Raw genomic sequence first — 121,896 nt, forward strand, 5'->3', positions numbered from 1 at the left:
AGTTTCCCATCCTCAAGCTAGAGCATAGAGTATTATTTTCCCAGCTTCCTATTGGGTAGGGAAAGCATGCATTGTCTTGGGGATGCTGGGTACTAGTGGGCAAAACGGGGTTGCAGCTGAGAGGCAAGACTTTGGGATACATTCAGGGTAGTGGTTGGACTCCATAGGGTAGTGTGGCAATAGGGCAACCTTCCCCAACCTCATGTCCTGCAGATGCTTTGGACTACAACTCCATCAGCCCTAGCCAGAACAGTTGTGTGGGGGGGGGGGGGCTGATGGGAGTTGTAGTCCAAAACATCCAGAGGGCACCAGGTTTGGGAAGACTACAGTAGAGTGTGGCAGGGTTTTTTGAGATTCTTTCTGTGGGGGTGGGGGCAAGGGAGAGGACTGTAATCTAGTAAGTTGAAGGTGGGACCTTAAAATACTGGGCTCTCTGGAAGGAAGTGACATTGAAAGAAATTTGGTAATCTGTGTGTGATACAGGACTGAGACATGTATGCAAGGCATGGTTTCTCTGGGAGGAAAATGAGGCACCTTAGCAAATCATGTTCCTGCTGTGGTTCTAGTTTCACTTATAGAACTTATGGCTTGTCTGTGTGTTGTGTTTTTTTGGAGTCTGATTCCTAGATCTTGTGGTCCTCTACCATTTAATGTTCATGCTGGGGGGGGGGGGATTGCCGCTCTCCATTTGGTTCCCTGCAGGGGACTCCTTGTTGATGGGGCTCAACATAGTTTTGAGAAGAAGGGCGTTGTTGCAGTGAGCAGGGAGGACCGGTCTGGCAGCCCTGTCAGCTTGGACCGGGCACTTGAGTTGGCTATCGAAGCTGGAGCTGAAGATGTCCAGGAAGAGGAAGACGAGGATGAGAAGGCAATGCTGAAGGTGAGGTGCAGGCTATTCAGTGTAGGTTTAATACCACTGCATTCCGTGTTGGAGTTGGGTTATACCCAATAGCTCTAACCTAAAAAATGATTTCCCTTTCCAAGAACATAGGAGCCCTTACTTCCAACCCACTGTCTCCTATTGTGACCCACTACACCTCAGTGAGTGTATTTTGTGGGATTGCTACAGAAATGCAGAATTCCAGCATCTGCCACAGGATGCAGCATCCTGAGAAGCATACTTAAAGCATGTCATTGTTGCATCTGGAGTCATGGCGAAGGGGAGGGAATTATGCAGAGCACTGAAACCTGTTCATCCTCTGCTATTTCATTTTCTGCATATCTTTGAAAAGAAATCTGCAGGGACCCGTGAAATGTCTCTACCTGATATACTTGATCTGCACAATGTTTTGGTCATAGTACTTGGCCCTCCTTGGTGCAGAATTTGAATATATGCTGAGAGCAGAATACACAATGCTGTGGATGGAGGAGTCTTTGTGGATGGAGGAGGGCTCTTGTGTGTTCATTCTCTGTGGAAGAGCACATTACCTAGGAGCCCTTAACTCTTTCCCCTCCCCCTCCCATATTTCAAGCCTGGTAGAGCAGGACTCATTTGTGCAATGCAATGGTGCCACAACTGGCCTCCCATCTCTCTCTATATATATAGCAGGAAAGGAGAGGGGTGGGGTGACAGAGAGAAATGGAGTTTGTTGTATGTGTCTGCCCACCATTGGCTGTAGCCCAACTGATATTTTCTGTGGCTCAATAGTTCTTTGTTAAAAACAAGAACTGTTCCCACCCCATACTAGATCCTCTTCCTCTTCCATACAACACTGACATCCCTCCCTTTCTGTAGATATCCCAGAATTCCTTCTTCTCAAGTCTCCAACATTGCTCTGTAGACCCCTCTCAGAGTGCCCAGGAGCTCGTTTTCCCAGCCCTCCCCAACACCAATAAACTGAAACAACCTTCATTCTTGGAGCGAACACTTCAGTATTTGTTGTATTTGCTTTCTAGTCCGTGAAGGATTCATGGCTAAATTCCTTCCTTCCTTCTGCCCAGTTTATTTGCGCTGTGCCCACCTTGCGCCAGGTCCATGAAAAGCTGGAGTTGCTGGGCCTCTGTTCGCTCTCTGCTGGCCTGGAGTTCATTCCAACTGTCAGCACCCAGTTATCCGACGAGGAGATGGATCGGGCAGCACAGCTCCTAGAGGCGCTCCGGGACTATCTGGATGTCATTCGGGTGTATGACAACATTGCATAGATTGCCTAGCGTACCTCACTGAGACCCCCCCCTTTCGAATGGGAGCTGCAGAAGACTTCTATAAGCAGTGCCCTGTTGGCAGCCTTGCTGTGATGTCAAATCTAGAATGCCTTTTCTAACAGTTAAAGTTGGCAGCCATGGACGATGGAGGTGTCTACTCCCCCCCCATTGGACTTTTCTCTCATAATGGTTCTTTACCTGAAGGCAGGCCCACACTGTGCACGTTTTAATGGGCTGTCAAGCGGGTGTGGACAAGGGGTGAATGTTCTGGCAAGTTTGGACTCTGGCCCTGCAGCATTAACTACAGAGGCCTGCAACCCCATCCCTTCTGGAAGCTGCAGTGTTTCCTGTTGGAGTACAAGCACTGAAGTCAGGCTGACATACTTTCACTCTTATTAATGACCCAGAAATAGCAAATGCATTGAGAGTATTCCTGAGCCAGTGGTGGCATAGTTATTGAATGTCTCACTGCCCCTTTTTGACTTTACCCCCAACAAGTGGGGCATCAGCTTCTCGCATTTTCCCTCAGGCACTTTTGAAGTGGGTGCGATTGCTCGGCAACCTAGCAAGTGCACAAACCTTTGATAACATCGTACGCTTTGTCAGACGCTCCCTTGGAAATTCATACTACGTGCAAACAGTTTGAGGGGAAAAACAGATGTCATGTTTTAAGTGTGGTGGAAGCTGTTTGAAAGCACACATATTTTCTGCTGTGAGACATTTGTTATCGGAGGTAGCAAATGCGTTCAACAGGTCATGATTCATCCTGAGCGCTGCCTGCCATTTTGAGTGAACTAATTAAAGTTTGTGTTTGCTGTAGTCCTTTTCTTTCTGGCTCTGTTGCTTAGAACAGAAATATGAATAAGGAATCTTGACTGCAAATTAGTAAGAGAAGGGTTGAAGCTCTCCTGGAGTGCAGAACATAGGACGCTGCTCCATCTAGCTCAGCGTTGTCTATATTGACTGGCAGCTTCCCAGGATTTTAGTCTGGGAGTCTCTCCTAGCCCTACTTGGAGATGCTTGGGATTGAACCAGGATCCTGCATGCGAAGCGGATGCTCTACCACTGTTCCCTTTCCCCCATCATCCCACTACTGAACACTTCCACAAATTGTTATAAAAAATGTTTTACAGAATCAGTTAAAGGTAGGGTTGCCAGGTCCATGGCCTGAGACTGATCCTGTATCTTTAGAAGAAGAGAAAGTCAGCCAAGTGCAGGTGTTCTTGCAACTCTGTAATGGGAAAAACCACAAGGTGGAATTCTCCCTTCCCCCTGCACAACTTTTAAAGATACAGAAGACCTCCTGGAAGCTGGGCCTGGCAACCGAGAGGTCTTCTGTATCTTTAAAAGTTGTGGAGGGGGAAGGGAGAATTCCACCTTGTGGTTTTTCCCATTAGAGTCGCAAGAACACCTGCACTTGGCTGACTTTCTCTTCTCCTAAAGTTACAAGATCAGTCTCAGACCAAGAACCTGGCGACCCTAGTTAAAGGTGTTATATAAGATATTGTTCTATACCCTGCCTACCTATCCACACTATACCCAACCCACAATAACACCCAACCCCCCCACTCACTAGTTGTCAACAGATCAAGCCTTATCCAAACCCTATCTATCTCATAAACTTAGCCATGTCTAAATAACAGTCACTTTTATCCCTTTTCAAACCTTTCACTCACTCACTTCCCCCTTCCTTGTAAACACTCCAGCCAATCACACTCAACATTCTATTAACCCTATCGTGCCTAAACATGAGTTAACAGAAATAAACATTGCGATTTCATCACAGGGACCCTCCATAAAAGGGACTCTCCTGATGGAACAAAGCAGGGACTTCTTTAGATGATATTTACCCTTCTGCTTATCTTGCCTACCCCGCCTCCAAGACACCTACATACAGAGACAGAATTTCAAAACCTTTATTACAAGGGGGTTTCAGCAATGAGTCTCACATACAAGCCTCTTAACATACACATCAAAGGAAATGAAAGAGGGGAAAACCCATCACAATGCTCAGTTCAGTTCCCATCAGCTCCTTATCCCATGCAAGCCATTTCATTACACCAACATGAATCCTCCAATATTGGCCTAATCTGCTTCTACTTGCCCATGAAAAACAACCAATGGTTAGTGACAGTGCCTTTCATTAATGGAGAAACACAGGGATCTGTGCTGTAACACAGGTTAACACATTCCCAGTTTTTAAATACACTGCTGGCCTACAAAATTTTTGCTTCCGGCCAGCATTCAAGTGGTTATAGCAGATAGCATTTGCAGGGGAGTTTACCTAATAGTTTATGATACAAAAATATTATTCTCTTGCAGTGAAGTTATCTGGTAAATATGCCTTTGTGGGGCTAAACGTCTTTTATCGTTGTCCAAAGGACATAATTAGATGTACATAAAGCCATATGGGGGCACATTCGCAAGAGAAGGGAGGTTTTACTTTGGGGTGACTAGGCCAAAATGAAATAGTCAAGTAATCATTTAAAGCACTTATTTCAAGAGTCTGTGTGAATGTAAATACACATGCACGCTTGGAGGTCTACATGTCAATGGATGCCCATGAAGGATGAAAGAGACAACATTACATCAGTTTTCAAACTTGATGCTTTGTACAGTGCAAGCCGTTGATGACATTGGTGCAATTTCAGCTGTGGGAAAACCCAGGTAGAGTTCTGGATGACCCTGGTCTTCAGAGTCAAATTCTGCATAGGCATGTGACCGGCCAGATTCAGTCAGTGTCGCTTTCTGGGCTTTGGGGGATGGGGGAGCCTCCTGAGGGCAGAAAAAGTTCTGCATATCCATTGCCACTAGGTGGAGAAGGGGTAGCAGTGGGGAAGTCAAGACCCACAGGCCCTGCCAAACCTTGGTTTTGGAAAGCCTCAAAGTCAGTCCCAGGGTTTCCTGGGGGTAACCCCTCGGGAGGGGGCCCATCTGCTTGGCGGCACACCTCAAAGCGGAGCCAGCGGTATCCAGCACACTTGCGAGCACCTGGGCAGCTCTGGATGAGGTGCTGAATGGCTGGGTGTGAGAGGCCAAAGAACTCTGCACCTGCTGGCTCGACCTGAGCTGCACCCACAGCCTCGAGGAGCTGAGCGTGGCAGGCATCGGGAGTGGAGCCAGCTACAACGCAACCTGGCTCATCCTCAGGGGCAATCTCAAAGTGTGGCCCGGTGCCGCCATCCTTAATCTGACAGGTGTAGAGGCAGCGGTGAACTGGTCTGCGGGCACTGGCAAAGATCCTGGTGCTGCAGTACCCGACAGGATAAATGGCAGTCTCCATGTGGAAACCTGGACGGTCGGGGACAATTTCCCCCAAGCTGTAGACTGTCAGCAAGCCCAATGTGATGGGGAAAACCGGCCGTCCAGAAGGATCCAAGGGAAGTGGAGGAACCAGACGGCGGGTGCCCAGCTCTGGTGCTGCCCTGCGCTTGGGGGCCCGGCCATTCTCTTTGCCTTTGCGTTCCCGGCGGGGCTTGCGGGCAGCTGGCTCATCCGGTGAGGGCTGTGAAACAGCAGCGACAGCTGCCAGAGGCGGCTCATCTTCTGCTAGGGCTTGTGCTTGCAACAGGCGAGCAAGCAGAAAGCGGCGCTCTTCACGCACTCGCAGGTATTTGGTCTCAAGTCTAGCGATTTCATCACACAGGGCTGCGTTCTCATAAACCAACACTTTGGCTGCGCAACGCAGGCGCCGGAACTTCAGGCGGTAACGCTCACCTTGGGTTTTGCGTGGAGTTTTCTTCATTGCAAGGTGGGCAGTATGGAACAGGGCTCACAGGAACAGAAGAAAGCTGGGGAGGAGAAAAGTTTCAAAAGGCAGTTCCGCTATTAATTTAGACAGATTTCCAGCTCAACTCTATCCTTCAGTTCAGAGCGCTTCACAAACTTTCAAAATGCCCCCAAAAGCTCAGATACACATGCAGACACAGAATATATAGACTGGAGTATTGCTGTCCCTGACCACAGGGACCAAAATATTTTGCACTAATTTTTTTATCTCCAAATGGATCTTTGCTTGCACATGGGATTAAAGGTTTCTTAGACACAGTCTGCTTACAGAACCACCCACAAGCAAACTGCATGTGTGTTCTGTTCAGACAGTTTTTCACCACAGCATTTTTCTAGCATTTCCCTCCAGTGGCAGTAAAATATTACAGGGTTTTTAAAAAGCACAATTTCCTTGTTGGTTTTTATTTTAAATATTAAAAGCACCAAAAAAGGGCAGTTTTGTAGTGGTGGGGTGAACCAGAGTAACAGAAGCAAAAAGCATAGAATTAGGGGTACTAAGCAAAGATTCTCTCCAGGACAGTGCCAGCGTAATTAGGAAACTAAAGCCGAAGAGTTTAGAGAGGCTTCCTGGCAGTTTATAAAATTATGTATAACAGGGATGGGGAACCTGTGGTCCTCCAGATGTTGCTAGACTACAATTCCCATCATTCCTGACTATTGGCTGGGGCTGACGGGAATTGGAGAAAAGTGGATAAACGATAACACACAATTTTATGGAATTTGCTGCCAAAAGATGTGGTGATGGCCAGTAGCTTAGATGCATTTCAAAGGGGGATTAGGCAAATTCATGGAGGAGGTAGAGGTCTATTAATGGCCATTAGTTAGGATGGGTAAAGAGAGCTTCCATGTTCAGAGGTAGTATACCAATTGCTGGAGGGGGAGGGGGAAAGGGGCAATTGCCTTCATGTCCTGCTTGTGGGCTTCCCATAAGCATCTAGTTGGCCACTGTGGGAAACACAATGGATGCTTCTCATCTGATCCAGCAGGGCTCTTCTTAGGTTTTACAATCTAAGTGGAATTTGGCACCCGGTTTATACATACAGGATTATTGAAAGCAAAGAGTAACAAATTATGCAATAATCTGCAAACACTTTTTAAAACAAAATGTACATAACGCTTAAGCAACCCAAGCTCATGTACAGCTGCCTCCCCTCCCCGTTTATTGGCAGCTCCCCATTCCCCAGTTTCTCACCACAGGCCTGTCGCTCCTCCCCTTCCTTTCCCAGAAGCTCTGCCAGGAACCGGAAGCTCCCCTCTGCCTTGTGCTGCTTGAGTAACCCTTTACTCCCTGGACAAAAGGATGCCAAGGGTTCAGAAGAGGAAGGAGTGGGGCAAAGCAAGGCTGTTGAGTTGCCAGCTTTTTTGTTTCTGGCAGGGCATCAGTGGTGCAGTTAGGTCATCGTCTCTGGACTGAATGGTCTTACGGTGTGTGCGCGCGATTCTTTAGATGACAGTGTTTTATTGCTTCACTTCACAATGTGAAAAGTCAGTGTTGTTGCCTTTGCCTTGCCTCATCCCTCCCCCTGCTGATAGCACCACTGGCAGGACTTCTGAGTCTTCAGTAGATTCAGCGCTAGAAGTTAGCAGATGAACACACAAACATATACACATCACTGTGTCTCTAGGTGACAGAAAAATCATATTTCTGTATCTGCTAAATGGCATAGAAGCCCTATCCGAAGAAAAACTGGCAATCCTATTTTCTGGAGGGTTTGGTTATGGAAATCAGAGGCAGCTGGACAGCCACCTGTCGGGTCTGCTTTAATTCGGATTCGTGCATTGAGCAGGCGGTTGGAGTCGATGGCCTTATAGGCCCCTTCCACTCTACGATTCTATGTTTAGGAAGCAAGTGGGGGTCCACTGAACAATGGGAGAAAATGAAGGAGCTGGAATACAGTTGTGAATATGCAAGGTATTCACAGTTACTCTCTGTTACATCCCACTCCACCTCCCTTGGTATTGGCTCATTATTATCCAAAAGAATTCTTTAGTAGCAAGAATGAAGTGTGATTGAAGAAGGAGAAGAGTATCTTGTTTTCATCATAGTTCCTCAGCCTGGGACATATGAGAAGTAATTAATAATAATAATAAACTTTAATTTATAGGCCGCCTATCTGGCCAATGGCCACTCTAGGCGGCGTACAATAAAGCACGATAAAATACATGGTAAAATATGATACAATAAAAACAATATAACCAGTACAGCACAATGCAAAATTACAATTTTTATTTATTTTATTTATTTATTAAATTTATATACCGCCCCATAGCCGAAGCTCCCTGGGCGGTTCACAACAGACAATATCAAAATACAATAAAACACATATTTAAAACAATTCAAACAACATTAAAAATGGGCTTCCTTAAAAATTTTTAAATTTAAAACGTTTATAACACATATTAAACACATATTAAAACACTTATTAAAATGCCTGGGAGAAGAGGAAGGTTTTGACCTGGCGCCGAAAAGATAGTAATGTTGGCGCCAGGTGTACCTCATCAGGAAGACTATTCCACAATTCGGGGGCCACCACTGAGAAGGCCCTTTTTCTTGTTGCCACCCTCCGAGCTTCCCTTTGAGTAGGCACCCGGAGGAGGGTCTTCGATGTTGAGCATAGCGTACGGGTAGGTTCGTATCGGGAGATGCGTTCCACCAGATATTGTGGTCCCGCGCCGTGTAAGGCTTTATAGGTTAAAACCAGCACCTTGAACCGGGCCCGGAAACATATAGGCAGCCAATGCAAGCGGGCCAGAATCGGTGTTATATGTTCGGACCGCCTGGTCCCTGTTATCAGTCTGGCCGCTGCATTGTGCACGAGCTGCAGTTTCCGAACCGTCTTCAAAGGCAGTCCCACAATATTTAGTAGAGTTGTCAGTAATACAATTCTGAAGCTAGTTCACCTTAGAAGTCTCAAGTTCATAAAGGCCTGATGGAAAAGCCAAGTCTTCAGGCCTCGGTGAAATATATATAAGGAAGGGGCATGTCGAAGATCTATTGGGAGGGAGTTCCAAATCGTGGGGGCCGCCACAGAGAAGGCCCTCTCCCAAGTCCTCACCAACCCAATCACTTTAGTTGATGGGACTGAGAGGAGGCCCTGAGTGGCAGATCTTGTAGGGCGGCACAATTTATGACGTTGGAGGCGCTCCATCAGGTATACTGGGCCGAAACCGTACAGGGATTTATAGGTTAATACCAACACCTTGAATTGAGCCCGGAAAATAACTGGAAGCCAGTGTAGATTGTACAGCACTGGGGTAATATGATCATAACGGCGGGTGTTCGTAAGTAGACGAGCCACTGTATTTTGTACCAGCTGTAATTTCCGGACTTTTCAAGGGCAACCCCACGTAGAGCGCATTGCAGTAGTCTAAACGAGAGGTGACCAGAGCGTGTACTACGAGTGGGAGCTGGTGGACAGGAAGGTAGGGTTGCAGTCTTCGTATGAGACGCAATTGACCCCAAGCTGCCCGGTACACCGATGAAACCTGAGCCTCCATGGACAGCTTGGAATCAAGGATCACCCCGAGGCTGCGGACCTGGTCCTTCAGGGGCAATTTTACCCCATTAAATACCAGGTTGATGTTTCCCAACCCCCCCTTGTCTCCCACGAGCAGTACCTCAGTTTTATCAGGATTCAGCTTTAGCCTGTTTCTTCCCATCCATCCACTCACGGATTCCAGACACTTGGACATGGTCTCCACAGCCGACTCTGGTGAGGACTTAAATGAGAGGTAGAGCTGAGTGTCATCCACATATTGGTGGCACTGCAGCCCAAACCTCCTGATGATAGCTCCCAGCGGTTTTACTTAGATGTTAAATAGCATGGGAGAAAGGATAGAGCCCTGTGGCACACCGCAATTGAGGGGCCAAGGGTCTGAAACCTCATCTCCCAATGCCACCTGCTGGTGCCTATCGGAGAGAAAGGAACGGAACCAGTTTAATACTGTGCCTCCTATTCCTAATCCCTCCAGACGATCCAGCAAGATACCATGGTCGACGGTATCAAAAGCCGCTGAGAGATCTAGGAGGACAAGAAAGGTGGATTCTCCCCTATCTAATGCCCTCCTCATATCATCCACCAGAGCGACCAAGGCTGTTTCAGTTCCATGTCCAGTTCTGAAACCCGATTGGTATGGATCTAAATAATCTGTTTCATCCAAGTGCGCTGACAGCTGATTGGCCACCACTTGCTCAATGACCTTGCCCAAGAATGGTAAATTTGAAATTGGGCGGAAGTTGTTTAAATCTTGGGGATCCAAGGAGGGCTTTTTCAAGATGGGCTTTATAATTGCCTCCTTGAGGGCTAATGGCAATACACCCTCATTCAAGGATGCATTTACTACCGCCTTGATCCCTTCGCCCAATTTCTCTTTACAGCTCATCAAGAGCCATGACGGGCATGGATCAAGGAGACAGGTGGTAGGTTTCACAGTTGACAGCACCTTGTCCACATCCTCAGAAGGAAGAGGCCGAAACCGATCCCATTGGATCACATTATGACTGGTCAACTCTGGTCCACTATCTGCATTCACGGTATGCGAAATCGAGCTTCTTAGATGTTCGATTTTATCAGCAAAATGCTTTGCTAAATTGTCACAAATTGTCACAGGAGGCCTTTGAGTATTCCAAGGGTTCCTGAGCAACTGGACCAACCAGGCTTCGGACCACTTGGAACAACCTCCTGGGACAGCATTCTGCTGATGCAATAGAGGCAGCAAAGTAATCTTTCTTTGTTGCCTTTATTGCCACATGATAGGCAGCTACTGCTGCTCTAACTTGTGTCCGGGCATCTTCGGAGCGAGACTTACGCCACCGGCGCTCTAGTCGTCTCACCTCCTGTCTCAGAGCACGCAACCGTGGTGCATACCATGGTGCTGTCTGGGATCTTTCCAGGGGGAGAGGACGTTTCGGGGCCACTCGGTCTAATGTCCTGGTGATCTTTGTATTCCAGTCCATCACCAGGGTTTCGACTGAGTGACCTTCAGCAGGTTCCGATTCCCCTAGCGCAATCAGGAATCCTTCTGGATCCATCAGACGTCTGGGGCGGACCATTCTAATAGGTCCTGTGCCTTTGCAGAGGGTGTGTGGCATCGAGAAGTCTACGTTTACCAGATGGTGATCTGACCATGACACAGGGGTAGAGGTAATAGTCCCTAACTTCAGAGCACTTTTCTCCTCCCCCAGGACAAATACAAGGTCGAGAGCATGACCGGCTACATGGGTGGGCTCAGTATTACTAAGGTGCAGTTCCCAGGAAGTCATGGTTTCCAGGAAATCCTGAGGGGCTCCATTGAGAGTGGTCTCGGCGTGCACGTTGAAGTCACCCACCACCAACAATTCTGGGGACATCATACGAACACCCGAGACCACCTCTAGCACCTCGGCCAGGGATTTTGCCATGCAGCGAGGCAGGCGGTACACAAGCAGGATCCCTAAACTGCCCTTCAGGCCCAGCCTCCAGTACATGCAGTCAACAAACTTGGTCCCATGGAGAGGAGACCTGGCAAAGACCAGAGACTCCCGATAGATGACAGCCACTCCCCCTCCCCGCCTTCCTTCCCTCGGCTGCTGTGCATAACGGAAACCTGGCGGGCACATTGCCTCTAGAATAGGTGCCGAGGCTTCGTCCAACCAGGTCTCCGTTATACATGCCAGGTCTGCAGATTCATCCAAGATCGTATCATGGATGCAAGATGTTTTCTGTACCACAGACCTGGCATTGCACAACAGCAAACGAAGGTTGGTTGGAATCCTGCATCCCCCAGTTATCTTCAGGTTATAGGCAGACCTGGAACAAGGGATGGATATTACACATCGATCCCTTGTTCCTCTGGTCTGACATGGTCTGCCATCAGCACCACTCCATTGTCTGCCGCCCAACGTTTGTATACATTGGTCCCCATCCCTTTTTGTCACATCACCCCCGGATTTACATATGCCCCTATCCTTAAGTGCCGGAGAATTGGTTCTTAGTCAGTTTGGGCACTGTTGTGGATTTTTTTCTTGATAATTTATTATTTGATCCGTTTCTTCTGAAGATTGAGAGATTTTCTGTTGATTCTCTTTAGATGAGAATGCTTTTGAGTAAGATGACTGCTTCTGATCCCTAACAGTTGTTTCAGGGCAAAAAGAAGAATTATTAAAAAACTTCTTACTTTCAAGGGCAAATAATAGTTGTTTTAGTCTGGTAATTATCTCTGACTGCTCAACTAGAGTAAAGTCTTTGTAAGACTCAAGAAGAAAGAACTCTTCAGGTAAGATTTCATTTTTATTTATTATTATTATTTTATTTTATTTATATACCGCCCTAAGCCCGAAGGCTCTCTGGGCGGTGTACAAAAAGATAAAAAACAAGCAATGTATAAATACAATAAATACAGTAAATCAAGAAAACAAAACAAACAAACAATAAAAGAACCAAACAACATCCAAAATACAAAATAATAATGAAAATGCTATTAAAACACACTTTAAAATGCCTGGGAGTATAAAAAGGTTTTCACCTGGCGCCGAAAAGATAGTAGCGTCGGCGCCAGGCGCACCTCATCAGGAAGGCTGTTCCACACTTCGGGGGCCACCACAGAAAAGGCCCTGGTTCTAGTCACCACCCTCCGAGCTTCTCGATGGGATGGCACTCGGAGGAGGGCCTTAGATGTTGAGCGCAGTGTCCGGGTAGGTTCATATTGGGAGAGGCGGTCCATTTTTCTTGTTGTTAGAAACATTGTTGGAATGGGCCTTCATGTTCAGATTCTCAATGACTTGCATTTGGTGGAACTTTGCTGAAGAGATATGATTTTGAAAGTTTATTTGAGAAGATTTATTAGCATCGTCATTTATCTTAGATGGATCCAGTGAACATAAATTTACAGGAGGAGTATAATTGTCGAAAAATCTTGTTATCCAGATGTGATGAGTAGCTAAGGACGATCTTTCTCAATATAGAAGTTTTGCAGTGGCAGAATCATGAAAAGTTACTAGTGCTTTAATCGATGTGTAATTATAAGATAGATACTGAGTTGACTTGATTGAATTAAGGTTAATCTTACCCGGGAGTAAGAATTCGATAAATTCCCAAAGATGATATCTTCATGCTTTGTAATTGAGCCAATTAGCAGGTCTTGGTAAATTTAGTATTACTAGTTTTTCTTTATTTAATACCAGATTCCATTGTTGGATATTTGGATTTTTTTATTTTTCATGGTTAATAGTTTGTTGAGTATATTGAGAGGAAATGGGGTGTTCTAAAAGTTCCTTTGATGGAGTTACTATTTGAGCCTCATAACAATCTTTAGAAGAAGAAGAGTTGATAACAATTTCAGGAATCAAATTGGAGTCCATAAAGTCATCCTTCTTAAGTTGTTCCGAAATTTGTATAGGTGAAGGTAATGGATGTAATTCCTGATAAACATCAGTAGAAAGGGGGTTAGTATCAGTTCCAGGTAGAAAGTTAGAGTTCATAAGTTTGTTCTTCTTAAGTTTCTTTTTCCTCTTTTTCTTTTGTTTTTTCTTTTTTACTGAAGTTTGTGAAGCATCTAGTAGATTGAAAAGTTTCCCAAAATTCATATGGGATTTTCGTTTAAGTCTATAATGCTTTATGTTCTTACTCTTTTTCTTTGGTTGAAGTAAATATTGTTTATTGATTGAAGAAGTACTTGTGGAAACTTCAACCACTGGAAGCTTCCCAGTTTTCCTTCATCAGTTTGTTCATCTTTAGTAGACACTGGCTTTGAAGAACCTTTCAACTTTTAATCCACAATAATGGGAACAAGAAACTTGCTCTTAATTTTTTTTAAAAAAACTTTCAAAATAAAGTTTCCCCCAGAACCTTGAAAATCCCTTCCCAATGAGACATGCCAAAGTTTGATCCTATATTCTTTCAGGAAGTGAGTAAAGCTGTTTCAAAGACAGAAATTTATTATTTAATTTTATGGTGCAATATTTGTCACTGTTTTCTGATGTTGCTTTTATTATGTGGGTTTTATCTGATACTCCTTTATCTTTATCGGTCTCTCTTATCTATAATATATAAGATTCTATATGAAAATAAAGACAAACTATTCTTTTTAGAAGTAAAAAAATAAAACTGGAAACAATGTATGCCACTTCTTTCATGCAAACATTTTATATGTAGGTTTAAGCAAGTGGTAAGAAGGGGCATAGCTCAGTGGGGAAGGAACATAGCTCAGTTGTTGAGCATCTGCCTTGCATGCACAAAGTCCCAGGTTCAATCCTCAGCATTGCCAGGTAGGCCTGGGAAGGGCTCCTGCCTGAAACTCTGAAGAGTTGTTGCTAATCAGTGATGGCAGTTCTGAGCTAAATGGACCATGGTCTGATTTCACTGTAAGGTGGATTCCTATGTTCCTATTGCGTGTATGTAGTTTTCTAACACACAAGGCCTCGTTTAATGTTAATTTGTTTACATGTCACCAGAGCTAGAAAACGGCTGCATAAATGCATCTCAACATCCTCTTCTACAGCTATTGATGCCAAGTATGTTGCTAATATTCCATATCCAAATATTGAGTGTTACTGACATCCGGTAGTATCTGACATTTGACATCCAATATTTGATATGCAATAGTAATTATACTTCATATTTGACTTCTGTAATTTGATGGTACGCTTCATTGTTCAGACACTTATCAGGAGCGTTTGGATGGTATTCAGTGCTAGTCCTACTCAAAGTAGACCCACTGAAGTTAATAAACAGGACTAACAGATTAATTAATATCAATGGATGAGTAGGACTTAGTTGAATACAGGCCTCTGTGACGTGTAACCATCTGTTTGGTGTTGAAAGGTTCACTCAGGATGGTGCTGTCTTCTACATAACGGGAGCAAACATATTAGTCAGGGCAACCTTTTCTCCGAATTTACCCCAAGGGAGTATGTGTATTAATTTCTAAAAGGGGAAAAAATGTCAGAATTCAAAGAGGCTTGAAAAACATCACACATTCTGACCTGACCAGCTTGCCTTCCATCTCAGATATAGGAGCAGGCTGTGAACACAAGGACCCTGCTGGATTAGTGCTATTCAGTTTAGCATTCAGAGGAACCTGCCTTCATCACAGTCAGACCACTGATCCATGTAGTCCAGTACTGTGTAGTATGACTACCGGTGGTTCTCCATGATCTTAGGCAGAGGAAGGTCTCGCACATCACATGGTACCTAATCTTTTTTAAAAATTGCAAATGCTAGGGGCCGAACCTCGGATCTGCATGCAAAGTATGTGCTCTACTACTGAGCTGTGGTCCTTACCCAACACCTAGCTACCATGGCTAATAATGAACCTGCAAATCCATTATTATTATTACCTTTATATCCTTCTTTTCCTCCAAGGAACTCAGGGTAGTGTACAAACATGGTCCTCCCCTCCCAGTTTTATCCTCACAACTCAATGAGGTAGGTTGGGCTGAGAGAGAGTGACTGGTTCAATGTAACACAGTGGGCTTCAGGGCTGAGCAGTGTCTCCCATGTCCCAGCCTGATACTCTAATCACTATACCACACTGTCCTTTTTCTTTCTTTCTTTCACAACATTGTGGAAAGCTGTTTCTGTGATTTCTGTAGTGCTGGAGGTTGATAAAAGTTTCCAGAGCAATGAAATTAAAGCAGACTGTCCTTTTTTTTTTTGCACTTCATTGCCATTTGATCCTGTTATTCACATTTTTCTCCCCTCAAGTTTTTATGTTTATAGATGTGAGCTGTGATTTGGTGGTGGATTTGGGGACACTCTGTGTAAAAAATAAGATTAGTGGAGAAAGAGATTTTACTTTTACTTTTCCTGGCTAATAACATGAGAAGAGCCCTGTTGGATCAGGCCAAAAGCCCGTCTAGTCCAGCATCCTCTTTCTCACAGGGGCCCATCAGATGCTTTCGGGAAACCCACAGGCAGGATCTGAATGCAACGCCCCCCTCTTGCAATTCCTTCAGCTGGAATCTATGAGCATATTCTATGGAATCTATGAGGATATAAATTCAGAAGAGCAAAATTACCACAGGCCTAACCACAAGTGCCAAAGACACTTGAAGAGAGACACTGCTTACAAGTGCCTGTACGCTAATGCTAGGAGCCTCCGAACCAAGATGGGAGAACTGGAGTGCTTGGTCTTAGAGAAGAGCATTGATATAGTGAGCATAACCGAGACCTGGTGGAATGGAGAAAACCAGTGGGATACGGTTATCCCTGGATATAAACTATATCGGAAGGACAGGGAAGGACGTATTGGTGGCGGAGTCGCTCTATACGTGAAAGAAGGCATTGAATCCGGCAAGCTCGAAACCCCAAAAGAGGCAGACTCCTCCACAGAATCATTGTGGGTGGTGATACCGTGCCCCAGGAGGGACTTAATACTGGGAACGATCTATCGTCCCCCTGATCAAAATGCTTAGGGAGACCTTGAGATGAGATATGAAATTGAGGAAGCATCCAAACTAGGAAATGTGGTACTAATGGGTGACTTCAACTACCCGGACATAGACTGGCTGCATATGTGTTCCAGTCATGACAAAGAAGCAAAGTTTCTAGATACTCTAAATGACTATTCCCTAGATCAGTTGGTCATGGAACCGACCAGAGGGATGGCAACCCTGGACTTAATCCTCAGTGGGGACCGGGACCTGGTGCGAGATGTAAGTGTTGTTGAACCGATTGGGAGCAGTGACCACAGTGCTATTAAATTAAACATACATGTAACTGGCCAATTGCCAAGAAAATCCAACACGGTCACATTTGACTTCAAAAGAGGAAACTTCACAAAAATGAGGGGATTGGTAAAAAGAAAGCTGAAAAACAAAGTCCAGAGGGTCACATCACTCGAAAATGCTTGGAAGTTGTTTAAAAACACTATATTAGAAGCTCAACTGGAGTGCATACCGCAGATCAGAAAAGGTACTGCCAGGGCCAAGAAGATGCCAGCATGGTTAACAAGCAAAGTCAAGGAAGCTCTTAGAGGCAAAAAGTCTTCCTTCAGAAAATGGAAGTCTTGTCCGAATGAAGAAAATAAAAAAGAACACAAACTCTGGCAAAAGAAATGCAAGAAGACAATAAGGGATGCTAAAAAGGAATTTGAGGAGCACATTGCTAAGAACATAAAAACCAACAACAAAAAATTCTATAAATACATTCAAAGCAGGAGACCATCTAGGGAGACGATTGGACCCTTGGATGATAAGGGAGTCAAAGGTGTACTAAAGAACGATAAGGAGATTGCAGAGAAGCTAAATGAATTCTTTGCATCTGTCTTCACAGTGGAAGATATAGGGCAGATCCCTGAACCTGAACTAACATTTGCAGGAAGGGATTCTGAGGAACTGAGACAAATAGTGGTAACGAGAGAGGAAGTTCTAAGCTTAATGGACAATATAAAAACTGACAAATCACCGGGCCCGGATGGCATCCACCCGAGAGTTCTCAAAGAACTCAAAGGTGAAATTGCTGATCTGCTAACTAAAATATGTAACTTGTCCCTCGGGTCCTCCTCCGTGCCTGAGGACTGGAAAGTGGCAAATGTAACGCCAATCTTCAAAAAGGGATCCAGAGGGGATCCCGGAAATTACAGGCCAGTTAGCTTAACTTCTGTCCCTGGAAAACTGGTAGAAAGTATTATTAAAGCTAGATTAACTAAGCACATAGAAGAACAAGCCTTGCTGAAGCAGAGCCAGCATGGCTTCTGCAAGGGAAAGTCCTGTCTCAGTAACCTATTAGAATTCTTTGAGAGTGTCAACAAGCATATAGATAGAGGTGATCCAGTGGACATAGTGTACTTAGACTTTCAAAAAGCGTTTGACAAGGTACCTCACCAAAGGCTTCTGAGGAAGCTTAGCAGTCATGGAATAAGAGGAGAGGTCCTCTTGTGGATAAGGAATTGGTTAAGAAGCAGAAAGCAGAGAGTAGGAATCAACGGACAGTTCTCCCAATGGAGGGCTGTAGAAAGTGGAGTCCCTCAAGGATCGGTATTGGGACCTGTACTTTTCAACTTGTTCATTAATGACCTAGAATTAGGAGTGAGCAGTGAAGTGGCCAAGTTTGCTGACGACACTAAATTATTCAGGGTTGTTAAAACAAAAAGGGATTGTGAAGAGCTCCAAAAAGACCTCTCCAAATTGAGTGAATGGGCGGAAAAATGGCAAATGCAATTCAATATAAACAAGTGTAAAATTATGCATATTGGAGCAAAAAATCTTAATTTCACATATACGCTCATGGGGTCTGAACTGGCGGTGACCGACCAGGAGAGAGACCTCGGGGTTGTAGTGGACAGCACGATGAAATGTCGACCCAGTGTGCGGCAGCTGTGAAAAAGGCAAATTCCATGCTAGCAATAATTAGGAAAGGTATTGAAAATAAAACAGCCGATATCATAATGCCGTTGTATAAATCTATGGTGCGGCCGCATTTGGAATACTGTGTACAGTTCTGGTCGCCTCATCTCAAAAAGGATATTCTAGAGTTGGAAAAGGTTCAGAAGAGGGCAACCAGAATGATCAAGGGGATGGAGTGACTCCCTTACGAGGAAAGGTTGCAGCATTTGGGGCTTTTTAGTTTAGAGAAAAGGCGGGTCAGAGGAGACATGATAGAAGTGTATAAAATTATGCATGGCATTGAGAAAGTGGATAGAGAAAAGTTCTTCTCCCTCTCTCATAATACTAGAACTCGTGGACATTCAAAGAAGCTGAATGTTGGAAGATTCAGGACAGACAAAAGGAAGTACTTCTTTACTCAGCGCATAGTTAAACTATGGAATTTGCTCCCACAAGATGCAGTAATGGCCACCAGCTTGGATGGCTTTAAAAGAAGATTAGACCAATTCATGGAGGACAGGGCTATCAATGGCTACTAGCCATGATGGCTGTGCTCTGCCACCCTAGTCAGAGGCAGCATGCTTCTGAAAACCAGTTGCCGGAAGCCTCAGGAGGGGAGAGTGTTCTTGCACTCGGGTCCTGCTTGCGGGCTTCCCCCAGGCACCTGGTTGGCCACTGTGAGAACAGGATGCTGGACTAGATGGGCCACTGGCCTGATCCAGCAGGCTCTTCTTATGTTCTTATGTTCTGTTAGACCATGAATTTGTTCATGGCTGCAATCCTACACGCTTACCTGGTAATAATTCCCACTGAACTCAGTGGGGCTTCTGAGTAGACCTGCATCAGATTACAGAATAAACCATTGAAGCTAGTGCTCTTCATATCTTGCTGTAGTAAATTCCAAAATTTAATTTTAAAGTGGTTGCTAAGGGACTCTGCACATGTTCAAGCACAGTTTTCCCTTGACTTCACATGCTCTGGGATTGGGTCCTGTCATATTCAGAGGTGGAGTCTATTGAGTAAAAGATAGGACATGTTTTGGACATTCATTTTTACAACCCTTCCTTCACTGGCAGTAGTGTAGTGGCAAATTCAGAAGTGCATGGTCCCTTCATGATAGTCACACCACACCCCCTCACAGCCATGCCCCCTTTCCCACTTTCTCTCCTCTCCCTGTCCTCTTGCAAGTCCACACTCCACTACAACAGATGTCCTTACGAGCCAATCAGCATGAAAGGGGAGGCTGTGTGTTAGCTACTGAGAAGAGTCTTCTCGGTGGCTGGCTTATCTCCTTTCACTCTGATTGGCTCCAATCAGCAGGAAAGGACAAGGGCTCTTCTCAGTGGCAAACACCCTTGGCTTTCATGCTGATTGACTTATACATAGGGTCCTGTCTGGGACCCTGCTCCCAAAAAAGTAGTGATCTACGACCCCTACCCCCTGCACGACCTTGCTCACTGGACTTCCAACAATGGCAGTAGATTTTCCTATCCTTGTAGGAATAATGAACGAGTATTTCTGCCCTACAGACATAACCTAAGACAGGCAGGCAGGCAGGCAGGCAAGCTGACAAAGCGTGGGTGCAGAAATGAATTACCCAAGGTCATTTTACCACGCGCTCTGCGCTTGCATCTACCAGCCCAGGAGCATTTATTCCCCACCCGTACACTTTTGGCTTTTGCCATGGCGTGGGTGGGTGATTCCACTCCTGAGATCCCCACCCCCACCAGCTGTTGTCCCTGCCTTGCAGGGTGGTGGTGGTGGAAAGAAGTTGGAAGGTGGCACTGGCAGGAGATCCGACCTCCACTGGCGACTAGTCTGCCTGGTGCGCGCCGACGAAGGAGGGGGGGGGGGAGAGCGAAGCAAAGCAGGAGGGCCAGGAGCCGGGCAGAAGGAGGCGGAGCTGGGCCTGGCGGTGCATTGTCTGCCGGGCTTAACCCCTCGCGTGCTGCGGATGGTTGGGGGGGGCTATGGAGACGGTAAGGGGTGGGAGTGGCGCGCGCGACGGGGGTGGGGTGGGGGAGAGTCCGGATCAAAGCTGGGGAAGGGAAAAACTTAGCGTGCGGTGGGAGGGGGCACCCGGCCGGCTGGCCACATTACCAAGAGAATCTGGAGAAGGCCAGGCCGTACGGTCCCCGAGGGCGGGATAGGGGACAAAGATCCCGGCAAGGGGGCCTGGAGACAAGAATGAGGTATCGAGGCCTCGGGGGTCAAGAAAGGTGGGTCCTGGAGGTAGAGGCAGGTGTGCCCCGAGTTGGAAGGGGATGGTACCAAGAGTATGGAGAGGGTGCTGCTGTGCCCTGGCATACAGAGCGCCCCTGGCACGCGGGGATCAAGGAGCCCAGCAGAAAAGCAAGATAGAGGAGGCTACGGAGATCTGAAGTTTCCTATAGGGAATGATCTGCGGCGGTTCTGAGGAAAGGAGTAGGACTGGTGGAGGAAAGGATCCCCCCCCAAAAAAACCCTTCCCTACAGCACGATCCCACGAAGAGAAGGCCCTGTAGGCCTTCAGCGGATCATCTGCGGGGTCTGCCTGTCCCTGGGGCATGCGCGTGCTCCTGCAAACCTGAGCAGGCTCAATTTTGTTTCCTTGCTTCGTGTTGTGCCTGTGACAAGATTTCCCAAAGGGTGTTTGTGCGTGTGTGTGTGTGAGTGAGTGACACTTTGCTTCTAGGGGGCGTGCCACCGCTACTCTTAACAATCCCTCTCCATAGGTACCGCCGCCCTGGCTCAGTCTACACAAGAGAGGTCGACTGGAAGTTCCAGCCCTCTCCGCCTTAGAGCGTCGTCCTCACCGCCCTTGGCCATCCCTGTGTGTTTCTCCCTGTATGTGTCTATGTCTTTGCTTCTGTGTAATGACTGCCTGCTTGTTTTAATTTTTTTTTATTTATTTCCGGCTCTTCACCCTAAGGTCCCAGGGTAAGGTCACAACAATTTATAATACAACATTAAAAACAGTTTAGAAATAAATTACAATGGCAAGAATAGGGTGGGCTCCCCAAAATATACATCTCAAGTGCCAAAGGCCGGGGTAAAGAAGTGTGTCTTCAGAATGTGACGAAAGCTGTGTAATGAAGATGCCAGGGCATACCTCCGTGGAGAGACAGCTCCACAGCCTAGGAGCTGTCACAGAGAATGCCCTCTCCTGGGCCACCATCACCACCCCAAGCTTCTGAGGGTGGTGGAACTACCAAGAGGGCCTCCTCTGCAGATCTCCCTCCCCTTCAATACTAGACAGGCACCATCCCTGTTGTCTTTTTGGCTCCTACTGAAGACTTTCCTCTTCCAACAAGCCTTTTAAGTAGAGGCCTTATCCCAGTCTGCGTCTGTGTTGGAATTGCTTTTTAAGATGTTTTTAAAGATGTTTTAATGTTTTTAATATGTTTTAAGATGTTTTGGTTTTAATATATTTTAAAGTGCTTTTATGATGTTTTCGCTTGCCGCCCTGAGCTCCTACTGGGAGGAAGGGCGGGATATAAAAAATAACAAATTAACACCGAGAGAGTCTGTAGGGAAGGAGGTGGACTTCCAGATATTTGCAGCCCAAGACATTTAGGGCGCAGCCAAACAACTAACATGGTTGCCCTTCTGGGTGTGTGATTGTGTGTGTGTGCACGTATAAGTGAGGAAGAACTTGGTACTGCTTCTATAGCCTAAATAGCACCAGATCTGTACAGGAAGACCCCTTCATCTGGCAAAACCCCTTATCCAGAGCCATTCGTGTGAGAGCCTCATTCCGCTTTGTTCCCATCTATTGATTTTGACTCTCTTTTTCCTCCCATGCAGGTGGAAGCAGTATCCTGCCCAGGCTTCCCGGTGGAAGCTGAAAGCAATGGCCCCTTTCCTCTGGAGGAGGATCCCAGCACCCCAAGGTACACCCTTACTGCTTTCTCCCATTCCTTTCCCTATCTCTGTAATCCCCGTGGGGCTACAGCGTTCCTATGCCAATTTACTTGGTAAGGAGGCTGAGTGAATTCAGCTGGGTCTTACTCCGGGATAAACCAGCACACAGGAGCAGACTGCTTGACGCTGAAGGACCTCAGCTGGATCCACTCTGATGTCAGTGGAACATGTAAGACTTTGATTTGACAGTTTTCTAAGACCTCAGGTCTCTGGGGGCAGGGGGCAGTCACAGAAATGCTCCCCTTAAGAAGGTTGCCCCCTCCCTATTTTCCAGGGTTTTATGCATTGTATTACATTTATATCCTATATTTTCTTCAAGGTGGCATACAAACATGGCTCTCCCCTTTCCCATGTAATTTCCACAACAACCCTGTGAGGGAGGTTAGTCTGTGAGGCAGTGACTGGCCCAAGTCACCCAGTGAGCTTCGTGGCTGGACCGGGGTTCAAACCCTGGTCTTCCACGTCCTAGTCTAACACTCTAACCATTCTCACACACTAGCTGTCTTTTACATGTTCTGGCATAACCCCCCTGGACTGTGCCCTCTGAGGTGGGGGCAGAATCACCCATGTACCTCATGAAAAATGGAAATGGACTGCCTTCAAGTCGATCCCGACTTATGGCGACCCTATGAGTTCATTGTAAGCGGTATTCAGAGGGGGTTTACCATGGCCTCCCTCTGAGGCTAGTCCTCCCCAGCTGGCTAGGGCCTGCTCAGCTTGCCACAGCTGCCCAAGCCAGCCCCTTCCTTGTCCGCAACTGCCAGCTGGGGGGCAACTGGGCTCCTTGGGACTATGCAGCTTGCCCACGGCTGCACAGGTGGCAGGGCATGTAACCCTTGAGCCGCTCACTGTGGGGGTGATCTTTAGCTGGCCCTTTGATGCCCAGGAGACATGAGCGGGGATTTGAACTCACAGACTCTGGACTCCCAGCCAGGCTGTCCTCCCCACCATAGCATCAGCCAAAGTGGAAATATTGGGGGAAGAACTCTTAGGTCCTTATTAGGACACACAGGCACATGATACCTTGAAATGACCATGGGCACCCTTTCTAACCTGGCCCCCTCTAGATATTTTGCAGCGCAACTCCCATGAGTCCCAGCCAGCACATAGCTGATGGGAGCTGTAGTCCAAAACATCTGGAGGGTGCCAGGTTGGGGAAGGCTGACTTTGGGTAATCACTTCCCATACCCATGTGCTGAGTCAAATAGCTACCTTCCCCTAGACTATCCTATTCTCAGGTAGGTATTTGATAAGGGGTTGCTTGGGAGAGTATGCTAAGACAGTGGGTGTGACGTCCTTCCCCGGCACCACCTGTGAAGCTCTCACTTGTGGCTACCAGCAGACAGGATCGTCAGGTTTATTCTTACCCTTTACAGCACTAGCACCGATCTCAAAAGATCTCACTGCTAGGCAGCACCACCTGACACTCTGTAACCCTTTTAGCCAATAGACTGTGCCTAGTCTCTGCCTGGCTATTCCGTTACCTTGTGTCAATGAGTATAGGTAATTTGTAACCCCCCCTGCAGCACCTTGACTCTGAAGCATACAGCCCTGGCTTTCTCTGTGGGACTGGATACACTTTCCTCCGATCTGCCGCTGCCACCATTTGATACAAACTGTTCAGCCTTGGTTACTTTGCTATTCCCCCTGGTATGTGTATCCCAGCTGAAGGAATCAGGCTTTTATTTAACCAAGAAATATTTATTAAGAATTAGAAATAACAAGATTACTTAAGGAATATTTTGCAAGCGTATGGTTTCATCTATATTCTGTTATGTACTTGACTTCTTACTAATTGCCTCAGAACTCCGACTCACTCTCAACAACAACAACAACCTCCAACACCACCTCACAGCCACCACCTCAATTCACCACCAAACCTCCACCCAGATTCAACTGTCATTCTTCCATTTATACTCCCAGCCATTCAAACGCTCAGACAATCCTTCAGCATTCTACTGCTCATGTACTCCCCCTCCTCTTTCACTCCACTTACCATATATCTTCCATATAACCAGCACTTACCATATTTACAATGTAAGCAGGAACATCACAGTGGGCTCTAGGACTTCTGGTCTCTCTAGGTCCGGGATGGGAAATTTTTTTGGCCCAGCAGGCCAGATCTTGATCTCCCCACCCCCCGCCCTGTAGGCCAGCTTTGAGAGGTAGATGGGGCCACCCACATGTCAATCATCAGATGTAATAATGACATCAAGTGATTAGCAGGTGGGTGGTCCTGCCCACCTGTACAAGTTGGGATGCAGGGTATGTGTGATAGTGACCAATCAGCTGGTGTGCAGAGCATTCAGTCCTGCTTTCTTCAGGGTTTGGATGCAGGAGAGAGTTCCCCATGGGGAACTGTCTCACACGCCTGAACCAAGCAGTACTGAACCCCTGCGCATCAGCTGATGTGCACGGAGTTCAATCCTGCTTGATCGCTATCTTCCCCCACCTCCACAGGCCAACTTTGACAGGCGGGTAGGGTTCCATCCTGCTTTCTGTGGGGTGTGAGGCAAGTGGGCATGACTTTTGGAAAATGGCCTCTCGGATCACATGGGGAAGTCTGGCAGACCAAGTTTAGCCCGTGAGGACGGAGGTTCTCCACCCTTGCTCTGGGTACCAGATCCTTTCAACCTTCCTGTATCACTCTTCTTAGGCTGCAGTCCTAACCCCACTTATCTGGGAGTGAACCCCACTGAATCCCATAGGACTTACTTCTGAGTAGACATGGGTAGGAGTGCACTCTTAGTTTGACAAGACACTCTTTGTGAAAAGACCGATAGGACTTTTGTGCCATCCCAACCCTAGTATTTTTTGTAGTGATGTTTTGTTTTATTTGTTTGTTTGTTTGTTTAGGGGCATGTGAGCTTTGTGTGATGAAGGTGCTGTATGATAGCCCTATATAAATGGCTTCTCATTTAGGTTCTCAGTTGTCAAATCACATTTCTCCTGGATGGAGCGAGAGGAGGAGAGGCAGCTGTCAGACTCGGGAGAGAGGCAAGAGCTGATGGTGATCAATGCAGGTAAAGGACGATTGATTGATTACACTGAGGGCGCCAGTGTGGTTTAGCGGTTAGAACTTTGGACTGGGGTTAGAGGAATCTTGCCACACATCCCCACTCAGCCACGGAGCTCACTTGGGTGGCCTTGGGCTAGTCACTTTTTCTCTCTTGGCCTTCACCAACCTTCATCTTGGTCCCTCTCAATACAACTCTCCAAAGGAGATGAGCAAAGCCATCCCAAAGAAAGAGAGATTCCTCCAACAAGAGGACTTTTCTTTATGCTTTTATATTTTGACTCTTTATCTCCAATCTACTGGGAAATTCCTTTTGCAGAAGTTACCGATTCTCCATGGTTTATGTATTCTTAGTCAGGTAGCACTTCAGAATTACAATAGCTGAGCATTTCAGTCTAAATAGTTTTCCTGGCTGGGCTGCTGAGGTCACCTGAATCTAAATCAACTGGAAGACTGGCATTGTGTAAACTAGTTCCAGAGCGTATCGGGAGTGCTAACCAAAAATTTACAAATAATACAAATGAATACAAAGACTTTTTCTCCATGAGGATAAAGTATGGCCACAGACTTTTTAGTATCTGATGCAATATGGGGGTGGGGGGACTGGGGAAAGAAGGGGAATGAAATGGAGTATCCAGGAAGAGGGTTTGGCCAGAAGCACACTGTGCTGCCACATTTTGTTGCAGATCCCACGTGCAATAATGGGGTCTTCCAAGCCAACATTATAAAGTGCTTTCAAACTCACAAGTAGTGAGAACCAATGGTTATCTGACTGGGGTTTCCAGTGGAATGTGTGTGTGCAGCCTCTATACCTCCCCTGTATCCTCAACAAGGACTCCTGTGCTTGGGCCCAGACGCAGGTCTGTGTATGTTCCACGCTTACAAATATTTGCACCAAGGGGAAAAAACCCAGATTGTGTAACTTGTTGAATGCTGCAAATGTATAATTTATTCCTCTTCTAGTTTTAGGGAGGAGCAAGGAGGTATATAAGACATAAGAAGATATATACAGCATGTTGTTAAATTGATATGTTTGCTGCCTTGGACTCCTTCGAGAGGAAGGTGGGATATAAATTCAGTAAAGAAATAAAAAATAAATAAAATAAAAACATAATTTGGAACATAATTTGATGAACATTTTGAAAAATGAATGTATGCTTTAAAAAAAATGCCATATGCCTCTGTATACCACTTGCTGGGGGGACAGTACTTGTGGGCTTCCCATAGGCATCATAGGAATCACAAGTCCTGCTTGTGGGCTTCTCAAGACATCTGGCTGGCCACTGTGAGAACACAATGCTGGAGTAGATGGGCCCTTGGCCTGATCCAGTGGGAGAGCTCTCCTTATGTTCATGATACTCTTTTCCCCCACCAGGCTCTGACACACCAAGTGAGGAAGAGGAGGAAATGGTGGAGGAAGGTGAGGAGCAAGAGACCAGGCCTTGCCCCAAAAGCTGTGATTGCCCTCAAGTGGCACCGGGGCAGAAGGACGCTGAAGCATCTGTCAGAGCAGACCCTCGACCGTTCCACTGCTCAGAGTGTGGCAAGGGATTTGCCCAGAGCTCAAACCTGGTGAAACATCAGCGGATCCACACAGGGGAACGCCCATTCCGCTGCCCTGAATGCGGCCGTGGCTTCAGCTGGAGCTCCTCGCTGGCGGAGCACCTCAAGGCACATGGTGGGCGCCGTCCCCACGCATGCGGAGAATGTGGAAAACGCTTCGCCCGTGGCTCTACGCTGGCAGAGCATCAGCGGGTGCACACGGGGGAGAAGCCCTTCCGGTGCCAACAGTGTGGGGCCCGTTTCTCACAGAGTTCCACCCTGGCGCACCACTTGCGTACGCATTCGGGCGAGCGCCCCCACACTTGCCCCGATTGCGGGAAGCGATTCGGGCGCAAGTCTACCCTCGTCACTCACCGGCGGACTCACACTGGTGAGAAGCCCTACCTCTGCAGGGAGTGCGGCCGCTGTTTCGGCGTCAGCTCTGATCTTGCCAAGCACATGCGCAACCATCGCACTAATGGCAGTAGCTGGAGAAATACCACAGTAGAGGTGCATCGCCCAACTCCAGTGCCATTTGCAGATCAGGGCACCCAGCAAAATGAAGAAGCTTCTCCGAAGAGTTCAGAAGTGGCCGGGCAGCAAAATAATTGCATAGAGGGGGACTGGGAGAAATCGTATATGTGCTCTGAGTGTGGGGATGGCTTCAGCCAGAGTTCAGAGTTGATGATGCATCAGAGGATCCATCTGAGTGAGGTTGCTAACTGCTGCCATCAGTGTGGAGAAGTTTTCCCTGACCAGTCAGAACTAGATGCTCATGTGGCAAGTCATGGTATGGAGAAGAAGCCCTACAAATGCTCTGACTGTTATGCATGCTTCTCCAAAAGCTCTGCCCTCAAGATACATCAGAGAGTACACCTTGGAGAAGTGTCCCACATTTGCCCCCAATGTGGAGAGAACTTCCCCAGCAGTTCTGGCTTGGAGCAGCACCAGAGTATGCACAACAGGGAGGAGAATCCCTTTAAGTGTCTGGAGTGTGGGGCCTGCTTTGCTGAGACTGCTGCTCTTGCTTCACACCAGAGAATCCACCTGGATGTGGAATCCTATTCCTGCCCCAAGTGTGAGAAAACATTTCCTGATGGTGACGAGCTGGCACTTCACCGAGTGAGTCACACTGGCAAAGGAGGCGAGGAAGAGAAGCCTTATAAATGCCCTATCTGCAGTGCTTGCTTCCCTAACAGCAGTGTTCTCACGACACATAAGATGAACCACGGGGTAGAAGAAAGATCCCACAGCTGTCACCAATGCTGTGAAACATTCCCTAGTAACTCACAGCTTGTGATTCACCAGCTGAGCCACCCAGCAGAGGCCGCCTTGGACAAGCCGTATTCGTGCACAGTATGCAGCAAGACATTTGCGCTCTTTGCCACATTGGCAGCACACGAGCGTACCCACATGTCTGACGATGATGCCTACCGTTGCCCGACATGCGGCGAACGTTTTCCAGATAGCGGCAAGCTTGGGAGGCACCAGCGACGCCACTTGGGGGAGGAGAGGCCTTTTCGGTGTCCGGCTTGTGGCAAGGGCTTTGTGCTGCTTTCCGGGCTGCGGCAGCACCAACGCGACCCTCCGGCCCGGTGTCCTCAGTGTGGCGAGACCTTTGTGTGGCGCTGCCGACTTACCGAACACCGACGCAACTGCCACCCAGCTGAGCGCCCCTATAAATGCCCTGAGTGCGGCAAGGGCTTTGCACAGAGTTCGAAGCTCCTGCGGCACCAGGTGACACATACTGGCGAGAAGCCATTTAAGTGTCCTGACTGTGGCAAAATCTTTAGCCAAAGCTCCAATCTGGCTGAACACCGGCGCACGCATGCCCCTGGCAAGGCCCACTCTTGTGCCATCTGTGGCAAGGCTTTTGCCCTGGGTTCCTATTTAGCCAAGCATCAGGCCACCCACACAGGTGCCCGTCCTTTCCGGTGCACCGAATGTGGCAAGGGTTTCCGGCAAAGCTCCAACCTCATCCAGCACCAGCGTACGCACACAGGCGAGAGACCCTATGTTTGTGCCTCCTGTGGCAAATCCTTCACCCAAAACTCACACCTGGTCAAGCACCGGCGGGTTCACACAGCCGAAAGGCCGTACCGCTGCCCTGTCTGTGGCAAGAGTTTTCGGCAGCGTGGCAATCTTGCTGAACACCAGCACCAGCATGCTGGCACTCGCCCTTATGTCTGTAGTGCTTGCGGGAAGTCATTCCGGTGGAGTTCAGCTTTCTCTAAACACCAGCGTACTCACCTTGCCCCCTGACCTCTGACCCTGTGAGACAGGGAGGAAAGCAGGAAGCTCTTCCCCTATATTTGGCCTTCTCCAAGTACCAACAGATTTTCCTACAGCAAAACAGGAAATCCTTCTCTGTGGAGTTGTCTGACTTCAGACCAAATGGGAAACCCTTCCTGTGAAGCTTGGTATTCTTCAAGTACCAACGGACTTGAATTGTGCCCTGATCCTGACAAAATCATTACCTCTCAGCCCAAACGTTGCTTCTTCACAGTAACCTTGAATATATCCTTTTGCATCCTGTCCCCGAGGCCTGGTCTTCACCGAAACAGGAAATGTATTTTGAAACTCTAGTGGTGCCGACAGAATCACTCTTTCCAAACTGTTGACTCTAGGATTTCAATTTAACTCCCTTCCTCTAAATTTGCCCTATGACCCTGATGCTTTCTGGAGTTTTCCCAAGAGAGTAAATCTCATAGATTTTTGTCTCATTCTCTGAGTATCACTAATCTCTGATATAATGCCCTGGTTAATTTCCTAACCTCTGATCTCCCAATTCTTAACTTTAAATTTACTTTAATTTTCAGTAGACCTTATTGATCAGAATTCATCTGAAATTTGATCTTTAACCTTGTGAGACTCCTGTTTATTTCAAAGCCTGAAATCCCCATGTTCATCGCTGAGCTAGTTTTATTCCCCAGATGCACGTTTGTTTCACCCTCCAGTCACAAGAGAAGTGAAGGACATTGAAGCTAGCCATTGTCCATTGAATTTGAACCCAGGCCTTTAGTCCCTAACTTGTCTCCAACAGCCAATTGGAGCCTGTGAAATATACCATATTCTTCTGTTTTTGAACAGCATGAGCTTGGTGAAGTGGGGGTGGGATGAGGATAGCCGGAACTCTCTTTTGTAAAATTGGGGAAATGCTTGAGAAGGTTTGTTTATTTTTCTGTCACATTTGTCCTGCTCTTCCTGTAGGAAACTCAGGACAGGTCTTTTGGGGTTGGTTACCCCATTTTGACCCTCCGTTGCGCAGAGTGGTAAGCAGTGGTAACGCAGCTGAAGCTCTGCTCACGGCTGGAGTTCGATTCCAACGGAAGGAGGAAGTCGAATTTCCGGTAAAAGGGGTCAAGGTCCACTCAGCCTTCCATCCATCTGTGGTCGGTAAAATGAGTACCCGGCATATGCTGGGGGGTAAAGAAAGACCGGGGAAGGAACTGGCAATCCCACCCCATATATATGGTCTGCCTAGTAAACGTCGCAAGACGTCACCCTAAGAGTCGGAAACGACTTGCACTATAAGTGCGGGGACACCTTCATCTTTACCTTTTTTACCCCATTTTATCTTCACAATAGTCCTCTGAGGTGGTGTGGCCTGTTTTTTGCCCAGATTTACCCAACCAACTTTGTGGCTAGGTGGGGATTTGGGCCCAGGTCTCCTCGGTCCAGGTGGGAGGACTTCTGCCCTCGTCAAAGCTGGTTGGAGAAGGACTGCATGGCATTTCTGCCCTCATATCACTGTTCCCTCTACTCTGAGGCTCCATCTGCACTATACATTTAAAGTAGTATCATACCACTTTAAACAGTCATGGGTTCCCCCAAAGAATCCTGGGAACTGTAGTTAGTGAAGGATTCCAAGAGTTATTAGGGTACCCCATTCCCCTCACAGATCTACAGTTCTCAGAGTGGTTTAACCATCAGTCCCTCTTCCCAGGGAACTCTGCGAGGAACAGAGGTCTCCTAACAACTCTCAGTGCTCTTAACAAACCATAGTTCCCAGAAACCCTTGTGGGAAAGCCATAACTGTTGAAAGTGGTATGGTACTGCTTTGAATGTGTAGTGCAGCTGGGGCCTGAATCTGCGCTGAAGCCTCTACGCCAGGGGGTGGGGAAACCTGTAGTCCTCTAGATCAGCCTTTCCCAACCAGTGTGCCTCCAGATGTTGTTGGACCACAACTCCCATCAGCCTCAGCCAGCATTGACAATAGTCAGGAAAGATGGGAATTGTGGTCCAGCAACATCTGGAGGCACACTGGTTGGGAAAGGCTGCTCTAGATATTGGTCTTCAACTCCCATCAGGTTCAGCATTTCTAGTGGCCAGGGATGTTGGGAGTAGTGGTCCAGCAATATCTGGAGGCTCACAGGTTTTCCACCCCAGCTCTGTGCTCTGCTAGGTCTGCCCCAGTTCCCATAGCTTCTCTGTGGGTGTAGAAAGAGTTAGTCTGTCAATAATGCCCTTTCCTAATAGGAGTTCTTGTCTTCTGGTTCTCCCATGGAATTCTGGGCAGCCATTTTTCACGAGGAATCAGTCCAGCTGGGACTGAGGAGGCAAGGTCTAAGCCGGCAATGGAGAACCTGCAACCTTCCAGGTGATGTTGAACTTCAGTTCCCAACAACCCCAGGGCCACAGCATTAGCAGTGGTGGGTGATGGGAGTTGTAGTTTAACAACATCTGGAGGGCCACAAGATCCCCATCTTTGGTCTAAACCATTAAGACCAATGAGAGAGAGAGAGAATAAATAATAGCGTGGATTGTTAAAAAGCCAGTTTGCATTATGTTTCCACAAACAGGAATAAGTACTTTCCTCCAAAGGGGCAAAACTTCACTTTTGCTTAGGTTCTTCAGGTTCTGTTCCTCTCAGGCCGACTGGAGCTATTACAGTTTGTTCACATCTTGAGCAGAAGGTTGTGGAAGAAGAGGAAGAAGGCACAGGGTCCGATGGGTGGTATGTTTTCTTCATTACTATTGTTTAAAAAGAACTATTGAGGAGGGACTCCTCTGGGTTGGGATACTGGAGTGGGAGTAGGGAAAGAAAATTATTCTTGGGCGAAGAACTTAATTTTTTTTTAATTAAAAGAATGTATGTTGGGTGTCCCCCTGCCCTTATTAAAAAGAATATGCTTTAGTCAAAAGGAGGCTTTCCTTCCAACAAGCAGAGCTCCCTGTTAGTGCACCACCACCAAAAAAAGAAGAAGTCCAAAATGAAACCACTTTGAGATTTTTTAAAAAATTATTATTAACAGGTTGGATAGTTACTGAGAAAATGAACTTAGAATGAAATGCTAACATTTGCCATAGGAATATGTATCATTATAATAGACAGAGAGAGGGGATACTGATGTACTTAACAGTGCAATCCTAGGCATGTTTACTCAGAAATTAACCTGATTGTGTTTAATGGGGCTTACTCCCTGGTAAATGTAGTTAAGATCATAGCTCACAGCTCATTCCCGTTTGTAACTCAGGAGTAAGCCCTACCGAGGTCACTGGGACTTAAAAATGTAAATGTACTGCCTTCAAGTCGATTCCGACTTATGGCGACCCTATGAATAGGGTTTTCATGAGGCTGAGAGGCAGTGACTGGCCCAAGGTCACCCAGTGTGCTCATGGCTGTGTGGGGATTCCATCCCTGGTCTCCCAGGTTGTAGTCCAACACCTTTACGGCTAGGATTGCACCCTCTATGCCATTTCCTGCTATTCCTACAAATACAGATCATTACTGGTGTCACACAGATTTGTTGTAATGGGCATCAGCTACTCATATATCTGTGGGTGCTAAAGGGACGTTCTATGGCAGAGATGGGGAACATGTAGTTGTCCAGATGTTGGTGGATTACAACTCCCATCATCCCTGACCATTGGCCATGCTGGCTAGGACTGATGGGAGCTGGAGTACAACATCACCTGGAGGGCCACAGGTTCTCCATCCCAGTCTACGTCAACCCCCCCAAATAGTGGTATTTTGAATTACTGTGTTTGTAGACAACCCCAGTCAGATTGCTGGTCCATCTGGCCAGTCAGTATTGTCTACCAACTCTAAATGGCAGTGGCTGCGTACGGTCCTTTCCCAGACAGGCTTCTTTAGGCACATCTTTAAAGCTGGAGATTCCTGGGACCTTCTGCATGTGAAGCCTATACTCATCTCCTGAACTATGGGTCTTCTCCCATTTTATGCTTCAGTTAATGGCTGGATGCTACTTGGTATGTACGTCTTCCATTATGACAAAAGTCATAGGCTGATCTGTGTGCCCTTGGTGATGATTTAAAAAGAAATTATCATAATTCTGCTAAGATAACAAAAAAAGCTGGATTCTGCAACCTGAATAAATTATGCAAGTGTGCATGGTTTATCTTGTTTTGCTTAATTTCTTTCTTCTGCTGATCCTAAGTATGGGGCAGGGCAAGGAACACTGTAGCCTCACCCTCTGGCTGCTGTAATTTTTATTCAGCAACTGTTCAGGCTGCTGAGATTCACCACAGACGTAGTTCAGCATATCTTTAGAAACAAAAGGGCTAGAAACTTGGCCTTTGGGTGAGTGCGTGGAATGAAAAGGAAGGAAGTCAAATGTAGTAACCAGTATAATTCTGCAGAGTTTTTGTACTGTTGTGTAAGTACAACATATGCACAGCCTAGTATTAGGGTAGTTTTTTTTTTTTAAGTGAGTACAGGTTGGTTTGTCAGTAGATTTGAACCATAAACCTAAGCGCTGCTTACCATGGGTTTTATCCAGTGTAGTGCTAAGTACTTTTTCCATCAGTGCAAGGATTTATGCTTTCACAACTGAACTTTCTCCTCTCCTCCTGCCATGTGCCCCCTAAATCTGTTCTGTGGGTTCCCCCATCCTTCTGTAGCAGATCTGAGGACGGTGCAAGGAGCACATGGGGAGCGGAGGGGGAAACGTTCTGCTGCACAAGGAGAAATCTTTTCATTGTCGGAATGAAATAGTTGGATACCATCCCATGGATATAAGTATTATGTTGTAACATTTGAGCACCATGAAGAAACAGAGAGATTCCTTTTGAGTTATCCATGATCCCTTCCAGAACCAATGCGTACGAATAACAAACACAAGAAGAGCCCTGCTGGATCAGGCCAATAGCCCATCTAGTCCAGCATCCTGTTCTCACAGTGGCCACCCAGATGCTATGGGAAGCCCACAAGCAGGACCTCAGTGCAGCAGGCGCTCTCCCCACTTGCGATTCCTAGCAGCTGGTATACAGAGGCATCCTGCCTCCAACCGTGGAGGGAGAAAATAGCAATTGTGGCTAGTAGCCATTGACAACCTTATCCTCAATGAAGAAAGTAGACATAGGCTCCACAGGCTTTTGCAGAGTGAGAAACTGGCTTGTCTCAAAACCGGAAGATAGAAACTAGATTGCAAATGTTTGGCCTTCTTGCACTGTCAAATCACTGGGCTTCAGCTGGTGGACTGGGACCCATTAGTGGATCGTAGCCTGACCTAAGGTGGGTCTCAAGAGCAGCAGCACTGCCATAGGGTAAATAAATGAGCAGTCAGTCCCCAAATGCACATTTCGGCTAAACGTGGGTACCAAATCTCGCAGTAGCTCTCGGGCAGATAAAACTCCATTACCTGAGTCTTTTCAGGTGGAGATTGAATTGGGGACCTTCTGCTTGCAAAATGTACTCTACCATTTGAGGTGTAGTCCCTCTCTGTACCTCTTCCTTTTACCTGCTTCCTTGAAAATAACCATCTGAAAAACAAAATACCTATAAATATGCTTAGTCAGCTTTGTCATCCCTGTTCAGGAATTGGTGATTTTTCAATCCTAAAGAGCTCAAACAAGAATTAGCATCTGGCGGTATTATAAAACTGCATTTTTAAAATAATTTCCAGTTAGAAACAAACTTTTTTGTTCTTGTTAAACTGAGAAGGTGCTACTAAATATTGGTACTGATGGTATGTTGTAGGGTGGTGGTGGTTCCTTCCTCTTGCCAACCTGGCAACCTGGAAATTTTAAATCATATTTTGTTGCTGTTGTAAAGAATAATAATATTTTTATCCTGATGGGCTTGAAGTAATGATGACAGGCTGTGATTCTTAGAGGGAGTGGAAGGGAAGGGAACTGAAGCAGGAATTCCCACCTGGCATGAATTTTAGTAAATCTCAGTGAGCTGAAAAATCCATGATCAAGAATGCCTTGAACGTGAGCAAGTGGTGACATCATCAGAGAAAGATGGAGTTCTAGCTCTTTTCTCCTTCCCTACCTCAAGATAATTTTTAAAATATGTCAGTTTATCTCTAAAGCCTATTAAAAACTTATTCATAAGGTCGCCATAAGTCAGGATCAACTTGAAGGCAGTCCATTTTCATGGCTGTGACTGTCATGAAGGGATCCTGCACTTCTGAATTTGCCACTACATTTCTGATACTGCTTCTTCAACAGGCTACATGAGTGCATATGCAGTAAAGCGAGTAAGTAATGGACTCATAAGTAACAAAAAAGCTTGAAATACAAAAATTAGTGTGGATATGGTGATGTCACTGGCACTGTCCAATAATTAATGCAACAGCTGTTTTGGGAGTAGCAACAGTAAATGAAGGCCTGCTCTATTGCTGTTATAACTCACCTTGCCCTCCAGAGGGCATCAGTATCCTATTCACATTGTGCTGTCAACATCTGGACTGATTTTCCAACACTGTTTCCAGTTGGGCGACTGCATCTGTTGGCTTTCTGGCTGTTATACAAGTGTTAAAGGCACAGAGCCTCTGTCCCTAAGAAAGTGATGGACAACCATAGTGTCTATCAGTGGGCACTGCAGACTATGGGGAGTGTACTCTGAACGTAGATTAATTAAACCCATGGATCCCAATACTGTGTGACAAGCAAATGTTATATTGTGTGGGCCCATTTTTGTGTCATTTGCAATTCGTATGTAGGTACATATGACGATAATAAGCATGTATATAGCATTTTAGAAGGTTCAACATGCTTCACATACATCATCTTCAGAGAGGTAGCCATGATAGTCTGTTGCAGCAAAAACAACAGCAAAGGGTCTTGTGGCACCTTAAAAACTAATAGTAGTATCCAACATTACTCATACTCAGAGCAGACCCGCTGAAGTCCATTGGTTTCAGTGTGTTGTCTCTAAGTATAACTAACGCTGAATATCACCCTAACAAATTTATTATGGCATAAGATGTTGTGGGCCTATTTGCATCTGATGAAGTGGGGATGTAGTTCATGAAAGCTTATGCTATACATTATCTTGTAATACTTCACCCTATAAGCAGTGGAGGCTGCCCCATTAGGGCGTGTCCTACCAGCCTCAGTCTGCCACACACCTGCCTCCCTTCTTACTTGCAACCCATCCAGGGGCCAGCACAGCCAGTCAGTTTCCTCCCAAGTCTCACTGCTGCCCTCATAGAACTCAGCATTGAGGAGGATGGAGACAAAACTAAAATTAGTTGGCTCCACCCATCCTTGACTCTGACTCCACCTACTGTTTGGACTCCCTGCCTTCCGCCAGCCACCACTGTAGATCAGTATAATTCCTTGCCTGCAGATATGTGTGTGTGGGAGAGAGAGAGAGCGCTCCTTAAGGCAACTTAGAAAGTTTAGGCAAAGGCAAGATGTGAAGTGTGTCTCTTAGACGCATGGCACCAGCTTATTTCTGTTCCTACGACTCCTAGAAGGAGTCTCTGATCTTAACTCTTTCATTTTCAATGATGACAAAAGTAAGAAGGTTGTCTTTGAGCTGTCTGTCTGTCTATCTAAAATTATTTTTTTAAAATAAGGTTTGGGGAACAGAAAAACGACCTGTAGTTATAAAACTCCTTGATCCATTGAGTCTTTAAAACAGTAACCTGATTCGGAGTCATCATTCCTGTTCTTGCTCTAACGTGTCTCTTTCCTCCAGCCCTTACAGATGGGGTGGGGGAATTCTACAGCTTCAAAGGTTCAGAAAAACTTTCCACTTGGAAGTGATCCTGTGTGGGGAAAATGTTGTGGTTTCTAGGTGAAAGCATGTGAGGCCTCCAAGTATTTCATTTCATTTTTTGTTGACGGGAAATGAAAAGTTGAAAAGGCCCATTTGTACTATGGAAACTTCAGGATTTATATTTTTATTTTTAATATGGGGGGGGGGGTTCTTTTTGTTCCAAAAGGATTTCCAGCCAACCCCATCGGTAAAGAAGATCAGAGAGTCTGGTGGAACTTTATAGCTACTTTGTTGCTGTGTGTGGTTCTCGTAAATGAGAAATTGCTTTGTTGGAAGGAAGATACTTGAGAATCTGCAAAGTGTGGGAATGCATATAGCTCATTTGACTTCTTTGCAGAGTATAAGCATAATGGTCTAGTAGGGAATCAGTCCTAGATATGGGAAAATTTAGTTCTATTATTAATTACACTCCTCCATTAAAGGAGTCCAGCTCCAGTGGCATTTTCTTCTCTCAACAGCCCTGTGAGATCAGTTAAGCTGAAAGATAAGCCAAATCTGGTGCAGTTATCACAATGGGGATGGGGAGCAATGGCAACAAATGTGCTAACTCTGGACCCCCTCCTCCCAATTACCAGGTTAGTGGCCGTCCAACTTATAGACGGTGACTGTGTGAAGAGGGAGCCTTTTGGACCTGTAGACATTCCCAGTATCCTGTTTGCTGGGCCTGCAGGGGAAGTAATAAGGCAAGGCAAGGCCAGCTGAGGCCACATTTTCACCATACATTTAAATCAGTATTATACTATAAACCATCATGGCTTCCCCCAAAGAATCCTGGGAACTGTAGATTGTTAAGGGTGCTGAGAGCTGTTTGGAGACCCCTGTTACCCTCACAGAGCTACAATTCCCAAAGTGGTTTAACAATCAGTCCCTCTTCCCAAGGCACTCTGGGAATTGTAGCTCCAGCTCTCAGCACCCTTAACAAGCTACACTTCCCAGGATTCTTTGGGGAAGCCATGACTGTTTAAAGTGGTATAATAGTGCTTTAAATGTATAGTGCAGATGTGACCTGAGTTTTGGAAGGTACTATTTTAGCAACTGGTTAGAGGTTTCTGAAGCCTTAGAAAGGCTGAGAGAGCTTGGCTTTCCAGCAGTTGCACCCATCTGGGAGAGCTGTTTGCAATATTTAAAGGGCCTATAGGCTATTCTGGAGTTGCAATGCTCCTGCATGGTGGTGGAGCAACAGAGGACATGGAAAAATGGGTTCAAGTTACAGGAAGCCACATTTTGAATAAACATCAGGAAAAACTTCCTAACTGTTAGAGTGGTAGGACAATGGAAGCAATTACCTAGGGAGGTGGTAGACTCCCAACACTGGAGGCCTTCAAGAGGCTGCTGGACAGCCATCTGTGGTATGCTCTAAGTTGGATTCTTGCATTGAGCAGGGGATTGGACTCAATTGCCTTATAAGCCCTTTCCAACTCTATGATTCTATGAGAGGCTGCTGGGAACCATCTTCAGCCTGCGATGATGACAGAAGAACCACATCCTCAGGCTGGGGCAATGTAGAAGGGAATGCTGAGGGCTCCCTCTCAAGTGGGCTGACTGGTGCATCATCCAAATTAGTGTCTTCCTCTGGCAAATACTGAGACCCTGACAAGAGGATATTGACACCCTGCATGTTTCAGAACCCTGGGAAATTGGGGTTCCAAAGCATGCGGGGAGCTTCAATGCATAGAAAAATCTCTGCACTTCACACAGTCACCTTCCATGAGTTAGAAGGCCACTGAATCAGCAACAGAGGAGGCAGAAGTAGCACATTCGTTCCCAATGTCCCCTTTCACATGGTAACCCTGGATATGGAATGCCTGAAGAGATTATAGTAAGTGACTAGTCGAAGATCACCCAGTGAGTATCATGATGGGATTTGAACCCAGATCTCCCAGGTCCTAGTCCACCACTCTAACCGCTATGCCACACGGCCCTGCCACGGCCCCAATGCATTTCTTGATTGCTATCAAGGCTGATTCATACATTACCAGGCTGTGGAGCATGACAGCTGCTTTCATGAGACATCTGACCAAGTCCACCCTGGCTTGCAAATGTTTATGCCACAATCACTTTGTTAAGTCTTCCAAGTGCCACAGGATTCTTTACTGGTTTTCTTTATAGCCGGATCCCATATTGTTCCAGGAACATCTGTCAGGAGAAGCCATGTGGGCCAGGTGATTAACAGCTCCTTCCCATGTGCAGTTGCTTTGGGTAGTGTTTGCCATTTTGTCACACAGAAATGCAGCACCCAAGCTTTCCTCATGAGAGTATTACCTTTTCTGCATGGGAAAATGGCACCCAAAATGCTGACATTTGAACTCACAGAATGTCAATCAGTGTAATGCTGTTGTGCAGCCAAGGAAAATGCAAACAAAACACCTAAGTGAAGTTTGTGAATGTGTGACCTTCGGAATGCAGCAACTTCAAGGGCAGTGTGTGTGTGTGTGAGAGAGAGCGCACTCTTTTTTTTTTAATGTATTGAAAATGCAACTGTTCCGGATGCTTTATGAGTGATGATGCAGAAAGCAAGCATTTCCCTGCATGAAGCAGCAGGGGCTGGGGAATGAAGGGAAGTTAAATACGCTGTATCTTCTGGGAGCAAATGAAATGGTGCAGCAAATGTGTTGGTGGCACACAAACAGAAACCAGCAATCCTGTTGCCTGGACCCTCTCCCATAACCCAACAGGCCCTCAAACCCCCAAAGCAGCTTGACCCCTTCTCTGACTTCCTTCCTTTATGTTCTTTATCCTGACTCTTTGCCAGAGGTCCAAAAAGGTTTTGCATAGAGATACAGAGTGCATGCATATATGTTAACTTTTGGGAATTTGCCATTGGCAATGCCATTCTCAGTTCCACTTTTTCCGTATAGTTGTGCGACCTTCCACACAAAGTGACTCAGCTGTTGCATTGTTCCACCATCCACGGGGGGGGGGGGAGGGGAGAGGATGCCTCCAACTGCAATTTCACCCCCATCTCCTCTACCATCCAGGAAGCAACCCACAGGGGCAGTCTCCATCTCCAATAGCCTTATTCTTTCACTTCCTCTAGTTCACAGACACTGTTTTCAAATGTTTATTCTCAGTGTTCTTGTGGGCTGCATTGTCAGTATTTTTTTAAATTAAGTAGCATGATTGTATGTTTAAATGTATAAGCAACACTACCCCCATCCCTGCCCTGCAGATGTCTTGTTCATTTTTCTAAACAGCCAGTGGGGTGCATGGAGTAACATGGAAACATAAGGCGATGGACAGTTGCAACCTTTTCTTGCATCTGCAAAAGAGACAGCTGTGTATGTTCATTAACAGGCAAGCATGACTGTGAGATGCAAGTCAGAGCAGGCATGAAATAGTATCCATTTTCACAATACTGGAACACAGGTGCTAACCTTAAAGAACAATGAAGGAATATACAGAGGCATATACAAATAAAAGTACACTGTATGAGATGAATGCTAGTTTTTAAAAAATCCTACTTGCAAACTAAAAAGGGAAAGAACTGCAAAAAGCATTTCATTATTAATCAGTTCCTTAGGAAAACATGCCTCTGCACAGGTAAAAAGTTTGACTTGTTGAATGTGGATGGAGGGAGTAGACAGAACTTGTCTTCCCAAGGGGTAGCATGGGTGTGTGCAGCACAAACTGCATAGCTGAAGCCTCACAGAAAACACATGACTCAAAAACCAACGTTGTACATACCCACAGTGATGAGGAAAAACCTTCCCCTGTTGATTTTCCACCTGCTGGGTACCTAACAGAGGCAGAAAGCCGCTGTGCAAAAAAGGCCACTGGAAACTCTTGCCTAGTCACTCCCCCATCCCAGGAGTCCTCTTGCTCTTGTCCCAGGAATGAAGTGTTCGGAGATTGGGATGCAGTCCTTGAATTATGAGGGAATGTCCTCTGTGCAGTTTTCTTTTGTCAAGCCATTCTCTCTCTGAATGGATTTCCAGGCTGGGGACCTAGGGGAGAGAAAGAGAAAGCAGGAGCAGAGGAGGTCTCTGACATCCCTCTGAAATCATGGATGATGGGGACCCTGTGGGCCCTCCAGATGTTCCTGGACTCCAACTCCCATCAGCCCCGGCCAGCATGAACAAAGGTCAGGCATGATGCGAGTTATAGTCCAGCAACATCTGAAGGGCCCATAGGGTCCCCATCAACCCTTCAATAAAATATGAGTACAGAAGAAATGTCAGATTGAGGGCAAGGGCCAGCATTACCAGGAAGTCATGTGAAGGAACTTGACTACTATTAAAGAAAAGAACGGGAGCTCAAGGTTATGTGGAATTCATGCTCTCAGCTTAGAAACTGTCCTAATTCCAGTTGTGCCCCGGTTGGCTATGCTGGTTTAGGTGTATGACAAAAAAAAATCTCCTGCTGTCTATTGTTTCTATGGGAGAACTCGGGTAGCCACCTATGAGTCGTCCCAAAAGAAGGAACGCACCACAAAAAAAAAGGGGATAGGAGGAGGAAATGTTTGCAGAGTGGTAAGCGGCGGTAACGCACCCGAAGCTCTGCTCACGGCCGGAGTTCGATTCCAACGGAAGGAGGAAGTCAAATCTCCGGTAAAAGGGGTTGAGGTCCACTCAGCCTTCCATCCATCTGTGGTTGGTAAAATGAGTACCCAGCATATGCTAGGGGGTAAAGAAAGGCAGGGGAAGGAACTGGCAATCCCACCCCATATATACGGTCTGCCTAGTAAACGTCGCAAGACATCACCCTAAGAGTCGGAAACAACTCGCACTGTAAGTGCGGGGACACCTTTACCTTTTTAATTTATGTATCTAGATGCACATTTAGAAGTAATTGCTGTAATTTAAAAAGAAATACCATACAGCTCACCATAATGAGGAAGAGGTGGCTAGGTGATCTGCTGCATGCCTGTGTGCTCAGTCTGATGTCCAGTGGCTAACTCAGGGGTAGCCAACATGGTGCCTTCCAGATGTTTTGGACTACAACTTCCACCATCCTCTGCCATTGGGCATGCTGGCTGTGGCTGATGGGAGTTCAAAATATCTGGAGGGCACCAAGTTTGCTACCTTTGGGTTAACTGTCGATGGGCAGCTTTGAAGCCCCTCCTGCTCTTCATTCTTAAGGTCATTTACCTTTAAACCAGACTTGGACCAGCCAACCCTTCAAACAGGACTCATAGAATCATAGAGATGGAAGGGGCCTATAAGGCCATCCAGCCTAACCCCCTGCTCAATGCAGGAATCCAAATTAAAGCATACCCAACATGTGGCTGTCCAGCTGCCTCTTGAATGCCTGCAGTGCTAGAGAGCCAACCACCTCCCTAGGTAATTGGTTCCATTGTCATACTGCTCTAACAACTAGAAGTTTTTCCTGATGTTTGAAATGTGGCTTCCTATAACTTGAGCCCATTATTCCGTGTCCTGCGCTCTGACTCTTGGCTCCTTCGAATAGAGTGTAAAAGTAGGACACATGGCCACCTAGGTAAAACTAGGTTTTTGCATGCTCAGAGTCCCTGATTCAGTTCCTACATCTATAATTAAAAGAGCTTAGGGATTTAGGGAGCAATCCTACATGGAGGAAGCCGGCATAACTTCAGCTGCCTTGAGCGGGGAGAATGCTGGCAGAGCTGGGTGAAAAGAAATTTTCTTGTTTAATTTTTGTTACATTTATATCCCACCTTTCCTCTAAGGTGACGGTGGTATACATGGTTCTTTCATCCCCATTTTATCCTTACAACAACCCTGTGAGGTAGGTTAGGCTGACAGACAGTGACTGACCCATGGTCACCCAGTGAGCTTCATGGCTGAGTAGAGATTTGAATGCTGGTGTCCCAGTTCATAGTCCAGCACCCTAACCATTACACCACAGTGGCTAATGACCAAACTGAATGGATGTAGGATACAGCATAGGTCCCCCCCACACACACCACTTCTTACTCTGGCTTAATTTATGTCGGTCTTGGTTGAGCCCGGCTGGGCTGCAACTTATGCTGGTGTAACCCAGCTGAGCAAGGACCCAGCTGGCTCAGCCAGATATCTGCTGTATCCTAACTCCCCTCATCCTGATGTAAATACCTATAGCGTTGTGCCCTTAGAGATTTTGGAAAACAGGAACATAATTTGAGAAATTTATGCTTAATGTTCATGCTTTACAATGAATACACAAGACTTATGTTTTAACTTCTAAAAGCAAACTCTAGACATGCTCCACATTTTAAAGTCAGGGTAGAATTCTGGAACATAGCTGAATTTTGAATTTGTGTGAAAACTCACATCATTGGCTGCCTTCTCTGGTTCCACAACAGGAAGTTTCCATAGATGAGTGAAAATATTTAAAGACTCAGAAATGTAAATGTCAGAATGGTTACATGTTTGTTTATTTCACTGGAAGCAAAAGAATGGATTTTCAGTCATTCCATGGAGGTTTAAGACTGTAACAATAGCGAAATAATTTAATTACTTGAAATCCTTTTTCTTCCCAATAATTGTGTGTTAGAGTAAGAAGCCCTAAACAACTTGGGATCAGGATATCTGAAGGATCACCTTGCCCCCTATATACCTGCTTGTTCATTGCAGTCATCTGCAAGGGCCTTCCTTGAGGTTCATTCCATGGTGGTGGCTCATACTAGGTCGTTCAGCCCAGCAGCTCCTGCCTTATGGAATTCACTGTCCATTGAAGTTAGACAGTCTCCGGCATTGTACACATTTTGTCAGATGCTGAGAATGTTTACAGACTTTCCCAGAAGGATGAGTTGGCTTGTGGGCAGTATCTGATTTCTTTTCAATTTTAATTTTCTTTTATTAGTGAAAAACCATAATAGCTTCATAATTAAACAGAGAGAGATAACAAATAAAATAAGCATCAGCCACAATCGCCTTATAGAGTGTTGTTGATTTATTTTCTTTCTTTTGTAACTGTTTTGTCTGTTTTTACTTGTATTTTTTTTATTGTCGTGTGGTGTTTTGGTATTGTAATGTCTAGCGATTTTTATATATTCATATATATGTATATTTGATATAAATAAACAAATATTTTTCAAAATTGAAACGCTGATTCTACTTTTAGTTTTAATTCTTCTCTTTCATTTTATTATTGCTTATTATTATAGAATTTGAACAATCTTAGTAAATTACTGATTGGGAGGGAGAGGGGTGTGTACTTTCCTAAGCTGTTATGATAATACTTCATTTAGGGTTAAGCTTTGATTGAATGTTCAGCAAATAACTCAGATATATCTCTTGCAAATCAAACACCCCATTCAAGGAGAGACTAGAGTCCAAAACTGGATGGGAATGAAGAAAATACAGAGTATGCATCATCACCACCACCACCACCACCACCACCCCTGGGCCAACCCAGATTACATTTATTTATTCATTCATTTATTATTTAATTTATATCCTGCCCTTCCTCCCAGCAGGAGCCCAGGGCAGCAAACAAAAGCAGTAAAGACACTTTAAAACATCATAAAAACAGACCTTAAAATACATTAAAACAAAACAACTTTAAAAACATTCTTTAAAAACACTTTAAAAACCTTAAATAAAAAGCGTTAAAAAACATATTGTTTACAGAGAAAAAAGGTTTAAAAAAACATATTAAAAGCAATTCCAACAAAGATGCAGACTGGGATAGGTCTTAACTTAAAAGGCTTGTTGAAAGAGGAAAGTCTTCAATAGGCGCCGAAAAGTTAACAGAGATGGCGCCTGCCTAATATTTAAGGGGAAGGAATTCCACAGGGTAGGTGCCACCACAATAAAGGTCCACACTACATAGTGAATGAATGGTAACTTCTTGGGACAACAAATTGAGCTGGCTCTGGAAGTGAGGTTATTTTATTCTGCATATAATTTTTGACAGAAAAGAAGACAGGCCAGGCTCTGATCCAATCCTGCTTGTTACAATAAGCAATACATTTAAAAAAGTAATAGTAAAAATAATGCTAGGTTATTCATGCCCAGCATTCCAAGAGACGCAAACAGGAGTCTGCTACGGGTGGTATTTTACCCGGATTAATTAATGTAGAGGACAATAATATGGTATTTAAATTATTGACATTAAACTGAAAATAATATCTTGGTCAACTATTAATAATGTAGGCTGCAGTCCTATTACACACTTACCTGGGAGTAAGCTCCATTAAATATAGTGGGACTTAAGTAAACACTGCAAGATGGCTCTGTTAATATGCAAGAGTTACAATAATAATATACCCATTTTAAATGTTAATCTGCTTAGAACAACAAAAAGCTCAGATCAGAGTGAAATTAGAGGAATTAAAAAAAAATACCCATTATCAGAAAAAAACACCAAACCAAAATACTGAAAAATGTTTTAAGACATGGAATCTAATATATTTAAAGTGCACATATAGCTTATAAAAACATAGTCTTTCTTCCCAATGATGTAAGTTCAGATAAGCTTCTTATTAATTTTGTCTGATTCTAAATATCTTTATCCTTTTTAAGATCAAAAGAGGACATATGTCTAAGATTCCAAGTCTTAGACCGTCATCAAACATATTATTGGGAAAAACCAGTTGGCATTGCTGATATTTTTCTCACCCATTCCTGTGCATTCTGTTTTTGAAATTGTAATCTTCAGATATTTCAGGACTTCATGTCAAAGTGATAGACTAATATTCTAGAAACTCATTTGCCCCAGTTCAGTTTGATTTTGCTATTAAAGGAAGGATGATTTACAGCATAATCCTATGCACACTTTATCAAAAGTAGGGATGGAAGGATCAGTCAATTTCAGTTCTCTTTGTTTCAGTCAAATTCAGTTCTCCACATTTCTGCAGCAATCTGCAGTTTAAAAAAACCTGAAAATTCTTCAGCATTTTAGTGTGAATTTCTCCTGATAAATGCATTTTTGTATGCAGTTTTGACTCACGTACCCATTTTTGTAAGCAATTTCACCTAATATAATGCATTTTGGTGTGCTATTTTCACTAATATGTTCAGTTTATGCACATTTTCCCATAATATATGCATTTTTTAAGCAATGTTTGGTTGGAGAACTGCATCACAAAATTCAGGTAAGCTGGAATTTCTAAGGGTGGCTGTGCTTTGGTTCTCATATTGTTACGGAAAGTGTGGATTTGATAGATTTATGTTTAACACAAACGGAATCAAAGTTCTCCCCCATCCCTGCTCAGAAGTAAGTCCCACTCTGTTCACCGGGGATTACTCCCAGGCCCAGCCCAGTAAGTGTGCATAGAACTGCAGGCCCAGTTTGCAACAGAGTATTGGGAGGGGTACTTTTGTCTAAAAAGGGTTTTAAGGTTGTGTTTTGTTTTTATTAAATGATCTCTACCGTCATACAATTGGCCACCCCTCTTTTCTTTGCCACTGTATCATTAATCGAACTTTAGGCCTGAGATTAAAGTAGAAAAGGGCAGCTAAGTGTTGTGTGGGCATTAGTTGTTCAGCTGCACAACTGGACAGGGAGGGTGGTTCTTGGAGACAAGCTTGAGATCCAAAAACCGCATCCTCCCCCTACAAATTTAAAGACCTTTTCTTGTCTTCAAGTTGCCACCTCTTCCAGACTGGGGAAAAAAGGTCACTGCTAGGTAATTTACATTTCTGCATATTATTAAAAGACTCAGCTAGGTAGCACTGCGGATGAGCTGATCGGAGCTGATAGGAGGGAATATGTATATAATTGCTGTTGAGCTTCTTGTTCAACAATGAGGGCTAGAAGCTTAATTTCTTTTAAACAGAACCTGCAACTAAATGTGAAAGCAGCACAACCCCATCCGAGCCATATCCTTGATAGCCAGTCAAAGCTTGTGGCTGACATGACCTTGTCCAGGGGATACTATGCTGAGCTGGACATCCAACACATAGTTGGATGCGTGCCTTCCTCCACAGCTCAAGAGATGGCTTGGAGTTTGTCTCCACTGCACTAAACCTCAGATGCTCTGAAAGCAGCAAGAAATTTCACGGCTTTACAAATAGCTCCAAGGTTCAGTGGAGCGTTAGGGAGAACCCTGCTGTTCTCCTGTGCTTTTGAAGTCAGCCTGGCATAACGGAGAGTCCTCATGCTTTTCCAGGCATGGAAGAAGGGTGAAAGGAGGGGTTGTGTGATACCGGGCTCTCACCAGAACAAAAGATGTGCTTGCCAGTGGCAAGCAGGTGAGTGCATTTGTAGATCCTTGCCTACAAAACGAGGCAGTGGAGAGGTTTATTGCACTGTGTGGATGGATAAAAGGGAGGAGGCCAAACTTTATCCCTCCTGTGCCCCCCCCCATGCTTTTCTCCTGTCATTTTTCTCCTGGCAAAGGGGGACTTATGATTACAGAACTCCACCAGGGGCAAAAATGGCTGAGGAAGTGATTTAGGCAGTGGTGGTGGTGTGTGAGCAGGGACAATTTCAGCATTACCACCCAACTGCCCATGTTGCACTTTAAATCATTCCCCACCCACATGGCAAGGAGCTGCTGGTGATCCAGCCCTAACACACCCTGGGAACCAAAGGTTCTGCTGAAAACAAAGCAAGACCCTAATGGTTCTCGATAAGCCTTGACTCTCTGAGTCACCAAAGCTTTGTGCTCGACACTCGTCTTGGCATTCCTTGTAGCTCAGTGGTAGAGCACCTGCCTTGAATGCCAAAGGCCCCTGGCATCTTCAGGTAGGGCTGGGAATGTCCCCTGTGTGAAACCCTGAAGAGCAGCTGCCAGTCAGTGTAGACAATACTGAACTAGATGAACCAGTGGCTTGGTATAAAGCAGCTTCCTGTGTTGCTATGTCTCTCATTTCTTACCTTGTATCAGTTCAGACGACCTCTGCGCCTTCTCCCTGTGGCCTTCCTCTGCTCTGGAGGCATCGCAGGGAGGCACGCGATGATCCCCTTTGGCGAGCACGCAGGAACTCACGGTAGTTGCGCGTCAGCAAGGTGTAGAGGAAAGGGTTAATGCAGCTGTTTCCGTAAGTCAAGCAAGTCACCAAGTGGTTGATGGAGATCTCTGTGCGGATGGGCAGGTGGGCTGCGGACTGGCAGTAAAGGGGCAGAAGCTGCCAGATCCAGAATGGCAAATAGCAAGCCCAAAAAGCCAAGACAATGATGAGGATGAGGAGGAACACTCGGTTCTTCGGAGAGCGTCCCAAGCCGCCACGTGTCTGTGAGACCCAATAAGTCCTTGCCAGGCGCCAGTAGAGGGACCCAATGACTATGCCGGGCGCCACAATGCTGGTGCTGAAAAGGATGCTCAGGTAGACCCTATACTGTTCCTCACTCCAGGTTGGAGAACAGAGACGCCGGATGACCGCTCCATCCCCCACAGCACGCTCCTCTTGGTGGATCATCACCATCATGGGGAGGGCCAGGGCAAAGGACAGGAACCAAATGGCAATGGCCAGCGGCCGGCGGCACCGCCGCGCATGGCGTGCAGCCTGGAAAGGATGTGCCACGGCGGTGTAGCGTTCGCAGCTCATCAGAGTGAGCAGGAAGATGCTGGCGTGCATGGTGAGAAGGTCCAGGCTAAGGAGGACCCGGCAGCCCACCTCACCGAAAAGCCAATCCTTCACCAACCCATTGTGGACTATGAAGGGGGCCGTTGACAAGTACAGCAAGTCAGCCAAGGCCAGGTTGACGAGGTGGACACGAAGCGAGGAGGCTGAGGGTGAGGCCCATACTACCGCCAGGGCATAGAGGTTTCCAGCCACCCCTGTGGCACACATCAGGCTCAGCACAGCTCCCAGGGCTGCAGCTGACTCACCTCCATCTGAGAAAGTGCTGTTGCCCAATGGCACCCACAATGAAAGGTTAGTTGGTGATGGCTCCATGGCCAGACAATCAAGGGTACAGAAGAACTTCTCAACGTCTTTCCTGGTCTTCAAGAGAAAGGGAGACTAAAGAACCTTGCTGTTTGCCTATCTATCTATCTATCTATCTATCTATCTATCTATCTATCTATCTATCTATCTATCTATCTATCTATCTATCTATCTATCTATCTATCTATCTATCTATCTATCCATCTATCCATCTATCCATCTATCCATCCATCCATCCATCATTTGAACCGCATATCAATATATCAGTTTGTCTACCTGGCTGTTTGTTGCTTTGTCCATTTGTCTCCGTTTTTCTTTCATTCATTCCTGTTCCTCCATCCTATTCCTGTATCCCCCCCCCCAAAGCCGATCTGAGGTTGCAAAGGTTTTTCTGTGAGGGTTTGGTTCCCCCTTCCTTCCAAATCTCTCTTGTGCCTGGTACACGAGGTATCTGCACCCTGTCCGGACATGAAGGGCTTTTTGTTCCACTTCTTCTGCTGCTTAATGTGTCCAAAGCCCAGCGGTGGCGCGAGGTCTCCAGTGTGTGCAGAATATCTGCATGTGTCTGTCTGGGGCTGCAAATTCTCTTCTCTCACATTCCTCGCACCCTGCTAGTGTCGGTATGTCAGGGTTGAACCTCGGCCCGGCCCCACACGGGAAGCTGAGCTCTCGGCTCCTGTCTGCATTGAGGAACCTGTTTATTTCATTCTTGGGGTGGGATTCTGACAGCGTGTCAGCTCAAGGGACTACGGGGCGGGTGATGGGACATCATTCAGGGGTCCGATTTGACCGGAGATTGGAACAGTCAGAATTATCACCACCCCTCCTTCCTCCCCCCCCCCAAGCAGTCGGACACTCAGGGTCCAACTCCCTGCTGGCATCGTCATGCAGTTTTCCATGGAATTATGCCAACCAGAAGAGAGAGAGAGAAATGAGAGATAGAACAGACAGAAGCAGACTGTATGGATCAATGGACAAAAGAAACTCATAAATGCTTAGGTAGAGAAAGAGGTGTAAAGAAAATGAGTAGACGAGACACAAGTGACCCATCTGTTTGTATGCTACTTTTTCACAAAATTGTGCCCATAGTGGCTCACCACATACCAAGTGAACAATATTTATAACAATTTAAAAAGCAAACATATTAAGAACAACAAATAATCATAATGGCAATAAATGCAGAAAACAAATCCATGCAAGGTTATAGAAAACATTACAGAAAATGATACAAATAAGCATACCATGGACTGCGAAAAAGACCAATAATTGGGTGTTAGAACAAATTAAACCAGAACTGTCACTAGAAGCTAAAACGATGAAACTGAGGTTATCATACTTTGGACACATCATGAGAAGACATGATTATCACTAGAAAAGACAATAATGCTGGGGAAAACAGAAGGGAGTAGAAAAAGAGGAAGGCCAAACAAGAGATGGATTGACTCCATAAAGGAAGCCACAGACCTGAACTTGCAAGATCTGAACAGGGTGGTTCATGAAAGATGCTCTTGGAGGTCACTGGTTCATAGGGTCGCCATAAGTCGTAATCGACTTGAAGGCACATAACAACAACAAATTTAGCACCTTAAAACTAAACAGAAGAAAGAATAATGTCCAACACAGAAATAAAAGGTAGGTTACAAAACTGGTGCCGGGTGTGTGTGTGTCACTGTTCACAAAGGACAAACTGGTGCTACTGCCACTGTGAAGAAATTGTGGTTTATACCATAGAGAAGTAGGGAAAAAGTGAATCCCCCAATCTGCAACACAGTTCTGCAACTCAAAGGTATAATTTGCTTACACATAATAATATTCTCCCTAGATGAGGCGATCTAATTGACTTAGGGCTGGTTCACACAGATTTCATATGGGTCTGGTGCTACTCACAGCCCCTTTTAATTTGCATGGTTCACATGACATGACTGGCAACCAGCAGCTAAAACACAGATTTCCCCTTTAAATCCGAAGTAAAAACATGCTGTTTTAATCCGAAAAGTAAAAGTACAAATGTCTCCTTATTTTATTTATGAAATATTTTACCCATGAAAAAGACCTGGGTTCACAGAAGTCAAGAATTAAAGATATTTTGAATCTATACAGAGGATACTCTTGCATTCTTTTTCCTGTCTCTTATCCTCTAAGCTTGGCATGGCTGGCAATAAAGCGAGTCCTACAGGAAGAGCAGTAAATTTGGCCAGCATCTTAAGTGGAATTAGCCATCTCTGTTTCTCAGTAAGCATTATGGCTCCAGAACTTTTGAGCCAGAGAAGAACACCTCCCTGTCACAGTGACACAGAAACATAAGAACATAGGAAAAGGTAAAGGTGTCCCCACACTTGTAGTGTGAGTCGTTTCCGACTCTTAGGGTATATATGGGGTGGGATTGCCAGTTCCTTCCCCTGCCTTTCTTTACCCCCCAGCATATGCCGGGTACTCATTTTACCGACCACGGATGGATGGAAGGCTGAGTGGACCTCGACCCCTTTTACCGGAGATTCGACTTCCTCCTTCTGTTGGAATCGAACTCCGGCCTTGAGCAGAGCTTCGGCTGCGTGACCGCCGCTTACCACTCTGCGCCACGGAGGATCTTTAAGAACATAGGAAGCTGCCTTATATTGAGACAGACTATTGATCCATCTAGCTCAGTGCTGTCTACACTGACAGGCAGCGGCTTTCCAGGGTTTATGGGAGTTGTAGTTCACAAAGGTAAATTTTCCAAGCTCTGGCTTTGGGGGTAGGGTCCAGGGCCCAGCAGCCTCTCCCTGCCCAAAATATGCCCAAGAGTGAACAGCAGCTGATGAGCAGTGGCAAGCTGTGGTGCATTCTGCCCTACCCGGGCTCCAGCTACCTGCGATCTTCATTCCCCCAGAAATTCCTCTTGCGGGGGGGGGGGGGAATTTGATTCAGTTCACTTTTAAAGGTAAACCTACCCAATTTGAACTTTCTGAAACCAGAAACTGGACCACAGCCCTCCTTTGAAATTCACACTTCTCTGAACTTTGCAGTGCAGTTTTCCAGCCATGTAACGTGTACAAAATGCATAAACTTAGGTAAAGGGTGCCTAGAAATACTGAAAATATTGTAGAAAAAATACATTAGAAGAAACTGCTTTGCAAAAATGTGTGCATTAAGCAAAGTTACACACAAATACATGTATATTAAGAGAAATTCATACTAAAATACTGATGAATTTTAATGAGAACTTTTTTTAAAAAAATTATAAAATAATGAGGAAATGTGGAGAATTGAGCTTGACTGGAAAACGGAGAGAAACCAACATGGTCAGATTTGCTCATCTCTAGTCTGAACTAGGGATCGTGGCTTATTTCTTCCTAACAAGCCATGATTGCTAACCAATCTGAAGCTATGGTTTGTTGTTGGCTTGCTGATTGTGGTTTGTTAGGGAGCAACAAACTGAGATCCCTAGTTCAGATGTAACATGAAGCCTGGTTTGTTTATCCCACTTCTTCCAGGGAAGGAGCAAAGTGGGAGCATGCTGCTCATTCTCAGTTAACTTAGATAAGCCATAAAGTCTGGCTTATAGTTACATGAAAATTCCAAGCAAGCTGTCACAGCAAGGACTTTAAAAAGGTGATTGGGATCCATCTGCACCCTTGGTGAGTGTCCCAAACAATTAATTGTATTGAAGGCCACCCATAGCCATGTTTTTAAACAAAATATGCTTTCTTCAGAAACCTGGACAAAATAAACTTATTTTGGGAGGAAGAGGCAAGGTCAAGGAGGCATGAAATTATGAAGAAGCAGGGAAAACTTCAGCTACAAGTCCTAAATGTCAAAGGATGTCCTATTATTGATGTACTACTTAAATATATTTCAGCCTTCTTTTTCAACATATCAAGATCCCCACTCTTCACCAGGTATCTGGACTATCAAAATTAGAAGACCAGCTATGGCTGTTAAATTTCTAAATATTCATTAAGCCAGCCTTTGCCAACCAGGTAAAGGTCCCCTAACCCTCCAGAATAGTTGGGGGGGGATATGGGCACTGCCAGGTGCAGGAAGAAGAAGTCTTGTTGCAGAAGCAGGTCTGTACCATTGGTGGATGGACATTGATGGATGCCACCTACAGTCTGGATTTTCTTGTTTCTGATGTATTGTATGTTTTCTGATGATGTAAGTCACTTTGTAAGAGTTATGTCCTAACAGAAGCCCCCCCCCCTGTGTGTGTGTGTATGTGTGTGTGTGTGGTCACTGAACGTTTTCACAATTTGACCATTTCTGGGTCTGCACATCCTCTGACTATAACATGGACATGCTTCTGTCACCCCTATTCTTATGCCCAGGATCACTGCCCAAGTCTGCTCTCTCACCTGTGCATTGTTGCAGAGTGTGGATGATATTTACTGCTAGTCCTATTCACAAATTTATTTATTTATTTATATCCCGCATTTCCTCCCAATAGAAGCCCAGTAGGAATAGACCTTTTGAGGTTAAGAGGCATGATTAAGTTCATTGATTTCAGTGGGTCTATTCTGAGTTGAACTTAGTTGAATACAACCCAGCACCACTTAATGCATATTGTATGAGTTGTATTCAACTAACTTTTACTCAGAGTAGACCTACTGAAATTCAGAGCTTGGAAAAGTTACTTTTTTGAACTACAACTCCCATCAGCCCAATCCAGTGGCCATGCTGGCTGGGGCTGAAGGGAGTTGTAGTTCAAAAAAGTAACTTTTCCAAGCTCTGCTGAAATTAATAAACCTAAGTTAGTCATCACCATTTATTTCAATGGGTCTATTCTGAATAAAAGTTAGTTTACCATAGCCTTATGCATTTACTCTGCAATAGGTTGTCTTAAACTAATTTAAAAACAAAAAAGGGTGTGGCCTCCTTTGTTTTAAAGATATACTAGGAAAACATTATTGTTCTGCAATATATCAACTGTTGAAAACTAGGGATGGGCGAATCTGTCAATTTCTGTTTCTCTCTTTCTAATTTTTCCAATCATAACTTGACTTCCCCACATTTCCACTTCAATTTGGATTTTTTTTAAGTCCTCATGAAAGTTCATCAGTGAATTTCTCCCAATATATACACATTTTTATTCAATTTGGCCTAATATACACATTTTTGCAAAGCTAGTTCCCTAATATAATCAACATACCTCAGAAGCTGCAATGTATAGTTCTGCATGATGCTTTAATGTTCATGTGTAGGCATTTAACTGCATGCCCATGAGAGGAAAAACACAGACACCCACACACCCCAAACACAAACTCGTGAGACTTAATTTCTGGAGATTTTATGGAGAGAGCTGAATCCTGAAGAATGGAATCTCTGACACCTCACACTGACAACATTTTACTATGACAGCTTCAACAGACAGAAACAGGAACAAAATACTTGTCAGAAACAAATACTAGACAACTGAGACTGTCACAGTTACTTGGGGCATTTGCAGTTGAGTCAATTAACAGTAAAAGGAAGACAAACTGATGAATTGTACATGTGTTCATAATCTCAAAACACATTGCTTAGAAGCAAGTCCCATTGACTTCCAGTATCATTATACTTCTCTGTAGATTTGTTGAGGATGAAACAACTTACCAATGTGATGTTCTGCTTGATTGAAATAGCACGGACAAATAGTTCATTCTATGAGAAACCATATTAAAGGGTATTATCTTAACTGGGGGATGATGAATTGTTTTTAAGATTGTGTTATCTGAATGCTCTTTCACAGGAAACCAATCTGAATAAAAATCCACATATGAGGGCAACTGGTTGCAAGATGCTTATCAACAACGAAGCAACCAGAAGTTTCAGTTTTATGACATCAATGCCTTTTATTTTAGTTAAATCACAGTCTGCCCTGTGATTATTTCATCTTAGAGAACATAGGAAGCTGCCTTATACTGAATCAGACCATTTAGTTCTGTATTATTTATACTGACTGGCAGCAGTTTCCCAGGGGTTCGGACAGGAGTCTCTCCCAGCCTGAACTGGACATTCTGGGGATTGAACCTGGGACCTTCTCCATCCCAGGCAAATGCTCTGCCACTGAGCTACGGTCCTTCTCCAAAAGTAAGTACAGTGCATTAATGTATGCATTTACTACACTGGAGATGCTATAGATGGCAATTTGACATGGAAGGCAATGACTAACATCCTGGTGCTAAATAGATTTATGTGGAAGTTCCAATCTGTTTGCTGCCATTTCTTTGCATTCTAGCACCCCCACTGGCAGAGGCAGTATTAAAGTCTCTCTGTATACTGGTGTTGGGGAAAACAGAGAGGCTGAACTCGGATCTCTTCCAGGACTTCTGCTCTGGAAGAACACTCTGAGTAATTTTCTGGAAAAATCTCACTGAGATGAAAACAAAGACAACAGCAGAAGAAAGTCCTAGCTGTCATGTACAAGCACATAGTTGCTAATTCCTCAATCTTCTGACACATCCAGATTGCCCAAACACAACACACAATTTGCCATCTGCAATCCAGGAGATGCTATAATATGGGAAAGTTTTGCTTCTAGAATTTGTACCTGGCAGAAATTCAAGAGGTCTCTGTCACAAATAAAGATGGCACCCTTACACACTGGGGCAAGTTGTGCTTCTAAGAGAAAGGCACTTTGTACACAAAGTAATAAACCTCTCTGTTATTACACTGCATGCACACACTTCATATGCACCCGGTGTGGGAATTATATAGCAGCAGATGATTCTGGGAGTTTGGTTCAGTGTAGAACTAAGACCTGGTGTGCCGTGGCATTCCTCAGTCTGCTCTAATCTGTCAAAAGACTTTATTCCTCTAATACAGACATTGTGTATATTTAACAAGGCAATGTCTGTGAGCAATGCATATGTCTCTTGGTTGTGAACGTGATGTTATACACATGTGAAATGTTTGTGTAATCTGGGTGCGTCCACAGTCAGTCTTTGTTGAGATGTGTTTCTGAGCTGCATTTGTATATTGTTCTGTTGGGCGTGTGTGTGTGTGTGTGTGTGTGTGAGAGAGAGAGAGAGAGAGAGAGAGAGCTTGAACACATGTGTATTTTATTGCTGGAGTGTGTGTATGTATCTGTGAATTTGCTATTCAGAAGTGAAGGTTCTTATAGCATAAGTGCAGGACTCTCTATCCTGTTATCATGTCTTGTGTGTATCCCCATTTCATATTATATCTGAACCATTTATGAGTAGTGCTCTCTCCTTCATTCACACTTGCAGCATAGTCTCACTCTGCCCTCCCCTGCCCTTAGATGTCTCTCCCATCCACCTTACTATCAGTCTCTGTCTTTGTATCCTCATCTCATCTTAGGCTGGTCACCAGCCTGGCTTGCAAAGAGGTTATTCCTGGCTTGAGTTGTGTGGATTGTACTGGGGGGGGGGGAGCATATGGAGAGGGAATCCTCGCCAGCAAGCCACAGCCTCAGCCAAAGCAAACTGGGTTGGCGCTGCTGGGTTTGTCTAACCTTGTGACCCTCCGGCGCAATGTTCTCTGGGAGGGAAATGGGGAATCTAACAGATTCAAGCAAAGAGCATGAAAGATAGTTTGGGCCTTTGGAAGGAGTCAGTCGTAAAGCCTGGGCCACAGCTCTAAAACTGATGAAGCAGTAAGAAAGAATAATGAGTCTGAGATTGTGCAGAGTGCATCCTTCCTCACACACCATCAATTCCTTTCGCTTCTAGCTATAGCGACAGGTTGCCACGGGAACCAGATTTGTATCTGTGAGGTCAACTGACTGGCCTAGGCCTCACCTGCTCTGTAGCCCTCCCCTGCCCATGGTCTCCTTGCTTGTTCTGTGGCAGCATTGTGGCTAATATGGAGGTTGTTGGGGGCAGAGGCAATTGACTCTGATGTCCCACAGGATCCCTGTCAGGTGTGATAAGGAGAGTGGAAGCCTGGCCGCACAAAGTCACTGCTGTAAAACACAAACGAGGGGCAAAGTTAGGCCTGGACTCAGTCCTCATTTATTACTGGCAGAAATAGTGTGGTAAAGTTCCCTCATCAGTAACAAAAAAAAAGGTAAATACAGTGGCTCTTTGGGTACATCTTTTAATCCAAGCTGTTTCGTGTGATGATGGACAAGCAAAACTTTGTTCTGTCCGTAAAATCCTAGTAAATAGGGTGACCGTTGTCCTTCTTTACAGAGGACAGTCCTCTATTTGAAGGGGTCTCAAAGAACAGTTTTTTATTTGAAAGAGTCCCCTCTTTGAAGGGCTGTCCAGTAAAAGTCTGGTATAAACAGATCGGGTTGTATCCAGTACTAGTCCTGCTGAGAGTAGACCCATTTAAGTTAATTAACAGGACTAGTTTAGGATTGTTAATTTCCTTGGGTCTACTCTGAGTAGAACTTAGTTGGCTACAACCCAAAGAAGGGAGAGTTGTGTGGAAGTGGTGGAAGCTGCCCATTAACAGCTTGGACAAAGGTCACCTGATCACAGACTTCCCCACAGTGGTGACCTGTATTGAATTTCTATTTAAATTATAGTAATTTCTAAAAATTACACCTACACATATAAATTATTATATGCAAATTTACAGTTATGCAAACTCCCAATTTTACTGTAGCTCCATCCCTGACCCACTGAGTTTCAAGATTATGAAAAGAGCCCTGCTGGGTCAGGCCAAAGGCTGGGTCCAGCATCCTGTTCTCATAGTGGCCAACCGGATGTCTCTGGGAAGCCCACAAACAGGACATGAGTGCTTCACTACTCATCCTCCCCCTGGGGACCCATTTTTTAAAAAATGAAAATGTGGCACACTAACCCCATGGTGTTGGCCTGTGTCAGGGACCTACTAATATGTGGCTTTTGCTAGAGACGTTGACACAAGTCACCAGTAGCGGCCAGTGGCTCCGTGTCAGTGGGGCAGTGGAATCCGCTCCAGGTTTTAGTCTAAACTTCCAATAGGCTGTCCAAGGTGCTGCTGTTATGCAGCTGCTTGAAAGTTCAGACTAAAACTCAGAGCAGGTTCCACTGCTTCACTGACATGGAGCGACTGGCCACCAATGCAAGTCTCTCAGGTTTTCATATTATTTTAACCCCACCATCTTGGAATGTTTAAGCAGCTGGCTGCTAAAGGCTGCTTGCATGATTCATCAGTTGACTTTTATGCTTAGCACCATTTTCTGACTCTTCTGGGAGGAAACCATCAAAGGCTTCTCCATCCATAGAGCCAAGTAGGCACCTCCCTACACATGGTCAGCTACCCTTTGGAACATAGGAAGAACTCTGTGGGATCCGTCCAAAAGTCTTTCTAGTTCAGAAGCCTCTTTATGCAGTGGCCATCCAGATGCCTCCAGGATGCCCACCCCCCTATTGCTCCCCACCAACTGGTATTCAGAGGCACACTGCTTCTCAACACGGAGGTTCCATATAGCTTTCATGAGCAACAGGATCATAGGAACATATAAGCTGCTGTATACTGAGTCACACCATTGGTCCCTCCAGCCAGTAGCATAGTGGCAAATTCAGAAGTGCAGGGTTCCTTCATGTTAGTCATAGCCATGCCCCTTCCCCTTTTGTGCGGTTGAGAATGAGGTCCTTGTTAAATACCTTCTTCCACCACAACAAATGTCCCTAGGAGCCAATCAGCATGAAAGGGGAGAGTGTTAGCTACTAAGAAGGCTCTTCTCAGTGGCTGGCTCATCTCATTTCACTCTGATTGGCTCCAATCAGCAGGAAAGGGCAAGCAAGTATGTTAGAAGATTCTTCTCAGTGGCTAAGACATTCTCCTTTCATGCTGATTGGCTCACAGGATGCCGGAGACATAGGGGCTCTGCTGGGACCCTGCTCCCAAAGAAGTAAAGGGTCTATTTTGCCTAGAATTTGCATTTTTCCAAGCACCTCCCTAAGTGCAATGCATTTTTGAATATTGTTTTCAATATACATTTTTTACATACACTTTGCACTAAGATGCACATTTTTGTATGCATACTTTGGCTGGACAACTGCATTGCAAGATTCAGAGAAGTGTGACATTTGAAGGAGAGCTCTGTCTCTGTTCATATAGCGCTCTGGGAGTTCTGCTCAGAGAAGACCCATGGAAATCAATGCATCCATGTTAGTCATGAATGGGCCTACTCTGAGTATGACTAACATTGGATACAATCCCTAATACCCAGTGTGGCAAAGTGGTTAGAACGCTGGACTATTACTCTGGGAAACTAGGGTTCAAATCAAATCCCCACTCAGCCATGAAGTTCACTGGGTGACATTGGACCAGTCACTTGACTCTCCATCTAATCTACCTCACGGGGTTGTCGTGAGGATAAAATGGAGAGAGGAGGAGAAACATGTACACCCCCCTGAGCTCCTTCAAGGAAAGGTGGGATATAAATGCAACAGTCATCATCATAATCTCCTTCCCGGTTCTTGTGAGGTTTCCCGAAATCCACCCTGCAGTGATTGAGACATCACGGCCCCCCTCACACAAGGGTGTGGGTGAGCTGTAGGAAACATGGAGATGAATGGCTTTCTTGCTTGATTCCCTTTTCCATTCTCTCCACCTGGAAGCCAGACGCAGTTTGGGGGTGGGAGATGGGGGGTGGGGTGGGGTGGGGTGGGGTGGAGAGAGAGCGTGATTCCTAGGGAACAGCTCATCATGTCCTCCCTTGGCTGCCACCTCCCAAACTGGAGCCTGAGGACAGCAGGGGGCTCCTGGCCGCCATGCCTAGATTCTGCACCAGCGCCAGCATCTCGCAGAAAAATAAACCAAGAGGGAAGAGCAGCACCAGCACCAGATGTGGGGCAAAAAGCCCCACACCTCAGCTAACAAATATCCAACTTCATTCACTCTAGAAAAAAAAAGCAGGAATCCTAGATTTCCAACTGGTCTAACCTACGTGGGTTTTTTGGAGTCAGCCTCTTGTCTGGTATCCTTGTGTTGTAATTCTTAACTATTATCAGGACATAGAAATGTAGGAAGCTGCCTTATACCAAGTCAGACTGCTGGTTCAATTGGTTTAGTATCGTCAGCACTGACTGGCATCTTACTCTCCAGTGTTTCAGGCAGAGAGCCTTTCCCAACCACACCCAAAGATGCCCAGGATTGAGCATAGGATGTGGTCTACCACTAAGCACATTCCCTAAGTTATGGCTCTTTCCTTCTCATCCGTACAGGATATTTAATAAAGCATTACATACCCTTTATGTTATTCTTCATCACAATAGCCCTGCACAGTAGGTCACCCTTGTTCCCATTTTACATATGGAGGACAAAGAGACGACTTGACCAACCCCATTTAGGAAATAAAGGCAGTGTTTTGAAATAAGGATTCTGAAATCTGCATTCGGCATAGTCCACACTGTATCAGCCTAGCTTTCAGGTTGGCAGTGGACACATTTACATTTGCATATGCAAATGAGATATTTGCATTAACACATGCAAATATAAAATGGGAAGCCTCTTCCCCATCCCCACCCCACCCCACATCCTCCCGAAGAAGCAAACTCTCGACAATCCTTTCAGCAGTAGAGATCAGATATAGTAGCCAGGCCCAGCCAAGAAGCTGGTTTTGGACAAAATATGTTCTGGCTGCCCTCACCCGCTGTGAAAAGGCCTTGGCCTCTCTCGCCAGCCTGTGAACATGAGAGAAATCTTTGTTCATGGGCAGAGTTTGTTTTGCCACCTGTGTGTGACAAGCGCTTTGAGGTGAGGCTAGGGGAGTCTGGAAGGCGGCTTTGATTTCAGGAGGGGGGAGCAGTATTTGCTGACAAGCAGAGATAGGATGAGATGAAGCCAGGTCCAGCCAGATGCTGGCACCCAGATGTGTATGCAGAGGAATGGTGCGAGTATTTGTGGGTTGGGGGGGAGAAGGAAGGCAGACAAATTGCTGAAGCTGCAGTCTGCTATCTTTTGTGTTTACCCTCACATAACTACGCCAGTGTGGTGTAGTGGTTAAGGTGTTGGACTATGACCTGGGAGACAAGGGTTCGAATCCCCACATAGCCATGAAGCTCACTGGGTGACCTTGGGCTAGTCACTGCCTCTCAGCCTCATGAAAACCCTATTCATAGGGTTGCCATAAGTCAGAATTGACTTGAAGGCAGTACATTTACACTTTTAAGCCTCAGTGAATCCAATGAAGCTTTACTTCCTAGCAAGATGCACCGTGAGAGAGCCACTGTGGTCTAGCGGTTAGATTGTCAGGCTAGGACTGAGGAGACCCTAGGATAAAATTCTCAGTCAGCCTTGGGTCAGTCGTGTGCTCTCTATCTCAGCTGCACCTACCTCACAAGGCTGTTGTGAGGATAAAAAGGGTAGGGAGAAAACCTCTGAGCTCCTTGAAGGAAGGGAAGGATAAAAATGAAATATACATAAATAATGAATAGTGTGCTTTGTGGCTTAGATTCATTAATTTCAATAGGTCTACTCTGAGTAAACCATCCAACCCTAAGGACTGAATCCAGTATTACACATACTCAGAATAGACCTACTCAGATTAATGGACATGATTAATTTATGTCCAGTCATTTCATTGGGTCTACTCTAAATAAAATTAAGATGGACATGACCCCTAAGTATGTATAAGATCAAGCCATAATTTCATTAGGAAATTTGGCAGGGACAGATTGAGAAATGATTTGACATGCTCTATTTAACAGTACAATCATCTATACATGTTTATTCAGTATGTACATTGGGGCTTCATTCCTAGTAAGGGTAAAAGTATATATATTTACTTTTTGGGCTCAGACCCTTCAACCTCCCCCAAACAGTTCATATTCATAAAAGGAGTTGACAAAATAAATGTACACTCCCCCTGCCCCCATATATGGTCATTTAATATTATGGTCCTTAAAAGTAGTTGGCTTGCCTGGCAGGTTGTCACCAGAAGCGGAACTGTGGCTAGTATCAAGACATTGAACATTTGATCTGATATGGGGTGTGGATGGAGGGGAAATATAGTACTGGTTAAATCTCCTTGGGTGTCTGCAGGCTGTCACTATTTTGCAGGAGGGATTCAAGTGCAAACTGTAACTTTAGGTCTGCAGAATTAAAGTGGATTAAGGCATCCTGTCACCCTAGCACAACAAATCCACTTTTTAAAAATCCAGACTTTTTCCAGTTTGGAAAGTGTGGAATGAACAAATGACTAAGGACCCCTCCAGACTGGTGGTTTTTTGTGGGTATATTCTGGAACATGTTTGCATTAATGGTGGGCTTATACTAGGCTGTCCACACACCATTCCACTTTATTAGTTGCTATGTGATGCTTCCCAATGTTATTGCATTATTGCCATTTGAAGGGGCACTCTATAGCACAACAAAAGTGTGTAGACACACACACACCAAAATGGAATATTTGTAGTATAAAAAGTTGCAGGATTTCAGCAGGAAGGTACAGAACATGCACTGATTGGAAACAAAGCAATATGTGCGCCCCAAAGCTTTTGTATGCACAAACGGTACTGAATGTGGGATTGCATATAACTGCCCTGATACCATCATGATCATAAATCATAATGAATAAAAAAGACATTTGGAGGAGCCTAATGGGGAAATGTGTAAACACCCTATAAGCGAACTAAAATGAATGCAGGATGAATGCTGACTGTGATATAACCGGCCTCAGAATAAATGCTCAGTAAACACCAAATGCAATCTAGCCTCCATGTAAGTTTGGGGCAAGAAAATTGGGATGAATGCTCAATAAAAATGTTGTCTGGAAGACACTCAATGTTGATCCTACCACTGGGTGTCTACCCCAGTAGTTCCCAAACCTATTTCCCCCACAGACCACTTGAAAACTGCTGAAGGGCTTAGTGGATCCCTTAATGATTTTTCTGCCTGTTGTAGCAATTCTAATTCAATACAGCTCAAACTGTAACACAATAAAATACTATGTAAGAAATAAAAAAGCAATAAAAATACAATTAAAAATCAATATTAATATTTAATAAGTTGGATGTGCCCTTTCCTATCTTCAACAACAAATCCACAGACGTTCCACAGATCACCTGAATGAAGCTTGCAGACCACTGGTAGTCCATGAACCACAGTTTGGGAACCTGTGGTTTATCCTATCTTATCTTATCCTACCTCCCCCTCTCCTTTTCCCTTCTGCAAGCACAAGACCTGCATTTAATCATTTTTATGACCAATTGCTTTATAATTGCTTGTATTATCCTGGTGATTCCAGCTCAGAGGGTTAAGATGACAGGGAGAGAAGTAGTTGCATTGTTTTGTGCTGGAAAATTCTCTGCCATTGAAGGCATCTCCACGGTGCCTCAAGTGCTCAGAGACCATTGAAAGCCGTGACATCTGTAATTGGCGAGGATAGCAATAATAACCACATCCCAGTAACAAGTATGTGCTAATTGGGAACCTATTGCTGATGGACTCAAGTTGGGGCTTACAAAGGCAGGGGGCAGACTAACCAGTGCGGGGAGAAAATGAAGGCAAAAAATTGTTTGATGGCGGTGAGGACTATGACAAAAATAATTGGGAAAAGAGGTAATACATCTTAGAACAGAGGCTGCATGTTCCATGTGCAAGCAGGAGGATTTTACACAGAACATTTCAAAAAGTTAGTTCAGATGAGCAAATATGAAGGCAGTGTGTCAGGTGCTGTACAGAAGTGACTTAGGGTTGCCAATTTGTTTTTCTCTAGCCCTCTTCCTGTGCCCTTAATCACAGCCCAGCACAAAGAAGTTAAGCAGGTGAAGCTTTTCCCATCACTTATTTCCATGCACAGGGCATGATCTGAGGAGGCACATGATGCAGCAGCATTACTGAAGTTAAGCAGATCTTGGCCTGGTCAGTGTCAGGGTGGGAGGCCAGATGGGAAACCCCTTCCACATGCCATTTTGAAATAATGGAAAAAAGGCAGGGTATAGACGTAACAAATAAATACATGTAAAAGGTTTAGTACAAGGTTTGTGTGTTGTGGATTGACAAGTAAGTAGTGAGATTGGGGTAGGAGACAGTTAAGCAGTGACAAAAATCCAGATAGTGAGCTGAGTCAGAGAAGCGATTTAGGATCTTCAAGAGGGACGCAAGGTTATAGACCTCTCTCAGCTTTGGATCTGAAAGGACCTGGATAAGTTGAGATGATATTTTCTGCCATCCCTTTTTCTTTGATAGGTTTCTTAATTGTCCTTTCAAATGTTTATTATATACCTTGAGTTACAATGCCCTTGCCTTCACAGCACAATCCTATACATGTCTATTCATAAGTAAGTCCCATTTTTAACAGGCCTTACTCCTACTCCTACTCATTACTACTACTACTACTACTACTACTACTACTACTACTACTACTTGCCCTTCACCAGCAGGTCCCAGTAAATAAGTGTGCATAGGATTTCAATTTCACATTGCAGTTCTGAAATGTATCTCAAAGAACTCAAGGTATATACATACAAAGTACATATATTGCCAAAGTCCCTGCAGTCTCACCTGATCTAGCATCCTCCTAGAGAGGGGAAACCCAGTTATGTCCTTCTTCTCTGCTAATAACCAATAAATTCCCCACAGGGATTCATTTCAACCTGGAGCTTGCATTCTAAATGGGTGTGATTCTGCTTAAGGGGGTGGAGTTCCTAAGCATCTTTGACATCCTTTATTCTGTGCTGGGTACCAGTAGCAAAAAAGCAGCCCTAGGAAAAGAGGTAGAAGAAATAGATGGAGCTGGGAACAAAGAGTTAAAGGAGGATAGAAAAACAGATAAATAGACAGACATTCAAAGGAGGGACAGAGAAGATTACCAAGCACTGACACCTTTACACTGGAGCCCATCTTCTCAGATCTCTTCATCTACAAACAGGTATGTGGAATTAGGATCACACTTGGGGTGGGCTTCATTTAAATGGGTCTAACACCATCATATTCAGTTTATATGTGTACATCTGTTGTCAAAGATTACATGAATGATCAATCTGCCATGGATGAATGGAGGGAGGGAGGGAGGGAGGGAAAGGTGCTACTTCCACCCCCAAAAGGTACCCAGGTCTTGAAGCCAGGATTGAAATCCCTTTAGGACCATTTTGTGTCATTCTTTCTGTTTCCTATATTCAGACTACAAGTGTCAATCCTTTTGTAGCCAAAATAGCACCTACACACAAGAGAGAAGTATCAACAGACTTGGGGAAACAGCAATATTCTTTTCTTCTTTTTTTTAGAAAAACATCCCATTGGGAGAACCCACATAAAAATTGCTCAATGAAGACTGAGTGTCCTCAGTGGCAGGGATTGCTGGCTGACTGTTGGGGGAGGGACAGGAAACTGGCTAGGTGTGTGTGTAGGAAATGGGATTAAGGAGCTAGTATTCTGAACACAGCATCCCACACTGCAACATTTTGTTGCAGTTCCCTCTTGGGTCTTACTATTCCTCATCTACAAATTAAGTAAAGCTTTAAACCCTCTGCGAGAGGGTTCCTCATCTTTTGCCTGGTTCTGTAAGGTGCAAATACAGCCTGAATAAGGACTCAAGGTTTGAACAGGTCTAAACTGTTAGAGCGTCCCCTCTTTCAGAGTCGAGCCAAACCGGCTCCATGGTTTTCCGAGGAGCTGGTGGTGATGAAACGTGTCAGACGGGGACTAGAGCGACGTTGGCGGAAAACTCTGAGCGAATCTGACCGATCTCGGGCTAGAGCTTATTTGAAGGCCTACTCCGAGGCAGTACAGGCTAAGAAGAAATCTTTCTTCTCGGCCTCCATTGCGTCTGCTGGAAGCCGTCCAGCGTAACTGTTTTGAGTGGTTAGGGGGCTTTTAACTACTAGCCCCCGTGAAGGTAATTCTGACCACTCAGCAGTCCGCTGTCAAGAATTTGCATGGCACTTTGCGGACAAAGTCGCTCAGATTCGCTGTGATTTGGACGCTAAAATTGATACAATCTCTGAGGATGTAACTTTGGCGCCTGTTTGTCCAATTAAAATGGATTCCTTTCAACTTGTTCTACCCGAGGATGTGGACAAGTTCCTTGGAGCAGCGCGCGCCACTACGTGTGTACTGGAGCCTTGCCCCCTTCCTGGCTCATTAGAATTACCAGAGGGGGACTGGTCGATTGGATCAGGGGAATAGTTAATGCCTCTTTACAACAAGGCAGAATTCCATCATGCTTAAAGGAGGCAGTTATAAGACCACTGCTGAAAAAGCCCTCCCTTGATCCCTCTTTATTGGGTAACTACCGGCCAGTCTCCAATATTCCATTTTTAAGCAAGATAATAGAACGTGTGGTGGTCGCCCAACTCCAGAGATTCCTGGATGATACGGATTATCTAGATCCATTTCAATCTGGTTTCAGACCTGGCTATGGGACAAAGACGGCTTTGGTCGCCTTGGTGGATGACCTACGCAGAGAACTGGACGGGGGGAGTGTGTCTCTGCTGGTTCTACTAGACCTCTCAGCAGCTTTCGATACCATCGATCATGGTATCCTTCTGGACCGCCTTGCTGAGATGAGACTTGGGGGCACTGTTTTACAGTGGCTCCAGTCCTTCCTGGAGGATCGAACCCAGAAGGTGGTATTGGGGGACTCATAAGAACATAAGAACATAAGAAGAGCCTGCTGGATCAGGCCAGTGGCCCATCTAGTCCAGCATCCTGTTCTCACAGTGGCCAACCAGGTGCCTGGGGGAAGCCCGCAAGCAGGACCCGAGTGCAAGAACACTCTCCCCTCCTGAGGCTTCCGGCAACTGGTTTTCAGAAGCATGCTGCCTCTGACTAGGGTGGCAGAGCACAGCCATCACAGCTAGTAGCCATTGATAGCCCTGTCCTCCATGAATTTGTCTAATCTTCTTTTAAAGCCATCCAAGCTGGTGGCCATTACTGCATCTTGTGGGAGCAAATTCCATAGTTTAACTATGCGCTGAGTAAAGAAGTACTTCCTTTTGTCTGTCCTGAATCTTCCAACATTCAGCTTCTTTGAATGTCCACTGCTGTCCACTACAACCCCGAGGTCTCTCTCCTGGTCGGTCACCGCCAGTTCAGACCCCATGAGCGTATATGTGAAATTAAGATTTTTTGCTCCAATATGCATAATTTTACACTTGTTTATATTGAATTGCATTTGCCATTTTTCTGCCCATTCACTCAGTTTGGAGAGGTCTTTTTGGAGCTCTTCGCAATCCCTTTTTGTTTTAACAACCCTGAACAATTTAGTGTCATCAGCAAACTTGGCCACTTCACTGCTCACTCCTAATTCTAGGTCATTAATGAACAAGTTGAAAAGTACAGGTCCCAATACCGATCCTTGAGGGACTCCACTTTCTACAGCCCTCCATTGGGAGAACTGTCCGTTTATTCCTACTCTCTGCTTTCTGCTTCTTAACCAATTCCTTATCCACAAGAGGACCTCTCCTCTTATTCCATGACTGCTAAGCTTCCTCAGAAGCCTATGGGGTCCCTCAGGGTTCTGTTTTGTCCCCCATGTTATTTAACATCTACATGAAACCGCTGGGAGAGGTTGTCCGGGGTTTTGGTGTTCGGTGCCATCAGTATGCTGATGACACTCAACTCTATTTCTCTTTTCCACCTGAAGCCAAGGAAGCCGTACAGACCCTAAACCAGCGCCTGGCATCAGTGATGGACTGGATGAGGGTAAACAAGTTGAGATTAAATCCTGACAAAACAGAGGTACTCCTGGTCAGTCGGAGGGCGGATCAGGGAATAGGGGTTCAACCGGTACTGGATGGGGTCGCACTCCCCCTGAAGTCTCAGGTTCGCAGTTTGGGTGTACTCCTGGACTCAGCTTTGAATTTGGAGGCCCAGATTGCTGCAGTATCCAGGAGCGCATTTGCCCAATTAAAACTGGTGCGCCAGCTGCGCCCATTCCTGGACCTGCCTGATCTGACCAGGGTGATGCATGCCTTGGTTACATCCCGTTTAGACTATTGTAACGCGCTCTACGTGGGGCTGCCTTTGAAGACTGTTCGGAAACTTAAATTGGTACAAAGAGCTGCAGCCAGAGTACTAACTGGAGCTGGTTATAGGGACCATACAACTCCCCTGTTACAACAGCTCCACTGGCTGCCAATTTGTTTCCGGTCACAATTCAAAGTTCTGGTTTGACCTACAAAGCCCTATACGGCTCAGGTCCAGACTATTTGACAGATCGTATCTCCCTACATGAACCAGCCCGGGACTTGAGATCTTTAGGTGAGGCCCTTCTTGTGCTCCCTACACCTTTGCAAGCATATTTGACAAGGACACGAGATAGGGCCTTTACGGTGGTTGCCCCTAGGTTATGGAACTCCCTCCCGAGTGAGGTACGATCAGCTCCCTCCTTCCCATCTTTTCGGTGACAAGTAAAGACTATTTTATTTCAGCAGGCATTTGGGACAGAGAACGACCAGGATTAATGTCTTATAGGCTTGGTGATCATATTATATGGTTTTATTATTTTAAATTGTTCGCTGTTTTAACCTATATTTTGTAGTTTTTAACTTTCCCTGATAGTTTAATTCTTTTTTAATAATATATTCTGTATGTTTTAACAATGTTGTTTTTAGTTGTAAGCCGCTCTGAATCCTATTGGAAAAGGGCGGGGTAAAAATAAAGTTTTATTATTATTATTATATTATAAACCCAGAATAAATTCTCTACCATCTCAAATTACATGTCTAGACTATATCTGCAGACCAGCTACAAGTAAGGGACTAGGAACCAATGTTAGCCTACCCATGCAACTCAGACTGAGCATCTTCATCACACTCCCTTTCCTCAAATATTACAATTTGGGCTTCCACCCCCTACCTCTGCTAATGCATCCTGTTGTCTCAGTTTCTGGGTGGCCTGTGCACGATGTGAAGGAAACAGACAGAGATAAGTTCCTCTCTTCATGCTACAGTTCCCAGGATTCTTTGAGGGGAGTTGTCCGCTTTAAAGGTATGGTGGGTATGTGGGGAAAGAAGGTCGTTTGAATTGTGATTTTGTGGGGGATTGGGGAATGATATTTGGTAAGAATCAGAAGAAAACTGGTGGGAGGCTTTTGGGGCAATGGCTGAGAGCAAAAGTTCTTTTTTGGGGGGGTTGCAGTAGGTGAATATGGGTGGTGAGGGAAGGAGAGTATAAGATGCTGGGATGAGACAGCCAAGGAAGAAGAAAAGAGCATAGCACAGGGCAGAAAGAGGGCAGGTTTCCTCAGGAAACAGGGACCTGATTGGCCTTGAAAGCAGAAGATAACAGAAGGGGAAAGAAGGGGAAGATTTGGCCAGCTTGCCAGAGAGGAAGGGGGGCTTAGTACCTGTCCTTATTTCTGCAAAGTGGGCAGGGTTGCTTTGATGTGCTGGTGTTGAGGGTACCTCTGCAGCAACAGAAAGTAACAGAGAAGAAGACAGAGAGACGAAAGCAGGGAAGTCCACAGGAGAGTTCCTGAGCAAGGCATTGAGGGTTCTTTGGATCCCAAAAGGTAAGGTGAAAAGCATCACCTTTTATGTTCAAGCTGGACTTTAAAATTGAAAGAAAAACAAAAATGACAAATCCTGTCACCTGATCAGATGTGAAAACCAGCCAAGAAGAATCTGTCCTAAATGTCTGAGAAATGGCTTCTGAAAGTGCATCTTTATTTTGTTGTCCAGATTGGGGGGGGGGGAATAGATTAGCCTGCCGGTTAGGCTTTTCTGGCAGGAGCCTCAGCCACTGAAACTCCTTGATTAGTTGATTTGTCTGGAGAGGGAAAAGGGAAGGAGTGACAGGTGGTCACATCTCAGCTTAACACTTCCAGAAGGAGTCTGATGCTCTTTTGTTTAAATTAAACAACAATCAATGAATTTAGCAGGAAGTGTTTCAACTCAGCTTGGCTGAAGCATACCCTGATGACCAGGTCCCTCTAATGGGAGCTCTCTCTTTCTTCCCTCTTCAGGCCAAAACAGAGCTTCCTTCTCCGTGCAGGCTACATAGCAAGAGATGGATTTTAGGGGCATTTCAGATCAACTCCTAGCAAAACAGAGAATGCCACACGGCAGCCACCTAACTCGGCCTTTCCTTGTGCCTCCACGGCCCCTGACGGCATACGAGCGCGGGCGGGATCTGTGTACCTTTGTGTCGACAGCAGCATCTCATGTAATGCGCACTCTGCAGAGACCCTGCAGGAATCGGCCTGGGAAGAGGAAAGTGAACCATCGGCGATTCCTACAGAACCAAATATGCAGGTAGGACTACCTGAATCAGCTGCCTCCCATATCCTCTCTCTCTCTCTCTCTGTACTGCTGGCTCCAGAATTATACAGTCACAAAAGTGGCTGTATACTATAGCCAGCATGGATTTTTCCCATTCCTCAATGTTCAATTGAAAGTACCCCTCATGCCATTCTGCTGCTTCCTATCAGCTCATTTCAAAACAAAGCCTTACAAAACTTATAGAAATCCTTAACAACCTTTTAGGCTTTCATGGCGATACACAAAACAGTCAGAGAGAATTCAGAATTCAAAGTGTAAAACAAGAGGGGAAAAATCCAGACCCCTGTTGGACTTTTTTCTGTCAGTGGTCTCATAATTTGTTGAACTTAATTAAAAATCAGCCATGTTCACAGAGTACCTGTACTCCTATTACTGACCTTGCTCCATACTCTGACCTTCATCTTCTGCAGTTTAAAAGTTGAAAAAATGCATGGCTGATTTTTAATTAATTTAAGAAATTTAACATTAACATCTATTATAGCGTTGGGCATGCTCATTAAGAACCGTCAACTGTTCTAAATGCCAGACTCACAGCTGTTTGGCTTGGCTGATCAGGTGGCCACACCCATACCAGACTTTTATTTCATTTTAGACAGTCATGGCTTCCCCCAAAGAATCCTGGGAAGTGTAGTTTGCTGAGAGTCGTTAGGAGACTCCCATTCCCCTGACAGAGCTCCAGTGGCCAGAGTGGTTTAACAGGCAGCCCCTCTTCTGGGGATTGTAACTCTGTGAGGGGAAAAGGTCCTCTTCTAGCAACTCTCAGCAACCTTCACAAATTACACTTCCCAGGATTCTTTGGGGGAAGCCATGACTGCCTAAAGTGAAATAACAGTCTGGTGTGGATGTGGCCAGGGACAGCTTTGGTTTAAATTTGGGTGGGAGACTACATGTGCCTGCTGTAGAATAAAAAGGTGGGGGAAACCCTGAAAAACAATGATACTGTTCACAATGTTTTCCTTTTGGAAAGGAAAGGGCCTTTCCCTCCACCCAGTGCCTACCCCCCTCCCCTTCCTCTCCTTCCCTCCCCCTCCCCCCTCCCCCCTCCCCCTCCCCTTTCAATTATCCTAAGCATGATTGCACAGAAGTAAATCCCACTGAACTCAGTAAGCATGCAAATAATCAGACCTGCCTTTCCCTTTCCTCTCCCTCCCTTCTCCTTTCTTCCTCCCCTCCCCTCTTCGTTCTTCTTCCTCCTCCTCTGTCCACTCCAGCCCTCCCTTCCTCCCCCTTCTCCCCCATGGTCAGTTTCATCTGTCCTAAGCATGATTGCACTGGAGTAAATCCCACTGAACTCAATAAGCATGCAAATGACTAAACCTGCCCTCCCCTCCCTTTCCTCCCTTCTGCCCTTTCTCCTCTCCTCTCTGCTCCTCCTCTCCCTCTCCCACCTGCTCGCCTCCTCTCCACCCCTCTGCCCACCCTCCTCCCCTCCCCCTGCCCTTCCTCCTCCTCCGCTCCCCATCACCCCATGGTCAGTTTCACCTATCCTAACCATGATTGCAGCAGAGTAAATCCCATTGAATTCAATAAGCACGCAGATGATCAATCCATTCTCACCAAACCTGCAGAGGATCCCATTTCTTCCCTCCCAGATGAAAAAGGAGAGAAACTCACTAACAGGCAAAAAAAACCCTTGCAGTTTAAGAATGTACATATAGCCAACAGATATTTCTGGTAACATGCACAGAGGCACATCTTACCAAATTCTTCCAAGCTACACAAGAAGTGGATTGGACTGTGAATGAGCAACCCAAATTGGGTTTGCATTTTTACAAGTTCGTAGGGCAGTACAATATGGCAGAGAGGAGATCAGGTCTCCTGCTCCCCTGATGCATTCACTATAGCTGCCCAATTTCTCTGCTTTTTAAAGTTTGATAGAAATATCTGTTGGCTATAGGTATGTTCTTAAACCGCAAGAGTTTTTTGCCTGTTAGTGAGTTATTTTTTGGGGGGTGGAAAGAGTGCTTCAGGCATGCTTGCCTGAGTGGCCCATCTCTTCCTCACTGATGTTCCTATTGCCCATTCATTTGTTCTCTCCCTCTGGGCCCAATCCACATAACCACCCAGAAGGAGAGTGCAAGACAAGTGAATGATTCTGCTGAAGAAAACAGTGGGTTCTCCTGCAGGAATGTGGGTCTTGACAGGTCCCCAATGATCTCTCTCTCTCTCTCTCTCTCTCTCTCTCTCTCCTGAAATGTCCAGTAGTGTCTATAAGCAGATCCGAAGTCATTTGTGAGGAAATTGCATCTCTGGGAGTGGAAGGCATGCTTCCAAGTTCTGATGTGTCCCAGAGCATCCTGCTCCAGATAAATTTGTTTGAGCCTGTAAGAAAAGTCCTAGGCCTGGTCTAGCACACCAGCATAAGCGAACACAGGGCATTCCAGATACTTGTTTCCCCCAATCTACTCTGGGGAGAAGATAATTCTCCTATGATATGTACAGCATAGAATACATTAACAGCAATCATACTCTTTACGTGTATGGAAACTTTCCTTTGACATGTACTACCTCGGTATGATCTACAATGGCCCTGTAAGATAGATTATTATCCTTGAATAGCAAATGGAGGGTGTGTGAGCTGAAGCTGAGAGATTTGCTTAAAGTCACCTAGTGAACTCATGACTATGCTGAATGTGAACTATCATTAAGCCTATAATGATCCTCTCCTTCCCAACACTCTTGCACAGATCATAAATAATCTCTAATTAACCATTATTTTTCTGCAGCAGAAAACCTCACAGACTTTTTTTCTTTCTTTTCTTCCCCAGGAGTTTCTCAGATATTGAGGCTGCGACTCGCCGCTTGGCATCTTCCATCCTTTCCCAGGAGGCTCTGACACCCCCTATAGTAACCCAGCACATGAGTCCTCCAAAGCCTCAGAACCCACCCCCAGCCATGGCCCCTTCTGGCTCCTTTCTGGGCACAGCCAAAGCATTTGTGGCTCCCAACCCAAGCTCCAGCTGGGGCCCCTCTCTTGATTCCCTGATGTCAGAACCTGATGAACTTTTTGAACCCATCTCTGAGGAGGCAGAATCAACCAGCAACATCTGGTCCTTATGTGGCCCAGACTCCCTAGGGTCATGCTTGCTGGGATGTAAAGCACAACCCATCTTGCCATGCCATGTAGGCTCTGCAGCCTGTGGAAGCTGGGTGGGCTCCAATATGTACCCCCCAGTTGCAGATGAATGTCCTGTCTCTGCTTATAACAATCCAGGGGCTCTGGTAGTTTCTGACCATGAGAGCTGTGTGCCCTTCTGGGAGGTGGAAATGTGGTGACGATCTCCAGTTTTACCATCCATCTTAAGGTTCTGCTCTGGACCAGGGAGGAGAGTTTATGTTCAAATGTTGCCTACTTTGACTGCGAAAGAAGAGGTGCTGCCCCCTGCCCTGCCCCTAGGATTACAGACAGTGGAGACAGGTGACTGAGATGTCAGTGGGGGAGTGAATCCAGTCCAGGTTTTAGTCTGAAATTTCAAGGTGCTTTGCACCTTGGACAGCTCCTTGACAGTTCAGACTAAAACTGGAGTGGATTCACTGCCCCACTGATATCGGAACCACCAGTCTCCACGGATTACAGAGATTGACATTTCTAGTAGAGATGAGCAAATATGTCAATTTCAGCTATTCTCCATTTCTTGCTTTTCTAGTCTTAAATTCAGTTTGGCCCATGTACAAAGTTAGCAATTAAAAAAAACGCATGAAAATTCATACACTTTATTTGTGTACATTTCTCCTAATACACACATTTTTGTTTGCCATGTTGCCTAATGTACACGTTTGCAAGCTGTTTTCCCTAATGTAATGCATTATTGTGCCCAATTTCCATTATTATATCACTGAACACTAAAGTCTGGATCATTCAGACCATGGTATTCCCGATCTCTATGGATGTGAAAGTTGGACAGTGAAAAAAGTGGATAAGAGAAAAATCAACTCATTTGAAATGTGGTGCTGGAGGAGAGCTTTGCGCATACCATGGACTGTGAAAAAGACAAATAATTGGGTGTTAGAACAAATTAAACCAGAAACTATCACTAGAAGCTAAAATGATGAAACTGAGGTTATCGTACTTTGGATAATGAGAAGACATGATTCACTAGAAAAGACAGTAATGCTGGGAAAAACAGAAGGGAGTAGAAAAAGAGGAAGACCAAACAAGGGATGGATTGATTCCATAAAGGAAGCCACAGACCTGAACGTACAAGATCTGAGCAGGATGGTTTGTAACAGATCTTGGAGGTCACTGATTCATAGGGTCGCCGTAAGTTGTAATCAACTAGAAGGCACATAACAACAACAAATCCATTTTTATGCACATTTTACTGTAAAAGGTACTTCAGCATGTCTGAGATGTACTGTCCCAACTCCATCTGATGGCTCATGGAGGGGAAAAGGTTTTTCCCCTCCACCTTCTTCCTTCCTCTTTCCCCTCATCTCTCCACTCACCCCTTCATTTTTTTAAAAAAATCCACTATCTCCTTCCCACTTGAATTCTCTCCCTTCTTTTCTGATAACCTGATGCACTCTGTAGTTCCCCTAAGCCTGAAACAAAACAGCAATGATTAAGCCATTTGCTGTCTTTATATGAACTCCTTCCATCTCTGCCAATCACCCTCAAGCAATTTTCCTTTCATTTCCAATGTATTTAAATGTAAATTGCAACGAAGAGCAGAAAGTTAATGCATTCTGGTCCTGGCTAAAATAGCTTGATGTCTCTTGCTGAATTTTGTGCCTGGTGATGATGTGATGGTTCAATGAGGTGACTATTAAATGTTTGTTTCTTACTGCCACCTAGTGGAATGTTCTGTTATTATCTGGCTATGGAAAATGGAAATGAACTGCCTTCAAGTCGACCCCGACTTATGGCTACCCCATGAATAGGGATTTCATGGGAAACGGTATTCGGGGGGGGGTTACCATTGCCTCCCTCTGAGGCTATCCCCAGCTGGCTAGGACCTGCTCAGCTTGCCACAGCTGCACAAGCCAGCCCCTTCCTTGTCCGCAATTGCCAATGGGCTCCTTGGGACTATGCAGCTTGCCCACAGCTGCACAGGTGGTAGGGCACGTAACCCCTGAGCCACTCACTGTGGGGGTGATCTTTAGCTGGCCCTTGACACCCAGGAGACATGAGCAGGGATTTGAACTCACAGACTCTGGACTCCCAGCCAGGCTCTCCTCCCCACTGTGCTATCTGGCTATACATACATTAAAAGCACATGATTTCCCTCAAAGAATCCTGAGAACCATAGTTTACCCCTAGCAGAGCTACAGTTCCCAGCACCTGTAACAAACTACAGTTCCCAGGATTCTTTGGTGAAAATAATGTGCTTTAAGTGAATGGTGTGTGTGTACACATCCATGTAGAAGAAACACAAAGTTGTAAAAAGTTAAGAGATTTGTGGTTCCCATTAATCAGTGCTTGTGAATGCACCAATCAGAGAGCAGTTCTGCCCCTAAAAATATGCAGCACCTTTTTTATCTTGGCACTCTTACATTTCAGTCCCCTGCACGTCACTAGAGTGTGTTATTAGCAGGTATGAATTTAGGCTATATTTGAGAGTAGCCTGAAAATAGTCTTGATATTAATCCTTTAATTGGTGGTCAGATGGATTTGGGTGCTTGGCTGACTGCTCGTGCCTTGCAGTGATTTTAGCCAATGAGTGAAGTCAGAGCTGTGATTGATGAGTAAGTTGTTTGGACACAGGGCTATAGGAATCCCTGGCATCTTAAAGAGATGTGCTCTTCCACTCCCCTTTGTGGACTTCTCTTTCCTGATTTTGTCTCATTTTCTAGTCCTTGGAATTTCTGTAGTTTGCCCTACCTTCCTACCTTTCTAGCAACCATGATTCATCTTTTCTGTGATGGGTTTGTCTGAGATCAGGTACTCCCTAGAAGTTATTTTCTACAGATAATAATACACAGTAAATGTAATAGTTGTTACATTACTATTCATAAACAATATCCTACAACATTATAAAATCCTGTTATCTCAGTGGTTTGCTGTTGGGGCAGAACACTGGAACATGCAAGCAGTAAATGGTAAAGAATTGTTAAACTGAGCAATCAGGAAAAGTTACTGACTGTGTGTTTTTCATTACTGTTTTACCTGTTAAAGTAAATTAGTTTTCATCATCATCCACCTGCAGTGGCTACAGGCCTAAAACAACTCTTCTTAGGAATCAATCCCCTTTGCACACTAATCTGGGAGTAAACTCAGCTGAACACAAGTGGGGCTTATACATCTAAAACAAGCAATAATCAGTCAGATTAAGATTGCTGGAATTCATGGAGCAAAAAAGATGCATCACTTCGGTTAAAAAATCAAAAATTTGATGCCTATTATACAAGCACTAAGAGTACAACCCAAACTCAAGATCCATTGGGATGAGTGAGTGAGGATCTGGCAGACCCAGGCTATGCTGGTGTAACTGGCTCATCCCAGCTCAGCTGGAGTTATGTTGGCTTAAATTGCGCATCCCAATTTAGCTGGGGCTCAGGTGGCTTAGTTGAGACCAATGTAACTAATGCCAGTGTAAGGCCTGGAAAAATGGGCACTCTGGGGGAGTGGGGTGGGACTCAGGGGGCAGACTTACACTGGATCCTAAGTCCATTCAGTCATGTGATGTGGCAACCTGGCTGAATTTACACCAGTATAAATCAGAGCTTGGAAGATTACTTTTTAAAAGTAATAAATTACAGTTACAATTACTTGGCCCAAAAAGTAGTAATTACCGTTACAATTACAATTGCTCTGAAAGTAACTGATCACTTTTTCTCAAAAGTAATCACTGCAATTACATTTCAGTTACTTTTTAAAAAAAAACTCCTACAAGGTGCTGGCCTTGGCTGCTGCACATCTAAGAAGCCTAAAACAATATTAAAAATAAACACACACACACAGGGGGTAGTAGAATAAAAAAAATTATCCATAAGATTAACATAATGGCATAACAGAATCTCACATCCCCCCAAGCAATGAAGATACCCCAACTCTTGAAATCAAATTTTACACTTGAAATGCTTTTATAATATGTTTCTGTTATGTCTCAAAAGAACAAGATGCTCAAAGAGCATGTCAGACAAGGAATGTCTTTTTACAGTCATTATGTTGCCACCAGTACTGAACAGGCGTTCTACTGCGGCGCTTGAAGGCATGCCTGTGTTGTGCTGCAAAAAACACCGCAGCACACGTGGAAAGCCATGGAGTGATGACACTTCCCTGCTGGGAGACCTCAGGTACCTCACCAGTTCCTCCTCAGCAGTGTCCACTGCTGACTTCTTGCCCTGGGGCAGAAAGTTAAAGAAGTCTTCTCCTAAGTCATCTCCTTCCTGGTCTTTATCTGAAGACTGATCACTGTCCTCATTAAGTACACCCATCTTTATTTCAGCTTTCAACAAGGCTTCCATTGTGTATCTAAGAAAGAGAGAGGATATGTTAACACATATATGTTAGGAAACCATCATCTGCTCTTCATTTCCTGATGCTTGTCATGTCCCCTGGTTCAGGGTCCAGCCTGAGCCTATGGATGATGACATGGAAGGTAGGAAGGTGACCAAGTCACCACACTCATGGGGCAGCACAGCAGACCCTTAAGGATTACCTGCAGCAACCCAAGGTTGTGATGAGGAGCCCCAGGAAGAAAAGGCCCAGCCCCTGCCTACCACCTTAAGCCCTCTGATGCCTCCCTTGAGACAACATTTCCCTTGGAGTAATCCACCCAAAGGGCTTCCCTAATGTTCTTACTTGTTGGTATGGGTGGTGGCCTGACACGATTCCAGCCAATCTAGTTTGAAGCGAGGGTGTAGGCAGGCTGCCAGAAGAAGCCTCTTGTCCTCCCAGATAGCTGCAAACCGCTTTCTTAGGGCTTCGCGCACACCTCTCAGCAGCTGAAAACAGTATGCGTACCTCTCAGGTTTGTTTTCCAGTTCTTCTAACTTGCGGTCCAGATTGCAGAGCGTTGGTAGCAAATACCCCATGAACATGCCGTTCTCCCGTTGCAGGATATCTAGGGACTGGGCTAGTGGCTCCATAATCTCTGTGTATTCCTGTACCACTTCAATCTCAGCAGCTGTGATCCTGGACAAGGAGCAGCGGTCCATTGTGGCATGCATTTTTAGTGGCACAGTTGACAGGAGCTCATGTAGTTGCTTCAACGCATCAAAGGTGGAATTCCACCTGGTCTTATTCGGTACCTTCAGATACACACCACATTGCGCACGAATATACTCAGCAATCTGGGCTGACTGGTTCTGCTTGGACCACAACTTGCTGCACTTTCCCATCAAGGAATGAAACTGTTTCTTGAAAGGACCAAGAAGACTACTTTTGGAGGAGTCAGAAAGCATGGCCTCTATGTCTTGTGTTGCCACAAGGTTGAGGGTGTGGCTAGCACATCTCTGGTGTGGTGGTAAAACAAAATCCTCTCCTGAGTCTGCAGCTTCTTCCTCTGCCTCAGGTCCTGTGTCCAGGATCTCACAGATAGGCACAAACTCCACCTCAGCCTCCTCCTCCTCCTGGTTATCACCATCATCGTCACTGGTGCCTGCAGCTTCCACTGGTTCTTTGGCCATGAAAACTCTGAACGCTTTCACAAAGTTGGAGCCATTGTCTGTAGTAGTGCACATAACTTTGTTGTGGATCCTGTACTGCACATGTACATCATGCAGTGCTTTTGAAAGGACATCGTATGTATGGCGCCCCTTCAGACGCTTACAAGCCAAGGCCCCGACCTCACGTTTCAGGGTAGTTGGGTTGATCCAGTGGGCTGTTACCCCAAAGTAACTCTTCTTGCCATTGGTCCAACAATCTGCAGTGGTTGCTATATATGCCACAGCACCCATTCGGTTTGCAAGAGTTTCTCTCATGTGGCATGCTCTCTTCTCAATTCTGTCTCTCAGAGTCTTGGCACATATGATGGTGAGATCTTTGGGGAGTCCAATGCGAACCAGATTAATGAATGATGGTTTGTCCACAGTCTGAAGTGGTAATGTCTCCTCTACAATGAAATCAATGATTCTCCTGTCGAGATTGCTCTGGGTGACAGGCTCCCTACCAGATCCCCACCTCTCAAGGGTTGTCTGCTGCTGCTTCAGCATTTTGGGAGGAGGGGTGTCATGCATTGGTTCAGGAAGGCCACGTCTCCTTGCCTTTATTGCTTCTTCAATTGCTCTCAGCTTCTCAGGGTGTGCCCTCTGAGGAAGAAGAACAAAGCATGAATCCAAGAAAAAATGGAAGAGGAACTTCACAATTTAAACATAAATAGACAATGGACACTCTTTGAGGACCAGCATGACAAAGGCTTACCTCAAAATGTTTCTTCACATTGGATGAGGGGGAAACAGCTGATCTCAGATTTTTGATCCTTGGAAGGCAGTAATTGCATCGTACAACAACATTTTTCCCACTCTGGCTCACAAATGTACAAGCTTTCTCAAAGCCAAACCATGGTACTTGCTGTTCTGCAGATGTGGCTGTGGGCAACTGGCACTGCTTCATGCCCTCCTCCTCCTCGTGCACAGGGCCTCCTTTCTGAACCTCACTTTCTAGTTTTGCCTCCTCAGGATCAACAAGCTGTGACTCAAGTGGCCGCACTAACTGACTGCTGCTCTCAGCAGCAAAACCTGCAACAGGCGTCTCTGTAATAAACAAGAGATAATGCTCCTATATGGGTGAACTTCAGCTGTGATGTGCCCCCATCTCTTCCCCATGCTGCAAGATCCCCCAGTCAGAGTGGAAGTAAGCAGGTCGATAGCACAATTAAAAGAGATCCTATTTGCTCACTGAATAACCCTGCCTGGGCCAGTCTAACCTACTATCTCACAGGGTTGTTGTGAGAACAAAATGAGACTAGGGTTCAAATCCCCACATAGCCATGAAGCTCACTGAGTGACCTTGGGCCAGTCACTGCCTCTCAGCCTCATGAAAACCCTATTCATAGGGTCACCATAAGTTAGAATCAACTTGAAGGCGGTACATATATTTTTTATTTTGAATATGATGATTATGATAATAAATATGCAGCATTTCAAATTAATTCTGTATGAGAAGCATTCCATGCCAAGCTTGGAAAACCAAGGATGAGGTATAAAATGTAGACAAAAATACTTTTGACAAAATGTAGTTTATCTTTTATATCTATATCTATAATTAGCAATACAGCTGAATGATGTATGTAAAGTATTTTTTCTTTCCCTTTTCTTTTTTATTAATATTTTAGTACTACTGCTAAAGTTCTGATGAAAGAATAAAGCATTCATTTGCCAAATTCAAACGATTAGAACACATCACATAAATTCCACTGAAGTTGGAGTTTTTGCCATAGAAAATGAAAAAAACATATAACCTATGATAGCCCAATAGACAATCAGAACTAATATAAAACCCTATTGCTTCTCATTTGCAAATCTTGCAAGATCTAAGGTAACTCTAGATCATGTGAGTTCAGGTGATGCATGTTATGTACATTTGTATAGATATTAGCAGAGATTGTCAACAGTCTATCTCTCTCTGGGACTGGGAATCTCTCTCTTTCTCACAGAACATGAGTTTGAGAGCTGGGGGACTGAGAGGAGGAGCTGCAAGGACCCTACTTCTCACCTCATCTCTGCCAAGAACAAAAAAATCAGCCTTAAGCCATTTATTATACATCTAATGATTTTTTATTTTTATTATTATTACTATTATTATTATTATTATTACTATTACTGAGACAGTTTTTGTCCCACATACAATTCAGTCTTGTGATTAAACAGGACAAAAATACAAATAAAAAGAAAGATGGAGTTCAAATAAATATACAATAAAAAGCTAGCTGGCATTTTAAAAGGCAAGAGTGCTCTGTCTGGATAAATACAGCACGCAGGTATGCATAGGAACAAGGGGGAGAGTTCAAAAAGGGGGGGAAGGAAGAGAAGTAGGCTGAAGTTTCAGAAGTGCCTTGTGATTGATGGGGGGGCGGCAGCAAGGCAAGGAGAAGCAGTGGGAGGGGCAGAAGGGGCTGCGGGGGGTGGGGGCAAAAATGCCACGGGGGGGCGGAAGGGGCCGCGGGGGGCGCACACACACACACAAATCATCATCACTCACCTCCACAGCTCTTAGCCATTCTGCTGCTGCCTTCTCCTCCGTTGTCCTTGCCCTGGCTTTTTCCTCCGGCATCCATTTTTTCCTCTCAGACGCTAGCAGGCCCTGCCTATTCACCTCTTCCCTCGTGCCTCCTAACACAGATCACGAGGGAAGAGAGAGTCTGCGCAGAGGTCCAATCAGTGTGAGGCACATGTCTTGTGTTAACCAATCACAGCCAGGAGCTGACTTCCCCTTGTTCCCGCCCCCAAGTAACATCCAACCTAACGTGGAAACGTTAAAGTTGCAGCTGAAAAGTAGGGAAATTACTAGTCGTTCCGTTACTTGCCAAATGTAATGGAATTACCCACTCGTTATTTAAAATTGTAGCTAATTACAAGTAACTCGTTAAAAATAACTAATTACAAGTAACTCGTTAAAAATAACGAGTTACTTCCAAGCTCTGGTATAAATCAAACACTATTTTACAGGCCTGGTTTCCCTCTGCCAGGCTTGGGCCTGTTCAGCCAGCAGTTGTGTATCTCATGAATGGGGTTTGAATCTGGTGTACTTTACAACAGCTTAATTTAAAGCTGTCATATTTTAAACTGGCTTCCACGACTCAGGATTGCTCTGCCCATCCCCTTTTGCAGCCATTTTGTATCTCCTCTGTCTTCACAACAGCTGTGAGAGGTAGGTTAGGCTGAGAGTTGGTGACTGGCTAAAGTGAGCCAAAACAATGATGAGCTCTGTGAGTTTAAAATATAAAACTGCACATGCTCAGAGTATTTTCTTTTTGTTAATAAGGTTGGCAAAATGTGTGTTGCTAAGAGTTGTAAAACTGCACATGCTCAAAGTATTATTTTTTTGACAGCACAAACAATTTGTTAGCTTTTAAGATACTACAAGACTTATTTTGTGGTACCTTATTTCATGCATTCCTTTTTTGGCGGGGGGGAGGGAGGCTATTTTGGGAACTGCAGCAGAACCCCCAAACACCTTAATCTGGCCTTGGTTGTTGCCATTGGTCAGGCATCACCAACCTTTTGGGGGCAGGGAATATGTTTGGAATTGTGAGGAAATGTTGTGGGTGCCAGTCACAAAATGGCTGCTATGGAGTTGTGTGACATAACACAAAATGGCTGTCATAAGGGATGTGGCATAACACAAAATGGTAGCCATGTGTAAAAGAGCAGAAAAAGGGACCAAAACACAAAATGGTGTGGGATGCCCCCTCCAGTCTTGTGCACTGTAGATGTTTAAAAGTTGTTTATTGAGACCTTTAGTGGGTACCACAGGGGTACTGTCAGGTGCATTTGGTAACCCTGCCATAGGGGGTACCTCAGCATTCTGACCACTGTGTCCCCCAGCAACCTGCCTTTCGGAATGAGCATGCTCTTTAAAAGCAGCCTTCCCCAACTTGGTGCTCCCCAGACAGCAGCAGATGTTGTGATGGGACTGGGCTGATCAACTGACCTTTGTCTGGCTGAGTTGCTGCAGCATTGTGGTGGAGAGATCAGCACAGGGCAAACACACGAGAAGGAGCATTGGAGTGACTTCACCAGCACATTTGCACCACACTGACCTCACCACCCTCCCACAATCTGTCCCGGTATGCTGCAGTGACTCAGCCAAATGGAGGCCAGGTGAGCAATACTCTCTCCACGCCATTCGCTGCTGCCTCCAGATGTTGTTTGACTACAACTCTCACCATCCCTGACCCTTGGCCATGCTGGGGTAATGGGAATTGTAGTCTAATACCATCTGGAGGGCCACAGGTTCCCCATTCTTCTTGTTAAAGTAATACCCCAGGCCCTAGGTTTCAGTAGTCTGAGTGAGTGGTTTTGTAGAGAAAATTGTATGCTTGTGTGCTGTGTTTCTGAGACAGAGACAGAGAGAGAGAGAGAGAGAGAGAGAGAGAGAGAGAGAGAGAGAGAGAGAGAGAGAGCGCATTAACTAGATTTCTGGGTCCCAGCATAACACAGAAGCTAAGATTGCAATGTATTCATGTACATTTACAACAACCCTCCAGAGGTAGATTAGTCTGAGAGGGGGAATGTGCCCCACAGTCACCATCTCAAAAAAGTGGAACCAAGGTCTTCCATATACCTTCTTAACTTCCTGTCTATGGTATCACACTAGTTTCAGTTATACCAGCTGCTGCTTTGTTTATTATACATAAAAGGACAGACTGTTGTGCACATCCCAATCTCAGAATGGTGAGAGGCTTTCAGAGGTTCCAGTGGTTACCTGGGGTTTGGTTTCCTTGGAATGAAGGTCAGCAGAGACTGGGGTGTCTTTAGGACATATGACTGTATTTACACATATATACAACCTGAGCATGATATGAAAGGGCTCCCAGCATTATTAATACTCCAATAGATCTTGCTTCCCCACTAGGTTTCTAGGGAGGCCTCCCAAAGCCATGGCTTGGGATTCAGCACACAGAGCAGTCAAGCCTCTCTGTGTCTTGTCAAGGATTTTCAGTACCTTGGCACAGTCCTTAACCAAAATGGAGACAATAGTAAAGAAATCAGAAGAAGGCTAGGACTGGGGAGGGCAGCTATGACAGAACTAGAAAAGGTCCTCAAATACAAAGACGTATCACTGAACACTAAAGGCAGGATCATTCAGACTATGGTATTCCCAATCTCTATGTATGGATGTGAAAGTTGGACAGTGAAAAAAGGGGATAAGAGAAAAATCAACTCATTTGAAATGTGGTGGTGGTGGAGAGCTTTGTGCATACCATGGACTGCAAAAAAGACAAATAATTGGGTCTTAGAACAAATTAAACCAGAACTATTATTAGACGCTAAAATGATGAAGCTGAGGTTATCATACTTTGGACACATAATGAGAAGACATGATTCACTAGAAAAGACAAAAAGAGGAAGACCAAACAAGAGATGGATTGATTCCATAAAGGAAGCCATAGACTTGAACTTACAAGATCTCAACAGAGTGGTTTGTAATAGATGCTATCGGAGGTCGCTGATTCATAGGGTCGCCATAAGTCGTAATCGACTTGAAGGCATATAACAACAACAATGAGGTAGACATAATGTAATGCTGTTGTTTTGTTGTTATTACTTTATTGATTTTTATTTTTAAAGAAAGCATTCCCTCTGAGGAGGGGGATTCTATTTTTTGAAAAAAGACATCCATATTATTTGAAATCAAATTCAAATGCATTAGTGAACTCAAGTTACAAATGCATATGAGAATCATGAAATAGAAATCACAAAACATACTGTATAAATGCCACTAGGCTGCATTGTATTTATTCATTCCTATATTCCCTAAACCTGGTGTAGCCAACATTTGCTCTGTAGATGTTGTTGGATTACAACTTCCCTCATTCCTGACCACTGACCATGCTGGCTGGGGCTGATGGTAATGAGTTCAGCAACAGCCAGAGGGCACCATGTTAGCTACCCCTGCCCTAAAGTGTGCTTTATGGGAATTTAAAGCTGATGCTCCCAAAGGGCAAGAGATGTTTTGCAAACAACATGTAGAGGTCTACACAGCATGGCAAAATTGCCAGTTTGCAGACCTGAGTAATTATATTAGAAGTGAACTTAAAATTGGTTTAGTGACTGAAGTTTTAGGCTGTAGTGCAGTTGTCCAGGGTCTTAGAGGGTCTTAGTCCCCATACTTTTTTCAGAGCAGGGGTCCCAGCAGGGTCCCTATGTCTCCAGCATCCTATGAGACAATCAGCATGAAAGGGGAGTGTGTTAGCCACTGAAAAGAGTCTTCTAACATGCTTCCTTGTCCTTTCCTGCTGATTTGAGTCAATCAGAGTGAAAGGAGGTGAGTCATTCACTGAGAAGACTCTTCTCAGCAGCTAACAAACTCCTTTTTCATGCCGATTGGCTCCTAGGAATATCTGTTGGTGTGGGAGAAGGTTTAAAAAGGATCTCATTCTTAAATCCAGCAGCAAAAAAGGAAAGCATGGCTGTGACTAACATGAAGAGACACTGCACTTCTGAATTTGCCACTACACTACTGGTTTTAGGTTCCTTATTTGTCTTTCGATTTCCAGATTTTTAATATTTTTAAAATGAGGATCATAATCCTGTAGTTTTGAATGGATATTTTGCTATAAGTTTGTCCATTTACAGTTCATCCATGGTCAGATGCATACATTTTCAATACACACCTGTCTCCTCTCCGCAGCCATTTACTGCCTTTCTCCTTCTCTGTGTTCCATATACTTCAACAGGACTCAATTAGGTTTTAAAAGTTACTGTATGTTTGTTAATGGTGTGGCCTTCTCTTTCCAAGTATAAAATCAACAGCAAAGAATTTGATGATAAGGGGAGGAAAAGATGAAAGAGAAAAGAGAATTTAATAAAAATGTTCCTTGCTTTCCAGGGTTAGACAATAGGAATCAATGTAATCAATAGTGTTTGGTGGAGAACGAATAGCTGGGTTTTAAAATGTTATGGATACCTCATGAGCCCAGTCGTTAAGCACCACTACAAAGAAAAGAAAAAAGGGAAAAGAAGAATTATATATATATTAAATTCTACGCCCCAAAACCAAGGGCATTTCTCTGCAAGGTAACTTCTCCCTTAGCCTAAAGTTAATGAATGAATGTGTTACTTGAGGTAGTTCGAAGAGCTTTTATTACAAAACTGCCGTTCCGGAGCCATCGCCTTTGTTACCAGCCTGGTCCAGACCCCCCAGAGATTGGCCTGGCACCTTTTTCCAGCCCCCGATTCCGAAGAGAAGTTTTTAATTTACAAGAAAAAGGCAAAGTTTTGGGAGTCCAAGAGGCGTGGAGCTGGAAGCGGCCGCGATTCTGCCTCCTTTTCTCCCACCCGCCACCTCCCCGCAGGCAGAGGCGGCCAGGCTCGGGCAGCGCGGGTCCCCCTTGTCAATTTCCACCGGGGATCGCCGCGCTCCGAAATGAGGATGTTATTATTTTTGCTATTTTGTGACACTCAAGAAACACAAAGTTGCAAGGACAGGAGCCATTTCTGGCTCTGGCAGAGCAGGGTCTGTGAACGCACCAATCAGAGCGCAGCTCCGCCCCTATAAATAGCAGGCAGCAGCGCCTTTGCCTCACTTCAGACTTTACTTTTCGGTTCCGAGAGGTTCTGCGCCAGCAACCCACCCGCCGCTCTCCAGCAGCTAAGGCGCAAAGAGAGAGAGAGAGAGAGAGACAAGAAGGCAGGCAGGCAGCCAAAGATGTCCGAGACGGCTCCCGAAGCTCCCGTGGCCGCCGCGCCAGCCGCCAAGGCGCCCGCCAAGAAAGCCAAGAAGCCCGCGGGAGCCTCCAAGCCCCGCAAGGCGTCGGGCCCCAGCGTGACGGAGCTGCTGACCAAGGCGGTGGCCGCCTCCAAGGAGCGCAACGGGGTGTCTCTGGCCGCCTTGAAGAAAGCCCTGGCGGCCGCCGGCTACGACGTGGAGAAGAACAACAGCCGCATCAAGCTGGGCCTCAAGAGCCTGGTGAGCAAAGGCACTTTGGTACAGACCAAAGGCACGGGCGCCTCGGGTTCCTTCAAGCTCAACAAGAAGCAACAGGAGGGCAAGGACAAGGCGGCAACCAAGAAGAAGCCCTCGGCCGCCGTGAAGAGCAAGAAGCCGGCGGCCAAGAAGTCCGCCGGCGCCGCCAAGAAGCCCAAGAAACCCGCCGTCAAGAAGAGCCCCAAGAAAGTGGCCAAGAAACCGGCCGCCGGGGCCAAGAAGGCAGCGGCCAAGAGCCCCAAGAAGGCCAAGCCCGCCAAGGCCAAGAAGGCTGCGGTCAAGAGCCCCGCCAAAGCCAAGGCGGTGAAGGCCAAGGCGAAAGCCAAGCCCAAGACCCCCAAGGCCAAGGTGGCCAAGCCCAAGAAGGCTGCGCCCAAGAAGAAGTGAAGAGGCTTCCCGTGGAGACTCGAGACACCTTTTGATCCCAAAGGCTCTTTTAAGAGCCACCCACACGCTCAGTGAGAAAGAGCTGGCTTGCTCCTGTTCCTGACATTAATACATCACTTTCGCTGATAGTGTTGGCGATGTTTGTAATGGTGCTTCCGTTTAAAGGACAGCAGTTCTTTAAAACCTGTGTGCCTCCTTATGGGTATGGTTTGGTTAATGTTTTCCCGTCTTCACATAACAAAAAGTCTTTTTCCAAAAGGAAGATCCGCAGCCCAGTGGTGGAGCCCACTGCTTTGCCCTACAGAAGAGAAGGTCCCAGAGCTGGGAAAGATTCCCTTCTTGGAAAACTGAAGAGCCGCTGCCCGTCTGTCGGTAATACTGAGCTAGATGGACCAAGTGGTCTGCCTCGGATGCAGGGCAGCTTCCTTGTGTGCCTGATAGTTCTGTGGTACTTTACACACTGCCCGCCCAAATGACTGCAGTGCATTAACCATTTCCCGCGCTGGGTTCCTACTGGATGGAAGGGCGGGATATAAACATAATAACGATGAAACAAGAGAATGGAGTACTTACGAGCGTCGTCTATCCTTTCTTAAAGCTGTAGATTCTTGCCCACTGAGAATATTGGACAAAGTACTGCGCACCCTTCAGTTTCCTGAAACATTTGGGTGCTTTGCACCCGAATGCCAGTTTCTCCATCTTTTTTCTACGTGTTATATATCCTTGTGACGAATTTATGCATTGGGGAGCTCTCCAGCAGTGCTAGAGATTATAGTGAGTTACTACTTCTACTAAACATTAAGTAAGCATGTTTACCGATACAGTTACAATAGAAACCTTAGCAAAGAAAGCCGAGGAAATATATTTTGCCGGGAGAACGAGTATTAACATACATATCAGACACTTTTTCGGCAAAATGCAGCAGCAACGACAAGCTCTTTTAAGTGAAGGAGTTGGTGGCTCTTAAAAGAGCCTTTGGGTCGTAATTTTGCAGAGATGGATAGGAAGTCTTATGCTCTCTCTCCTCGGATGCGGCGAGCCAGCTGTATGTCTTTCGGCATGATGGTGACGCGCTTAGCATGGATGGCACAGAGATTAGTATCTTCAAAGAGCCCCACCAGGTAAGCCTCACTAGCCTCTTGCAGGGCCATAACAGCAGAACTCTGGAAACGCAGGTCAGTCTTGAAGTCCTGGGCGATCTCGCGCACCAAGCGCTGGAAAGGCAGTTTGCGGATCAGCAGTTCTGTAGACTTCTGGTAGCGCCGAATCTCTCGGAGAGCGACGGTGCCAGGGCGGTAGCGGTGAGGCTTCTTCACTCCTCCGGTAGCCGGTGCGCTTTTGCGAGCTGCTTTTGTAGCGAGCTGTTTCCGCGGTGCTTTGCCGCCAGTGGATTTGCGAGCGGTCTGCTTCGTCCTGGCCATCTCTCCAATGGAAAAAAAGTACCTAGATCACCCTCTTTGCAGTAGTTCGAAACAATAAAAGCGGCGGCTGGGTTGCAGGCTATTTATAGCCAATTCCTCCTCGTCCCATTGGCTGAGGGCAGCAACGCAGCCGGTAAAAAAAAATTGAATTTCCCGCGTTCTGCCCTGATTGGACCAGTGATGGCAAAACTTTCCGATTGGTTCTTCCTTCTTCGGGCCTGCCAAGCCTTTGTTCTCTGAATTAAGCCACCCTCCCCACGCCGCGCCTCTTGCTTTCCAACGGAACAAATCTCAAATTTAGCCCCATCCCTCAATTCACAAATATACACGAAAGAACACACAGGGCTCCTGTACTCTGCTAAAAAATTTACACATAAGGAGAAATGCCATCCGGCGCGACTTCTCTCGCGTTCTATGGGGAAATGCTTCTCCCTTTTATGTAATATGCAGTGAAAATCGAAGCATACTCAAAAGTAGATACCATATTGTTCCATGGATCTTATTCTCTCGTTAAGTGTGTTTAGAATTGACCTCTAACTATAAGAGTTGTCAGTGTCAAATGTATTTGTATGCGCCTTTCAACATATTATGCTCAAGGTAAACTGACAAGAGTATAACTATTTCTAAAAATTATTATTATTAGCACTCTAATCTATTCAGAAGATAAAGGCAGCTCATATTATAAGAGACAGGGCACAAAAGGAAAAGGGACTAGGGAAGGAGGAGGGGGAAAACAAGGTCAGGCAGCAATTCTTAGTTACAGAGATCTTGTAGCGAACAGCATGAGTGGAAAAATCTGGGGAAGTGGGATAAAGAACCTATGTTTCCCTCCAAGATATTGGTGGACTACTATCAGCCCCAGTCACTATTGCAAAGGACAATGGGAGCTGTAGTCCAACAACATGTGGAGGGCCACAGGTTCCCTATCCTTAGTGCTGGGGAAGTGGTTCCAGACCACTCCACTCTGGGCCCTTTGTACTCTGATGAATGTATTTAGAAGTCCCCTTCAGACCTTCCCACTCAATGTGGGCAAGGCTAGGGGTAGAGTAAGAGGGCCAAGGATGTTAGTGGTAGGGACGGTGCTTCCCCTACACACATTATGTGCTCACTAGTGTTACTTTGAATCAGGGGTTGCCAACCTTTTTGGACCAGGGGTGCATTTCAAATTCTGAGAGTGTGCTGGGGACACCAGTCACAAAATGGTTGCCGCAGGGGCATGGCATAGCACAATATGACTGCCATGGGGTGTGTGGCATACCATAAAAGTAGAGAGTACTCATGGTGAAGCATTTCCCATAATTGTATTTCCATACTAGAAAAGGCTTGATCTTCTGGATTTATGGCTGCTATATAAAGCACAAGAACTGTGTTTTCCCCAATGTCGACCCTAAACCAAAGCCTAAGCTGCCATCCTGTGCCTACTTACCTGGAAGTAAGTCCCATTAAACACAAAGAGACTTATGTAGACATGTATACCTTTGTACTGTTAGTTAACTATACAGTGAATTCTTAATGAGTCCCTGGTCTTTATCTCCTGCAAACAGGAGACATGGATAAGCCTCTTTGGCTTTCACATTTGCCTTTTGGGATTCTTTAACATTCAGCCGCACTTATTGTTAGCAATATTTGCAGGAAATAATTTCTAGGCACTACCTGATCTCAGGCAAACCCAGCACAGGATAGATGCATCATGGTTGCTAGGGGGAAAGGAAGGTCAAACTATGGAAGGAGAAAATAAACAAATAAATAGAAAATGAATAAGACAGAAACAGGAAAAATGCACTAAAAGAGGGGGCAAAACAGCGGCTCTTTAGGACCCAGAGATTCCTATTGCCTGGTGTCCAAACAACTCAATCACAGCTTTCTTATCAATTGCAGCTCTGACTTACTTCACTCATTGGCTGATAATTAACAGGCAGGATCAGCCAAGCTGGCTGATTTCACAGAAATTGCTAAAGAAGCATACCTGCACCATGAATTATATATATAGAGGGGGTTTTTTTCAATCAAAAGTCTCCTAATATCACATCTCCCAATTTTATTTATTTTATTCTAATTTGAAGTGAAAGCAAAACTAATTTAACCACAAGCAAGTAAACCAACAAGGCAACCTGCAGGGTTTTTTCCTACTTTGCACAATATTTAACCTATCCAGGAAAAGAATCCTAACACTAGAGTGCAACCTGAAATCTTTTAATACTGATGATGGCCTAACAAAGAGATAGGGAACTTCTGGTCCTCCAGATGTTGCTGGACTTCAACTCCCATCAACCCCAGCTAGCATGACCAATGATTCAAGATGATCGGGGCTGTAGTCCAACATCATCTAGACAAGTTCCCCATTCCCTGCTGAATCAAATTAAATTTGCTTAATATCCAAATTCCATTTTAAAACTATTACTGCAGACTGAGATATTTTTCATCATCCAACTACATCCATTTATCACCCCCTTCCTTTTCACTTTCTTTGCTTAAAGTCCATCCTGATGAAGAGTTCTGAATAATCTGAAAGCTTTCCTGCTCCTTTGTGATTTTTATAGCTGGACAATGAGTTTCTTATGCTGCTATGCCAAGGGACAAATGACTTTTTAGATCTGTCGTAAGCACTAAAGGCAGGAAAAGGTTAACAGAATGAAGACGCTTGATTGGACAGACGTGGTGACATATATATTAGAATGAGTTTAAATCTCCCGGGCTGCGCTGCAATTGGTCAGACATTAGAAATCCTGTTTTTTTCCCTATACTATCTCTAGTTTCTTTGTTCCTGGAGAAAATGTCTCCCCACTCCTCCCGTAAACTGTTTAATAACATGTCAAGGGGGAGAGTAAAAGAAAAAAGAGGCTACAGAAAACTTTTTTAGATGAAAGAGGAAACCTGAATTGCACACGGTTAGGTGGGTGAAAGCAAGTGGTAGAAAATGCAGCTGTAGGAGCTCTGCTACAGAAACAATCTTGAGAAAGAAAATGGCGACCAGCCTTACTCCTTTTATCAGCGTTACACTGGGATTAAAATAGAAAGACTTCAAAAATTGCTTTGGTTTAAAATTAACCCTGAAAATTGCTATATCGAACAATCTCTCCAACAGTTTACACTTAATGGCCTGGGTACCTCCTTAGATTAGAAGAGCTCTGGAGATCCCTAAGTATCGTAGAGCCTTTACACTGGCTCGTTTCAGCTCTTTACCATCAGCCTTTTTGGAGAGATATTTGCGCATTCCTTGTTCCCAACGCATCTGCCTATGCCAATCGGGCGAAATTAAATCAATCACCCATGTCGTTATACTGTTCATATTATAAGGACATTCGTTCCTTTTATATTGCTCCAGTTCTAAAAAAATTACCAGGTGGACCTGACACATTCTATACCTCCTTCCTTCTCTCAGATTTGGGAAATGAAATAACTTTTAAAGTGGCAAAATTTTGTGCTTTAGCATATACTATAAGGAAACAGATGGTTAATGCATCTTAACTTTAATATACCAGATTTTATTTTAAGTTTGCTTATATATGTTATATAATTTAACTTCTTTATATGCAATTCTTCTGCCTTTCTGCGTTTAAATGCTTGCACTTGTATGGCTGGTCAATGACCGCAAACAATAAAGATGAGAGGAAATAGATTAGAAATGTATCAAGAACGTTTTTGAAGAAATCGGCGAGTCACAATTGTTTCCTTAGGCAACTACATCACTCTGCAAGGACCTTCCTAGTTACATTGTTAACGAAAACTCGAGCAATTTCCATTTTAATACAACGTTGCCTTTTTAAGTCGAAGCGAACACAGATCTTTTTATGAAAGTGTGGGTGGCCCTTATAAGGGCCTTTTGGGTTGTTAGGTATACGAAACAGTTTTTGAATGTTTAGCCACCAAAACCGTACAAAGTGCGGCCCTGACGCTTCAAAGCATAGACAACATCCATGGCAGTCACTGTCTTCCGCTTGGCATGTTCGGTGTAGGTCACAGCATCCCGGATAACATTCTCCAAAAAGACCTTCAAGACACCTCGTGTTTCTTCGTAGATCAAGCCAGAAATACGCTTAACACCTCCACGACGGGCCAAGCGACGAATAGCAGGCTTGGTAATACCTTGGATATTATCGCGGAGGACCTTGCGATGTCTCTTTGCTCCCCCCTTTCCAAGACCCTTACCTCCCTTTCCGCGGCCTGACATAGCTGCTTAACTAAGATTCACACACCGGGTAAAAGGGAGATCAATAATCCTACGAGCGCTGCGGCACGAGTTTATATAGCACTAAGTCCGACCTGAGTGAAACCAGTTAAGGGAGGCGTGTTTTTCTTTCTCCACGCCTTTTCTCCGTCAAGCTACTCATGACAGTAGCTTGGCTTATTCACCAATCAATCCCAGCGAGTTACAATCTGACCAATCAGATTTATTCGGTACTGTTGGAGCATCAATAAAGTGTCTTTAGTAGGCGCAAAAATATACGTTTTTATGCAGAATAATCTTTCATCAAAGCTTGTACATTTTGCATCCCAACAGGAAGTTTTTAAAGTACCATCCGGTTAGGAGGCGTCAGCTCCAGGAGTAAAGCCGGGGGAAAGGGAGGAGAGTAATCGGTTTATGTTCAATTGCAATCTTAAAATGGAAGTTTCATTATAATCTGGCCCAGCAAAGGAACGTTATTTAATGTCGCGTTCTAGTGTTGAATTCCCCCCCCCATCCAGTGGTTACTTCAGTGTAACAGCTGACACATACAGCATAAAAAAGTCTTCATCCAGCCATGCGAGATGCAGCTTTAATAATGTAGAATGAAGTGTATTATTGATCTGGAGTGATGCTTAATGCTCATTATTTCCTAAGCTAAACTTGGGGAGACACAAAGAGTTTCCCTATTTCTTTATGAATATCCACCACATCACTCTGAGAAAGCCTCGTTAGAAAGATACAAATAATGCATCTCATGATCTGTCCCTGAAAGAGGTATTATATATATCGGCAGGCCAACTCCGCCTCATTTTCTGATGGATATTTTTATCTGCAGAAATGAGACCCTGGAAAACACAGCTTCACAGCCCCGAGAATACGCTCAGTTGGCCATGAATGACGAAGAAACTCTGACGATGGGAAGAATAGTTTTGTGTCCAATTACTGTGTAGCCCGGGAACCTTTAAAAAAAAGCATCGTGGTTCTTTCAGCCAATCAGGCAAAGAGGGTGTTGTTATAAATGTCCATGGGCGCCGCTCTCCCTTTTCATTCATTCGAGTCTGAAGCTTTTGTTTTTCCTCTCTTTTTGTTCTGTTGGCGAAATAATGGCTCGGACCAAGCAGACTGCCCGTAAGTCCACAGGTGGGAAAGCACCCCGGAAGCAGCTAGCTACTAAGGCTGCCCGCAAGAGCGCTCCAGCCACCGGCGGCGTAAAGAAGCCTCACCGCTACCGCCCTGGCACGGTGGCTTTGCGGGAGATCCGACGGTACCAGAAATCCACTGAGTTGCTTATCCGCAAGCTGCCTTTCCAGCGCTTGGTGCGCGAGATCGCCCAAGATTTCAAGACAGACTTGCGCTTCCAAAGCTCTGCTGTCATGGCCCTGCAGGAGGCCAGCGAAGCTTACCTGGTGGGGCTCTTTGAAGACACCAACCTCTGCGCCATCCACGCCAAGCGCGTCACCATCATGCCCAAAGATATACAGCTCGCCAGGCGCATCCGTGGGGAAAGGGCTTAACTTAGCTTCTGCTTCCCCGCCTTTCCCCCTGATCTCCTATAATTGCCCAAAGGCTCTTTTAAGGGCCGCCACATTTTCCCCTGAAGAGCTGGAACTCGCTTCTGTTTCTAATAAACCAAAGGGAAATAGCAGAATTTCGGAACAAGGAAGGGGCTGGCTTGTGCAGCCGTGGCAAGCTGAGCAGGCCCTAGCCAGCTGGGGAGGACTAGCCTCAGAGGGAGGCAATGGTAACCCCCCCCTAGTACCGCTTACTCTGAAATCCCTAAGTATCCATAAGTAGGGATCGACCAGAAGGCAGTTCACTTCCATTTCCCCAAGACGTCGGTCCCAATATCTAGTACAGGGCACTGCTAAATGTTCTGTATAAAGCATACAGATTATGAACTTCGCTGAGACTGGTGAAAGGAGTGGGGAGGCGGGTATTACTGGCTACATTCATCTAACTCAGTATTGTCTACACTGATTGGCAGCAGCTCTCCAGGATTTCAGACAGTTCTCTACCAAACCTATCCGGAGATTAAACCTGGCACCATCTGCGCGCAAAGCAGATGCTCTGCCACTGGGCCAGGGCCATTCCCCAACTACACTGACGTTTTTATTTACTAAGTGGAGCGTGTGTGTGTGTGTGTGTGTATAACCCCTGAAACTCGTACACAAGAGGACTGTTGCACTGGGATTCTGCTTGTGGGGAGGCTGGGCGCTGATCCTGGATGCACATTTGACCTGATCCAGAAAGGGCCTGCCTCATGTTAATTATTTTAAGCAAAAAGGCTAAATTGTCGCGTGTCACCCCGGCGCAAAATGTTGCCTGCCCAGGGTACGCTTAATCAATGACACAGGAGCAAGCCAGCTCTTTCTCACTGAGCGTGTGGGTGGCTCTTAAAAGAGCCTTTGGGATCAAAAGGTGTCTCGAGTCTCCACGGGAAGCCTCTTCACTTCTTCTTGGGCGCAGCCTTCTTGGGCTTGGCCACCTTGGCCTTGGGGGTCTTGGGCTTGGCTTTCGCCTTGGCCTTCACCGCCTTGGCTTTGGCGGGGCTCTTGACCGCAGCCTTCTTGGCCTTGGCGGGCTTGGCCTTCTTGGGGCTCTTGGCCGCTGCCTTCTTGGCCCCGGCGGCCGGTTTCTTGGCCACTTTCTTGGGGCTCTTCTTGACGGCGGGTTTCTTGGGCTTCTTGGCGGCGCCGGCGGACTTCTTGGCCGCCGGCTTCTTGCTCTTCACGGCGGCCGAGGGCTTCTTCTTGGTTGCCGCCTTGTCCTTGCCCTCCTGTTGCTTCTTGTTGAGCTTGAAGGAACCCGAGGCGCCCGTGCCTTTGGTCTGTACCAAAGTGCCTTTGCTCACCAGGCTCTTGAGGCCCAGCTTGATGCGGCTGTTGTTCTTCTCCACGTCGTAGCCGGCGGCCGCCAGGGCTTTCTTCAAGGCGGCCAGAGACACCCCGTTGCGCTCCTTGGAGGCGGCCACCGCCTTGGTCAGCAGCTCCGTCACGCTGGGGCCCGACGCCTTGCGGGGCTTGGAGGCTCCCGCGGGCTTCTTGGCTTTCTTGGCGGGCGCCTTGGCGGCTGGCGCGGCGGCCACGGGAGCTTCGGGAGCCGTCTCGGACATCTTTGGCTGCCTGCCTGCCTTCTTGTCTCTCTCTCTCTCTCTCTCTCTCTCTTTGCGCCTTAGCTGCTGGAGAGCGGCGGGTGGGTTGCTGGCGCAGAACCTCTCGGAACCGAAAAGTAAAGTCTGAAGTGAGGCAAAGGCGCTGCTGCCTGCTATTTATAGGGGCGGAGCTGCGCTCTGATTGGTGCGTTCACAGACCCTGCTCTGCCAGAGCCAGAAATGGCTCCTGTCCTTGCAACTTTGTGTTTCTTGAGTGTCACAAAATAGCAAAAATAATAACATCCTCATTTCGGAGCGCGGCGATCCCCGGTGGAAATTGACAAGGGGGACCCGCGCTGCCCGAGCCTGGCCGCCTCTGCGTGCGGGGAGGTGGCGGGTGGGAGAAAAGGAGGCAGAATCGCGGCCGCTTCCAGCTCCACGCCTCTTGGACTCCCAAAACTTTGCCTTTTTCTTGTAAATTAAAAACTTCTCTTCGGAATCGGGGGCTGGAAAAAGGTGCCAGGCCAATCTCTGGGGGGTCTGGACCAGGCTGGTAACAAAGGCGATGGCTCCGGAACGGCAGTTTTGTAATAAAAGCTCTTCGAACTACCTCAAGTAACACATTCATTCATTAACTTTAGGCTAAGGGAGAAGTTACCTTGCAGAGAAATGCCCTTGGTTTTGGGGCGTAGATTTTTTAATTATTTATTTATTTTAAAAATCTCTCCCTTTTCTTTGCTTGACAATATATATTTTGCCTAAGATCTAGTTCATTTGCCACCTGTGGGATTTTACGGTGCTCTCGTTCTCCATGGAAGACTGCTGAGTGCAATGGGTTCTATGGTTTTAGGACTGGCTTGCTTCAGTTGGAAAGTATGTTATGACTTATTTTCTCCCTCCTTTCCTGTGCAAAATTTTCTTTGTCTAAATAATGTGATTGCAATAAAAGAACCTCGTCATGTTTGACATCCAGAAACTGTAAGAGCAATTAGTTATAATGGAGCATCTCATGTTCAATTGAGAAAACAAGCAGGAATTCAGCAAAACTTCAACAATAGGGTATAAAACAATTCTCTGGAAATTAGGGTATAATAATGACCAAAGAACCTGAAATGGCTGGAAAGAATATCAGTCCTCCTTTTATCACTTTATCAGTCCTCCCTTTATCACTAAAGCTGCTTTCTTTTTATTTTATTTTACTTATTTATTAAACTTCTATCCACCTTTCCTATCAGAAGGAGCCCAGGGCAGTAAGCAAAGGACAAAACACTAACAACATCTTAAAATATCTCAAAACAAAACATATTTTAAAAAATCTTCTACAAAAATCTGAAAAAGCGGTTCCAAACAGACACAGACTTAGATAAGGTCTCTACTTAAAAGCCTTGTTGAAAGAGGAAGGTCTTCAGTAGGCCCCAAAAAGATAACAGAGACGGTGCCTGTCTAATATTTAAGGGGGAGGAAATTCCAAAGTGTTGGTTCCACAACACTAAAGGTCTGCTTCCTATGTTGTACAGAATGGACCTCCAGATGAGATGGGCTCTGCAGGAGGTCCTCAGTTTCAGAAAGCAGTGATCAACTGGGTATATAAGGGGTAGGATGATCTTTCAGGTATCCTGGTCCCAAGCTGTACAGGGCTTTGTACACCAAAACCAGCACCTTTAACTTGCTTTATGATGTTTAAGAGTGCAAACCTTTAACCACATTTCAGAATAAGCCCACTGGACACCCAGTGGAACTTACTTCTGAGACATGTATAGGATTGAATGTAGACATGAATCCACATGTAGGCAGTGCTCACATATCTTCCCCACCACAGAGCTGGTGTTGCCTGTGGCATCAGCTTTCAAAGTCCTATAAAGCAGAAGATAGACTGTGGTGCACCAATGGACCACTGGCTGGTCAGGTTCCAGTGGACCACCAGGTAGCCTCCTAGTGGACAAAAATACTTTGCAAAAAAATAGGTGGACCATGGCTTAGTTTATATTTAAACAGTTTTGCAAACTGTTTAAATATAAACCACCCCAGTGGACCACAAGGATTTTAGTTTAAATCACTCAAAACTTTAACTTCACTGCTGCTGTAAAGCACACATCTAAATGCAATGCATGCTAATGTCAGTTGTATGTGTCTTGACATGCTCAGTTCAGTTCAGGGGTTGTTTAATCCTTCCTTCCAAAAACAGTTTTTTTGTGTGTGGGAGCGTGGATTTGGTTTGAAACAAATCAGCTGCCATTTGGTTTCCAAAAGCACTTATTCCAGAGTATTATTTTGAAATGCCTAGAAACGCTTTTGGGAGAAAAAAAAGAGAACACAAATCTCAAATTTATTAACTTGCACTTGGGTAATGTGCTTTCAGTTTAATTTGATTTTGCAAGTTTCCAGGAATTTTACATTATTTTTTATGGTAAAGCAACATTAATGCTAGCAACTAATACTGCTGAAGATGGTATGGTACACCAGCTAGATGCATGACAATGGACATGGAAGATATGGGTTCAAATCCCTATGCAGCTAAGAGAACAGCCATAGGCAACTTCTCTAGCAGCCTTAAATCTGTTCCTCCATGGACATTTTGTAACAATTCTTGAAAGTTACCATACTTCAACAAATATTTGCTTTTGTCTTTTTCAAAGATACTTAAACATGTAGCTGCTGAGTTAAGGTCCAAACTGGGTGCATGAAGAACTCTGATTAAAAAAAAAAGACAAGATAGCCCTTCTTTTAAAAAGCAGCGTTGTTTAGGGGGGATTTAACCCTTTCTCTTGTGTTTCACATTGCATTTTTGCCTCACACCTTTTACTCTTTTATGGAAAATGTACAGATATTGCAATAGAATTAATGAGCAGATTTAATTCACTATAAGACTTAGGCTCAATAGAAACTGGAGTAAGAATAGCTTATTACAGAAAGCAATTGTCCTTCTTTAGGTGGTTGTGTGCATCATTCATCCAGGTTTGCCAACTGACATTTAGGAGTGGATCTTTTGCTCTTTTGCCTAGATTTCATTTTATGTTTTATGCTCTGCCTAGATCTTGCATTAATGGGCCACCATCCCTGTATATGTAACTGTGTGGTACATCTGCTGAGGAGAGCTCTGCATGCATCTAACAAGGCTTATTCTATCTGTTACTCTTTAAGGCCCCATCTGCACTATACATTTAAAGCACTATTGAACCACTTTAGCAGTCATAGCTTTCCCCAAATAATCCTGGGAACTGTAGTTTGTTAAGCATGCTGAGAGTTGTTAGGAAACCACTTCCCCCTCATAGAGCTACAATTAGCAGAGTTGCTCATGAAGAAAGACAATTTCTATGAAACTTGGTATTCAACTTGGTATTCTATGTAAATAAAAAAGAACATGGTAGAGAGCCTGCACCACATTACGCCTGAATCTGGAATGCCTAAAATTGTATGTGAGTTAATTTTATATTTTCTGTTGTAGTATTTATAAGTTGATAGAAAGATAATGATTTGTTGTTATGTGCCTTCAAGTCAGTTACGACTTATGGCAACCCTATTAATCAGTGACCTCCAATAGCATCTGTCATGAAACACCCTGTTCATATCTTCTAAGTTCAGGTCTGTGGCTTCCTTTATGGAATCATTCCATCTCTTGTTTGGTCTTCCTCTTTTTCTACTCCCTTCTGTTTTTCAGAGCATTATTGTCTTCTCTAGTGAATTATGTCTTCTCATTGTGTGTCTAAAGTATGATAACCTCAGTTTCATCATTTTAGCTTCTAGTGACAGTTCTGGTCTCATTTGTTCTAACACAAAGGTTGTTTTCAGCAACCTTAACAAACCACAATTCCCAGGATTCTTGGGGGGAAGCCATGACTATTTAAAGTGGTATGATACTGCTTTAAATGCATAACACAGACAGGACCTTAAGATGCCACTAGATTTTTTTTCTTTTTTAACATTGCTATCTTGGCTACCCTCTTGAGCTTGCTTATTTCACGTGGCTCTTGTAATGCTGGAGAATGCTTAATTTGTAGCCTATGGGTTGTATTCTATCAGGCAAGTGGAAGCACCTCTGGATCAAGCATGGCAGGGCACCCCAATTTTAGCTGATTCTCTCCCCCCTCCCAGCAGCAGCTCTCTGTTCCATATCCCAAATTATTCTAGAAGATTCCCCAACTCTCAGGAACAGCTTTTCAGGGTGATTGTGAGGCTACAGTGGGTAGGAACAATTGGTGAAAAATGGGTGCCCAACTGTGCATGATCAAAAGTGCTTCTGCAAGCCTAATGCCACTACTGTCTCTCTAGCATGGGATGGCATAAAGACTGAGTTGATATTATCAGCTGCCTTCCTATCCCAAATATATCCTCCACATGTATTTCCTGCATATGCTTGCTTGGCTTTTGCATTTAAGGCAGCAATGGAAAACATGTGGCGCTCCATATGTTGGACTCCAACTCCCATCAGCCTCAGCCAGCATGGCCAATAGTCAGGGATTATGGGAGTTGTAGTCCAACAAATATCTGGAGGAGGACAGGCTCTTAGAGAGAAAGCTCATCAAGAGTGGGTGGTGGGTGCTTTAAGCAGAACCAGGAACTGTCACCAGTTAGTTTTGGCTTATTTCAATGCAAGGATGGAGGTGGCTGACAAACTTTATTCTTGGCTTTAGGGAAAAGTTGTTTGACAGTGTTAGAGCACTGATACAAATAGATACATGTTTGCATTAAGAAGGTGATGGCAGATGACAGCAGTGGAACATTTTTTTTCTTGTTCAGAATAGATGTTTGAATCATTAATATGATTCCTCCAAAGGCTGCCTCACTATAAGTGCACATAAGAACCATACCAACTATCTAGATTAAAACAAAATAAAAACAAAGCCACAGTTAGTAGTTAGGACAGCATACACAGTGTGAACTTGGGAGACCTAGACTGGAATTCTCTTAGCCATGAATTCACTTGGATGGGGTGCCTCAGTTCCTCATTTGTATGATGGGAACAATGATCCACCCCAATGTACTGGTGTGGGTGTGCACGTGTGTGAGTGAGTGAATTAACAGTAAATGTGTACATTGTGTACAGTGGTATACTAACTAGTGCAAGACGTTCTTCAGTGTCAAACCAATGCTGTGAAAACACCAAACACAAATGGAGGGTGATCAATAGGGGCTGTAATCACAAAATGTGAGAAGCATAAGAGACACCTAATACAAATTATTATTAAAATAATGTACAAAACTGGATCTTTTTTCCAGTTTCAAAAGGCTCCTGCTGGGAGGAAGGGCGGGATATAAATTAACTAATAAATAAATAAAAGTGTGTGTATATATGCACACAGACATGCACACAATCAGCACTATAGTTCAGCAGTCCATTGCACCCTTATCTGGCCTTGGCATTGCTCACTATTTTAGGGGGAATAACAAAACTGTGATTCATAAAGCTCTGGTTGTTCAGTTGATTGTGATTGCTTCTGGAAATTGTTGTTGTTGTTGTTGTTATAGAATCATAAAATAGTAGAGTTGGAAGGGACCAATAAGATCTATAACCCCCTGCTCAGTGCAGGAATCTAACTTATAGCATACCCAACAGGTACCCTCCCAGCTGCCTCTTGAATGCCTCCAATGTTGGAGAGCTCACCACTTCCCTAGGTAATTGGTTCCATTGTCATTCTGCTCTAACAGTTAGGACATTTTTCCTGATGTTCAGCCAAAATCTGGCTTCCTGTAACTTGAGACCATTATTCCATGTCCTGCACTCTGGGATGATTGAGAAGAAATCCGGGCCCTCCTCTGTGTGACAACCTTTCAAGTACTTGAAGAGGGCTATAATATCCCCACTCAGTATTCTCTTCTCAAGGCTAAATATGCCCAACTCTTTCAGTCTCTCCTCATAGGGCTTTGTTTCCAGTCCCCTGATCATCCTTGTTGCCCTCCTTGAATCCATTCCAGTTTGTCTGCATCCTTCTTAAAGTGCAGTGTCCAGAATGGGACACAGTACTCGAGATGAGGCCTAACCAGTGCCAAATAGAGGGGAACCAATACTTCACAGGATTTGGAAACTATACTTCTGTTTATGCCACCTAAAATAGCATTTGCCTTTCTTGCAGCCACATCACACTGTTGGCTCGTATTCAGCTTGTGATCAACAACAATTCCAAGATCCTTCTTGCATGCAGTATTGCCGAGCCAAGTATCCACCATCTTATAACTGTGCACTTGGGTTTTTTCCCTAGGTACAGAACTTTGAACTTATCCCTGTTAAATTTTATTCTGTTATTTTCAGCCCAATGCTCCAGCCTATCAAGATCACTTTGAATTTTGTTTCTGTTCTTCAGGGTATTAGCTATCCCTCCCAATTTTGTATCATCTGCAAATTTGATAAGCATTTCCTGAATCTCCTAATTCAAGTCATTAAATTTATATCATGCCCTTCTTCTCAAAGGAGCCTAGAGCAGCAAACAAAAAGTGGTAAAACAATAAAACATCTTTAAAATAATTCCAGTACATGTGCAGAAATCTGAGTAGGGCTTCTTATGCAAAGATGGTCTGATAGGGTGCGGCAGATAGTATTGGCAAAAAAGCTAATGTGGTGCTGTAGAATGGCTAGAGATGTGAGGTACAAGAGGATGAATTTTCTCAAGTACAGTTTCCATTTATTGCATATGTTAATTGCAGTGGGAATGGGCCAGTCTCTCCAATTTTTTGGAGACAGATTTGCTCATTACAAAAATTACTGTTAGCGCTGACCTGCTAGAGACTATATCACCTACCTATTATTTCTGTTGGTGAAAACTGCAGACATGTACTGTTGGTTTATTGTGTTTGTTTATGATTAAAATTTAATAAGAAACAAAAAATAGTCAAACAATCAAACAACATCCAATTAACTTGAAATCTTTGGGAAGCATCACCAGTAAGGGCAACATGAGCATCAGACTGAATATAAATAACAATAACATACTTTACCTAAAACATAAATCAAAACAATTTTACCACAATAAGCTATCCTGGGGCAGAGCCAGACAGGTTAAGTCATGCTGGTGGCTCTCAGAAGAGACATACCTACTGAAGGGTTGACTACAAGAATCTATACCCCCACTCAAGAACTCGTTTCACCCCAATGTATGTTGGGACACCTTTTGAGCCCTGAGATAAATATGAACAAACATCAATCAATTCAGAGGTATTACCCCATTTCTCCTCCAGCCCCATATACAAATTTGAAAATGGTGATTTTTATTTATTTATTTATTAAATCTATTAGTCGCCCATCTGGCTGGCAATCCAGCCACTCTGGGCGATGTACAAAATTAAAACATATAGTTACATTAAAATATTAAAATCTCAACCAATAATAATAAAACCTAACCCACCCCAAAAGCCTGTTTGAAGAGCCAGGTCATCATGGAGGGGGCATTTTGTTTTTCTCTTGTAACGAAAGCAGTATGTTACAATGTGAACACTATAATCCGGTACAGAATTTTAAAGGTTTTAACTCTGCATTCAAGAAACTTCCCGTATTATTACTTTTCAAAATAAATTGCAAAATTGGAGGGGGGGGCAGTGTTCCTGGCTTGAAAAATTCTGATCACCTGGTTGTAGGCAGAAAAGCAAACTCTGAGCTTTGGAGAGGGTGTTGTGATGCTGCCATATCATAAAGGGAATCACTAATTTTCAGTGAGTCCTGCCATTGCATACCACCAGACACACTGTAGAATAAACCTGCTCTTATAACTAACTTATAAGTTATAACTTATAACTAACTTAAGTTATAAGAACTCTTATAACTAAGGGGCCAGGGAATAACACGTCCACTAACCTGTAACATTTCACTAGAAAAGACAATAATGCTGGGAAAAACAGAAGGGAGTAGAAAACAAGGAAGACCAAACAAGAGATGGATTGATTCCATAAAGGAAGCCACAGATTTGAACTTAGAAGAACTGGATAGGGTGGTTTATAACAGATGCTATTGGAGATCGCCGATTCATAGGATCACCATAAGTCATAATCGACTTGAAGGCATATAACAACAACAACCTGCAACATTCAAAAGTTTATGAAATTGGGAGCAATGATAAAAAGCTCCACCAGTGTATCTTGATACTAGTTTGTTAAAATACAAATCAAGGGGTCTGCAACCCTGTTTTCTTAAAATTATTATAGTTAACCTTTCCTGCTAAGGATTGCAGAAGTGAAAAACACACACGCAAGGACTCATTTACTGCTGACTGGTTTTGCTTTATTGCATTTATGAGCGATAGCAACATCCCTGGACTTCCAGCAGTCTTCAGAAATATCTGGTTGGTTGCATAAATATTGGTCTCCATTAAGTCTTTAGCGATGTCTCAGACAATCTGGACTTGAGGTTTGCAAAGGGAATTGTATTGAAGAGCTACTGTTTCTGCTTTTTTGTTCCTCTTTGATCTTTGGGGGTTGTTTTATTTTTGTATACATGATAATTTTCAATAAATTTTCATTGGGAAAAAAATATAGTTAACCTTTTGTTTCTCGGTGGTGTTTTTTTTTTTAAGGAAGCGTGCTTTTTGCATTTTTGCTGCCATCTCGTGGCAGTTTATGCCCTTTGCCGTTTTAATGCATATACAATTTTGAATTTCCCGCGCTGCCGAGTCGCTGTGGCCGGGGATTAAACCATGCCCCTCCCTTTTCGCTCTGGTTTTCTTTGTTCTCTGGTGAGCATGGCAGAAACCGGTGTAACGTTTAGTTCTCACTTTCTTATATTACGTAGGCTTAACTACAGAGAATGGCGAAAATGCCTACAAGTGATAGAAATTTTACGAAAAAGATGAAGTTTATACCTTAAGTACAGAAACATCACATATTTCTGAATTAATAAAAGAAAATGGCGACCGCTTTTATTATCGGAGGACGTTCAAGGGTGGAATATGGGTTAAATAGTACAAGACATTCACAAGCAGACTAAGCTTTTACGGAAGCGATTTAAGTGTTAATAAAGCAATTCATTTCGGACTGCGAACACAGAATCCTGTTACCAGAGAATTCTTTTCATTAGTTTACGTGTGAAACGAGACTGATCAGTAAGAAACCAACTCAAGGTATTTCCGTGCAATGTTCTTGCTTTTAGCTTAGCTATTTCAGCACTTTTAAAGAAAAAGTGGGTGGCCCTGAAAAGGGCCTTTGGTTTTTTTTTGTTTGAAGGTCACAAACAATATGGTTTTAGCCACCAAAGCCATACAAAGTACGACCCTGGCGTTTCAGAGCGTAGACTACATCCATAGCAGTTACAGTCTTCCTCTTAGCATGCTCAGTGTACGTAACCGCATCACGAATAACGTTCTCCAGGAAAACCTTCAACACTCCTCGAGTCTCTTCGTAGATGAGACCAGAAATACGCTTCACTCCTCCACGACGAGCCAAACGACGAATAGCAGGCTTAGTGATGCCTTGGATATTATCACGAAGGACTTTGCGGTGCCTTTTAGCACCACCCTTTCCCAACCCTTTTCCTCCTTTTCCGCGTCCAGACATCTCTACCGTGAAGCAATAGCTGGAACGTACTACAAACTGGAACCCCTGCTCTCTATATATAGTGTGGAGTCGGACCAGAGTGTAAAACAGCACAACAAAGCTAAAAGCTCCGCCTCCCCCTTTTCCCTCAGAATGTGGAAACGCCTATGCACTCCCACCAACCAATCAAATAACATTTAAAGCTGTCCAATCAAAGCTCATTGAAAATTATCCAATCAAAGCTCGGGACAACGCAAAGTGAAATGTATGCCTGCTTTTTCAGGGTTGCAGTCTTAGATTCCAAAGTCCCGCTCAGACGCAGATGTACAAACGTTATGAACCCCCCGTTTCCAGTTTCTTAAGAACTCAGTTGTACATATGTTTACTTAGCAGTAAATCCCGTTAAGTCCAAAGGGGCTTACACTCAGGTAAGTGGGTACATGAATGCAGCCTAAAACCAGAGGAACCCCTCTCTTGGTTTTAGCCTGGGACTCGGAGCTCAGATAAATTACGTGGTTTAAGTTTTCCATGCGTCTGATAATATCTACTTGCACGGCAGTAAAGCCTCAGCACGGGACATTCCGGGGTGGATAAAATCTTGAAATAGAAGCTTTCCATTCAAACTGATTCTCTCCTGTTTCCAAAACTAGTAAGCCATTTAACTAACAGGAAGCGCGGGAAACGTTTTTTTCAAAACTTTGTCTCAGAAAAGAAGCGGAGGGATGCCTAAGAACTTTAAGGGTGGGTTCTCAACTGCTTCACCCGTTTACAGGATGATTAAAAATCAATATTAAATCTTTTCCCCAATCATTCGGTGAAGAGGGAGGAGACGCAGAAAGGTCCTGAAGAGCAAAGGCGTGGGATTTTTTTAGCAACCTTCTTTAGCATTACTTATTTTGCGTGGTATTTAATGCTAGTTCTACTTGGAGCACATTTATTAAAGTTAACAGACATGACTAATCCAGGTTCATTAATTTCAATGGGTCTTCTCTGAGTAGGATTTAGATAAATACAACCCTTTGCTTCATTCCTTCTAGGAGAATTAAAATTACAAAATGGGAGCTGTTCTCCAGTCAGCCATTTTAGTCTACATTTCACCAACCGTTGCACACCTGCCTCCATTAATACAATTTACTTCTAGTTGCAAAATCCTGCTTGCTGCTGGTTTCATATGTCACTCAGTGTGAATTTGTTGTCCTCTACATGCTTGAAGCTATGCTTTCCAAATGCTCGCAGGTATTTCACTGCCTTTTTGGTCAGTCTAGTTTAGTCAAAATTGGATGCCCTTCAGATGTTTTGGACTACACATCCTGTCTTTCTCGACCATTGGCCATGCTGGCTGGAGCTGATGGGAGTTTGTGTACAAAACATGTAGGGGGTACTAGGTTGGAGGCAGCACTGACTGGCAGCTCTCTAGGGGTTCAGACAGGAATGTTTTCCTGTCCTGTCTGGAGAGGCCGAGGATTGAACATGGAACCGTCTGTGTCCAGGGCATGTATTTCACTACTGAACCTAAACGCTTTTCGTCTGGGGAACCTAATCTTTTAGGGATTGTGAATACAAAGTCAGGGTTGTAATTTTTCCTGTTTAAATAATCTGTGGCAAAAATGTGTTCCCATATGAGATACTGTATTTTGGATTTTTAAAAAACATTTTTAGAGTGGGTAAGATAGTTTGCTGGAAGAACTTGTGTCTTTGCAACCAGTTCCCGACAGGTAGCCATGTTATTTGTTTATTTATTTAATTTAATTTATATACCGCCCTAAGCCCAAGGGCTCTCTGGGCGGTGTACATAATAATAAAACAATCAGAGAATATATAAATACAATAATACAATGGAATCAAACAAAAATAATCAAAATAGCAGCAAAATACATCAATAAATATTAATAGTACACATGTTTAGTCAGTCACAGCAAAAATAAGAGTCCTGTGGCACTTGAAAGAACAAATGTATTGCCATAATAAATGTGTGTCTTTAAGGTGCCACAAGACTCTTTTGTGTTTGTGTGTGGGTTACAAGAACAAGAAAGAGCCCTGTAGCATCTTCAAAACATATTTCTTGTGGCCAGATTTTGTGGGCCAGAGGCCACTGCTGTCAACTATGTGTCTGGTAAACTCACGTTTCAGTGGCAAAACCTGAGGTTCAGCCAACAAAGTCAGCATTTAACTTTTAAAATTTGAGTATAAAATCTTAAATGCACCACATATACACCAGAAAAATCAAATTAGTTCCACAAGTGGTTAACAGTAGAGGCCCTAGATGAGACTGCTACCATTGTTTTTGTTTTCTTTTTTAATTAGATTGCAGTGAGATTTTTCCTTACTTTTGTGCAGGCACAAAGAACAACAAAACAATGGTTTCTGCATCTGTGGAGAATCTTTACTGGTTCTCTGTCCCCAAGCCATGTCCAGAAAGAAGATTCAGTCTTCCCTGCATCTGACCTCATCCTTCAATCCACAGTCCCCCAGGCTCTTCATCCAAACAAGCCCCTATGACTATCCTTCCCCAAATATGCTCAGTCCTTTCCTCAGAATTTCCCATCAGCATGTTCCCCGGCACACTTCGGATGTCCATTCCAAAATAGTACAGTCTCTTCCCCCACCAGTCTGAACCTGGCTTCTAAGGATGCCATATTAGGGAGTCCCTGAATGAAATCAGCAGCGTTCTAACTAGAGAGGGATCATTTTGTACTATGTCCCTATGTCCTAATCTCTGTAGCAAAAGGCTCCACAACTCTTTCTGTGATGCTTGCCAGAGAAAGAGCAAGTCCTGTCTCAAAAGCTGAAGAAGAAAAAACAAGAGAGGGAAAGAGGCCATTTTCCTACTGACCTGGCAGCAATGAGTTTCCTTTACCAAGGATGTTCCCGAAAGCAAAGTCCAATAAATTAATTATGGGCAACCCTTGCTAACAAAGAGGTAGAATCGTTCTGCACTTGGGTGCCTGCAAGGTATTGTGCTGTGGTGGCAGGTTCTGCAAGGATTTCCCTCTAAAGTGAGTTAAACTGTCATACCACACCACACCAGAGGGCAAAATGTCCTGAGTCAGGACAAAATCATAATGGCAGATGAAAAATTACAACTAAAATATGAAACATGTCACACTATAAAATCCAAATATGATTAAGTTTGTACAGTTGCATCCATTAAGTCTGCTTCATATCTAACGGTGATGCAACATATCTTACCATGGACTAGATTTGGAACATACACCAAGGTGTACATTACAACCTGACTTTAATAATGGAGCAGAGTTTAAGTGGGTTATAAATAGCCCAAATTAAATTTTAATTTTTTGCAGTGACATATATTCCATGTATGCGCGTATTTTTATTTCATATAAAACATGTCTGACTTCTTTGTAGTATCAATTTATCACATACAGCAACTTATTCTAATTTTTCTATCATTTACACATGATTTTGTGTTAAGTCCTTGCCAGTGTGTTGAATTTTTGTCAGGAAACATCTTTTCTTTTGGGCTTGTCTTGTGAATCACTTGCCCATTTTCCTCGGCAAATTCCTGGCAGCCATTTTGTACCAACATACATGCTCTAGTATTCCAGCTCTAGTTGCATCACAAGCCAGATGGCACCTCCTTGGAAATTCCAGTCCCCTCCTCCTCTTCCTCTTCCTGATGGGTCAGGAAAGCCGATTGATCCTGTCTGTCAAAGCAGGAGTTGCTGAGCTAGTCTTCAGGCTAGGTGATGGCAGCCATTTCTGGCTGGTGGCATTGCTAGTGCCTCAGAAGATTGTACGAGCAGGAGAAAAACTTGTGGCAGATGCTGCACTGGTGAGACTTGTCCCCCTTGTGGCCTTGCTGGTGGCAGGCCAAGTTGGTCAGGTGCTTGAACTCCTCCTGGCATATGACACACTGGAATGGGCGAGTGATCGCATGACTCATGTCATGTTGCTTGAGGTGCGAGAGGCGCCTAAACCATTTCCCACAATGGAAGGGCAGGGCTCTGATGTGAATTAGGAACTGCGTCTCCAGGTCGTGCTTGCTGCAAACACTACATCCATGGGCCTTCTTGGGGATTGGTGTGGAAGAGGAAGAGAGCAGGGGGAAGGCCGCTTCCCGGCTATCTGCCTGAGGAAGCGGAGGGCAGTCCCCACCAACGGCAGGTGTGTGGCTGTGTTGCCTGAGGTAAGAAGAGAGGCGGAAGGCCATTCTACATTCAGGGCAGGACAATGGTTTTTTGCCTATGTGGACCAGGTAATGGTGCAGCAGCAACCACAGCCAGGCAAAGACTTTGTGGCAAATGCCATGCTGGTCCTGCCTTGCTCCCTCCTGCCCCTCCCAGCCTAGCCACCCCTTTGAAACACTTGTGGGCCTTCAGCTTGCTTTTGGTCTCATTGCAAGCCAGGCAAAGCAAGGTCCAGTCCGCCTGCAGCAGCATCTGTTTCTCACTTCTGGCCCCAGCGTCAGGGGAAGTCATGGCAAGGTTAGCCCCTGCCCAAGGCCTTTTCTTCTTTCCCCACAAGCTCTGTTGATGCTGGAGACATTTCCCCAGGGGCTCCTGGAAGTGTTCCTGGGGAAAACTAGCACAGCCTCAGGAACACTCGGCGGCGTGAGTGTGCTTGTGGTGAACCAGATGCGCACAGTGGCCGAACACCTTACACAAAGAGGGCACTGGGAGGGTTTTGCCTGCCGGGGTAAGGCAGGGCTGTGTCAGACAGTAAGGGAATTTGGACTCTTTTTCACAGACATGGCAGGAAGTCCGGTTTTTCTGTGCCCCAAAAGGTCAGAAAAGGTGGCCTTGTGACAGGTTGGGCAAGGGCAGGAGGAATGCTGGGGAGTTGCAGTCTGGGAAGAAGGGGGAAAGCTCTCTCCCTTGGGGGATGCAAGCAGAAACTCTGGCTCAGGTGGATCGGGTGGTTCACATGACCACGAGTGAGCCCTGCACAGGACAAAAGCAATACCATGAAAAAGCTGTGCTTATTTTATAGCCTTCCAAAATGCAAGGATGCCAGCTTAGGAGTTAAACACAGAACTTTTACAGAAGCTGAAATTCGAAGGAGGGTGGGGGACATAACAGGAAGTCTGAGGTGTGTTATGGCACTCAGTTTATTGGAAAACAGTTTTATTTCATCAAGCCTATCTAGACACAGAATGTAGTTGCCTACATTCATTTTAAACATTTCACGGATTATATATGTTTGGATGGTAATATGTTATATATATTAATTTTTTAAATAGTTTTCTGGATTTTAGATGTGCTTCATCTACAGTTTTATAACGTACAGCACTTAGCTTTTTCAGCGGCTGATCAACCTTCCTAAATAAATAAACAAACTTGTTTCAGGACTTCCTTCAATCTTAAGGTTTAGGAAGACTATTTGAACCCATCAGTTGGGGCAGTGCACAGCCCTGTGACTCTCAGACTGTTCTTCGCATGTCACTCACTCCACATTTCTCCATCTGTGGAGCCAAGATGGGTTACAGCTGCTCTCCAGTATTCCAGACTAGAGGTTTTTCCAACCCAACCTGGGCACGAGGCATCCTGCAGGTTGAGGATGAGCTTTTCTGCTGCACTATACCCCCAGTATGTTTCCAAGGAGTTTTATGGCACTTAGGCTGGCCCCACCTTCACCAGTCCAACGAAATGCATTGCTCTTTTCAAAATAACTACATATTTCTTTAAATCGTGCCTTTCCACCTAAAAAGACAAAGAGACCAACAAAAGTGATGTTTTTAAAAACATCAGTAAAAGCAATCGTATTAAAAGACAGAAATATTTATTTTTTTACGCATACACGGCAAGCATGGTGTCATTAAAAAGAGCCAAATGCTCACTGAAATACAATAGGGTCTGTCCACTGGGGCCATCCCTTTTCCGCTGGTCGAAACACACCCGGCTATGCCGCCCCTCCCCAACCGCTTGCCCGCGGGGACCCCTTTGCCTTGCGCCTGTACGTGGGTCTGCTGCAGCCGCCGCCGCCGCTCTGAGGGGAAGGCGGCGCCAAGACTGGTAGCGTGAGCGACCGAAAGTAATGGCTGCCTGCAGCCGGTGGCTCAAGACACGCGCGGTGAAACACGCCCACTTCCCTCGCTCTACCTCCCGCCCACTTCCGTCGTCCCTCGGGCGGGCACCAGCCGGGTGGAAGCGATGCAGTCTGCACCTCGGCGTGCAAGCTTCCCTCGCGTCGTGTCCGACCACATCATCTCAGGCAAATGGCAAGCGTTCTCGTGCGACGCTCACCCCGCGAGTCTCCAGCTGCCTCCAAGCCTTTGCTGGCAGTCCCCACCGGGGGCCGCAACCGCTGTCCTCGCAGCCCGAGCCAGGGGGCTCCCTTTCGGGAGAAAGGGCAGGATATAAATTTAATAAACAAATGAATAAAAATATCCACAGGCGCGCGCGCATTTCTGCTTGCGACGCGTATGCTACAATCGGGTTGTAACATCGGCTTCAAAACAGCGCAAAGGCACGCGGGCGCACACAAGGTTTGAGGCTTCGTGAATTAAGGCGTGATATGCATTTAATGACAAAGAAAAGGCGGTCTCAGGAGAATCCAAGAGGCAACCAGCTTGATGAAGCAGATCTGGGTCCGTGGACAGGTGTAGCGCTAGAGATAAATGTTGAAGTGCAGGACCTCATCATGACATCCCCCATAGCCACTCCCCTAAAATAGTCCCACAATGCGGGTAGCTATGTTCATCCAATTATATGACACACACACACCGCAAAGTGCAACCGTACTTGGCATATGTAACACCCCGCTTATTAGGCTCAGTTGAGTCATAGATCACTGCACCAGCAAAGGGCAGTGTAGTGATCAGCATGTTAGACTTGGGCTGGGGAGTCCTGCGTTCACATCCCTGATCAGCCCTGGAGCAGGACTACAGTCCTACACAGTTACTCTGTTTAACTCAGTGGTGCTCGCTTCTGACTGCAGGAGCTCAACTTTGTAAAATTCATTGATCTTTAACAAAAAGCTGAAATGCAACCATGAGCTTTTCATTAGAAATGCAAGTCATCTTGTAAAGAAGTGTAAATGTTGGAACAAAAAAATCTTCATTTCATGAATACGCTCATGGGGTCTGAACTGGCAGTGACTGATCAGGAATGAGAGCTTGGGATCACAGTGGATAGCTCAATGAAGATGTTGACCCAGGTAACAGCAGCAGTCAAAATGGCACATTCCATGCTAGGGAACATAAGGAAAGGTATTGAAAATAAAACTGCTGATATCATAGTGCCGTTGTATACATCTATGGTGCAGTTGCATTTGAAATATTGTGTACGGTTCTGGTTCCCTCACCTCAAAAAGGATATTGTAGAGTTGGAAAAGGTTCAGAAAAGGGAAACCAGAAAGATCAACAGGATGGAGCGACTCCCCTATGAGGAAAGGTTGCAGCATTTGGGGCTTTTTAGTTTAGAGAAAAGGTGAGTCAGAGGCCACATGATAGAAGTGTGTACAAACTATGCATGGCATGGAAAAAGTGGATAGAGAAAGGGTTTTCTCCCTCTCTCATAACACTAGAACTTGTGGACATTCAATGAAACTGAATGTGGGAAGATTCAGGACAGACAAAAGGAAGTACTTCTTCATGCAGGGCATACTTAAACTATGGAACTCACTCCCTGGAGAAGCAGTGATGGCCACCAGCTTGGATGGCTTTAAAAGATTAGACAAATTCATGGAGGATAAGGCTAGCAATGGCTACTAGCCATGATGACTGTGCTCTGCCTCCACAGTCCAAGGCAGTATGCTTCTCAATACCAGTTGCCAAAATCTGTAGGAGGGGAGAGCGCTCTTGCACTCAGGTCCTGCTTGTGGGCTTCCCGGGGGCATCTGGTTGGCCACTGTGAGAACAGGATGCTGGAGTAGATGGGCCACTGGTCTGATCCAGAAGGCTCTTACGTTCTTAAGTGTTACCATTTAAACTGATAGCATAAAGTAGGAACCCCATCAAAAGGAAAGAAGTGTTTGGCCTCCTTTTGGTTATTTTCCTCCTCCCAATTGCTATGCTAATCTGTCACAAGCAAAACTTGAAAGCCTTGTTATCACCTCATTCACTTGCCATAACAAGGAAAACCCATCATTGCTCCAGCAGATGACATTGTTGCTCCTGATCTAAAAATTAAGTACTGGAACTGTGCCCCACATCCTGCTCCACTACACCACTGGATGGAAGCATCATGTGACGGAAGAAGGGCAGGATAGAAATGTATTAAACAGTGATAAATAGTCAATGCTCCCACATACAAGTGCATCCCAAACACAGCATGACACACACAAAGAACACAAACATACATACACAATTGCCGTCATGGTATGTCACACTACAAAAACCGCCCACTTACTCTCATTCAGCCCTCTGTGACACTGCATTCACATAGTACTATGTCCTTAAATACTGTCAAAGCACCCAGCATGCACACAACACAACTCAGGCATTCGCTGTAATTGCACATCCTATGCTACAATTCAACATTCCCTTACACCAGGGGTTCCTCCTAGGCTGTAGTCTGCAGACCACAAGGGGTCCATGAGCTTCATACATGAAGGTGGTCTGCAGCACATCTGTGGATTTGTGACTGAAGGCAGGAGATAGTACATCCATGGCATCAAATGCCCATTATGGTTTTTAACCGTATTTTTCTCATTACTTTCTTTCTTATGTTGCATTACAATTTGAATTCTATGGAATTCAAATTGTAATACAATAAACTATAAGTAATAAAAGAAGCAATCAAAATGCAGTTAAAATTCACACAGCAGTTAGCACAGGGCATTACAATTGCCACAACAGGCAGAACAATCATTAAGTGGTCCGCCAAGACCCTCAGTAATTTCCAAGTGGTCTGTGGGGGGGAGAAGTTGGGAAACCACTGCCTTGCACAATACCGTCAGCACACGTACTCAAAGTGCAACACGTGCTACACTGGGGTGTCACCGTTATGCAGTTACACAGAATACAACTCACTCCTCAGATGGTCTGTAAGTTACCTCTTGCTAATCGCACCTGCCCTTGTTTATACCAACACACACAGTCCCTTGCTACTTGTCTGCAGAAGGTTCTGTTTCCGATCCTGCATCTGAATGTTGAGCAGAAGCAGCAGTAATGCTAAAAGGGGTTGGTTGGCTGGACCAAATGAACTGGATTGGCACACTCTTGATGTTTTAGTTGCATGGAAGAATGCAACAATATTGATTAAAGCAGCCAGAATAATAATTGAAAAATGAGGCCAATTTTCTCATTGAAAAGTAACATCTGTGGTGCCATCAGGGCTGGACTGAGGGCAAGAAGCCCAGGGCCTCACTCAGCAGAAGGAGGAGGAAGGACCTCAAATGCAACAGGGCTGGACTGAAGTGAAATAACACATATTATTGACACGAACACATCCATCCCATGTATAACCAGTGGAGACTGGTGGCTCCGATGTCAGTGGAGCAGTGAATCTGCTCCAGGTTTTAGTCTGAAATTTCGAGGAGCTGTCCAAGGTGCTTTTAGCACCTTGACATCCTTGCTCTTGCAATTGCTTGCATGCTTGGGAGAGGGCAGGTGAATGGTAGCAGTGGCAAGCAGGAACAGCAGAAGGACCAGGAGGATCAGAGTGAGTGGGGCCCCTGCAGAGATGTAGGCATTGGTAGGTGCCTGATGATGCCTGTCTCTGATGCCGACCCTGCCTGCCCTGTGAGACTAATAACTTACACTCCATAACACACACACACACCAGAGAAATGCCCAGCCAAGGCTTGCATTCCACAGAAGATAAGGGGCTGGAATTTGGTCAGGAGCAAACTTTTATTAGATTATTTTCAAGGATCTACGAAGGGTTTAAAGGGAAAAAAGAGTGAGAGAAAGAATAAGACTCAACTATTTGTCAGTAAATAATTCCATGGGGGAGAGGGCAGATACCGGTCTCAGTACTGGAATCTGAATTAATTAATTAAAGCATGTGGGAACCAATCTGTCCAGCCAGGAGCCCACAAGCATGGGCACAAGCAGGCAAAGAAGAATGGAGCAAGGTCAACAGGACTTTGGGTGGTTTTTTTCCCATGTGTAGAACTGGAAAACTGACCACCCCAGCTTGCATCCTAATTTTTCTGCATAAAGAAAATGCTTTTTCCTCCCCAGTTTGTTTCCCGGTACCTTATTTGACTATGGACAAAGTCTATGCATTTTCTGGGCTCCCAAGAGACCCATTTCTATCAAGCCCTGCAAAAGCCCATCATTCTTGGAGACCACATTTAAACACACAGACACACAAGCCTCGGCCAATTCCAGAGCCTCCCCACACCAGGCCCCACACAAGCCAAGTACATGGAAAAATTCATCCAACTCCCCAATATCATTTTTTAAAAACTGAAATAATTTCTTCAGCGAAATATTTTGTGAAATGTTGTCTTATACTGAAGATCAACCTTTTTAAGGGCTGAACCATTTATCAAAGCAAATGCATCCCTTTAGCATACTACCAGTTTTCAGAAGTGAGCAGTACATTCTTTAGAAATAAACATACTTAGGATTGGCAAATTAAAATCAAAAGGAATAGTATAGCATTATGATGGCAGAAGAAAGTGGAAGTAAAACAAGCAGGAGGTCTAAGAAGCTACCTGCTGCCTCCACCGTAAGAAATAAGGCTTGATGTGATGATCTTAGAAAGCCTACAGATAGATTTATGCAAGCATACAAGGCTTCATTTAACCTCAGAGGCCTACAGTAGAAGCAACTACTACTGTACCACCAGCTGGCAGAATCTTCTCTTCAAGACTATTTTGCTCCATCCAGTGCTGAGCCAAACATGATAATATTGACATCTTTTTAAAAATTAAATTTCCTAGTCGTCATGATTGTAACAAAAACCTCTGGAAACAAAGTGGCAGCTTTTGAGCCAAAGGTAAGAAACCAGAAGACAACTAGAAGAATCTCAAAATTTTTGTTGTGAAATCTTGCCATTTTTAAGCCAATCTTGGGGGGGGGGAAATGAAGGACATGATTTCTGTTTGCTCGGTTGTTGTTTTTAGCTTATGCGGTCAGATATATCAGGGCTGTGAAACAGAGGTACTTCAACATTAAAATAATGAGCTTCCCTAAATCAACCAAAACCTTTCTGGATCTCCGTATAAAATACAGTGAGCACAGTTCTGCTTCAAGATTAAATTGATTTTGGATTGTTAAATTTTAGTCCCCACCACCACCTCCATATGGAAGTCTTGGAAACTGTAGCTTTGTGAGGGTGCTGAGAATTTTCTGATCTTTAATCCACTTTCCCTATGCCAGATAGAACTAGAATGCCCAACATTCTTTGGAGAGCAGGAGTTCCGGTATTTAAGCCAGCTGATTTTTGTGATGGCCACATGCCTTTTGAGTTAGAAGGGGAAGGCAAAAAAGACACAACTGAGGGCACTCTTGTTCAGGGGCAGAGAGATCAGAGGAAAAGGGAAAGAACATGGCCACATAAGTCATATAGCAGCATGATGCAAACTTACATTTCTGTTGGCCAAAAGTGCTGTCTGTTCAACAGAAAAAGCTAGAGTTTTTGCACTGCAGGGAAGTGCTGGGGGGAAGTCAGTAATCTGTCTCCTGGCTCAATGTCTTGACATGTCCTGGGAGGAGCTTGCATCTCCCATGATAGCTAGGCAGTCCCTTCTTACACTCTGGGAACCACTGAGCACTACAGCTAGTGGGACAAAGTCATCTCGGCTTGGCCAAGCTCACTTGGATATAAGCATCTCCTGAAATAACAGCCTTGGCCCTAGGGGTGCATTTGCTGGCACATCTTCATTATGCCCTGGAATAACATGGTAAAAGCTCAATTACCTTTCCAAGCACAACCAGCCAAGCATAACCCTTCTCCACCTGCCTCTGAAGACTTTGTAACTGTCAAGCAAGTGCAACATACTCTACTAACAGTAGTGAAACATTAGTAAACTAATAATAATACTTTTTATCGGTTCAAGGAAGTAAATTCCTGCTCAAAATAATAGACCAGGAAAGAGGGTTGGGGCAAGCCAGGTCTAGCTGCCTCTGGCAGAGTTACATGTCCAAAACCAGATTGCCTCTGGCTGCCACTGTGGGGTAGAGGTAGAGGAAAACAGTGTTGGAAGGGTGGGTTGTTGTTACGAGATTGGGGCTCCCCGCCTAGTCAATTCCACGGTGCAGCTTGAGATGGCGGGAGAGGTTGCTTAAGGTAATGAACCCTTTGTGGCAGACGGTGCACTTGAAAGGGCGCTCGCCACTGTGCAGCAGCCGGTGCCGTTTCAGGTAACACTCGTGCCGGAAGAATTTGCCACACTCGGTGCATTGGTAGGGCTTCTCGCCAGTGTGCACCAAGACGTGACGGTCCAGGTCCCGGGGACTGCGGAAGTATTTCTCGCACTCGCTGCATTTGTAGAGTTTCTTGCTAGGCCGGGCTGGGAATGCACGAAGATCCAGCTGGGGCAACAGGTGGCGTTCCAGCTCACTGCCTGGGCCTGACATCGGCGAGGTGGAGACGGCGTGGCTCAGCTGGTGCTCCTCCAGGATCTGCAAGTTCACAAAGGGTTGGCCGCATATGCCACAGGTGAAAGAGGGCTCGCCACCATGGGCAGTCAAATGAGCCGCAAGGGTGTTGCCATTGGCAAAAAAGGTCCCGCATTCACACTGGTACAGAGTCTCGGGGGGACGCGTGTCTGGAGGATGGCAAATTGGACAGCTCCTGCTTTGCTGCTGGCCCTGTCCCTCCTGCTCCCCACCTTTCTGCTCTTCTTCCAGGGCCTCCAATTCCAGCACCCCATCGCTCTGCTGGACCTTCCCAGCACACAATTGGCAGGGCGGGGGCCTGTCCTTGGCATGTGTGAGCTTGTGGCGCTCTAACAGAGCCGCAGCATTAAAGTCCCTTTCACAGTCCGGGCATTTAAAGGGCTTGATATCGGTATGGGCCAGCCAATGGCGGCGCAATTCAGATGCCAGCTGGAAGTGTCGCCCGCAGGCCCCGCAGCCAAAGGGGGCCGCCCGCCCTCTCCCGGCACTGCAGAGGTGCCCCAGAGGACTCTGCTCTTTGCCACAGGCCAGGCAGCGAGGGGTGGGTGTTTGAGGGGCTGCGGCAGCAGGAGAAGCACGATGCTGCCGCTTGAGGTGGCGCCCCAAGCTGCTGCGGGAGGAGAAGCGGAGCTCACAGACGTGACAGCAGTAGGGCTTCTCCCCCGTGTGCACCACTTGGTGGTGGAGGAGTCCTGTGGAGTCCCGGAAGCCTTTTGGGCACATGGTGCAGCGGTAGGGGCGTTCCCCGGTGTGGCTCCGGATGTGGTTCACCAGGTTAAAGGAATGCTTGAAGCTCTTGACGCAATGAGGACACTGGAAAGGCTTCAGCTCGGTGTGCCGGGCAAAATGGCGGCGCAGGTCTGAGCGGTAACGGAAGCTCTTGTCACACTCAGAGCAGTGGAAGGGGGCCCGGGCACCCAGCCCATTATCTGTTAGGAGTGATGGGTCATCCTCTGTATCCGAGTAGAGAACTGCACACTCTTCCACAGTTGCAGTGCCAGCCAGAACGCCACCCGGAGCCTGAAGAGAGCGCTGGCCCTCTGGCCACTCTTCATCACAGTTCTCCATCTACCCAACTGTGCCTCTAAGGGGCAGACAAAGAACAGACATAGAATCAGAGAGCCCAGGACCACTGAGCAGAAATCCTCAGTACACATAAATTCCCTCCCCAGATTAAACCACACAATCCAGACCAATAAGCCTAGCAGTGAAGGTGCCTGAAGACCAAATGTTCCAGGTGACTCAAAGAAGTTGATACAGTAGGAATTTTAGGAATCTGCATGTATCTAAAAAGATTCTTCACGCAGCAGGGGGATAATACACAAGTGCAATACACAGGATGCTTTGGACTTACAGCTTTTACTGTTGGAAATAAAAACTGAGTCAAAGGCTTTTGGGAATTCTCAAATCTTCTCAATTACATGAGAAGGCACAGGGTGGCAGATAACACTAGGTCTGGAAATCTGGGAAATCAACTGGTTTCACTTCTGTGCCTGGCTGTAACAGGTTGACCTTAGGAGAATCACTCTCGGGGCTCCCAACATTAATTGGTATCACTGGGATGATACAAACATAAACAAGATGAGGATAAAGAGGACAGTCTTATGCACCTGTCCTCAGAAGTTAGCCCCATTGAATCCAATAAATCTTAGTCTCAGGAAAGTGTATATAGGATTGCAGCCTTATTGTACCCCCAGCTAAAGATATTGGGCAGGGATACGAAAAGTAAACCCATTCACTATCTTTCTGCAGCAGAGGGATGTAGCATGCTCAGAAACTTGTGGCTCAGTTTAGGAGAATCAGGTTTGTGTTTAAAAGATTAAAGCCTAGACATGAAGTCACTCCTTTCCAAAGTACTCAGAAGTCCCAGTGCCACCTGTCCCATGCTAAGCCATTCTGTCCTTTCTCCCCAAAATCCTGAAGTCCTGAACCTTAGGTAAAATCAACACAAAAGATCTTCATAGGCACACTCAATAACCCAACAGCAGATAAAGAGCTACCAGAATTTGCTCAAGAGCAGAGAAGATCATTATATGTGAAATACAGATTTTTGCTGGTTTATATCGGGTACAAAACAAGATAAGGGGGAAAAATGCCTTACATAATCTCCCACTTTTACTGCATAACAAGACCATATATTTATGCCCTCTGTTAATTAATCCAGAATAACTACTACCACCCAGGTTCAGATATCATGGTAAGTAATGTGTGTATCACTACATCATCTGTAGTTGTTGTGCACTGTGGAAAACAATTACTCATTTATACTTGTTGACTACAAGCATGGGGTAAAAGATGTTAAGGTTAACTTCTTTTAAAAATAATGTTTACAAATATGTAATCCATACGAACACAGTTAATGTGTGGAAAAATATAAACCATGAAAGCCATATATCACATTGATAATACACAGTTATACATTAAAAGACAACTATCTCACATACATACATACACATACTTTTAAATACTTCACCTAGTACCAGTCATCATCCATATCTTAAAACAAGCTCTTATACCATTTATTTTTCTCTGTAACAATGTTATAGTATGCATTGCTTTCTGATATTCATTAATTCCCAACTGATCAGTGATACACCAAGTTACTGAATTTATAATTAAACCCTTCCTTTAACATTGCTGTACATTTTATAATATTCATTTGTTCCCAGTTGACCTGGTTAATCATTCCCCCCCCCCAGGATGAGCATATAAAATTCTGGTTACCCTTAGAATATGAAGAATTTGGGTCCAATATGATGTTACAATATTCCCCTTCACATAGTTTAATAAGGGGGGGGCAGCTGATCCATGGGGATTTGCACTTGAAATAAGGTGTTATAATTAACCTGCATTAAGTGATCTTGAGTATGCACTCTTAGTGAACCCAGGAGTTCTGGCTACCAGCATTTCGCAACTATGAGTCCCCTAACTCTGTCCCCTACCTAAAGAACCCAGGCGTCCTACCGCTTCTCCCTTTCTTCGCCTCTTTTTCCCACCTGCACGATCTTCTTGATTCACAGACATATATCCCGTGTGCTAAGGTACGAGCACAGGGAGGAGGAGGGGGGCGGGGGGCGAAGGAAAGCATGGATCTGTCTGTCTCTTGTCGCCCTCCAAGTCTAGGGTAAACCTTTTCCACATCCCCTTCTGCTTCCCACCCCCCGGTACTCACAACTTCTTATCGGTGCAGACATTTAGTGGAGGGGAGCCACTTCTTCAGAGGAAAAGGACAGAGCCTCTCCCACCCCCATGGCAGCCAGCAGTCAGGTTGGGGGTGGGGTGTTGACCTCTTGCGACAGCCTGTCCTCTCCACCCACATATCCACCCCTATAGAAGTTAACAGAACACCCCACCCCCCACTCCGCCCCCATCTTTTCTGTGGGCAACGGGGGGAGGAGTAAAAAAGGTCACAACCTCGCCATCCTTAGTGTGGGCACGTAATGGGGGACTGGCGCCTCCCTGAGGCGACATCTTTGGTGTGGGCAGGTTCGGCTAAAAAGGAGGGTGTGATTTTACTCGGCATCGGATGAAACCCTAGTACCGTTCTAGAGAATCTAGGAAATGGTTTCTTATTTAGAAGGCGGGAGCGGAAAACGGTTGAAAGCACCATCTTTACTACTGGCAAAGGGCAGCCGAGAGAGAAACGGTCATCTTTATCCTGGGCAGCAAGCGAAATGCTGAAGCAGTCTTTATTGTTACTAGGGTTACTCCCCCTCCTTAAAATCATACCACCATATTTGATGAGGGCAAAGAAGATTGAAGGTCTGTTTTTGACACTGAAGGAGGCGCCAATTTTTCGTTTTGACTCGTATTAGCTAAACAAACAAAAACAAAACAGAGAGAGGTTTTATCTTTAGTGTGATCAAAGAAGCACTGTATTTAATGTGGGCAAAAAAGGGCAGGAATCCTCACGAAGGTGCCATCATTAATGAGGGAAGGAAGTGGGGGGCTGAGAGGGGACGATGGGGCCCATTATTAGAATCTTCTCTTGGAAAACTTAGGAAAGATGTGGTAAAAGATTGCAGCGTTTTTCCATCACCCACAGATTTTGAGACATCAGCAACGGGAAGTCACTATCTTGCTGTCTGCACAGACAGAAATTCAACAGGTGAGGCTCCTCATAGTACTATAACTGTATGGAGGAATTTCTGCCTGTCACACTCAGGCAGAGAAATTAGATATCACCCTTCCAAGCTGAATAAGAGAGTAGGAAACTATTACAATCAAGAGTAATCAATTTCTAGTAAGCATTCCTCTATACAAAATTCTACTTTGCTAATAATCTGTTCTCAAATGCTCTGCTGAATCAGCCTGTATGCCCGAACAGTACAAACATGTTTTAAATGTGAGAAAGGCACTGTTCTAATCTATTCATATTTTCATTTAATTACATTTATAACCCACTTCATCCTGACAGCTTAGATTGGGTGACTGTGATAAGACCCCATTAAAACAAAATAAAGGTGGCCATAGCTCAGTGGTAGAGCATTTGCTTTGCTTGCAGAAGGTCCCAGGTTCAATTGCTGGCATCTCCAGATATGGCTGGGAGAGTTTCCTACCTGAAATCTTGGGGAGCTGCTGTCAGACTGTGTAGATGGTACTGAGCAAAATGGACCAATGGGCTGACTTAGTTCAAGGCAGCTTCAATTCAGTCACAGGTCACTGTTAATTTTGGAATGGTATCACACGGGGGTCACCAACATAGCACCCAGGGCCACAATGTTTTGTTCTTGAGGCCTTCCCCTACTGCTCGAAAAGTTTCTACGATCACCACCGCTTGCTGCCCTCTTGGTGGCGAGGGCAGTTTCTCCTTTGAAAAGTACAGCGAAAAGGAAGAAGTTGGAAGAGTGACACTTTCTCCCATTTTCAAGGTT

At 45.0% G+C, this 121,896-nt stretch overlaps 13 protein-coding genes across 22 annotated transcripts in view; 5 read left to right on the forward strand and 8 right to left on the reverse strand.

The window, feature by feature from the left end:
• Positions 1-2,961, forward strand: part of LOC133366009 (translational activator of cytochrome c oxidase 1) — a 13,991-nt gene extending 11,030 nt beyond the window's left edge. For 3 of the 4 annotated variants that reach the window (XM_061588619.1, XM_061588618.1, XM_061588620.1), the window contains exons 6-7: positions 703-880; positions 1,942-2,961. In XM_061588619.1, the coding sequence (XP_061444603.1) occupies positions 703-880; positions 1,942-2,142 (379 nt within the window). In that variant the 3' untranslated portion in view covers positions 2,143-2,961. The remainder of the gene's footprint in view (positions 1-702; positions 881-1,941) is intronic. The other variant, XM_061588621.1, reaches the window with a different exon arrangement.
• A 1,081-nt stretch (positions 2,962-4,042) lies between these two features.
• TBRG1 (transforming growth factor beta regulator 1) lies at positions 4,043-7,285 on the reverse strand. The gene is made up of 2 exons (XM_061588617.1): positions 7,124-7,285; positions 4,043-5,933 (listed from the first exon to the last, which is right to left on the reverse strand). Exon 2 carries the CDS (start codon positions 5,885-5,887, stop codon positions 4,874-4,876), a length of 1,014 nt encoding a protein of 337 aa, XP_061444601.1. The 5' UTR covers positions 5,888-5,933; positions 7,124-7,285; the 3' UTR covers positions 4,043-4,873.
• Positions 7,286-20,126: 12,841 nt separating this feature from the next.
• Positions 20,127-29,419, forward strand: LOC133366003 (zinc finger protein 208-like). 5 transcript variants are annotated; one of them, XM_061588601.1, is made up of 4 exons: positions 20,127-20,214; positions 22,022-22,107; positions 25,061-25,161; positions 26,530-29,419. In XM_061588601.1, the coding sequence occupies exons 1-4, from the start codon at positions 20,206-20,208 to the stop codon at positions 28,956-28,958; spliced, it is 2,625 nt and encodes an 874-aa protein (XP_061444585.1). In that variant the 5' UTR covers positions 20,127-20,205; the 3' UTR covers positions 28,959-29,419. The 5 variants fall into 5 exon arrangements, with proteins under 5 accessions (XP_061444585.1, XP_061444587.1, XP_061444588.1 ...); XM_061588603.1 differs by lacking the exon at positions 20,127-20,214 and adding an exon at positions 20,315-20,454; XM_061588604.1 differs by lacking the exon at positions 20,127-20,214 and adding an exon at positions 20,315-20,427.
• Positions 29,420-47,405: 17,986 nt separating this feature from the next.
• LOC133366528 (urotensin-2 receptor-like) lies at positions 47,406-48,416 on the reverse strand. The gene has a single exon (XM_061589735.1). It carries the CDS (start codon positions 48,414-48,416, stop codon positions 47,406-47,408), a length of 1,011 nt encoding a protein of 336 aa, XP_061445719.1.
• Positions 48,417-69,266: 20,850 nt separating this feature from the next.
• On the forward strand, positions 69,267-72,769 carry C11H19orf85 (chromosome 11 C19orf85 homolog). The gene is made up of 2 exons (XM_061591603.1): positions 69,267-69,466; positions 72,262-72,769. The coding sequence occupies exons 1-2, from the start codon at positions 69,267-69,269 to the stop codon at positions 72,767-72,769; spliced, it is 708 nt and encodes a 235-aa protein (XP_061447587.1).
• Positions 72,770-85,638: 12,869 nt separating this feature from the next.
• On the forward strand, positions 85,639-91,099 carry LOC133366665 (histone H1-like). Its single transcript, XM_061590005.1, has one exon. It carries the CDS (start codon positions 85,749-85,751, stop codon positions 86,412-86,414), a length of 666 nt encoding a protein of 221 aa, XP_061445989.1. The 5' UTR covers positions 85,639-85,748; the 3' UTR covers positions 86,415-91,099.
• LOC133366666 (histone H3) lies at positions 87,368-87,899 on the reverse strand. Its single transcript, XM_061590006.1, has one exon. It carries the CDS (start codon positions 87,833-87,835, stop codon positions 87,425-87,427), a length of 411 nt encoding a protein of 136 aa, XP_061445990.1. The 5' UTR covers positions 87,836-87,899; the 3' UTR covers positions 87,368-87,424.
• A 539-nt stretch (positions 91,100-91,638) lies between the features above and the next one.
• Positions 91,639-92,068, reverse strand: LOC133366667 (histone H4). Its single transcript, XM_061590007.1, has one exon. It carries the CDS (start codon positions 92,004-92,006, stop codon positions 91,695-91,697), a length of 312 nt encoding a protein of 103 aa, XP_061445991.1. The 5' UTR covers positions 92,007-92,068; the 3' UTR covers positions 91,639-91,694.
• A 997-nt stretch (positions 92,069-93,065) lies between these two features.
• LOC133367282 (histone H3) lies at positions 93,066-93,754 on the forward strand. Its single transcript, XM_061591341.1, has one exon. The coding sequence runs from the start codon at positions 93,107-93,109 to the stop codon at positions 93,515-93,517; it is 411 nt and encodes a 136-aa protein (XP_061447325.1). The 5' UTR covers positions 93,066-93,106; the 3' UTR covers positions 93,518-93,754.
• Positions 93,755-93,838: 84 nt separating this feature from the next.
• LOC133367281 (histone H1-like) lies at positions 93,839-95,227 on the reverse strand. Its single transcript, XM_061591340.1, has one exon. The coding sequence runs from the start codon at positions 95,113-95,115 to the stop codon at positions 94,450-94,452; it is 666 nt and encodes a 221-aa protein (XP_061447324.1). The 5' UTR covers positions 95,116-95,227; the 3' UTR covers positions 93,839-94,449.
• Positions 95,228-104,198: 8,971 nt separating this feature from the next.
• Positions 104,199-104,647, reverse strand: LOC133366271 (histone H4). Its single transcript, XM_061589199.1, has one exon. It carries the CDS (start codon positions 104,566-104,568, stop codon positions 104,257-104,259), a length of 312 nt encoding a protein of 103 aa, XP_061445183.1. The 5' UTR covers positions 104,569-104,647; the 3' UTR covers positions 104,199-104,256.
• Positions 104,648-108,093: 3,446 nt separating this feature from the next.
• Positions 108,094-108,986, reverse strand: LOC133367509 (zinc finger protein 579-like). Its single transcript, XM_061591604.1, has 2 exons — positions 108,874-108,986; positions 108,094-108,689 (listed from the first exon to the last, which is right to left on the reverse strand). Exons 1-2 carry the CDS (start codon positions 108,984-108,986, stop codon positions 108,284-108,286), a joined length of 519 nt encoding a protein of 172 aa, XP_061447588.1. The 3' UTR covers positions 108,094-108,283.
• Positions 108,987-116,427: 7,441 nt separating this feature from the next.
• On the reverse strand, positions 116,428-120,837 carry FIZ1 (FLT3 interacting zinc finger 1). 3 transcript variants are annotated; one of them, XM_061590802.1, is made up of 2 exons: positions 120,752-120,837; positions 116,428-118,106 (listed from the first exon to the last, which is right to left on the reverse strand). In XM_061590802.1, exon 2 carries the CDS (start codon positions 118,088-118,090, stop codon positions 116,642-116,644), a length of 1,449 nt encoding a protein of 482 aa, XP_061446786.1. In that variant the 5' UTR covers positions 118,091-118,106; positions 120,752-120,837; the 3' UTR covers positions 116,428-116,641. The 3 variants fall into 3 exon arrangements, with proteins under 3 accessions (XP_061446786.1, XP_061446787.1, XP_061446784.1); XM_061590803.1 differs by lacking the exon at positions 120,752-120,837 and adding an exon at positions 120,437-120,734; XM_061590800.1 differs by lacking the exon at positions 120,752-120,837 and adding an exon at positions 120,195-120,411.
• Positions 120,838-121,896: the final 1,059 nt, after the last annotated feature.

Source organism: Rhineura floridana, chromosome 11, assembly GCF_030035675.1.
Source record: "Rhineura floridana isolate rRhiFlo1 chromosome 11, rRhiFlo1.hap2, whole genome shotgun sequence".
NCBI lineage: Eukaryota > Metazoa > Chordata > Lepidosauria > Squamata > Rhineuridae > Rhineura > Rhineura floridana.

Bases quoted from the DNA above. Each gene is read 5' to 3' on its own strand.
- TBRG1 (XM_061588617.1), bottom strand. From the start codon at position 5,887: ATGAAGAAAACTCCACGCAAAACCCAAGGTGAGCGTTACCGCCTGAAG.
- LOC133366003 (XM_061588601.1), top strand. The intron at 22,108-25,060 runs GTACACCCTTAC...CTTCTCATTTAG, and splicing joins GAGGATCCCAGCACCCCAAG to GTTCTCAGTTGTCAAATCAC. The intron at 25,162-26,529 runs GTAAAGGACGAT...TTCCCCCACCAG, and splicing joins GCTGATGGTGATCAATGCAG to GCTCTGACACACCAAGTGAG.
- LOC133366528 (XM_061589735.1), bottom strand. From the start codon at position 48,416: ATGGAGCCATCACCAACTAACCTTTCATTGTGGGTGCCATTGGGCAAC.
- C11H19orf85 (XM_061591603.1), top strand. From the start codon at position 69,267: ATGCCACACGGCAGCCACCTAACTCGGCCTTTCCTTGTGCCTCCACGG. The intron at 69,467-72,261 runs GTAGGACTACCT...TTTCTTCCCCAG, and splicing joins CTACAGAACCAAATATGCAG to GAGTTTCTCAGATATTGAGG.
- LOC133366665 (XM_061590005.1), top strand. From the start codon at position 85,749: ATGTCCGAGACGGCTCCCGAAGCTCCCGTGGCCGCCGCGCCAGCCGCC.
- LOC133366666 (XM_061590006.1), bottom strand. From the start codon at position 87,835: ATGGCCAGGACGAAGCAGACCGCTCGCAAATCCACTGGCGGCAAAGCA.
- LOC133366667 (XM_061590007.1), bottom strand. From the start codon at position 92,006: ATGTCAGGCCGCGGAAAGGGAGGTAAGGGTCTTGGAAAGGGGGGAGCA.
- LOC133367282 (XM_061591341.1), top strand. From the start codon at position 93,107: ATGGCTCGGACCAAGCAGACTGCCCGTAAGTCCACAGGTGGGAAAGCA.
- LOC133367281 (XM_061591340.1), bottom strand. From the start codon at position 95,115: ATGTCCGAGACGGCTCCCGAAGCTCCCGTGGCCGCCGCGCCAGCCGCC.
- LOC133366271 (XM_061589199.1), bottom strand. From the start codon at position 104,568: ATGTCTGGACGCGGAAAAGGAGGAAAAGGGTTGGGAAAGGGTGGTGCT.
- LOC133367509 (XM_061591604.1), bottom strand. From the start codon at position 108,986: ATGACTTCCCCTGACGCTGGGGCCAGAAGTGAGAAACAGATGCTGCTG. The intron at 108,690-108,873 runs GTGTTTCAAAGG...TTCTTACCTCAG, and splicing joins AGCAAGCTGAAGGCCCACAA to GCAACACAGCCACACACCTG.
- FIZ1 (XM_061590802.1), bottom strand. From the start codon at position 118,090: ATGGAGAACTGTGATGAAGAGTGGCCAGAGGGCCAGCGCTCTCTTCAG.